At 39.5% G+C, this 127366-nt stretch overlaps 1 protein-coding gene across 1 annotated transcript; it reads right to left on the bottom strand.

The window, feature by feature from the left end:
• Window positions 1–8248: 8248 nt before the first annotated feature.
• UPP2 (uridine phosphorylase 2) lies at window positions 8249–66171 on the bottom strand (the record flags this gene model as incomplete). Its single annotated transcript, XM_081260653.1, is given in 13 exon segments — window positions 8249–8367; window positions 8370–8385; window positions 8388–8401; window positions 30737–30809; window positions 30813–30883; window positions 33145–33158; window positions 33160–33352; window positions 35749–35863; window positions 45411–45575; window positions 52268–52282; window positions 52284–52373; window positions 52377–52395; window positions 66110–66171. Coding segments are annotated over 13 exon segments (966 nt in total).
• Window positions 66172–127366: the final 61195 nt, after the last annotated feature.

The following is a 127366-nucleotide window of genomic DNA, read 5'->3' as shown; positions in this document are numbered from 1 at the left end:
TTTGGGGGACACCTCATATGTAAACCATAACAGTCTCATTCTAGTAATTCATGTTATTTGATCTAATCCTCCTATATCTTGTGTCCCCTGACTATGCCTCACTCAAGAATAATTATCTGCTTATTCCATGATTTTCTATAATGAGCTTATCTTCAGCGAAACTCCTGATTTTGTGAGAATCCAGGCCCCTTGGATGTGCCCCAGGTGATTTGCATTTCTTAATCCAGGAGTACCAGGGTCATTTCTACCTATCTGCATTTATTTAAAAGTAGGGTTCCTAAAGCCTAATGAAAATTCAAACACTAAGTCTGAATCAAGGCATAGAGTTTGGATTCTTAGGGAATTATTTAAAAAAAAAAATTGATTGCCAGGTAGAGACAAGCTGATTTCACTAGAGTAGCCTGTGCAGATGGGCAGAGTTTTTCTGTTGGGCCTCAGTTCCAACACTGCAGCTCATCCAATATGAGGCCTGGTGACTACGTGAGCTTTAAATCTAAGCTTCCAACTAGCAGAGATAAGCTCAGACCACAACTCTGGCTTTAAGTTTCCTATTTTTTTTTTCTGGTAAGTTTTGATTCTTTTCCAAAAGTATTTCATGCGGCTTTTCTTGGTGTTTGCAGTACTCAGGGGTATGTTAGCTCTCCATCTTGCAGAAACCTCAGTACATTTTTTTCCTTCTTTTCATCATACTATTTCACAACTTCCTTATGAGTCTCCCTTACCTCTCAATATTTCCTTCCATTCCTTTTCTTATTGTCTTCCTCCACCTCACACCAGTTTCTTTTCTTCTCTGGAGGTATGTTTGATCCCACAGAGTCCCATATGAAATGACAACTTGGAAAGATAAATAGCATTATTACTTGGCCTCCTACTGTCATTGAGACACCAAAGCATTTATACCAAGGGTAATGCCTAGTGAGTTGATGCAGGAAAATTTCATTTTAAACCCACAGACTTTGTCCTGTGGAAATATTCCCTGGCAGTTTTCTTCTTCTGTCCTTTATAGTATTTTAGATATAATCATTCTTTCTGATAGCTGCTGATGTGGTAGTCACATCTTCTCACTGCATTCCTGACTCTGATAAATTTTGCTTTGACAGATAACTTTAGTCAGCTACATTACTTTGAGCAAGAATACCCAGCCAGGCTGCTGCCAACACTCAAGCCTCCATGGCAGATGTATTCCTATATTGTACAAAGAACAGTAAGCTAAACAGTCTCCCTGCTGGTACCCAACCCTCTGCTCTGATTCCTCACTCACCAAGCAACCTTCTCAGATCATGTGACTACTCCATGTAGAAATGCCAACCCACAGGGATGAGGATCAGGACACGGTGCAATCCTTCTTCTCTCTAAAAACAAATAAGAATTTGATACTGTGAAACCTACAATAAGACCATATTGGGCCTTTATTTTTTATTGTAGTAAAATGTAAATAACTTGAACTATTTTAAGCCTTTTTACATTACAATTCAGTGACATTAAATACATTCACATTATCGCTCAAATGTTACTACTTCGCATCTCCAGAACTTTTTTTCACCATTCCACACTGAAAATTTGTCTTAATTCAACAATAACTCCACATTCTTCTTCCCCTTGGCCCCTGGTTCCACTAATCTACCTTCTTTCTCTCTGAATTCAATAGTGCTTAGAGTCTCATAGAAGTGGAATTTCATGACATTTGTCCTTTCGTGTCTGGCTTACTGCACTTAACAAAATGTCCTCAAGGTTCACCCAAGTGGTAGCATGTATCAGAATTTTTAACGAATTGCCTTTTACCCACATACTCTTTTTTAGAACTATAATTTTGTGTTAACCACAGAGCTGAAGAACTTTTTATCTGCATTTATGCTGTGCTCATGGCTGGCATCCCTCCATGGCGCTGTCTCCCACAGCTTCTGCTCCAGCTCTGCCACATGTGGACTCTCCTTAGCCTTTTAGCAAAAGAAAGATTTTGGAAATACCTCATTCTCACATGAAAAGGAATTTTTTATTCTGAAATGCGTAAGCACTTGACTTATACTTGACTTATTCAAAAATTTGAAGCCACTGACCTTCTCAAGTCGGAGAGCTGACTGAAGGGTAATGAACTTGAAGGCCTCCTCTTATCTTGAATCCGCCTCCACCCACAACCCCCTTGGACCTTGTGAGAGGCAGCCTGTTCAATCTTGGTCGTCCATACTGGGGCATCGTCCATACTGGGGCATCGTCTCTTACCACTGATCCTCTTTTCATCTGTCCACTGTGTAGTCCCCACAGTTTTCTGAATTGTCCTGTTCTCCACTTGCACTGACTTCCCACTGCCTGCAAATAAGGTCCAGTGTTCTTCACCTTATTTTAGGAATCAAATGGCCTTTCCAGATCCAGCCAACCAAGATTCTTTGCTATTCTTGTCATGTTCCCAGTTTTTCTCATTTCTGTTTTTTTTTTTTTTTGTGTGTGTGTGTGTGTGCTTTTTCTTTGATGGCAACACCTTCCCCAGAGTCTTATCAAAATTATGCCCCTTAAATTAAGCTCATTCCAAGTACCTACCTGTCCAAAACCACTTTCACATCCTCCCAGCTCTATATGAACCCTCTCTCTGTTGACCCCCCCAAAACACCTTTACTTCCACGACCTTTCTTCTGGAGCCTATCAAATTATTCTGTTTTCTTTTGTTTTTGTAGTTTTTGCAGCACTGGGGATTGAACCCAGGTGCCGCAGTCTGGCTGGGCACAATTCAGGAGCCACTTGTCAAAAGAAACTAACTTTATTTTTAGAACTACAAACGCCAAACAAAACAGCTCCTCAGGAAAAAACCCTCAGAGCCCAACTGCCACCACCGTCTTCCCCAAGCCTCTCACCCCCACACAAACCTCACCACCTCCCACAATCCTCCTGCTCTTGAGGCTGATTGGCTGGGTCATGTGGGCGGAGCCAAAGAAGTCCCCCAATGAGCAGCTCCATGGAGGAGCCAATCAGCTAGATGTTGCTAGGGCCACTGTGAGCCAATCATCAGCTGGCAGTCTGAAGGGCAGGGAAACAGCCCAATGAACATCACCGCAGAGGAGCCAATTAGCTAGATGTTGCTGGGGCCGCTGTGAGCCAATCATCAGCTGGCAGTCTGAAGGGCAGGGAAACAGCCCAATGAACATCACCGCAGAGGAGCCAATCAGCTAGATGTTGCTGGGGCCCCTGTGAGCCAATCATCAGTTGGCAGTCTGAAGTTTGCTGGCAGCTGGAAGTTTGCTGGGGCCCCTTTGGCTGTGGCTCTCAACACCCAGGGATGCTCTACCACTGAATTACATACTCAGCCCTTTTTATTTTTTATTTTGAGACAGGGTCTCATTAAGTTCTCAAGCCTGCCTTCAAACTTGTAATCCTCCTTCCTCAGCCTCCCAAGCAAAGTTTCTGGAATCACAGGTGTGAGCTACTGCACCCAACATAGATTGTCTTTTGAATTGTACTCATTCACATATTTGTCTTATTGCCTCAACTTTATTAGGCTATAAATCGCTTAAAGGAAGTGACTTTGTCTTGCTCTCTCACAACACCTAGCCTTGTGAGTTACAGAAAATAGGTTCTTGTTGGTTGTGGTGATGCACACCTATTAATCCCAGCAACTCAGGAGGCTGAGTCAGGAGGATCACAAGTTCATGGCCTACTTCACTCAGCAATTCAGTGAGGCCTTGAGCAGCTTAATGAAACTCAGTCTCAAAATAAAAAGTTAAAAGGGTTTGGGGATGCATCTCAGTGGTAAAGTGCCCCTGGGTTCAATTCCCAGTTAAAAATCAAACAAACAAACAAAAATAAAACGTTCTTTCTGAATATTTGTTCCATAATTTCCTTGTTTACTTGGACTAGGTCTGTGGTATTGCAACCTGAAACCAATTGTGGAATCAGTTCTAAACGACATGAGTCCTCTGCCAACCTTCAACAGCCCTGAAGGTACAAAGACCTAGTGAAGGTATCAGGTCTGAATAGGAAACTGGTGCTCATGGCTGATCATTTACCCAGAGTAGAACCTGAGCTCCACTGTGTTTCACCTCATCATTTGTTCTTGTTAGCTGTAATGTTGGGAGGAATTGTGAATGCAAAGGAACTTAAACAGATAAAAAATAAAGTTATTTGGAAATAAAAAGAATGATCTAGATTTTTAAGAATCTATTTTTGTTCTAATGGGTTGAAGAAAAATCAGAAGATCCAGATAATTCCTGCAACTCTGGGACAGAGTTTAAGATGTTAACAATTAAGCTATTATAGAAAGCAATAGATTTTCTAAGAACTTTTAGATATTTAGGAAAATAGACACAACCCTAAATTACTGCCTTTTGGCAGGGTGATTCTAGATCAATACCTTACAGAATATATGATATTGGTCTCTAGGTTGTTTGCCTAATGAATTTTTAACTATACTTACAAGAATAATTATTAAAGCATAATTAAAGTTTCAGGGAAAAGGTGGTTTAATGGTGGGCTTTTGTTCTCAAGGGAAAATTGGTATGCTCACTTTTTAGAAAAATAAATGTTAAATTGATTCTGGATTGAATGACGTCTGTTTGGAAGGAATAGAAAAGCACATCAGAAAAGGAGGAAATCATTGTGGACTGAATAATGAAGCAGATTGCAAATTACAAGTTTTTCAAATTATTCATTTTAGGAGACTTTGCAGAGTCACTGCTCTCATTTTAGGATTCTTAAAAGATGGAGAAAGTCAGAGAATCAAAGAAAGAAAAAAATAGATCTATTATAGTTCATTTGTTTTTAAAAGAGTTGAAGGGGGACCTTAACAATTAAAGATTAGTTTACTTAGTTCTCACCATGAGATGAAAATTGCAGATCAGATCTTCAAAAAAAATCTACTCGTGGTGTGTCTAGGGGCATGCAGGAGCCTGAAGTGGAACAGTGTGGCTTTATGAAGCTCAGTATGTGTCAGACAATTCTAATTTCCTTTCATGACAGGATGACAGGACTCATAGCTTGGAGGGAAGCAATAGAGGCCATTTATCTGTCTTTTATTCAAGTTTTCAATTCTATCAAACATGTGATGCCCAGCAGCCAGAAAGCAAAATAGGATGAGCACTGGGTTTCTCAAGTTGCAAGCACTGGAAAGTTCATGAGAATTTACAAACAGAAGAACACATTCTTGTATAGAAGTCTTCTTCAAGGCATTCTAGTTTTTTTTTAAATCTCAGAGCACTAACCTATATATGATAATTATTATAATATTAACATTATATATAAATTATGTACAACCCTATATCTGTATATATAACTATATATGGATATATATACATATACATGGATATATGTCATATGTCCATATGATAATGAGGACAAGTCCTCTTTATCCCATATGATATAGAGTATATTATAGTGAGATATATCAATCCCCCCAGTCTTACTATGTGCTGGGCTCTGTGCATGCTTATGGGAACATAAAATGCTGAAGATGTTGTTCCTGGCATTAGGCGTAAGAGTGAAGTGAAAGCTCTCCCTCTCTGTAAGTATTCCAGTGGAGGGACCATCTGAAGACTTTCATCCAGCTCAGCTGGAAGACCATCTGCTGGATTTATTCTTCTGCATCAGCAGCTCTCAGCCCAGCCTGAGATATATTTTAGAATAGAGCTTCCTAATCCCACTCCCAGAGGCTATTGTTGAGTTGGTCTGAAATGAAGCCTCAAAAGATGTTTTTGAAAGCCTTCTCTGGTGATCCCAATGGGCCCCAGTGTTGAGAACCACAGCACAGTGTTGTGGAGCAAATCCATTGACACCTGCACCCAGCTCATAATGAAGGGAGGTTCACAAGGGAAGTAGGGAAGTGCTCTGAAATATCATTTAACAAGTATTTACTGAGCATCTAGTATATCACAGGCACTGTTGGTTCTTGGGAGAACAGCAGTCAATAAAACAGGTGCAGTCTTTGCCCTCAAGACCTTTATAGTCTAGGCATCAGGCATTGATTAAATCATGACATAATTCAACCATGTGCATGAGCTCAGGGGAGGCCCTGCAGGGAGAGTAGATAGCAAAAGACTCTGATATGGGAAGGGATGTTGACAACTAGTCCTCATTATCCTATATAATATTGCTGGACAAATCAGGAAAAGACCTCTCTCTCCTTGGATGTGGCTGAACCAGTGCTCACAGCTAGATGAACAAGTTCCACTTGTCCCCTTAGCTGAATATTCCCATTTGAGGGTTCTGTGGGCAATCCTTTGTGAAGGACTGTGCCCTTTTACTTTTGTGCCTTGAGCACAACTGAGGAGTCAGGGAATGCAAAAAAAAAGGAGGAGGAGGAGGAGGAGGAGGAGAGGAGGAGGAGGAGAGGAGGAGGAGGAAGAGGAAGAGGAGAAGAAAGAAGGAGAGGGAGGAGAAGAAGAAGGTGTGAGCCTGAGCGCCCAGCTGGGCCCAGCACTGAGCACAGATCTCATGGGCTATGCTGAGAGCCTTGCATTTCTTGTTAGTCCAGTGTGAAGGCTTTGAAGCAAGATGGCAGATCAACTGAACTTTACAAATGGAGACATACCTTTCCAGGGTGAGGCCACCTCAGTGGTGTGGAAGAGAGAGCGTTGTGGCTGGACCAGGGCAGGTGCAAGGGAACTGGAAAATGTGGAGAGGCTGGGGAATGACTTAGGAGAACCAGTTTGTAGGACTTGGTGATTGATAGGGAATGACGAAGAAAGAATTATCAAATGAGTCTCAGGTTTCTACTGAGATACGAGATTGTAATGATTAAAACACACACACACACACACACACACACACACACACACACACACCTAACAAAGAATTGAAAAGAAAAATATATTTCATGCCTGTCCCTCCCCCCATCTCTCATAGCTTCCCCTTGTCCCAGTAAAGATTTCCCAGGAACAGATGGATAAAAGATCTTTGTATTTGACGGTCAATTATTTGGATATGGAAAAGTTGGACTCCAAAAGTCTCCTCTGCCAAAGGAAGTTCACAAACCAAAGCACCCTTTAGGGGTTTGCTTATTGTTGCTGCTAAGGAGAGAAAACTGTTTCACCTGCCTGCAGACTGATTCAAACTCCACCAGCCTAGAACCTATTGACCATCAACAGGGAATCACACTCTACGCCTCCATTCAGCCACAAATGATGGACAATGATTCCAGGAGCCAGATACCGTGGTTGGAATTAAGTTTTATTTTAGTCTCAACCATATAAATAAATGTACACAACATTACATTCTATACAAGTTTGCCACCCATTCTTTCCAACTCCCCAGTATGTCAAATTCAGAAAGGCCGCAGACAGGATCAATTCACAGAGAGCAAGGTGCAGCCTGCGAGTCTCAATTCATAGAGACCCACAGAGCCTCCCAGAGGATCAAATGGGTTGGAAGTATATTCGAGGTCTAGAAAAGACCTGCTTCAAAACCACACAAAAGGATTACTTTAACATTTTAAACTCAACTTTAAATTTAGTTGTTAGTAATTTCTCAGGTTCATATTGAAATGAACAAAACACACACACACACACACACACACACACACACACACACACAGCCTCCTCAAAGCACATTTCATTCAAAGAAAAAAAGATTGCTGGAAGGCAATTTAGTCACTTGTGATTTCTGAACAAAAAAGATCTTTCTTTGCATCACCAAGAAATTTCATTTGAAAATAAATGTGTAATTCAGAGTTGTTCTGTGATAAATCACAAATGCAGGCACATATAGACCTCTAATCCTATTCTGTGGTGCACTGAAATTGTGCGGGGGTAAAAAAGAAGTATGGTTATATTTCCTTAGGGATAACTCGTATGTGTAGACCTACAGTACACTGATACTTTTTTTCTGTAAATATTTTGAATGTGCATGATCAAATTTCTGTCACTGGTCCAACACCTAGAAGTGCCTGACAACTTTCTCACATGAATTTCTGGATTGGATTCAGCAACAGAGTGACTGGTAACTGTATCTACAAATGGCTGATCTATTTTGATGTGAGCTTAATTAATGCTGCATATAAAACTCCAAATGTCACAATCCAGGAATTTTTTAAAAATTTGAATTATTAGATTGATCTAGTTAGCTTATTCTAAAATGGAATTTGAATTTCATTTAATGTGGTATTAACTTCTCTTCCTATAAATTTATTTTTAAGATAAAGGGATATCATGAAACCCCTCTATTATGATTTTAGTGTGTGGATGAGAACTGTAGGAAAATGCTACAAATAAAACATGGCTTTAAAATCATGATCTACCAACTGAAAGTTGGGGAGGGTTGGACTGGCAATTTATGACATCTGGTCACAAAGTCCAAGTTGCTTTTTGATGAAGTTTGAGATTAGGAGCTGAAGCCGTTGCTGGTATCCCATCAGAACATCATGAGACAAGTTGATCTGGTCATATTCCAGCGGTCAAGAAGGGTCACTCAGACACTTCAGAAGCTAGTAGAGAAAGTAACAGGATTACTGAAGTGAATGATTTGACCTTTTCTACAGGAATATTAGCCTAGCAAGCCACCATCCAGATTATATGGAGTTTGTGTTGTTTTCTCTGTAATTAGACACAATCTGATAAACCCTCTAGTTTTTTATATAATTCATATTCATAGTTCATATTTCTATGGAATCTCACCAAAGAGTTCATTTAAATAAGCTAATTGAAAATATCATGCAAACTCCTCTTTCTGCTTTCCCTCACAGTTAGATAAAGCTCAGAAAGCTTCAGGTTTAAGTTAAAACAAGGAGAGATCTTTGCCATCTATAACATAGGCTCTAGTTTTTGAACCTATTTCCAGTTCTTAGAGAAGATTTCTTCTTTGAGGATATACCTGGAGAGCTAGCCCTTATTCCTTAAGGAAATGTTTGATTTTTTTCTCCCTCAGCCCTTACTGGACAGTAAAATAAATAGAGAAGAGATATGGAACATCGACCTACGAAATGTCAATAAAGGTGAGTGTCAAATTCAGAAGGACCGCAAGGGAAGATGAATTCACAGACAGCAAGGTGCAGCCTGTAAGCCTTATGAAATTTGAGAAAATCTTATGAAATTTGAAAAATGAAACGTTTACACATAAGAGCTCCATAAAAGAGCAAATATATTAGTATTTAATTTCTAAAGAATGGGAATAAAATTCTATGATAAGAAACTAGGAGAGAAAGAACAAAAAAACTTTCCTAAAAGAACAAAATTCTCATTTTTTTAAAGTTGGCACAAGAACAGTATCTTTGGTTTGTTTCATTGGAAAGTTAGAAAAAAATAACGGGAGGCATAAAAATTCCTTACTTCCAGTTTCACATCAAGGAATTCCTTGATTTCAAGGAATGTGGTTACCTACATTGACATCCATGTTAAGCACTCATAATTGATAACATTGAAATAATTTCTATCTGCCTCTTGCCTCTGATCATTTTTAAAGGATGTCAGCATATATGGGATTAGACATATCTACATTAACAAGTTTTAAGGATGTAAAGATACAGTTGGGCATGAGTGCGATATTTATTCCTTACCCTTCTACTACTTAAGACATCTTTGTAAGATTTGATTTGGGGAGTAGTATATCAGGATCATAATAGGACATGCTATCTTTTAAATTTTACTTTTATTTGACAAATCATCATACATATTTAAGGAATATGATGTGATATTTTGATATATGTATACATTGTAGAAAGATTCAATCAAGCTAACATACCCATTACCTCACATATACTTATCTCTTTTCATGATGAGAGCAGTTAAAATTTCTTTCGGAGATTTTCAAATATATTTTAGTTAACTGCACTCACATGTTGTGCAAGAGATCTCTAAAATGTATTCCTCTAATTGAAACTTCATACCCTTTGACCAATAGCTAGCCATTTACCACCCCTGCCATCAGACTCTTAGCCTCTGATAAGCACCATTCTAATATCCACCACTATGAGTTTGAATATTTAAATTTCCCCTGTAAATGAAATCATGCAGTATTTGTCTTTCTGTGCCTGGCTTATTTCACTTAACATGCTATCTCCCAGGTTCATCCATATTGTCCCAAATAACTAAATTTCCTTCTTTACTAAGGCTGAATAGTATTCTATTTTGTATTTTTACCACATTTTTTTTTCATCCAGTAGTCTGTTGATGAACAGTTAGGTCAAGTCTCTATCTTTGCTATTGTGAGAGATGCTGCATGCCTGGGAGTGAAGATGTCTCTTTCACATACTGATTTGAATTATTTTGGTTATACACTCAGGTGTAGGATTGCTAGATCATATGGTAATTTTGTTTTTAGTTTTTTGGGAGAACTTAATGAAGTTTTCCAAAATGAGGATGTGTAGTGAGCCGTTTCTGCGGACTGCGGTCGCCATTACAAGATGGCGCTGGCTCGACTGTGGTTTGTGACAAACAACTCCTTGATTGGGAGAGTTGGTGCGTGGTTTTCTAACACCCTATGAGAAAGCTCCACGTGGCAGCTTCGCATTGGGGCTTGAGATGCTTTATTAAGGCTGGTAGGAGCATTCGAGGAGGAAGAGAAGGAGAGAAGGAAGATGAAGAAGAGAGAGATGAAGAAGAGAGTAGAGTGGAAGAGATCTCGAGAACCTGAATAAACGACTGGAAGAAGATTCCCGGTGTTGCGTCTTCCTTGCGGGCAAGGGGGTCGCGACAAGTGGTGCCGAAACCCGGGAACCAGAACTTTCAGTCGTCAGGGGTGGTGCACCGGATAGTCCCAGGTAAGTGGGACCCGCGACCAAAGCGGGGATAGTCCCAGTAAGTGGGATCCGCGACCAAAGCGGGGTCAGCTCCTCTACAAAGAAAGAGAGAGCCTCATATTTTATTGCAGCTGCTATGTGTACTTTCACTTTTGTTTTCTGTGTTCTTTTTTTGTCGTCTGTATCTTTCGTTTTCTGTGTTCCTTCTGTTGCTGTGCCATGGGTGCCGCAGCAGCAGATTAATTATGACCCTGGGATCTATGCCCAGGGACGCCCACTGCAGCCGGGAAAAGGGAACAGGAGCCCGCCCCGGCCCGGAAGCCGGAGTGTGCGGGGATGGTCCAGAAACAGAGCAGGCTGCTGCCGCAGTAAGAGCTTGGCCAGGCGGGGAAAAATGCAAACAAAATCAGGCAAGGTGCGGTCGGCTAGGAAATCTTGGGGAACTTTTGCCCTGAGGGTGAGCGACGGACTCCGTGTTGCTTGCATCACCATGGTAACCATGGGCTGCCTGGCGGAAGAGCGACTTCCTGGTCCCACCTCCCACACTCTTGGGGGCTACCGATTGGTTCTTCCACAGTCACTCAGACAGGACTTCTAGTCCCGCCTTCCAGCCACTAACCTGTACTGCTGCGTTTCAGATTTCTACCGGAGCTACTCAGAAACTGTATTTTTAAAAAAAAAAATGCCTACCTGTAAATGCTAACGGAAGATATCTTTTTCAGACAAAATTTGATTCCACAGGTTTCTATGTTAAACTCATAAGATGATAAATTGAAGACCCTGGCAGAGTCTGTGCGCACTTATGGAGTGGATGCCGCCTTCACACTAACTCAGGTGGAAAGCATTTTTAATCAATCTCAAGTTAATCTCACAGGAGTTTCTTGTTTTGGCTTCGGGAACGCTCATTGTATTAGCCTTAAGACCAAGAATTTGATTAACTGGAAGGACCCATTGCGGTCCAGTCAGGTCTCAGGGAGCATTCTCAGTGCTGTATTGAGCTAAGTAGCCTCAGGGGAACAATCAGGCTCAGGAACCCCCGTAAATAGCTCTGCTTTAAACATAACTACCTTGGCTATTATCTCCGAAGTACTAATCCCAGTGCCTCCTTCTTCTAATAGTCTTTATAATGCCACTCATTTTAAGGCCTCTCCTTACTGTACCCCTAATCTTGGTTTCCCCCCAACATTTACGCCTTGTCAGGATCATTCTTGGGAGAAACGTCAAGTTGCTAAAGGTTTCTCCCTTTCCCCCTCTCTTAAGAGGTATGTTTATAACTTTGACAACAGTGCCAACTCCTCTCTTTCCAGGAACTTAAGCCTCTGTATGATCTCCTCCAAAGAGACCCTTCCCCCAGCTCAGTCAGGAATCCCACACCTGAGGCTCTACAATCATTAAGACTGATAGAGAAGGCCCTACAAGAGAATCCCACACCTGAGGCTCTACAATCATTAAGACTGATAGAGAAGGCCCTACAAGAGAATCCCACACCTGAGGCTCTACAATCATTAAGACTGATAGAGAAGGCCCTACAAGATATGCAGGTTACCCAGATAAACTATTCTATACCCCTATCATTTATAATCCTGCCATCAAAATTAACTCCTACTACAGTGTTTTGACAAATAGGTCCCATCTATTGGGTCCATTTACCTGCTTCTAACTCTCGGGTAATAACTCCCTTTTATGAACTGGTGATGAATCTGATCTGGAAGGCCAAATATTTGGGTGATGCACTGTTTGGAAAGACTTTTGACATTCTCATTCAACCTTATACCCAGGATATGATTTTAAATTTCCAACAAGAACATGATCTTTGGTGTCTCTTCCCTTGTAATTTCAAAGGTCAAATTGATAATCACTCTCCCCGACATAAACTTCTAGAAGACCTCAAAAAATGTCCTATTATTTCTCCTAAAATTATTAAAGGGGAATCTATCCCGGGAGCTCAGACTGTTTATACAGACGGAGCAAGAGGGGGGTTTGCTGTTGTTTTTGATGGATCTCAAGTAATTCGACACCCTGTTCCTAGACTGTCTGCCCAAATATCAGAAGTTGAGGTTCTAATTATGGCCCTTAAATTATACAATTCCATCCCACTTGATGTGTATACTGATAGTCTCTATGTTGCTAATTTAGCCTCAGTTATTGAGGCAACCCCTTATATTGGCAGACAATTTACTATCATGGAACAATTACAAACGGATCAACTCCTTAGCTCCATGCTAAATTCCATCTAAATGCACAATCCTTACGCTTCTGTGCGGGGTGCTCACGTGATCAGACTCTACAAATTGTTTTCTTATGCCCAGTGTGTGCTCCATTCATTCATTCCCCTAGTCTAAGTGTTAATCCTAGAGGCTTACACACCAATGATGTCTGGCAAACTGATGTTACCCACTTCTGGCAAACAATAGAGGGAGAATCAGATATTACTATTCAGTTTACTTCCAATGGAAAACAGCAGCCAGATTGGACTTAAGGATATCTCTGGGGGCTGCGTATTTACACCCCCGGACAGTACAATCCTGGCCTGCTTTTTCGGCTTAAATTGACCACAGAACAGCCTACTGGAAGTTTAATAGGACCCAATCAGGTGCTCGGAGATCAAAAGGCCCCATCTGGACCCAAACAGCCTATAGCCCCAGCAGTAATATCTTCCCCCAGCGGTCAAACAATAACTGTGGGCTATCAAACCTTTGATTGTGCCCCTGGGCCCATACACCCTGGAACTGGAGATCGTCTTTTTGATTTGGTCCAAGGAGCCTTTTTCGCTCTCAATGCCACTAGTCCTAACAGGACCCAAGATTGCTGGCTATGCTTGACCTCCAGGCCGCCCTATTATGAAGGGGTAGCAATACTGTCTAAATTATCCTCTAATACCACTGCAGATCCTAAATGTTATTCTCTACCCAGCTATAAGATTTAACAGCCATGGCCAAGTCAATTACTGCTTTGGAAAAGTCCCTCACCTCCCTCTCAGAAGTTGTGTTACAAAATAGGAGGGGACTAGATTTATTATTCCTAAGGGAAGGAGGACTATGTGTAGCCTTAAAGGAACAGTGTTGTTTTTATGTAGATCATACTGGGGTAATCCGTGAAACTATGGAAAAGGTCACGGAAAGATTGGCTAAAAGACAAAAGGAGTTTGAAGCACAACAAGGATGGTTTGAACAGTGGTTTAAAAATACCCCATAGTTAACTCCTTTGATATCCACTGTAATGGGACCGCTTTTCAGTCTCCTCCTTATAGCTGCTGTAGGCCCCTGCCTAGGTAAGAGAATGACACAATTTATTAAAGACCAAATTAACATTCTGACTTCTAAGCCAATACAGATCCATTATCAACGCCTGCAGACCAAGGATGATCTTGCTGAAGTTTGTCTCCGACCAATTCGAAGATGATTTTTCTACAATGATCCCTGCTTCATGCCTTCCTCCTTTTGCCCCCTTTTTCTTCTTTATTTTTACTCTATGCCTTGTTGAACCGGAACCAATTAAAGACCCAATAATGACTGGCTGAATAGATACCACTGAACGCCTTGGCAACAACAAGCTGATCTTGTAGTACCCAGAGACGGGCAACTTTCACGCTTGCACTGCAACCTAAGACAGGGGAATGGGGCCTCCCCAAAAGACGGGTAAGCAGTGTAGGGGCAGTGAACGACCTAAGACAGGGGCTACTTGATTCCCTTTGACGTGCAACAAACAAAAGGGGGGGAACTGCTGGCACGGATTCCCCCCGGCCCCCAGGGCTTGGATCCAGCCCTGATTTTTGTGCATGTCAAAGAGGCCAGCTCACAAGACCTTGAAGGAGCTCACAAGGCCTTGAAAGATTTGTGGTGTCTGTTTTCATATTCAGCCAACAACGGTCATGTGGGAACGTCCTGACCTGCTTGGGTCTGATAAGGTTCCTGGTTGAAGGCTTAGTATGAGTAATGGCATTTCACCTCAAGTCTGGCTTGCACAGATTACCCGTGCCTTTCTTGTAGGGTGTTACCAACTTGTCTGTCGTTGTTTTTCTAAACAGCCACAGTTCAGCCTCGGCTATCCCCCTTCGTCCACCATCATCACGATACAGGATGCGAGGCAAGGCACTGCACTTGAGTGATCCTTGAAGTGGACCTCAAGGAGAGCATGTCCTATTGCATGCGGGTTAGACGCGTCCACGCCCCGTCCCACGAGAAAAGCGTCGGCTGATATGGTCTCAGATCTGGGGAAGGGCCCTCCTTGGGGCTGAGCCATACTATGCAGCCACTTCTGCACAGTGGGATAGGACCTCTACTCTCGCCTGTATTGTTTTTAGAAAACAAAAGGGGGAACTGTAGTGAGCCGTTTCTGCGGACTGCGGTCGCCATTACAAGATGGCGCTGGCTCGACTGTGGTTTGTGACAAACAACTCCTTGATTGGGAGAGTTGGTGCGTGGTTTTCTAACACCCTATGAGAAAGCTCCACGTGGCAGCTTCGCATTGGGGCTTGAGATGCTTTATTAAGGCTGGTAGGAGCATTCGAGGAGGAAGAGAAGGAGAGAAGGAAGATGAAGAAGAGAGAGATGAAGAAGAGAGTAGAGTGGAAGAGATCTCGAGAACCTGAATAAACGACTGGAAGAAGATTCCCGGTGTTGCGTCTTCCTTGCGGGCAAGGGGGTCGCGACAAGGATGTATTAATTTACATTTTAATCAACAGTATACAAGGGCTCCCCTCTTTCCACATCCTCACCAACTCTTAGCTTTTGTCTTTTTGATAATAGCCATTCTAATGGGTGTAAAGTGACCTATCTTTGTGGTTTGAATTTACATTTCCTGGGTGATTAGTAGTGTTGAGCATTGTTTTTTCATCGATTTGCTAGGCATTTGTATAATTTCTTTTGAGAAATATCTATTCAGACCTTTTGCCTATTTTTTTAATCAGGCTATTTGTTTTCTTGCTATTAAGTTGTATGAATTCCTTAAGTGTTTTGGATCTTAACCCCTTCTCAAATACATGGTGTGCAGATATTTTCTCCCAATCCCTGTATCTTTTGTTTGGTTCAATTCTTGCTATGCACTGAGTTTTTATTTATCATGTAATTCACTCAGCTGTGCCATGAGCTAGGCAGTATTCTTTCACTCTTTTGACAGATGATGAAATGAGGATTTAGAAAGGTCAGACAAATGGCCCATTATGACGCAACTGGTAAATAATTAGCCAATCAGTTCCCAGGTTCCTAAACTGCTGAGAATAGTTCTCTCCTTTCCATCTACTCCTCTCCTGGATTGGTACAAGGTGAACCATTAGGCAAACCCACGTTGACCTGTCAAACTGACCCTCATGTTCAATGAAGTGAAAAGCAATGAAAATATTCCACTTGAGCTGAGTCAAATATTTGACCGCCCAGGACCCTGTTTATTCAAAACCCACTCAGTTGTAAAGCAACTTGGCTGAACAGGTAAACAAGCAAATGGAAGAGTTAGAAACTTCCCCCAGCTTTTCAAGTTAATGATCAGCAAGTCTGTGAAGCCTGACATGGGCTGGCAATAGCAGAGAAAAGTTGAAAGTCCTGCTTTAATCCTTCACTTGGCAGAAGGATAAAAGGAAACCAGTGCTCTGTGCTTTCCACAGAGTGGGAGCAGACTTTATTGAATGTCTTTTCTGTATTTCAAGGGTAATGCCAAAGATGGGAAAGAACACGTAATAGCCATCTCGGTGGTGTTTTCTTGACCCTGGAGAGCCTGCTAACAAGCAGCATATAATAATCTTGTCACCTAAAATTACTATTTCCATGAGAAATTAAAAGGGACTAATTATCCAAAACAATTTATCAAAATTATTCCTGACAGGTTTGCTACCATAATCCTCAGATTAGGTGTGAAGGGTGTTTCTTGGAGAGAAAGGGACACTTAATGACCCAGCTGTCACCCAGAGGGTTGTCATGTAACTGACCTGAGGATGGAATGTAATAAGAGTACACAGATCTGAACTCAGAGCTTCATGAGTCCTGAGCTGGGCCAGGGATCCCAGGATGCCCACTTTAAGATCATATATGGCGTCTTTGTAACTCCAATTAAAGTTGCAATTGGAACCTCTTCCCTCCTCCTCCCCCACACAAAATATTCATATGCTTATACACACATTTATATGTATTGTTTCAGGGTATCCTGGGCCCCACAAAAGCCTTAGGAATCACAGAGCCCTATGAACTGCTACTTCCACCCCACTTCTCTGATTCAGAACAGATTTCCAGGAACGTCTTCCTATAAATAATGACCAAAGATAGCAGAGCCAGGCACCGGTAGCTGTGTACACAGCAGAAGCCAAATGAGTTGGACTTGGAAAAATGAGAAAACAGCAATGGTTGACATTGGAGCTCCCAGCCTGGCCTTTCTATCTGCTTCTCTTCTTCTATCTCTCCCTAGTCCCTTCTCACCCGGACAACACACACATACCTCCTGCTCCTCATGGCTTTGAGTTCTTTACTTCCTGTGTTCCTAGCATAGAAAGCACAGAATCATTGTTGAATCAACAACCCATGGCCTTTGCACTTCCTGGATCTCTCTTGAGACATCATCTCAGGCTGTTGGCTGCTTATCACAAACCAGGTGGAGAAAACTGATATTCAAATGGGCTGGTCAATGCTAAGGACACACCAACAACTCTACATTGGTGTTTCTCAAAATGCAGTCCACTGGGGCTGGAGTTGTGGCTCAGTGGTAGAGCGCTCACCTAGCATGTGTGAGGCACTGGGTTTGATCTTCAGCACCACATAAAAATAAATAAAAGGTATTGTATCCATCTACAACTAAAAATATATATTTTAAAAAATGAAGTCCACTGGCCACCTGCATCAGAACCAGAGATTACTCATTGTAGAGATTCCCTCCCAGACATAAATAATCAGAATTAGGGGCTGGGTTGGGAGGGGACAGTAAATCTACATAAAAAGAAGATCTCCCCAAGATAAATTATTTATACATTGTCATTTTTAAACTACTGCTTTAAAGACTTTAAACTCTAACCCTAAACCAAATCAAGTCATCATAAATGTACATACCTGAACCCTAATTCCTTAGGTTCCCAAAGAATCACTGAATTAGTTGCAAGCAAAATTTTGCAATTTACTCTATAAAGAATTTTCCTATATTTTTATAAAAGTATTACTAAGGACACTGCCTATTATAATATAGCTGATTATTTCACCGTTTAATATTTTCATAAATTTAACATTTGGATAATATTTTTGTGAGACTTCAAGTGCTTTCTTTATATAATGAAGCATGTAACTCAGAATGTTTTCATTTTAACCTTGGCCTTTAGGAAACTCAAAGCTAAATCTAAGTATTTAAGTTTCGTATTATATTCCTAGGTAGCATCTTTAGTATCAATGCTCCCTCATCTGCTCCCTTAAGTAAATGTCTCTTATTCTTTTGCCATTGTTTAAATGATTATTATATATTCTTCTTTAATTGAAAATTGCCACTAATGCTTTCTCAGATAAAGGTGGATATCAATCATCTTTCAGTAAATTAATGCTACCTTTTTACATCCAATGGATTAATGGAGGGAGCGGCAGAAAATAGACTAGAGACCTCAGTTCTAGTTCATCTCTGTTCCAGTTTAACTGTTTCATTAAGAAGTTCAATTACATCCACTAGGTCTGATCTCATTCTCTGAGAAAGGAGGAGGTTAGGCCTGTCTTCTCCAGGAGATCCAGCTGCAACTTTGGGGCCTTGAGTTTCTGCTGGATGCTGGACCTTCAACCAGAGATGACTCAAGATGGCAGTGATTGAAGTCTGTTGTGCTGAGGATGGGGGTGGCCCCTGGCAGGGGGAATCCAGGAAGCCACAAGGGAGTCACAGCAGAGAAGAGGCCAGATACAGGTGAAACCAGCCACGCAGACGGTTGAAGCAATGACCATTAAAGGACCTGTAAGCCAGGCACAGAGGTAAACACCTGCAATCCCAACAGATCTGGAGGCTGCGACAGGAGGATTGCAAGTTCAAAGCCAGCCTCAGCAACATAGCAAGGCCCTAAGCAACTCAGCGAGACCCTGTCTCCAAATAAATTTTTTAAAAGGGCTGGAGATGTGGCTCAGTGGTGAAGTGCTCCTGGGTTTCATCCCTGATGCCTCTAACATGTGATATGCTGGCAGTGGCGGGGGAGGGGGGCAAGATATAACATAGGATAGTACAATTAAAGTGAATCAAACAAACCACAGACAAGGATGAGAAATACATACAAACTTACAAAACAAGCAGAAGCAAGTTATTTTTCAAATCTCATCTTTATAGAAAGTGATAAGTAAAAAATACCTGAAAGACAGGATTTTGAATGTGTCACACAAAGAAATGTTAAATATCTGAGGTGATGGATATGCTATTTATCCTGATTTGATCATCATACCAACGATACATGCATTGAAACTTCACATGTATCCCATAATTTGTATAATTATTGTGTCAATTAAAAACACAAATAAAGTAATAAGTGAATTACTTGTTATTTACACTTGATTTTCCAGATACAGAGACTAATTTTCTTGGCAAAGTAATGGCTATACATACTATTTTATAAATATCTGTTTGACATTTTGATTCCAACACTAAATCTTAGGATATGCTCAGCCCTAAGGGTTTGCTTGCTGAAGCATCACAAATGTCTGCTCAAAACATTTAAAATAGAAAAACTTCCATTGTATTTAATGGTGCACATTTTGGTTCTTCTGTCCAGAGACCACGGACCTTGGGTCTCCTGGGAGGCTGCTGGCAAGAAGAGCACAGCATAGTGCAGAGAGGTTTGAGTCATCAGGGGCAGTGTTCAAATTCCAGTTCAACTACTTCTCAGCTGTGAGAAGGCTAGAAAGTTATTTAACCTCTCAGCCAGTTTCTTTCTCTCTTGGGAAGGTGAAAAGAGCTGCAGTTGGTTGCCTTGTGGAATGATTTTTTTAAAGTCCTGATTTATCTCCATTTTAGGGTTAAAAATACTCTAGCTCCAAGTTGACTAGAATCTTTAATTTTTGTTCTAATATCTCTTTTTGACTTTATCAATGATCATGGTGCAGTTTCCTGAGCTCAGTACCCTTCACTGCTGGGAACAACAGAAGAATGTAAAAGCAAAATTAAAGTCAAGCTTCTTCTACCTTTTATTGAACAGTTATAAAGTAATATAATGGAGACTGAATATATCCCCCAAAGTTACAAGTATCTGTCAGAAGAAATAACGCTGAATTCTTCTTTTACACTAAAGAAAGCTACTGTGAGTTACAAACAACTGAAGAGATTGAAGAGGATTTCAAGCAAAACCCAATCTTAGACAAATATTAGGTTTCATATAATTTTTTTATATGAAACACAAGGAAGTGTCAAAAGGCAGCAATGTCTTTGAAAAACAGATACAAATCATATCTATCTCAAATTCACAATGCAAAAGGATTATTATCTTTAATCAGAATGTTAGGGGCTTAATTAATGTACATTTTACTTTAAGAGAGGGACCAGATGTGTGCATCTTATTAAATGATAATATATTTATTCCGCATTATACAGTGTTTCCATTGTATATTCTGACATTATTCTGTAGGGTCAGCCTTCGGATATAGAACATCGGTGATTTCCACTATTTCTCTTCACCCAAATCTTTGTGAAGGGAGCACTGGATTCCTAATTCTCTTGTCCAGAATAATGACATCAGTAGAGCAACAGTGACTTACAATGTTAGTAGCCCTATTCAAGGGAGTTTTCTCACCTATCAAGAGACCCCATAGATATAACAAAGGAGGTATTTGTGTAGACCTCATAGAAAAGGGAAACCTTGACCTTTGGGGAAACTAGAAGGCACTCCTATTTCAGACAATGCCAAGCTACTAATATATCTGGGCAATGAGGGATACAGTTTGTTATAGACATTTGGTATGGCCAAGAGCATCTAGTAGCACTTCTTTTCATTCATTCAGCAAACAGTTTTTGAATGCACATATGAAAGACATTATTCTAAGTGCTGAGAATATAGCAATGACAAGCAAAGTCCCTGTTCTATGGCACTTACATCCCAATGGAGAGAGAGAATAATACATAGCCTTCTGCATTAATATACGAAAAGCAATGTATAAGTTAATATATAAACAAATCAGAAATATAGTCAGTAATAGTAAATGTGATGCCCAGAAGTGAAGCAGAATGACAGTGTTAGTGGGTTTATGCAGTGACGCAAAGCTTCCCAAGGGGGCGAGATCTGACGTTAACTGTATAGAGAAAAAGTGGCAATCCACACACACCTGAGACCTCGCCATGCTGGGTGCAGAAAGATCTTTTTTTCTACATGGGTCCAAGCTCTGTGAGTGATTCCTCTGAATTAGGACTATGGGTCCCTAGAAGTCCCTTGTTTATATTTAATGTTATTGATAAGCTAAAACTAATAGCATGAACCTTGGTACAAGTTCTGTTTGTTTATGCAGTCATTTGGTCGTATTACAGAGACAGAAATAAAAAGGTCATCTGAGAAGGCTGAAAGAGGCAGTCTGGAGTGGGCCACTGCTAATAGTGGCAAGGAGGAGGTTGTAGGTGGGGACAGGCCTGGGAGGTTAAAGGCAGTCACAGGTTCTGGGCTTTTTTTGTGCCAGGTGAAATATCTCTTCCCATGTTGCTTATCATTGCTATACACCCTCCCTAACTTCCTCTGTGTCAGCAGCTGCTTGTGAATGTAAGATTTTCTGACTCACACAGAGTAGGTTGTAAATGGGTTAAAATGAAAAGGTGCCAGGTGCCAGCTCCAAGCTTCACTGCTGTGGGGGAAGGATGTTATGAAGTGGTAATGAAAGATGGGAACATGATTATAACTTATGCGTGAGGCTTTTGTCTGTGTACTTGATGGCTGATCTTCCAAGGGGCAGCTTACCAGGAATCCACCTTTTAAAACAGTGATGTCTGAGGGAGATAAAGAGCCCCTGTCACCAGGAAGAAATTCGGATAGAAACATTGCCAAGAATGACCGAATTACAGAGTTGCAGATGCAACCTTTAGTGTGAATGTTGGCAGCCCAGAGGGGTCTGCTGGATGAAAAGCCTGAAGCAGTGGCCTGGAAGAGAGCTATTTGAGAGATGAAATCAGCTACCAGCAGCTTCTGTTGCAACAAAAAAGAAAATGCAGCAGGAGGCCAGGAACCACTGAAAGGTAGAGGAAAGTAGCCAGGAGGGCCACCTGCAGGTGGCAGGTGGTAGGGAGAGTGAGGTCACAAAGATTTGCAGCAAAAAAATAACAGAATTTGCAGCAAATCTCATAACAGAATAACTTCTCTCCAGTTTCTGCAACATTCTGAAGAGAAAAAGACTCGTACCTTGAGCTCACAAGCCCTGAACTCTCCCTAGTTGCCAATAGATGCCTTCTAAGAAAGAACTGATGGTTCTTACCACACTTAGGCCTTGGGCCACATTTGGTAATTCAGCATTTTATGTTTAACTAAATCAGTTACCAGATTTGGTTCATTTACATATTAGTTGGAGACAGATGTGACTCAGGTGATCACTCTTTTCTACACTAAAGAAAGCAGAAATATCCAAATACACATGTCCCTGCAGACTGTGTGCTGATTAAAGTGCAGCTCGGGCAAGATCAAGCTGTTCCATTCTTACCCAAAAAGGGGTATTAACAATGACCTTCCAAAGAGCACAAGGTTGCATTTGCTGTTCTTCACGCAGATAGCACAGGGATTTACATGCACATGTATGCTGAGATAAGAGTAAAATATATTGTTTTACAACTAATCTCTTCTTATGAACCATAACTTTAAAAATATATATTCCAAAAATATTATCATACTTTGTATATAAAGTCTATATTAAAATTGATAGTCTATATCAGAATTCAAATTCCACTTGTGATAAAATGAAGCATTATTTTGCTGTGATTCTTCACTTCTTTGAAGATTTTATTCTCAGGGGAGCAAAGGCTACGTACACTCTTGTGGTATATGAAGGATATGGACAATAGGCCCCAGCAAACTTCCCTTCAACTGCTCCCCTACCCTAAATGAGCCCACCACCAAAACTCTTCCCATGACCTAGCCCTGCTAAACCCTATGAAACCCAGACTCTCGTTGGAGCCCGTCACCATTTTCCCTTAGAAAATGTGCCCCTCTGTTGCTTAATAAAGCATCTCTGATCCACTGAGCTCTGCCTCCCCTTTTCTTTTTCTTTTTGTATTCTCTTTCATGTGCTTTTCTTTGGTGCCGAAACAAGGAACCAGAGTTTGGGGGTCTTTACCCTTCCCTGTCTTAAGGAAACTCTACCACTTTTTCATATTTCCCTCTCATATATCTCCCACTCTCTCCCTCCATCTCCCTCTTCCTCTGCCACCCCCTCTTCACTTTATACTCAAAGTCTGGCACTTCTCTGGCTCTCTGAGTCCAGGGAAGCTCCTAGTCATGGCTAGCATGGCTGAATTCTCAGACTGACTTTTTTTTCCTCTCCTTCTCTTTCCACCTTATGCTCAAAGAAGAAGGCCTTCACGAGTCCTGGGCTAGATTTTTGCTGACTTGCTCCCACGTGGATGGAGCAAGGACCTGTCTCGGGCCCTTTATTGATATTAGAGGCATCCTCCTTCTAACCTTACCCTCTCCAATTCCTTCCTCCTCTTATGTATTCAGACTTCCAGATCAGAGACCACTTTCTGCCATTTTGTTTCCATATGCAACACCAGCCTTCTCATTCTTTGGAGAGGTAAGATCCCTTCTGGTCTCTTGCAAAGGTAACCTGCCCAAGATGCTAGCCTTTTGTCTCATCCAGACCCTGGGGGTCCTTCACCAATGAAACTGAAGGAGGGAACACCTCTCATACTCTGGTGGAACTCTGTCTGGTGACAGAAGACATAAAGAGATGCCTTGATCTTGACTGCCAACCCAATCAAACCTATCCAACAAGGGGGCTCCCACAGGACTCCCCCTTAGGTTGTCTCACTGCTCATCTGGACCCCAGGGTTCTCCACCAATCTGGCCACAATCTAAATTAGGCAACCTAAGTCAATACCCTGAATTTGAAATTCAGGACCTTTGGCCTCCAAATCCTCTAAGACTTAGACAATTTCCTCCAATAAAATGGCAATGGCCTGAGGTTCCTTACCTCCAAGGTTTCTTTTACCTTTGCTCAAGGCCCTCATTATACCAAACTTGCTCTCCTCTACAATTAATTCTCACACATGCTCCACTCCATGAGCCCCCTAGATCAGGTTCTGACCCTAAGCATCCTTCTTCATTTACCACCCCTGAAATAGCGATGAACTCCCACCAAAAGTAAGTAAAGCTAGAGGCTGTAAAGGAAAGTTTCATAGACAGTGATTCCTGATAACTACCAAAAGAGACTGTCAAGAGTCAAAATTTTTTCTGAGTCAATTTGAGATCCACAAATCTTCCTAACCTCCTACACAGGCAGACTTGATCTGTGTTTCTGTATCTTCTAGTATGATTATCTAGCACCAATATTTATCCCTCATAGTGGCCTAAAAGATGTAATGTGGCACATAAAAGTCCTAACTAACTTTACTAAGAAATGCCTAAATAACAGAAATAAAGGAATCTATACTAACCACAGAGATTATGCCAATAAAATGGTATTTTATAAAAATCAGATGACATTAGATAGCTTAACTGTATCTTATGAGGGGGCATCTATGACATTATTAAACTAAGTGCTGTGATAACTCCAGCGATTTTAAAGATTTACATTCCCCAATAAATGCCTTGTCCTCGCTGGCCTTGTTTTGGAACAACTTCTTAGATCTTGCACCTCCTAGTGAGAGATTAATGGTTTCTATTATCTTCATGATATTCATTGACATGTTCCAGATGCTGCAACATTTATTTTGTATTAATTTCATTCCAGTACTTATATCTTTTTGTTTTTCTCATAGGAGCATTACAAACTGTTGATAACATTACAAACTGTTCTTTATGAACCAGACTTTTGCCATGAACCCCTTGACTGACCCAGACATTCCTAAAAGAAAAACCCAAATTGCTTGCCTCACATCACCCCCTTGCTTGAAGCAGCCAGAGCGGTTGTTGTCCATTTTCTCTTAAAGTAATATTTCCTTTTTCAAAAGGGGGATTGAAGCTGAGGGACAAAAAGACAGTCAATGCTAATAATAAATGGTTGGGTCAGAAAGATGGGGGCTAATTCAGAAGGAAATAAAATGCTAATATATCCAAGGCCCTTCCCCCTCCTCTTTCACCTGTTGCCAAGGATACTTGCCTCCAGGGAATTGTTGTTAATGAAGTACCTCCTGGGTGGCTTCTTTCCTGCCCATTTGGACAGATGTGGAGAGGCACCTCTGGGAAGGTTCTTTCCCACCTTTTGGCCACTAATAACATATTCAGGATGGGGTGAAGAGAGAGACAGGATGTGGGGAGGAGAAAACATGCTACATGTTATATATAATGAGTCTATCAAATAGGCCCACTATGTTGACCTCCATATGCTTTCTTTTCAAAGAAGCAATTTACCTGCAGCCTTGTCTGGTCTCTGAGGTCAGGATATGTCACATTCCTTAACAAACTACCTGTTCACTGCAGAAAAAAATGCAGACCCAAAATAATGTTGCTAAGAGGAATCCAAGTTTCCCTAAAGGAGGAGACGTTTGTGACTAGATCCTGAAACTGGGAGATTCTCAAGACAGAGCTCCCCTAGCTTTAAAATTAGACTGCCTTCTCTAGACTCTCATAAAGCACATTTTCTTCTGTATTCCCCTCATCTGGCAGAAACAAGACCAGAAAAATATGTCTCAGGTAATTAAAGTAAAACTACCCCTCATCTATCCTAGTTCAGGAATCCAAATGATTCATTTTCTCTAGTGGAGACATCACAAGAGCACTAATAGCCTTGCCTTTCACTTCAAATTGAGGAGCATCATATGAAATCATGGTCCTGTGAGTATGAGAAACCAAAGGGAAAAATGGAATATGTAAGAAAATTTAAGGCCAAAATTAGCTGGCAAATGTCCTCCCTTAAATTAAAATAGTTATCAAAAAGTTAGTATCCTCCATTCTGAGTGAAGCCCCAGCCAGAGGTCAAGGAAGGAAAGGTAGAAACTGAAGAAAAAAACAAAAGTGTCACTTTTAAATCCAGGCCACTTGTGGGACCCAAATGGCTGGCTGGCTTACCATGATGCTTCCTTAACAAGTTCCTCCCTAAACATGACCACACAGTGAAGCAAAATAAAATGGTCAAGTCTTCTTTACCTTGAGACTCTTTACCTACATATTTCAGGGCTCTCTCATCTTTCCAATATCTAAACTAACTCTAATCTGAGACAAAAACTGAACCCTGATCTTATAACAGCTGTCTCTCTCTCTCTCTCTCTCTCTCTCTCTCTCTCTCTCTCTCTTTAAAATCTCTTATTTTTTTAAATTGTGTATTTTTGAGCTCATGATTTTATGGTGAATTCACATTTGATCCTGTATGCCTAAATTAATATATATTTTCTGATCAGTTTTATTTTATCTAACTATAGAGGGTTTTGCCCAGAGGACAATTTTCAAGGATAAGCTCTCAAATAACATTGGGAAAATTGCATCTTACAACAAACAGCTACAAGATCTCTATCTCTATATTGTGTCTATATATGCACACTTGTGCGTTGTATTGCTTTGTCTACATATATGCTTGTGTCCACATATCATGTACATGGTATCAAAATTGCTATAGAAAAATGAGCACTCAGAAATTATAATTTAAATGAGAAATGGATCCAAATATCTTTGAGTTCACATGGCTTAAAAAGTTCAATTTAAATTAGGTAAACAGATAAAAATAAAGATGTCTTTAAAATTAGTAATGCAAGTCTTTACGAAGTTAAAGTGCTAACTGCTAAATATAAAATCAAGTGCTCTCCTTAAATTCTATAAGGGGATATATTGAAACTTTATATATGTTTTCATAAATTGGTAAATAGAAAAATGTTTAAGATTGCTTTGTCTTCTTCACCGAAAACAAGGTTACTAAGAGTTAAGATTCAGCCAGTTGGGCTTCAATTAAAGTACCATAAGAACAAAGTATTTCATCTTATTAAAGTGGAATAATTTGTCTAAATTTAGAAATTTCATAAGGGTTGTTTCAGACTGTGAATTAAGAAAAGGGTAAACAAGCTAGGAAATAGATACAAGAATGTTAGGCATGGAAATATATTTTAATATAGAAAGTAGAAGGAAAAATTAATGTTTCTGGATAAGAAAGTCTTTGTGTGGTAAAGTAAAAAGTTGTAAAATGTCTAAGTAAGTTGCAGAAGGTTTGTGGAGGGTAAATTTCAAAAAGTTTGTGTAACTATGTTAGATATGTATAATTAGCACAAAGTCATTTAAGGCTTTTTCCTAAGGTCAATTATTAATGTACTGATATAAACCAAAGTTTGATCCTCTATGGTTTAAAGTAACAAAAACATTAATCTGCTATTATCTATCAAGATAATTTCTTGTGTCATCCTCTATGGGTTAAAGTAACAAAGATTTTATAGAATATTAATCTGCTCTTATCTATCAAGATAATTGCTTATGTTTGTTAAGTTTTATTCATTAGAGCAACTGGCTTTAAAGGAATTAGGGTTTGTAAAATTCTAGCTAAACAACAACTGTTATTTTACAGTATTATATTACATTACAGATTCTGGATCTTTCTTTAAAAGCTAAACTTGGTCAATATAAAAACATCAGTGTAATTATGCTGCTATTACTGTCCTCTGTATATTAAATGTATTCATATATTCCAAGTACATAAGTATATAAAGTATAAGATTTAGATGAGCATTTTACTGAGATGCTTTTCTTCAAACTAAGGTTTAAAGTAAAGGTTTGGGATTATAAAAATTATGTTTCTTAGTTCTTAGCTATTATACAAACTCAATATGTTTTTACTCTTGTTAATTTCATTTTGTATTTTCCTTGTAAACTTTTAACTGTTGTCCATTAGTGCCTTACAGAAATACAACTTTCAATATAACAACCTTAGTTAATTTGAGATAGCAGGCCATCATCTATAGATAAACAGGATGAAAGGCTAACTTCCAGTACTAATACTGACCCCAATTAAATAAAAGGGTTGAATGACTGTAAATTTATAGATATTAAAATTAAAACCCAGTACTCTTACTTTAAGATTGCTGAAAATGGCTTGCTGGATGTTTAAGAATAAAGCTTGGAGATTAAAGTTAAGAAAGTAAAAAGGCCAAGAAAGAAAAAAATAACCAATATTTGGCTCTTGCCCTCTGAGTCAACTTGAACCCAGAGAACAAGGGAACTTCTCTAAGGGTTCTTCAACTATGAGCCACGTGACCTCCTGATCAGGGGATCCATAAGACTCTGGAGAACAGAAAGCCAACCAGTGCACATGCTGCAGACAGGAGGGTCATTGGAAAAGGGAGACCTTGATAATGCTTCCAAGGGAAGCCACATGGTCAAGGAGACCCTGACACAACCTGGCAGATGGTACTAAAGGAGCTAAGGGGCTACTCACAAGTTCCCAAGAGTGACCCCCTGAGGGATCTCAGCTGATTCTTAACAAGAGATAGGAACAAGGTCAATTTGATCAGCTTGGTCTTAAACATCTAACAAAAATAGTTATAACCAAAGTATAGTCATACCTGAGCATTTAAAAGAAAAGACGATGGTCTTTTGTAATAGAACTTAAGACATACACTTGTGTCAGCCCCACAGAACTGGTACTGTTCAAATACTGAGGAATTTCTTTATGAGGCTAACATTTACCCCTGCCTACCAAAATTCAGACTGGCCTCTGCACATTGGTCTTCCTTACTCCTCAAATTGATGTTTTACCTAACAACCAAAGTTTGCCTATCCTGATAACAGTGCACACCAGACACAAGAGAGCCCTTCAGTTTATTCCCTTACTCATAAGGCTAGAGATATCTGCCAGGATTGGCACAGGAGCAACAGGATTAGGAACTTCTATTTATTACTATAAAAAACTGTCAGTACAGTTTATTGAAGACATCAAACAGGTTGCTGATTTGGTACTAACTTTACAAATTCATTTGGATTCCCTGGCATCTGTGGTCATGCAGAACCATCATCAGGGTCTAGATCTCATTACTGCTGAATGAGGTATCCTCTGCCTCTTCCTTGAGGAAGAATTTTGCTTCCATGTCAACCATCAGGACTGGTAAGGGATAAGGTTAAACAACTACAGGATCAGTATGAACAACAGAGATGAGAAGAAGCCAATGCCTAAAACAGTGAACAGCCTGGCTTCTTTCTCTCTTAACCTGTTAACATTCATTTTTCTTGTATTAACTTTTTCACCTGCTTTGTTAACACCGAAGCAACTTCTTGATAAGGTGACCTGTCTAGCCCAGACCACCTCCCCACAACATGCAGAAACCATTCTCCTCCTTCACTCACAATGTCATTCTCCTGAGCCCCATAATGAAGAAGTCACCCACAACAATGTCAAAGTTCCCTCCCTCTACACTCCCTTTAAGCCACAACCACCAGGACTGTATAGGAGCCTAACATACCTCCCACCTCCTTATTCTCTTCTAGCTCTCTGACAGGAGGATATCCTACTCTGCCCCTTCTCAGCAGGAAGTAGCCATATATGATAATGTCACCCCAACTCATTATACCCCTATCAGAGTCTGGAATAAAATATATAGATAATAGCCCCCAGCAAATTTCCCTTATACACAACTGTTCCCCTACCTGCCCACCTGCCCCATCCTAAATGGCCCACCACCAAAACTCCTCCCATGAATGGTCCTGCTAAACCCTAGACTTTTGTTGGAGCCTATCACAGACTCTTGTTGGAGCTTGTCACCATTTTCCCCTTGAAAATATGCCTCTCTATGGCTTAATAAAGCATCACTGGTCCTTTGAGGTCAGCTTCCATTTTCTTTTTCTTGTTGTATTCTCTTTCATGTGCTTTCAATGTACTGCCAACATTATGGACACTCCCCAGCTAATTCCTAATGTTCTAATAGAGACTCCCCCTCTCAGCTGTGTCTGCAGTTGTTCTCCTTGTCATCTCATCCATTGCATGGCTTTAAGTGCCACTTATATGCTGTTTGTCAACTTGTACTTTTATTCCTCCAGTCAAACCCCTCACCTGAACATTAGATTCACAGGTACCCCTGCTTGCTTGGCCCCCATTTAGATGTCACTACTCCCACATCTTCACCTCAATTTTCTTTCCCAATTATAGTAACTTTGTCCATAGTTTATAGCCTAGTGTTTAGGTCATAAACCTAGGGGACATTCTTGGTTCTTGCCTTTCTCCCAAAATTTACATCAAATTATCAACACGTCTTGTTGGATTTATCTTCAAAATGTTTCCAAAACCTAACTGCATCTTCCCTGCTCTACAACTTTCATCCTGACCTGTCACCTCTCACTAGCCTGTAGCATCAGTCTTCTCATTCCTGCCCCTGCTCTGTGCTGGGTCCTGGTATGTCTTTATCTCAGCAGCCAGGGTAATCCTTCTAAAACACAGGTCAGATCTGCTTACTCCTCTATTCAAAGCCCTCCAGTGGCTCCATTGTCACTCATAGTGAACACTACCACTCACTCTCCATGATCTCACCCCTCCAGGCCCTCTGGTCTCCAATTTGTTCCTCCAGCATGCTCTGCCTGCTCCTTATGATCTTAGATTTATGTTTACAGAATGTGCTTCCCATGTGAGGTCCACGTGACATTTTCTAAAGTGTCATCTTCTCCTACCCTTCCCTGACTATGCTAATTAAAATTATGATGGATGGATTATTTTAGGAATATCTTATTTGCATCCTCTCTCAATAGATTCAATTGTAATAGGAAACAGCATCCACCTCCAAGATTAAAAAAAAAATGTCTGAACTTACTGTCAAAACTTCTGCTTTATCACCAATGAGCTGATGCCTTGGGGCAACTTGTTTTTTTAACCCTTGAGGTTGTTTCCTCAGATGCATAATCAGATTAATGTCCCGTGTACTCACAAAACATTCTGAGATAAGTTATAAACAATTATAGGGCATCCTTTCAACCCAAAATAATATATGGCTGGATCCCTGTTTCTTCTTCTGAAGAATGAGAATAGCTTTAGTAGAAAAGATTGGGACCCTCAGTATTAATGAAAAGTTTACCTTTTAGAGTACACAGACCACACATGGCTGCAAACACTGTAGATTCCATTTCAATGTTCCTCACACCAGCTTTTTATGCTCTTTTCAAGTAATCTAACTTCTTTTCCTTAGAAAAGGAGCACAATGCTCCATCTAGTCGACCTTGGCCTGAAAGAAAATGGAGAACATTTAGTGACCTGATAGCCCAGCAGAGCAGTAATATGGTCAGGACGTGTTGGCCACAGCATCTTCAGGTATCTCCACCCCTTGAGCCTGCTCCCCAGGTGCAATAAACCTGGCTGCTGAGTCTTCCCAGCAGAAGACACCATGGAGCAAGGCTGTGTCTGACTCAAGAGTCTCATATGAAGAGCACAGCATCCATAGCTGTGCCCAGCTCTGGGGCCAGTAACCCCTGAGTGACCTAGCACCCAGCATCGGGCCTAGAGACTTCAGGAACTGGGGTCTTGCTGAGAGAGCTACCCATCCAGAGAAGTCTCAGGCTGCCCCAGTGATGGGGAGATGGCCAGGTAGAAGAGCTGGGAGAGAAGAGGCTTCATGCCTCAGTGAGACTCCTAAGGACCTGGATGGGATTTGGATACTGCAGCACTCCATATGGCCACTGGGACAGCAGCAGCCAGATGCAGGCAATTAGGGGTCCACTTTCCTCCCTTCACACTCCCCTTGGGTTGCATGCCACCCCTCTACACTCACTTTTTTCTGCTCCAGATTGCTCTCAGTGTTCATGGATCACTTTGTTTCACTGGGGTCAACTAGTGGGAACAGAAGGAAGTAGATACACCCCCAAAACAGAGCTCTTCTCCCCTCCACACTCCTCAGGAGGCCTAGCTTAATAATATTTTGTCATCATCTGTCATTTGCACAGTCTTCTTTTGGGCTCCCTTTGCTTTCTTTACCCCCTCTCTTCTCTCTCTTTCATGTCACTTTCACTCTGGAAGTCTGCTTCTCCCTGTTCTCTTCTCTTCAGCACTGCTGACAACACTTCTAACAGCGTTATTTAAGCTGATTCAGACTCACCCACCACAAAAGCCAGGCAGGTAATGTCAATGAGACGGTTTGCCTAGTCCAAAGGCGGAAGTGTCACCAGTCCATGTGGCCCCAGATGTGGGCCAGGCCTTGCTTGGGCTGCCATGCATATAGTATTTTCTGTTACCTTATATTATTTCTTTTTTAAATTTTTTTTTCTTAGTTGTAGTTGGACACAATACCTTTATTTTATTTGTTTATTTTTATGTGGTGCTGAGGATTGAACCCAGGGCCTTGTACATGCCAGGTGAGTACTCTACTGCTGAGCCACAATCCCAGCCCCACCTTATGTTATTTCAAAAAGCTAAATGTCTGGATTCTCATATAAAATCTCTAGAAAGAAGAAATGTTGGAAAAATAATTCATTTAAAATTCATTTAAAAAATACTGCATAGCTGCCCCCCCCCCCAAAAAAAACCAACATTGACTCCAACAGGCCACAATTTGCAAGCTCTATCTTAAACACACTGCTGGATAACCCTCCAGATGAAGGGTCTGTGAGCCAGAGGCTTAGGATAGAGGGCTTTAATCTTATCAGATCCAACACCACTCCTATTTATAACCAATATGTAGTGAAACACCTTTAATAACCTGAAGAAAAATGTATAAACAATGCAACCTATGTCCATTAATGATTTTTTAAAATTCAGTATGAGGTCTAATACAGAAGGAAAACTGGTTCAGAATGAAATCATAAGATGTTGATACAAATTTAACTATACTGCAAGATTTCCTGAATGCTTTCCACATCATGGTACCAACCCTATAGATTCCTTCTTCTGGAATGAACAAAGTCTGTCCTTAAAGGACTTCTGTCTAACCCTTCACCCCTTAGACCAAGATCTGCTACTTAGCAATGACCTTCAATTTGTCTCTAAACTTGGTGAGAGAACCCTTTACTCATGGCTGAGAGATAAAGGCACCACTCTGAGACCACCCCATCCCTGTAAGATTTGTTCCCTCAGACATTTCTTTCCATTTCTTGGTCGCCACTTTTGCCTAGATACCAGATCCCTTTTGAGATAAGGGTGAATGGCAGAAACATAGAAACAGCGTATCTCCCTTCTCCTAGAGGCACCAATTTAACTTAAAGACATGAACAAGAGATAAGATTCTGTGAACATCACTAATTGCATTTTAGTATTCAATTTGTTCTTGGAGGATTAAACCCACTCTCAGTATAAATTAATTCTGCTTATTTCTCTGCTGCTTATTAGGCCCTTATGTTGCTATGCTTTGGTAAGTTAAAAGGCTGTTTTCGTTCCTTTTTTAATCCACAGCTATTAATTTTATAAAGTGGGATTTTTAATATAAATTATGGACTTGAATAACAAAGAGTTGCTAACATTTTCCTGTTGCCTTCACAGTTTATAAATTCTTCTCACCTTCATAAGAATCATGTACACATTGTATGTCCAATGAGGGTTGGGAAGTTGGGAATTTCTTTGCTACGGTTGAACAGTTCTTCAGCCAATTCCTTGTCAAGTTCAGTACTCCGAGTGACAACATTGTCCAAGAAAACCTGCTCAAACTGGGGCTGGAAGAAGGAATCTACAGCTGTATCTGTTATGACAACAGACCCGGGTGCAATCCCTAAAATATGGGAATAAATAAGTGATTACAGAAGAATATCATTTAGCTTTTACTTTTGTGACACATAGTATGTAACCTATTCTGCCAACATTAATTAATGTTGGTGGCTAATGATCCTCCCTGTTTTCATCTTTAAAATTATTTTCTTTTCCAAATGCAATTAAGTAGCATCCAGAATAGGCATTTCCATTTGCTGTCTTTCCAGATTCACATTTATAATGTGATGGGGTTTAGATTTCAAGACAAACATGACTCTTGGACATGCAAATTAGTACCAGCCTTCAGGCTCAAATCTGAATAAATTAGGTCAGGAATAAACTAAATGAGACTGCCAGCAAGTAGCTTTCATAAAGTGATGTGACTACTTGATATTTAATCTCCTCTGCAACTCCTTGATTACTATAATTTCTTGGCATCTCCCTCCTCTTTTCCTTCTGATTCTCATCACATTCGCTCCCTCTCCTCCATTACTCCATGTAAATTAGGCCACTTGGCTGACCTTACATTGCTACAATCTGGCTTGTTCAGGGGACTTGGGCTTACTGCAGGAACCGTTTCTGCCAGCCACTGCTCTCCCTGCACTCATGTCCTCCCTGACACCTTTTCACCACACTGACACCAATTCATCCTTCAAGTCCTTCAACAGGTCTGAATCCATGCAGGAAAATAAAAATAAATAAATAAATATAAACAACTAAGAGGCAACACTATAGGTTACATTGAATTTCCCAGGCCCAGATGTGACACAGCTCTTGATTCATTCTGATTGCTATTTAGAGCCTGAATAAGAAGACATCTTGAGACTGCCCTAGACTCTCTCTGTCTTAACACTCATCACATTTTTACAGCTACTTGTTTATCTGTTTCTCTGATAGAACATAAAGTCTATAAAGACACGAATAATATTGGTTCATTGCTGTCCCCCAGGTCTCACACTGAATTTATCACACTATTGGTACTCAGTAGAAATTTATTGCATGAGTAAATGCTTCCATAGAGATGTTATAGAGCACAGGGTCTGCAAACTCTAGTCTAAAGGCCGAATCCTACCTGTCTTTGTAAATAAAGTTTTGTTACAACATGGTCAGACCCATTCATTTACATAATGGCCTCCACAGTTTTCAAGCTATTACATGGATCACAGAAGTTGCAATAGAAACCACTCTGTGTGGAAAGTCTGAAATATTTATTACCTAGACATTTATAGGAAAAATTTTCCAGTCCCTACTATGAAGCATAGCCTGGTCCTGGGTGGTATAAATTCCACATCAATCAAAGTAGAATTAATTATAGAACACTGTAGCAGTCACAGCTACAAACCCAAGGTGGCCTCTAAAGATAGAGCTTTCATGGGTCAGATCCTTTTTAAATAAGACAAACAAGTGGTTTCTTGATTTGTTTACAATGTCCTAAGAATAGGAAAGCAATTGAGAAGGAGATTGAAATGTGTACACCCAAAATGATGTTATTCACATGCCAATTCAATGCTTAGATGCACTAAAATATTTATGTCATGGTAAAAGTCTCTAGAAGGTAAAAAAAAAAAATACTATTTAACCAAGTACTTTTTCTTTGCCAAGGTGAGTTCACCCACTTAAGGAGTGATCATGTCAGCAAAGGGATAAGCTATATCTCTTTCATCTCCAAATGCAATGTTGCCTAAAATAAAACAAACAAATAGATCTTATTTATAATCTAAGAGTGCTTAATGAGGATATAACTCCCAAATGAAGGTGTTCAACCAATGCACTGGTTTAATTTGACAGCATTCATAAACCTTCATTGAGATTTTGGTAATGTCTGCAGTACATGTCATGTTGCCATGGAACAAATGACCATGATTATGAGCTGGATGGTCACCAGAGTGTCTTGTCCAAGACAGACACTCATTAATATCAAACAGCAACTGCAATAGTCAGGATGGTATAATTCGGACAGATCCTTGTATCCCACAAGAATTATGAGCGACCTTAGGCACAATGTTATCCCAGATGCATTGTTCCCTACTCTTACTTAGCTGATAAAACAGGCATATCTTTGAAATTTTTAAATGGAGAACACTTATTTCTGTCACTTAGAAAATTTCTGAGCCAGTCTCAAAACTTGCTCTCTACCCTCAACACATATTGTGAGCTATTCTTCCATTCTTTCCCATATGAACATCAGAGATCATTTTGGCAGTGAACAATGGGATCTCTCTTTCCAGGTTTCCATGGAGGAAAAAAAAAAGAAAAATGCAATAAATTTCCTTCAATTACCTCAAGCCCAGTCTCCTGACACTTTTTGTCCCACCTGGGTTTCTGTTGGGATCTGAGTTTGTGGGTGTATTTTGAATGAACGGGAGAATGTACATAAGAGTCTCTCAGTTTTAATGGTAAAAAATCAATCCAACTCACCTATTCCCCCTGATGTACCAATTCTGATAATGATGACATCACAGCACCGTGCATGATGTAATAATTTGATGAATTCATGAAGCATAATAGAAATGGAGGGCATGCCAATGCCATACTGTTAAGAGAAAAGAGGAAGTCGTTATACATCTCACAAATGGATACGTGAACAGGACATATTTTCTTCCTTCATTACAAGTTAACAGCCCTCAGATAAATTTACATAATCATTAAAACTTTGCCAATGCTAAAGAAAACGTAAGTCATCTCTGACGCCTACGTGACATGCTGATGGATGTGTCCATCTGTGAGGATCAGAGAGAGGCATCTTGTTGCCAGTTAAACTGAGCCCAGTCCTGCTTGTCAAGAGCAGAAGTGGGAAATGGTGTGGTGTACAGGTGTGTCAGGGCATTGTAATTTCTCGTCTCCCCCTTGAGTGCTTTCTGATAAGCCTATGTAAGGAGCTTTTTGCACAATTGACTTAATATAGAAGAAACATAATTTGGGTTCATGCCCTTCTCCACCACAGTAAGTGAAATAGGAAATCCATTTCATGGTTCTCATGTGGCTTCGTTTACTTGGCACAATTCTGTTTGAGTTCTGAGGGGTTCCTGGGGAGAGCTGTGAATTTAATCCCACCTAAGAATCTGAAACTTATTCTGAACATGTGGGTGAGCTTAAATTGCTGTAGATCATGACCAAAGCCCTGGTTTTCTCCAGTATTTAGAGCGGTAGAATTAATGCCACTAGAATAAGGGTTAACACAGTCTAGAGGATTTAGTGGCTCTTAATGGTTATACTGTGCTCTAATAACTCCCCAGAAAGATTTTCCATTTAGTAATTTGTAGAAACTGAAACAGTTGTATTTTGATGGCTACTTTATTCCTAATATAACAGCAGAGAGTCAAATGTATTCCTCTATGTATTCTACTCTGAGGCACAAAGACTTTGGAAAACCAATGAAGCCAGGTCTATGGTGTTTTCACTTGGCTTCCTTCCTTCTCACCATCAAGAATATTAAACTATGGAAAGTTTGAACCTCTGGGTTAACCATTTTTTGTTATCCACCCAACTTCAAAATGCTTATAAGCCTCCTAGGACGGATCAGGAATCAACCCTGTACCAATTTGAATATTCAAGATTAACACAGGGGCTGGGGATGTGGCTCAAGCGGTAGTGTGCTCACCTGGCATGCGTGCAGCCCAGGTTCGATCCTCAGCACCACATACAAATAAAGATGTTGTGTCCACAGAAAAACTAAAAAAAAAAATTAAATATTAAAAAAATTCTCTCTCTTTCTCTCTCTCTCTTAAAAAAAAAAGATTGGAGGAAAAGATGGCAGCGAATGGAGTGCATCACCCCCATGTACCGTGTCACTGTGCGGGAGAATGACGAGTTAGAACAGCTAAAAGCTATCTTGTTAGGAATCTCCAGTAAAATTGGGGTGCTCCAAAACCTAGAGGAAGGATTTCCATCACCCGAGGATCACTTACTGGGGCTCAACCATGAGCGATTTGTCTGCACGGAGGGTCAAGCTGCTTATTCAGCCAATTGCCCTGCTGCTAGAGACTGCGGTGCACCGGGAAACCACGAGCTAGCAACACAAAGATACGGCGCTGCGGATCTGCGGGCTCCTGCCAGCTGTGCCCTCACTGTGCTCTCACTGTGCTCAGTGCTGAATTCTGGGTTTGAGATGGGGGAAGGAAGCTGTCCAGTTCAGTTCTCCACACCGGTCAGACCACCGAGGAAGCCAGCGGCCACCATCTTGGAGAGCTGATGTCACCATCGCCTGTTTTCGACTGATCGCAGCTCATTCAGCTATAGAACAGGTCTGTGACATTTAGTCTATCTCCCATACAGCCAGGAAATCACATAAAATCTCTCCCCGGCTTCCCAGGGGCGGGATTAACAGAGTGAGAGTGAGTAGAGGCGTCAGGGAAAGGCAAGGGCACCCGACCCCAACTCCTCCCTCCCATCAGCGGTGAAAACGAAACCTGTTTTGCCAGCTCTAGGAGGAGGGGCTAGCAGAAGGAGTCAAAACAATAAGGTACCGATTCCCAAAAGCCGCGGCCCCACATCCTGGAAACTGCAGGCACAGAGTGCAGTTTGAACTGCCAAGAGGTATCACACGGGGATAGACCTGGCTGACAGGAGAAGCCAGAGGGCTAGAAACCAGGAATTAACCTAAGCTAACAGGTTTTGAGAGACACTAGTGGGGGGAGGAGAGAGCAGCCTCACACGGACTGTTTCCTACAGCTGGAGGGCAAAATGTTGGCTCGGAAGGCTCAGCACCACCCACTGGAAGCGAAGAATATAGAAGCCTAACAGTGTCCCTTTTTTTAAAATTATTATTTTTTTTTAATTTTATTTTTTTCTTTTCTACAGTTATACTATTATTTTTTAAAATGTAATGTCTATTTTACTGCATTTTGTTATTATTTTTTTATTATCATTTCCATTTCTTTTCTATTCTTTTCTCTTTCTTTCCTCTCTACCTCTCTCTTTCTTGATTTGCTTCCTTACCTTTTCCCCATCTTTCCTCTTAAGCATGACCACCCAGATTACATACAACTTACTAAATGCAAATAGATGAATTCTACAAATCGGTCCATAATCCAACTAAGCCCTTAACTACCCCCAAGTACTCCAGTCTATTCTCTTGTTAATATCTGCCTCCATCTGAGCAACCCCCCAAAGAAGCTAACATATACTAACCTCCATACCATCAAAGCGCCCGTCCTCAACATAAAATCCTAAGTTCAAACCTAAATTCTATACATGCCATCAAATTCTGTAGGCCTCTAATGAAACTAATGAATTTACCTTAAATCACAATTAAATCCAACATCTCTAAACATTGTCTCCCAACACAAAGGAGAGATATTGGAACTATAAAAACCAAAACAAATTTAAAGAAGAAAACAGAAACACAACAGTCAAACAGAGTTGGAAAGCAACGTGAGCACCATAAAAAACAAGGGAAAAAAGGATTACAAACAATGCAGGACAACTTAAATTCACAGGAGAACCTAGAGGCCTCAGAAAAATGGTGAGAGAAAGAACTCAAGGCATACCTAACTTAGATGGAACGGAATCTTAGAGAAGACTTTAGACAGCAAGTCCAAACAATGAAAGTATATTTTGAAAACGAATTAAATAGGCAAATTCAAATGGCAAAGAACGAGCTATACCAGGAGATAGAGATTTAAAAAAAAAATCAAACAGTAATCCTAGAAATGCAGGAAACCATAAGCCAAATTAAAAACTCAAACGAGAATATTACAAATAGACTAGATCAAATAGAAGTCAGAACATCAGATAATGAAGACAAAGTGTATCAACTTGAAAAGAATATAGTCAACACAGAAAGGATGCTTAAAACTCATGAGCAATCTATCCAAGAGATATGGGATGTCATAAAAAAAAAACAAACTTGAGAGTCATTGGAATAGAAGAAGGGATAGAGGTTCAAACCAAAGGAATGAACAACCTATTGAATGAAATAATCCTAGAAAACTTCCCAGATATGAAAGATGGAATGGATTGCCAAATCCTGGAAGCCTACAGGACCCCACACATACAAAACCAAAATAGACCAACTCCAAGACACATAATTATGAAGATATCCAACATACAGAACAAGGAGAGAATATTAAAAGCTACGAGAGAAAGAAGGCAGATTACATTCAGGGGTAAACCAATTAGGTTAATGGCTGATTTTTCATCACAGACGTTGAAAGCAAGAAGATCCTGGAACAACGTATTTCAAACACTGAAAAATAATGGATTCCAACCAAGAATACTGTATCCAGCAAAATTAAGCTTCAGATTTGACAATGAAATTAAAATATTTCATGATAAACAAAAGTTAAAAGAATTCGCAGCCAGAAAACCAGCTCTGCAACGCATTCTGAGCAAAATACTACAAGAAGAGGAATTGAAAAACAGCACCCAAAACTAATATTGGGAGGTAACACAGTAAAGGGAAGAACAAAAAATATAACCAAAAAGGCAAAAACGAGCCAAACTAAAATAAATAAATAAACATGACTGGAAGCACAAACCATATTTCAATAGTAACCTTAAATGTTAATGGCTTATATTCACCAATCAAGAGACATAGGCTAGTAACCTGGATTAAAAAAACAGATCCAACAATATGCTGCCTTCAGGAGACTCATATGATAGGAAAAGCCATATACAGGCTGAAAGTGAAAGGCTGGGAAAAATCATACCACTGACATAGTCCTCGGAAGCAAGCAGGAGTGGCCATACTCATATTGAATAAAATCAACTTCAAACCTAAGTTAATCAAAAGGGATAAAGAAGGACACTATATACTGTTAAAAGGAACCATCCACAAAGAAGACATAACAATTATCAATATGGATGCACCAAACAATGGTGCTGCAACATTCATAAAACAAACTCTCCTCAAGTTCAAGAGTCAAATTGACCACAACACAATAATTATCGGTGACTTCAACACACTGCTCCCGCCATTAGACAGATCCACCAGACATAAGCTGAATAAAGAAACTATAGAGCTCAATAACACAATTAATAACCTAGACTTAACCAACATTTATAGAATATATCAACCATCATCAAGTGGATACACATTCTTCTCAGCAGCACATGGATCCTTCTCAAAGATAGATCATATATTATGCCATAGGGCAACTCTTAGTAAATATAAAGGGGTGGAGATAATACCATGCATCTTATCTGATCATAATGGAATGAAACTGGAAATCAATGATAAAAAAAGGAAGGAAAAATCCTGCATCACCTGGAAAATGAACAATATGTTACTGAATGATCAATGGGTTACAGAAGACATAAAGGAGGAAATCAAAAAATTCTTAGAGATAAATGAAAATACAGACACAACATATCGAAATCTATGGGACACAATGAAAGCAGTTTTAAGAGGGAAATTCATTTCCTGGAGTTCATTCCTCACAAAAAGAAAAAACCAGCAAATAAATGAACTCACACTCCATCTCAAAACCCTAGAAAAGGAAGAGCAAAACAACAGCAAATGTAGTAGAAGGCAAGAAATAATTAAAATCAGAGCGGAAATCAATGAAATTGAAACAAAAAAAAACATTGAAAAATTGATAAAACTAAAAGTTGGTTCTTCGAAAAAATAAATAAGATCGACAGACCCTTAGCCATGCTAACAAAGAGAAGAAGAGAGAGAACTCAAATTTCTAACTTATGGGATGAAAAAGGCAATATCACAACAGACACTACAGAAATACAGAAGATAATTAGAAATTATTTTGAAACCCTATATTCCAATAAAATAGAAGATAGTGAAAATATCGATAAATTTCTTAAGTCATATGATTTGCCCAGATTGAGTCAGGAAGACACACACAATTTAAACAGACCAATAACAAAGGAGGAAATAGAAGAAGCCATTAAAAGACTACCAACCAAGAAAAGCCCTGGGCCGGATGGATATACAGCGGAGTTTTACAAAACCTTCAAAGAAGAATTAATACCAATACTTTTCAAGTTATTTCAAGAAATAGAAAAAGAAGGAGATCTTCCAAATTCATTCTATGAGGCCAACATCACCCTGATCCCGAAACCAGACAAAGACACCTCAAAGGAAGAAAACTACAGACCAATATCTCTAATGAACATAGATGCAAAAATCCTCAATAAAATCCTGGCAAATCGAATACAAAAACATATCAAAAAAATAGTGCACCATGATCAAGTAGGATTCATCCCTGAGATGCAAGGCTGGTTCAATATACGGAAATCAATAAATGTTATTCACCACATCAATAGACTTAAAGATAAGAACCACATGATCATCTCGATAGATGCAGAAAAAGCATTCGACAAAGTACAACATCACTTTATGTTCAAAATACTAGAAAAACTAGGGATAACAGGATCTTACCTCAACATCGTGAAAGCTATATATGCTAAGCCTCAGGCTAGCATTATTCTGAACGGAGAAAAACTGAAGGCATTCCCTCTAAAATCTGGAACAAGACAGGGATGCCCTCTATCACCATTTCTATTCAATATAGTTCTCGAAACACTGGCCAGAGCAATTAGACGAAAGAAATTAAAGGCATAAAAATAGGAAAAGAAGAACTTAAATTATCACTATTTGCAGATGATATGATATTATATCTAACAGACCCAAAAGGGTCTACAAAGAAACTACTAGAACTAATAAATGAATTCAGCAAAGTGGCAGGATACAAAATCAACACACATAAATCAAAGACATTCCTGTATATCAGTGACAAATCTTCTTAAATGGAAATGAGGACAACCACCCCATTCACAATATCCTCAAAAAAAAAAAATACTTTGGAATCAACCTAACAAAAGAGGTGAAAGATTTATACAATAAAAACTACAGAACCCTAAAGACAGAAACAGAAGAAGACCTTAGAAGATGGAAAAACATACCCTGTTCATGGATAGGAAGAACGAACACCATCAAAATGGCAATATTACCCAAAGTTCTCTATAGGTTCAATGCAATGCCAATCAAAATCCCAAGGGCATTTCTTGTAGAAATAGATAAAGCAATTATGAAATTCATATGGAAAAACAAAAGACCCAGAATAGCAAAAGCAATTCTAAGCAGGAAGTGTGAGTCAGGCGGTATAGCGATACCAGATTTCGAACTATACTACAGAGCAATAATAACAAAAACAGCATGGTACTGGTACCAAAACAGGCGGGTGGACCAATGGTACAGAATTTAGGACACAGAGACCAATCCACAAAATTACAACTATCTTATATTTGATAAAGGGGCTAAAAGCATGCAATGGAGGAATGATAGCATCTTCAACAAATGGTGCTGGGAAAACTGGAAATCCATATGCAACAAAATGAAACTGAATCCCCTCCTCTCGCCATGCACAAAAGTTAACTCAAAATGGATCAAGGAGCTTGACATCAAATCAGAGACTCTGTGCCTGATAGAAGGAAAAGTTGGCTCCGATCTACATATTGTTGGGTAGGGCTCCAAATTCCTTAATAGTACACCCATAGCACAAGAGTTAATAACTAGAATCAACAAATGGGACTTACTCAAACTAAAAAGTTTTTTCTCAGCAAGAGAAACAATAAGAGAGGTAAATAGGGAGCCTACATCCTGGGAACAAATTTTTACTCCTCACACTTCAGATAGAGCCCTAATTTCCAGAGTATACAAAGAACTCAAAAAATTAAACAATAAGAAAATAAATAACCCAATCAACAAATGGGCTAGTGGGACTGCAAATTGGTACGGCCAATTTGGAAAGCTGTATGGAGATTCCTGGGAAAGCTGGGAATGGAACCACCATTTGACCCAGCTATTGCCCTTCTTGGACTATTCCCTGAAGACCTTAAAAAAGTGCACTACAGGTATACTGCCATATTGATGTTCATAGCAGCACAATTCACAATAGCTAGACTGTGGAACCAACCCAGATGCCCTTCAATAGATGAATGGATAAAAAAAATGTGGCATTTATACACAATGGAGTATTACTCAGCACTAAAAAATGACAAAACCATGGAATTTGTAGGGAAATGGATGGCATTAGAGCAGATTATGCTAAGTGAAGCTAGCCAATCCCTAAAAAACAAATGCCAAATGTCTTCTTTGATATAAAGAGAGCAACTAAGAACAGAGCAGGGAGGAAGAGCAGGAGGAAAAGACTAACATTAAACAGAGACATGAGGTGGGAGGGAAAGGGAGAGAAAAGGGAAATTGCATGGAAATGGAAGGAGACCCTCATTGTTATACAAAATTACATATAAGAGGTTGTGAGGGGAATGGGGGAAAAAACAAGGAGAGAAATGAATTGCAGTAGATGGGGTAGAGAGAGAAGATGGGAGGGGAGGGGAGGGAGGATACTAGAGGATAGGAAAGGTAGCAAAATACAACAGTTACTAATAGGGCATCATGTAAAAATGTGGAGGTGTAACCGATGCGATTCGGCAATCTGTAATTGGGGTAAAAATGGGAGTTCATAACCCACTTGAATCTAATGTATGAAATATGATATGTCAAGAGCTTTGTAATGTTTTAAACAACCAATGAAAAAATAAAAAAATAAAAAACCACAAAAAAAGATTAACACTTTGGGGGTTTTGTCACTAATAAATAAATTGTCTAAATATCATCTTCCTCAAAAATAAATTATGAATATAAATTATTGTTTGATCTATTAGTTTCCTTCTAAATCCAGCACTTGGTAAGTTTATAATTATCACTTATTTTGCAACATGGTGATAAAATGACAAATGTACTTATGTGTTTCTCTTAAAGTTGTTCTCTCTCTCTCTCTCTCTCACACACACACACACACACACACACACACACACACACACACTCCTCAGCAGCTACTGGAAAGGAGGAATTTTCAAAGGGGTCTCTATTGAAAATCCCCTACCTGCCTAGTAAGACTCATTTCTAATTGGCTGACCTTAGTGTGATACATATTTCAGATCTTTTTCTTTGACAGGCAAGCAGAGTTCGTCTCTTGCTATTTTCATGTTTTATTCTGAAACTTTACTGCCATTTTTAAATAAACCTTACTTTTTTGTCCTTCCCCATTTACTGTACCAGAAAAGAACAGTTTTGATCTAAAACACCAGCAAAAATTAGCAAGATGAGATTTGCCAAGATTAAAGGATATTTGGCTTTCTTTGAATGCAGATATTCTATGATTGTCTATTGAATGAACAAGTGAATAAATGAATGGATTCTGCCATTTGAACCTGAAGCAGGTTTCAGGCACTATTGCCTACAGGGAAGATCAACTTGGCTGCCCCTTTCTCATTAAATACTTCTTTGTTACCCCAGACTTCCATTCATGATCACCACACTGCACCAACGAGTACTTTGAGTGATAATGGATGTGACTGTCCCCTGGTGCAGACATGTTTACAATTCAGCTCCTTAGAACTGACATACCTCTGCATAACTCTCCCCCTACTCCCTGGAGCACCTTCTTTCTCCTAAGGAGGACTTCAATGTTCAGTTAAGTGATGGACTCAGCTCTATGGGGACAGACTAGTTGAGAAAAGTAGGCTGGGTGCCCATGTAGAGCCACCCACCTAAGTATGAGCCACTTAGGGGAAATGATCTGTGTATCCCCTAAAACTTCAAATCATTCCACTTTCATTTTGTCTTAGGACATTTTGTTTGTCCAGATCTGTTAACATATTCTAAATGAGGGGACAGCATCACAAGAGCTCGGTGGAAATGCAACAGCAGCTTTTCAGCAAGCTTACTATAGCATGAAGCAGCCCTGCTTTAGCAACCCTGAAAATTAGCTCCTATGCACTGAAAACTCAACATTTGCAAAGCTGGAAAAGGAATAGAGGAGAAAAAAAATCGATGGGGAGGGAAGGGTATTAGTTACAAAATAGAGGAGGTAAATGTGTGCTTTGAGGGTTTTTTCCTCCCTTAACTTCATTAACTAATAATATAATAATAAACTGAAGTGATACTAAATGCTCTGCTCCGCCCTGAGGACTTTTTCGAAGACAGAAGAGAATGTTATACCTGGACACCTGGCTGATTGTGCAATACTGCAAAGCAGAGGCCAAAGAACTATATTCAGAAAGTTCCTACATTGTTCTCTAGCCTGGGGAGACCTGGTGTCAGGCAGCCACTGCACACTTAGGCTGATGAAGAGCACAGGACCAGTTTTGAACATGCAATATCTGTCTGTTCCAGCGCAGATGTCTTTAACGTCTTCTCCATCCCCCTGCAGTCTGAGCTCCTTGTGCATAAACATTGCAAATGCTCTCATCCTGTTGGGGCTTCCACCAACGCAGACAAACTGTTAATAAAAATAAATACTTGCCATAGTAACTGGGATAAGAACCAGGGGTTCTTTCAACTCTAATGTTTTAAATTTATTGTTTAGTTAATGTACTTAAAAGTATGTGTAGATGTCATGGGTTATGCTTATGAATTAATTTGCGTCATTAACCTGTAAAGAAGGCAATCAGTTGCAAAGTTTTATGTACTAAATTAAAGAAAATTACAGTAAGTGTTGATATTGTTTAAGGAGGTATTTCCTGGTGTTTTTGTTTAGAGTAACATCAACATGCATGTTAGGTTTATGCAAACATCCTAGTGATGAACATTAGCATGATTTATGCTTATTAGGTAAGTACTGTTGACATGAAATACAAGTAGTAAAAGGGCAAAAAGAGAACTACCAGTTTTACATGTGTTTTCTGATTCCACATCCCCATTCGTAAGCTTTTATTATAAAATATACTGTGATAACTTAAAGCTTTAAACAAATCATGTCAAGATTTTTCAACTTCTCATTGAGAAGGAGTTATCATGGAATAAGCTTTCTTACTATAAATTACTACAGTATCTCATCTGCCATAGTGATGTGATTCTGTTTTTGTTTTGTTCACTTTTCAGTCTCTCAGTTAGGTAGGTGATGAAACTGAAGGTGTCACATCTAGTAAAATATGCTAACAAAATGATAAGTAGATGCTAATCCATAATGTGGGCTGGGTTGAATGAAAGAACTTTGGATTGGCTAAAGGGGAGGGAGGAGGGAAGTGAGAATGGGGTTAGGAAAGATAGTGGAATGAAACAGACATAATTACCCTAGGTACATGTATGACTGCATAAATGGTGTGATCCTACTTTGTGTACAACCAGAAAGGTGAAAATTTATGCTTCATTTGTGTACAATGGATTGAAGAGCATTCTGCTGTCATGTATAACTGATTGGAACAAATAAATTTTAAAAAATGAAAAAAATAGAACATTATGAGAAAGCACCATCTAGTAATCAGGAAGTGGGCTATCACTAGATACTGAATTTGCCAGCACCTCAATCTTGAATTTTTAGGTTCCAGAGCTGTGCAAAATAAATTTGTTGTTTCTAAGCCAAAAAAACCCAAAAAATAAGAAATCTTCAGTTACTTCTGCAAAAACCTGTTAGAAATACTTCAGCCTGAGGGATGGGAGCAGTAGATGCCAGAGAGAGGAGCAGAGTGGCTTGCTGGTGGTATGGATGAACAGCTGGCTGAGTCAGTACCAGGGTCCGCAATAGAGAGGACTGGCAAAAGCAGAGAGCCCATAGAGGGCATCAGGCACACGGTCACCCAGGAACCCTCAGTGGTGCAGTGTTGAGAAACTTGAACACAATGAAAGCAACATGGTGGTCAAGGCCTTGCTCTTCAAGGTTAGGTAAACCTGGCTTTGAACCACAGCCCATCACTGATTAAATAATTTGGTCAATGTCACGTATGTATTCTCTCTGTGCTTTAGACCATCATCAAAATAGGAAAAACAGTACCTCTCACAGGGCTTGTCAGGATAAAATGGGATTGCATATGGCAAAGGACACTGCACAAATCCAGGCTCCTTCTCAGTGTTCCACAAATGCTTACTATCATTTTTTAAATCATATAATAATTTCCTGGACCTCCTTTTGAGCTTGTTCATTGTTTCTGTATTGCAGAGTTTAGTACAAATGAAGCTGTTTCAAGTTCTCTAGTAAAGAAAAAGCAGTTGGTGATGTCTGACTGATGTGGGCAGCATTGGGCAGAGGAACTGAAGAAGGGCTGGGGAGATCCATTCCAGGGATAAAGAAGATCTGTCTAATGAAATACCTAACTGAGGTTATGCAGTGGGCACCGCCTGTAGAAACAATTGTCTATAACTATTGGGTGGTCTGATTACATGATGTATTCTGTTTGCATTTAGCAATAATTCCTGGGCCACATACACTCATTTTCAATTACAGGATGTAATTATCCTTTTATTTAAGCCCTCTGCTTCTTATCTATACTTATTGTCTTTTCTGTGGCTTCCCAGTAGTTTTTCAGATGGGGTCTTTAGCTAGTAATGAACTTCAATGGAAGTCAGCCATCAGGACCGTGTAGCAAGAGGATAAAAACCAGTGTTTAAGTTGTTGGGTTTTTTTCAATTATTATTGATTATTCATGGATTTTTTCTTCTGTTGGTATGGGTAGCTAAGACTTGGCTGAAGATCTAAGTATAAGAAGACTCATTAAAATTTTTTAAAAAGAAGAAGATACAGTAGTTTGAAAATAACTTCATTGTGTGGTGCCTGTGGATGTAAATTACAGTTATTCAGATTGACCATAAAACTGAAACAGATGTTAAAATAGCTTGTGGTTTGAGCTCTTCTTTGAACTGTAGATACTGCTGCAATCAACAGGGATTTCTGAATATTTCTGGAGACATAAAGATGATACGCATAGACAGAAGCAGCTTAGCTCTTGAAGCCTTACTCCTAAATCAGACTTACTAAACATTACCTCTAGACACAATTTTCAGACTGTCTGCTTTAATGAGAAGTAAAATGTGGCTGAAGACCACCAACATTGACCTCTAGTGATTTATGTTATAAACAAAATGATTTTGTCCCGGTTTTATCAAAGAAGATGGAAATGCATTGCAAATCAGAGGCATTGCAAAAGTATGTCAAGTACTTTGCCTGATGACTGCCAGGACAAACCCACTTTCAAATATCCCCAGTATCTTAATTTTGTCATGTTGTATTAATCTAGTACACAAATGTAGTTTATATATTCTGTATTTTAACAAAGGGCTATAAAATCCCTTCAAAATGCATGTTTCAGAGTCTTATAAAATAAAGATTTCCCACATTACTTGAAATTTCTAGGGATACAGTGAAGGGTGCCAATTAGTGGTTTTATAAAAGACATTTGCAAAGACATTATAAAATATATAATTGGATGTTGAGTTTGAAAAATAACTTCTAAGTTCCCCCCCATCACATTTTTCAATTGTTTGATTATTTCCAGTGAATATGGTAGAAACTAAAAGAGCTATCACCAAAACTGTTTTCCTTCCGTCCTGGACACACATTGGATTTTAACTTTTTAGGCTCTTTTCCAATTAGAAGCTGCCTGAGTTCCAGGCACTAGGATATGAATAGAAGTGATAAGTGTCACTTCCAGCTCCAGCCCATAGAAATCCTACAGGTGATGCTACACATCACCTCCTGACATCTGCCTGATGGGAGTTGACACCCAGGGAGGCTGCAAGCCACTCCTTGAAGATGACAGAGCAACAGATGGGGGGAGGAGCCTGGGTCCCAGAACCACTAGTTTGAGGAAGGCCATCCAACAACCAGGAACACCATAATCTGGGTGAGAAGTAAGCTTAATTGTGCCAGGTGAGATTGTGGACTATCAAACCGGCAAACCTTCAGAAAAAAAAAAGAAAAGAAAGTGGGGTGCGGTGGTGCACACCTATAATCCCAGTGGCTCAGGAGGCTGAGGCAGGAGGATCTCAAGTTCAAAGCTAGCCTCAGCAAAAGCAAGGTGCTAAGTAACTCAGAGAGACCCTGTCTCTAAATAAAATACAAAATAGGGCTGGGGATGTGGCCCAGTGGTTGAGTGCTCCTGAGTTCAATCCCTGGTACCAAAAAATATATATATCTATATATCTATATATTCTCTCTCTCTCTCTCTCTCTCTCTCTCTCTCTCTCTCTCTATATATATATATATATATATATATATATATATATATATATATATATATATAGTAAGGTTAGGAAAGAAGTAGGTAGGGTGATTGTCAGAGTCTTTTGTTTAAACTTTACACACCCAGAGTTCTCCTTTCCTTTAAAGACAATGTTATTAATAATTATTGTCATCTTTGTGAGGACAAGGCTGAGTTTCCAGGTACTGATGGATTATTCTCAGCCAAGATTGCTTCCCTGGGACCTAAGAGAGTCAAGAAATTGAACTCAGGATGTCCTCATTTAAAGATAAGAATGTAGCTGGTAGAAGGCAAGTTCCTGAGAAAAGCATCTGTGGAAATAAATCAGACTTCACCTGCTGCTTCTCAAAATTCTAGTTTCAGTTAAATAGCAAGTTTTGATCATTAGAACTGTTTCCTGCTCCTCAATATACCCCAAACACACATGCATACACACACACACACACACACACACAAACACACACACACACACACACACACACACACACACACACACACACACACTCGTACACACATGCATGCCTCCTATCAGTTAAAATGGCCCAATGGGTAGAGTTGCCCTCACTAGGGACAAACCAGATTCTGAAAAGAGCATGTATTTTATCCAAAAGAGCATCTATAGAAGGTTCGTCAATCAGGTGGATGGAGAGATGTAAGGTTGGATGGTAGTTCTGACAGTGTGAGAATAGGTACTGATGAGAACCCAGTCAGCTACTGAGCTTGAGAAGGGAAGGCCTGATGCCTGGGATTGTGACAGAGATGAGACTTCTTTTGCCTGTCTGAGCACATGCATGTGAATGTGTGGTAGTCTCTTTATTTTCATGTCTAAAATAAGACTGTGTCTCCCACTGATTTTCTAGAAACTAACAGAATAGTGCTTTAAAAAATATGGGAAGAACAATTCCTTTTTTATGAGAGAAACCTAGGATTTAATCCAGCTCTTTCACTCACCAGCTGTGCTGTGCCTATTACAGACAGATCAATATAATTAGGAATAACACTACAAAGATGCTTGGGCCCCAGTTTCCTCATCTGTAAGATGGAAAGTATAATTACCTCGGTTGCTGTGAGCATTGGATGGCATACCATTTGTATATCTGTGCAGAGTTGGAGACACAGAAATTCACTCCATAAGCGATAGAGCAGAGATGGAACCTGTGTGTGTACATATAGATCATTCTGTCTCAAAAACATACCCTAAGTCTTGAATTTGCTAAACAGATGTGTGCCTTAGTTTATTATGATGAGCTTTCTATTCATCAGTCATCCCTTGATAAGCACCTGGGACAACAATTGTGAAGCACAGACCTTAAACCTAACATTTAAATTCAGGTGAAATCCAGCTATGGAGAACCAAGGGCAGCCTCCATCAGTGACTCTTAAAGCATGAACATCAGAAACAACCATAGGGAAAGAGGGTACATTGAAAAGATGAAGCAGAAGATGAACAGAGGCCATGCAAAGGCTAGGAACAGCATTCTAAAGAGGAATGGAGAAAGGGAGGGTCAAGTCCCTACCAATAAATCAACCCACAAGCTCACATCTTGCTCCCCAGCAGAAATGAAGGGAGGAAGCTACTTAGCACCTTCTGATAACAAGCATAGTAATTCTGGGCCTTCCCTTCTTTTATTCTTTCCTTCCTTCACAGTTTTCCTTCCCGCCTCCTCCTCCTCTGTTTCTTCTGCTACCCAACCTTCTCCTCCTCTTACTCTCCTTCCTCCAGATCCAGTGAATTGACTTCTCTGACTTACTGTAACTTAAGAAGTCCTCCTGGTGTGATGAGCAAGAACCCCGAAAGCAGGACCTAGAAGAAGCTGGTCCATAGTCTAACTTTAACCTCCTCTGAACCCTCTGCACTCAATTACTTTGTTCTATAAAGCTAGTTAGTAACTGCAAACCCTGTCTCAAAGAGCTAATGTGAAGATTTAGTGAGACAGAGGATGTGAAAACTCTTATTTTTATTGCTCTAACTTCTAAAAGAGTGGAAAACAAATCAGATGACAGCTACAAAATTCTCTGCTGGTGGATCGTTAAATGTTCTTTAAAAGTTGATTCCCTTTGACCATTTCTGTGACTCATTCTAAACAATCTTAAGTGTGAAAATTCTTAGAAACAAAAATATCCATTTGGATTCTTTTTATAATGGAAAATAACATAGAAGTTGGTAATAAGTTATGTAATTTGTGGCACAGCCACTTCACCTCCATGAACAACGTGTTTCAAAGAAAATGTAATAAAGGAAAACATTAATGACAAAATTAAATGAAAATTGTAGGATGCAAGGTTATGTCATTACAACTATTTTAAAGTATACTCATTAAAAAGCATTGGAAGAAAAGAAAATGGGTTGATGGTTTCTGTGTTGAGGTAGTAGGACTATGAATAGTTTTTTAAAAATCATTTTTTTACATTTTCTAATTTAAAATAATAAACATGAATTGCTTTATAATTAAAATGTACATAAGGTAAAACAAATACTTCAGAAATATAATTTTTTCTGGCAGTAGTATAAGAAAAATTTTATTATGAAATAATAAAAATCTTAATATAAAATATTGAGTAATGATTATTTTCATGAAGTGGAGTAATACAGTACTGTTAGTTTTTGTGAGTTCCTTTTCAATTTAATAAAATAAGAATTAGTGAGGTTCGCCAATAAATGTAGACATTAAGAAGTGAACTGACTCCTTTAAAACATAATGAATTCTAAACACCCAACAGTATTATCAATAAAATTGTATTTATCTCCAGAGACCAGAGCAGCCAAATAGTCATGTTTTCATAAAACTGGGTTTGAAAATCTTTATGCCTTATTGGGGTGGAAATTATTATTCATGATGTTCACATTCTGAACTGTTTTAGAGAATCAGTGCAGATTTGGTTCCTATTGGGACCTCTGACATTTCTCTAGCGAAGGGGATAAAGTTTATTTTGGTAAAGCAACAAAAATTAGCAGAGGAAACTCAATCATTTTTTCTGGAATTAGAAATATGTTTACCTTTACATCCCCCACACATTGCTGGTAGATTGTGTGTTTTTGTTCCTAAATCCAGGTGATAGTGAATGTCTTCATCCGTAGAATCCAGGTAAGGATTCTTAAAGGTTTAAGGATTCTTCAACCTTTTTCTGTAAGAAAAAAAAAAAAAAGCACATATATACAGAGAGGATGTAAAACAAATTGGTGAGAAAAAGCACACAAAGAAAGAAGGATCTCAGACTATAAGATTGCCGATAGCCCAAATGCTGGACCTAGACTTTCTTTTATAATAAAATGTGTTATAATAATAGTAATAACAATGGCTAGTATTTGCCTTATACTTACTATGTGCCAGGCATAGAACTAAGTGTTAAAATTGTACAATGGCATGAAGACTGCCTATAACAGATGAGTTAACTCATTTAATCCTATAACTACTCTGTAGGTAAGTGAATTAGTAATTAGATTTACAAATGAAGAAGCCAAGACTTACAGATGATGAGATAATTGTGGAAGTTGACACACCCGGTGGATTATAAAACAATCATCTCTGCTCCATTCACTCTGACCCTCTAGGTCTTCTTTCTCTCTGGGGGATATGTCACATAAGCTACTGGGCTCTGGAATCAGATTGCCTGGGCCCAGTACCAGCTCAACCTTGAACATACTAATTGTGTAAACTTGGGTACGTTATCTTTGTCCTTTCATTATCTCATCCATGAAATGGGTAGTGAAAATTACTGCTTTGTAAGCTTAATGTGAGCCCTGAATTAAATATTTGCAACACAGCTGATAGGCATGAACATAGCTCTCAGTGTTAAACCTCTCACCTTGAGAACCTAAAAGATAGCAGCTTTAGTGAGAACTATCAGGAAAAAATGTAGCAAAGAATGCTATGCATTTGTCAAACCTCAATTCTTTTTCCTTCTGGAAACAGAAGAAAATTATATTATATTCTCAGTTTCCTTCTCAGTAAGATAAGTCACCAGACTGTTCTGACCTAGGAAATGTGTGTGGATGTGACTTCCCTATTTCCAGGCCTGGCTCAGGTGGAAATCATGGGTCTCTCAATGGCCATGTGGAATAGACACCCCTCTTTACCCCATTAACCTGTTTCATTTTCATTTTATTTATTCATTGGTGCTGGGTGATTGAACCAAGGGCCTTGGGCATGCCGGGCAAGGTCCCTACCACTGAGCTACATCCCCAGTTGCTACTCCATCAACTTGTTCTGGATTAAGAAAGAAGCTACTGATCTCCAAGCAGCATTAAGCTGCCTGACCCATGAGAGGTTATTAATTTGGGTCAATGTATTTTGCCCATTAGACAATTTAAGAGAGAAATAAATGTAGTAGGACGATGGGTGGAAGCAGAAATGAATAGGCTCTTGGAGAGACTGAACACGGATGTAAAAGAAAGAATGCCTAGGCACATAACTCTGGAAAAATAGGACTTAGAGCTGACTGAGAAAAGAATGTTTAGGATAAGCATGCAGGAGAATAAGTGTGGCTAAAGTGCTTGAAAAAATAGGAGTGAAAAAGTGAAATACTGAGTTTTAAACCCCAAAAGAATATAAATCTATTGTAAGAAGGTAAATGAAACTTTAAAACAAAAGGTAAGACAAGAAGAACATTTCAATGTAGAAATTCAATTTGTCCAGTAGCATTTTCCCAAAAAAGAGTATGGGAGAGGGTACAAAAGAGCCATTGGGAAGGCAAGCTTGCCATAAAAGAAGGACCATTGCAGGAAGGACCGGTACTGGAGGGCCTGGTGTCCACCAATCATTTCACTACTGCGCTTGGCTCAGTGGCTACTTATTCACTCCCACTACTCCTAGTGTGACACTCCAGCCTCAGCTGTGCCTACACCATCCTTCCTAGCCAGCTGTCGCTGCCAGGCCCCTGCTTCTTCCCTGTGCATGATTATTACCCCATTCCACATAGGCCAGCAACCTATGCTCCCACGGCCACCTTTCTATCTTCCCTGATGAGGGCTGATCCTTACTGCTATGTCTCTAACCTCTGCATCCTTCTTTGCCTCCTTCTCAACTCTCCATGGAGTTTGTGTATGTCTGGGTCTGAGTATATTTAGGTATGTAAGCTATGAATCTCGTAGCCTATTTCAGCTCCATACACCAGTACTTCTAAAAATTTAGCGTGCCTAAAAATCGCCTCTTTCAGAAATTCATGGCAGTACGTTTGGGATGTATGCATCATTTCTAACAAGCTCCTTATTGGCACTTGTGTTCCTGGTCTGAAGGACACACCCTGAATATCACTGTCATTGAGAACCCCACTGACCATGCTGAGGACATCCATTCCTTTCCAACCAACGCCATCCTCAGGCCAGGTCCCCAACACAAAAGTCCTTCCCCTATCACACTAATCCTTCATCTCTTGTTTGGTAAAAACCACAGAACGCCAGACAGTAGCTGCTGCTATGGGAAGAACCTTAATTCAGTCTAATTCATACTTACAAAGCACACTCTTCACAGTCTTTGGTTATTTGGGTAATAATTACATACCACTCTAATTATTCCAGATAAATTATCTACCTCATATCAAGACATTTTTGCCAAGAATTAACTGAGACTTCTCTGGTTTTCCCTCCCATTTCTCTCCAAATACTTTAAAATACCTTAACAAGTCTTACAACTTTACACACCTCCAGTGACTCTTAGCCTGATTGTACATTAAAAGTACCAATGAGATTTTTTAAAAAATCACTGCTCACAGGGTGAAATTAATTTAGATGATCTGAAAGTAATTTTAAGTCTTGCCATAAGATGGGATGTAGACTCATCTTGTAAGTCTTGCTTCCTGAAACATCCTATTCCCTTCCCTTGCATTTTTCACTTATCAAAATACTAATCAGGGGCTGGGGTTGTGGCTCAGCTGTTGAGCACTCACCTTGCATGTGCGAGACCCGGGGTTCGATCCTCAGTACCACATAAAACTAAATAAGTGAAATAAAGGTATTGTGTCCAACTACAACTAAAAAATAAATATTTTAAAAAATACTAATAATTCTTCAAACTCCAATTGAAATATCATTTCTTCCATGAAGGCTTTTCCAAGTATCTTCCCTCCCCAATCAACAGTATTTTATTCCCTTGCTGTGCTACTAAGGCTTTTGCTTATTCTAATGCTGTTAGATGACATTTCATGTTGTAATAGTTAATTTTTTATTTTCCCAGAAAGATTTCAAATTCCTTGATACAAGTGGTCTTATATTCTTTCTTTAGCCCCAAGTCTTAACAAATCCTATTTATTAATTTAAATTTGACTGTTCAGGAAGTGAAACAAAATACTATTAATTTTCTCCTCAAAAAGTTAGAAGTAACAGATTCCTAAGTAGTTAGTGGGTCATTCCTTGTTTGAAAAATGAAGTATTCCAGGATATTGCTATACTACTTCAGGACAAGCCTGTAATCTCAAAGCAGGACACCTCTTTTCTTCTCTTTCGAGAGGCAAGAGAACATTTGCACAGTCCCTCCTCATGCTAAGTGTGTTCTACAAAGCAGCAGGGGCATCATGGCCTAGGAGCTTGTGAGAAATGTAAAAGCTCAGATTCCACCCTAGACCTACTCAATCAAAATCTGCATTTTAACAAACTCTAGTTATTCACATGCACATTAAAACTTGAGAAACTCTGCCATCCACTTTCTCTTCCAAATTCCACTACACTTTCTATTTCACTCTGCCAAAACTATTTTCATGATCTAGAGATTTTCTTTTGGATTACCAAATGAATCTACAAATCATTACTTGCATTCATCTACCCTAGTGCTTCTAAATTCTAGCTACTTATCAGAATCACTGGGGCAACTTCAAGGAATACTGACATCTGAACACCATCTCTAGAATCTTTGACTCAGTTGATCAAAGAGAACTGGGCTTTTGTGTTTTAAAAGATACATGACCTACTCCATATTTCCTTCTTTAATTCTACAAATTTCTATGTTACAGTCCTAAATTTAAGCTAATTCTAAGTTAAATAACCTGACTTTTTCTTTATAGTTGTGTTACTAAATAATGTTCTATTGATGAGAGATATCAAATATGCTTCTTTATATTTTACTTTTAATTTTAGAGGTTATAAGGATGCATTTACTCGCCACAGGAACAAACCGACAAAGTTCCTGTGATGACCAAAAAATCCTTATTCTCATTGCTAACTATAAAAATAAAAATGTATACTCAAGGATCTTATTTCAGTTACATCAAGTGATGTCACATAAAAGAGTGCACTCCTAGTTAAAAATAAATTAAAATGGATCCAAATATTTTAAGACCACGTGGTTACATAAAGTTAATACAATTATAAGTTAAGTTCTTATTCTTAATATATATTTTTTAGATATTTAAATAACCTATATTTGTTAATCTATAAATTAATTAACACATACCTAATTGATTAGTTAATATATATTTGCCTAATTGTTTTTCTTCAACAGGAAGCCCATAATTTATGTTTTATATCTACATTTATCAAGATACTCTGCCTTTTCAGTTACAGATATTTGAGATAAATGTGTTTACTGTAAATTTGCTTTTAAGTGAAAATACAACCAAGTAATTTCTAATTCTCAAAGTTACTGTTTAAACTCATAAGATGATAAATTATTATAATTATTTCTACAAAATATCTAAAGGTTTTAACCATACTTTCATTGATATTCCTTATCAAAGTATAATAATTTGTTTATAGATTCTAAGGTTTTCAGAAATTGTTCCAAAGTATATTTTTTTTTAAGAAAAAGGTGCTTCAACAAAGAAAAAGCACACATGGATCCTAAAAAGAAGAAAGAAATCATCTTTGGGTAAAACAAGGTCTTTATATTCATTTTCCTAAAAAAAAAAAAAAAAAAAAAAAAAGGGGTTTTATATTGGTATCTAAACAGATGATATAAAAAGTTAGAACAATTAAAAAAGAGATTTATATATACTAAACTGACTATAATTAATTTAAGGGTATTTCAGGTTATTTTCCTAATTTAACTATACTAATGTGAACAAAAATTTTGTCCATATTTTGATATGATAAACACCTATTAAAATGTTAGTTTATTTCTTTAAAGAAAGATCCTTATTGCCTAATAATTCTTACTGTTTAAGATAAAAATTAATTTTGGTAAATAAATTCACATTGTTGATTAAACATTAAGTATATTAAACTACTAACTTAAACCCCTGTATGACCTTTTGAGAGGAGACCCCTCACCCACCTCCCTGTAAAAACCTACTCCAAAAGCCTTGAAGGCACTCAGGTTAATAAAAACAGCCCCACAAAAGATACAAATTACCCAGATAGATTATTCTATACCCCTATCATTTATAATCCTGCCATCAAAATTAACTCCTACTGGAGTGTTTTGGCAAACAGGTCCCATCTATTGGGTCCATCTACCCGCTTCTAACTCTCGGGTGATAACTCCCTTTTATGAACTAGTGATAAATCTGATCTGGAAAGCCAAATATTTGGGTGATGCACTGTTTGGAAAAACTTTTGACATTCTCATTCAGCCTTATACCCAGGATATGATTTTAAAATTACAACAAGAACATAATCTTTGGTGTCTCTTCCTTTGTAATTTCAAAGGTCAAATTGATAATCACTTTCCCCGACATAAACTTCTAGAAGGCCTTAAAAAATGTCCTATTATTTTTCCTAAAATTATTAAAAGGGAACCTATCTCAGGAGCTCAGACTGTTTATACAGACGGAGCTAAAGGGGGGTTTGCTGTTGTGTTTGATGGATCTCAAGTAATTCGACACTCTGTTCCTAAACTGTCTGCCCAAAGATCAGAAGTTGAGGCTTTAATTATGGCCCTTAAACTATTCAATTCTATTCCACTTAATGTGTACACTGATAGTCTCTATGTTGCCAATTTAGCCTTAGTTATTGAAACAGCCCCTTATATTGGCAGACAATCTACCATCATGGAACAATTACAAACGGTTCAGCTCCTTCTTTGGGCTAGACGAGATCCTTTGTTTATTGGACATATCCGAGGACATTCGGAGCTTCCTGGGCCTCTGGTGGAGGGTAATGCTAAAGCAGATGCCGCCACTCACAATATGGGCCTGGTATTTGCCATAACCAGGCATGATGAGGCCTCACAGCTCCATGCTAAATTTCATCTAAATGCACAATCCTTATGCTTCCGCACAGGATGCTCGCGTGATCAGGCTTTACAAATTGTTTCCCTATGCCCAGTATGTGCTCCATTTCTTCATTCTCCCAGTTTAGGTGTTAACCCTAGAGGCTTACACCCCAATGATGTCTGGCAAACTGATGTTACCCATTTCCCAAGTTTTGGAAAGCTGTCTTTTGTGCATGTTTCTATTGACACATATTCTGGCTATATCTTTGCTACCTTACATACTGGGGAAAAGGCTAAGGATGTAATTGGACATCTCTTAAAAGCTTTCTCTTGCATGGGCACTCCACGCTGCCTCAAAACAGACAATGGACCCGCATATACAAGCCAAGCAGTTCAACGATTCTGTAACAAGTGGGAGATTAAACATAAAACTGGAATCCCATATAACCCCCAGGGACAAACAATTGTAGAACGGGCCCATCAACATTTAAAAACCTATTTACAAAAAAAACAAAAGAGGGGGAGATATATAGATGCTGCCAGGGACCACAAGCGCTATTATCCATAACCTTGTTCACTTTGAATTTTTTGCTCACTGATGCGAGGGGACGTACGGCCGCACAGCGCCATTTCTCCCCTCCCACTGTACAAAATGCTCAGGTACGGTGGAAAGATTTATCCACCGGAAGGTGGCAGCCTTTGGCTCCACTCTTAGCGAGAGTGAGAGGAGCCGTATGTGTTTTCCCTCCAGGAGCAGAAAAGCCCATTTGGGTCCCGGAACGCTGCATAAGACCAGTGAATGACAAACATGAGGCTACAGATGAAGACCCCCAGACACTTGAGCCTGTCGTTGCCACCAAGCTTCCGAACCGTGCGATGGACTCTGCTGGTGATGTTCCCTCTGGGTGAGTTAGTTCATGGGGGCCTTGGTCCCCCGGCTGGCACAAATCTTCTAACATACCTCTATGGAACCCCCTGTGAATGCAAAGGGGGAACAATGACGCAGGCCCCAGGCTTTTACACCGCCACTTCTGATTGTACCAATAGGGTAGCTTACCTCAGTACAAGTTTCCAGACCACGGGTGCTACCCACCCCAATTGGGTTTGTATCAATAAGCCAAAAATTAAAGCTCCAAACCCGGAGGGCACTCCACAATGCTCTTCAACTTGCAATTTTACGTCAACAATTCATTCCTCATGCTATACGGAGGCCTCCCCTTGTATTAAAAATGGGAAAACATATTTTGAGGCTACGCTGACTGCCGTCAAAGGGGAGGGTCCACCAAATAGTGCCTATTTTTCTCAACCTATGTTTGGAGGGGGAGACATATCTGGCTACATGAAGCTGGCTGGTTGTTATGGTATTGTTGGCAAGCCCTCCTGCTGGTCTAGCACGGCCCCTGTAGGGATCTCTGATGGAGGGGGGCCCACAGATGCCATTAAACACATTGAGGTAATTAGGCGACTGGAACCAGAGATCCCCAAACTTATGTATCACCCCCTGGCACTACCTAAATCCCAACTCCCTGATCTAGATGCTAACACCCTAGGTATTTTAGAGACCACCTTTTCCCTGCTTAATGACTCCAATCCCACTCTTGCCAGAGATTGCTGGCTTTGTATGACCACAGGTGTAATGATGCCACTGGCCATTCCTGTTAACAATACCATTCAAGAGGGCACAGTGTGTGGTCCTGGGTTACCCTTTAGGGTGCAAGTTGTGGAGGGCTTTATGATGTGCCTTATAGGATCTTTTCAAAACACTTCTAATGATGTTGATGTAGGGTTCCTGAATGTAAGGAACTGCTCGGTGGTCACAAAGTATTCCTCACCAACCCCACCTCTTTGTCCTCCCAATGGTACTGTCTTTGTCTGTGGCGGAAACCTTGCCTTTTCCAGGCTCCCGGCCAACTGGACGGGCGGATGTGTCCTGGCATTTCTCCTCCCTGATGTTACAATCGTCTCAGGTGATGAGCCCCTGCCTATTCCCAGCCTGGACACTTTGATCAGGAGACATAAAAGGACTGTTCAGTTTTTGCCGCTTCTTGTGGGCCTTGGAGTGACCGCTGCTGTGGGCACCGGTACAGCCGGATTAGGCACGGCTATACATTCATACCGCCGCTTATCCCAACAACTCATAGACGATGTACAAACCCTATCAGGGACCATTAAGGACTTACAAGATCAAATAGACTCCTTAGCAGAGGTGGTCCTTCAAAACAGACGCGGCTTAGACTTGCTAACCGCTAATCAGGGTGGGATCTGTTTGGCCTTGGGGGAGAGATGTTGTTTCTATGCTAATAAGTCAGGCATAGTCCGTACAAAAATTAAGGAGCTTCAAGATGACTTGGAGAAAAGAAAAAGGGAGTTACTTGAAAATCCCCTTTGGACGGGACTAAATGGATTTCTGCCTTATCTCCTTCCTTTGCTTGGACCCCTGTCGGGCCTTCTCCTTATAGTTGCTATAGGCCCCTGCCTTGTCAATAGAATAACACAATTTATTAAAGATCAAATTAACATTCTGACTTCTAAGCCAATACAGGTTCATTATCAACGCCTACAAACCAAGGACGATTTTGCTGAAGTTTGTCTCCGACCGATTCGAAGATGATTTTTCTACAATGATCCCTGCTTCATGCCTTCCTCCCTTCACCCCCTTTTTTCTTCCTTATTTTATTATTCCTCTCCTCTGACTCTATGCCTTGTAGAACCGGAACCAATTAAAGACCCAATAATGAATGGCTAAATAGATACCACTAAATGCCTTGGCAACAACGAGCTGATCTTGTAGTACCCAGAGACGGGCAACTTTCACGCTTGCACTGCAACCTAAGACAGGGGAATGGGGCCTCCCCAAAGACGGGTAAGCAGTGTAAGGGCAGTGAACGACCTAAGACAGGGGCTACTTGATTCCCTTTGACGTGCAACAAACAAAAGAGGGGGAACTGCTGGCACGGACTCCCCCCGGCCCTCAGGGCTTGGATCCAGCCCTGATTTTTGTGCACGTTAAAGAGGCCAGCTCACAGGGCCTTGAAGGAGCTCACAAGGCCTTGAAGGATTTGTGGTGTCTGTTTTCATATTATTTCAGCCTGTAATGGTCATGTGGGGATGCCCTGACCTGCTTGGGTCTGATAAGGTTCCTGGTTGAAGGCTCATTATGAGTCGACATGAACCACCTGTTTTTCCTTCCCCTTTGCCCCCGCCTACTAGTAACCTTCCATGCCTTTTGCAAAAATATATATAAGTATGTGCTGAGCTAATAAAGATAGATTCCCCCTGGATGAAGGACCTCGGACTCCTGTGTCTTTGTTAATCCCGACGTCTCCCGCCGGACTCGGTCCATTTTGCCGGACGCGGCAAAGAAGAAATTCTTAAACAAGCACAGTTATTAATGATATTCTCTTATACTAAGTATAATGCTATTGATCATTCATTTAGGTATTCTTTTAATTTCTTTGATGATTGGTCCCAACATCTAACTGTAAGAAAAGAACCAAATGAAGGAAATAGAAAGGGAAGGCAGCTCAACAGTAACACAGGTTTATTTGGGACAAACCCATGGGAGGCGGGGGGACAGTGGAGACTGAAACCCCTCCTTCACTTAAAGCCTGGAGTAGACAGAGGGCAAAGAGGAAGGGGAGAATTTTTTGCATTGCTAGGAGATTGTTAGGGAAGGGTCCTTGTAGTGTCACCTTCATAAGGAACCAGGTATTTTTCAGAATTTCTGTCCCCAGATAACAATTTCCTTTCTTATGATTTTGTTTGGGGTTTAGGTCAGGCTGAGTCAGAGGACCCTTGTTCCAAGATGGAGAATATGTTTCAAAATGGTGTTGCTTATGTCACGTTCTTCCTAACAGTAATAACTCCTCAATCAAAAAAAATTGGTGGCAGGTGAGGCAAGGGTGGGGGAGTCCTATGGAAGATTTTTTTTTGTTGTTATTGTTCCATTTGCTCATGGAAAAGCACTTCTAAGATGATCAATCACTCTATCAGCAAAAAAGGGAAAGTCTTGTTGACTATTTGGTGTCTTCTGATTACAGGTGAATTTTAGGATACTTGGTTATATTTCAGTGAAAAATGACATTGAAATTTTGATAGGAATCACACTGAATCTGTAGATCACTTTGGGTAGTATGGACATTTCAACAATATTAATTCTTCCAACCCACAAACATGGAATATCTTCCATGTATTTGTGTCTTCTTCAATTTCTTTCTTTGATATTGTTTTCAGTGTACAGGTCTTTCACATCCTTGGTTAAATTTATTCCTAATTATTTTTTTTGTTTTGATAGAATCATAAATAGGATAATTTTCCTCTATTTTTTTTAGATAGGTCTTTAGTGTGTATAAACACTTATGATTTTGTTAGGTAGCCAGTCAGCCATGGTGAACAGGGAAAGGATAGTGGAGGACTGAAAACCACAGGGAGCCTATCTAACGGAAATCACCTAGAAGATGGAGGTTTGCTATGTTAAAGCCTCCCCAGCCATAATCACATCCTCCTGAGAAAAACTACTGTTTCAAGATGATGTCACACCTTATAGGTAGCATGAACAATCTCCAATAATCCTGGCCACTAAAACATCAACACCCTCACAAGAAAGCTTGCTGAGAGCTACTCAAACAAGTTAAGGGAGCAGAATATTGAGGCAAAACTAAGGGGACTCAATTTCCTAAAAATTCCTAACTCTGAGCACCAAACCATCCTCTCTTGGAGGTGATCCACATAGTTTCAGTACTATCAGTTAAAAGTCAAGAGGTAGACCCTAGGTGAGACTCTGGAAATTTTTCTGGGACCCCCAATAAAACTAGACATCAGGAGACATTTACCAAAGAGATACAAATGGCCAATAGGTACATTTAAAAAATGGTTAACAAACCACTAATCATCGGGGAAATACAAAGTCAAGTCACAACAAGATATTGCTTCACACCTGTTAGAATTCTGGCTATCTTCCAAAAGAGCAAAGATAACAAGTGTTGGAAAGGATGTGGAAGAAAGGGTACCCTTACACGCTGTTGGTGGGAATGTAAATTAGTATAGTCATTGTTGAAAACAGTATGGGAGGGGTGCCTCAAAAAAATAAAAATAGAACTACCATATGATCCAGCAATCATACTACTGAGTGTATGTCTAAAGGAAATGAATTTAATATATCAAAGAGATATCTGTACATTCATATTTATTTCAGCATCATTCACAACCACCAAATTAGAGAATCTTCCTAAGTGTTCTTTGGTGGATGCATGGATAAAGAAAATATAGTATGTACACACGTACCCACAAAGACTAGTCAGCCTTTAAGAAGAAGGAAATTCTGTCGTTAGTGACAACATGAATGGAAACGGAGGACAGACACGGGAAAAAAAATACTATCTGATCTCTCTTACATGTGGAATCTAAAAATTTTTAACTCATAGAAATAGAGAGGAAAACGATGGTTACCAGAGACTGGAGGGTAGGGAGAAGGATGATAAAAGAAAAAAATATTGATCCGTGGGAACAAAGTTTCAGAATGGTATAATAAGTTTTAATAATCTACTGCACTGCATGGTAATCAGAGTTCATAATAATGTATATATTAAAATTGCTTTTAAAATAGATTTTTAGCATTCTCACTGCAAAGTTGGTGAGGTGATGAATATGTTAACTAGCTTGAGTTTTTCTACAATATATAGATCAAAACTCTATGGGGCTGGGGTTGTGGCTCAGTGGTGTGCTTGCCTAGCATGTATGAGGCACTGGGTTCGATCCTCAGCACCAGATAAAACATAAATAAAATAAAGGCAGTCTGTCCATCTACAGCTACAAAAAAAAAAAAAAAACACCTTTTTAAACTTCACATTGTACTCCATAACTTTATGCAATTATTATTTGTTTGTTAATTAAAAATAAATTTTAAAACATTTTTAAAAGAGTTATTTGGGATTTCATGTCAAATTCAACCCAGTATGAATCTGGCTTTTGCAATACTTTAGAATATATAATTGTTACTAAGTACACTTACATGTACTATTTCCTCTTCAATTTTTTTCCTTTCTTTTCTTATTTTTGGTTGTTGTTGTTATAACACATGAAACTAGCAAACCATGGCAAGTACACAGCATGGTCAGTATTAAATATTGTTCACCAAAGAAAACTGCTAGCTGGGAAGAAATTTTCCATTTTCTGTTACCTTCATCTTCCTAATTTTTCCTTTTCTCTCTCTCCGTGGCTTCCCTGAGGAAATAAAGATGGCAGGAGGAGCTGTTTGGACTAAGTAAGTAGATTGTTTTCTGAAATGCCGACATGATGGCAAAACATTGCACACAACTCTCAGCAAATCAGAGGGAACTTGCAAAAATTCCTTAAGCCTCATGAAGATTAATGCTCTATTATGTTCTGTTAACCTGGGGCAGAAATTGGCGCTAAATTTGCAGGCAGCTTTGGCAGATTTATGTCTACCCTTCAGATGAATAACATCCATGGTATTTTAGAGGTGAATTCTATGTAAAGTCCATCACAAAGCACATGAAATCACTTCATAATGTGCTGCCACACAGTTAAATCACCCTTAGGCACAGGGAGGCCCCTTTAATTATATCTCAGATCCAGTGCATGGTCCTGGAATTAAAGGCTGAACTCTGTAGTGAATTCTAGGCAGAACTTAGAATTCGTTCATTCCTGAATATTTTCTGTAATTTCTTCCTCCCCACTTTCTCTTTCTTTTTCTCCCCACTCCCCGCCCTTCTCTCTCTTTTTTTATGTATACCTAGTTTATTCTGGTATTCATAAGGATATGGCTTTTGCATGAGTAAGAAAAACATTAGAATGAAAATTTCAGATAAAAGAGAAGACACGATGATTTAGAATTACCTTCTAATATTCATACGTGAGCTGGGCCCTGTGCCATAAGCCTATAATCCTAGCAAGTCAGATGGCTGAGAAAGGAGGATCACAAGTGAGAAGCCCCAAGCAACCTGCCTCAAAAAATAGAAAGGGCTGGGGATGTAGCTCACTGGTAAAACACCCCAGGTTCAATCAAAGCATCATCAGTCCATGAATCATATGTTGGCATATATGGACACCCCAAATCTTGGCAACAGGAGGAAGCATCTACTCTTCCTACCACTGTGATGGGCTGAGGTTATAGAATCTGTCTATGGAGTAGGAGTGAGAAAGTTATTGCAAAAGTTTAATTTGATTAGCAGTTCTTGCTGTCCCTCCAAAATGCCTCCTTTAAGTGTCTTCGTGAGTCTTAGAAACATAACTGCAGTATCCCCAAGTCAAAGCCACTGCCTGGTTTCAAAACCAAGGTGCCCCATGGGAAAGTTTCTGAGCGCAGTGACTGCCTATGACAGCATGTGCTTATATTTTTCATTTATGACCTGCATTTCTCTGTCCATCTAGACCTAAATTTTCCAAGGCAACTTTTCGAATTCTGTTGTTTTGCATCCTCCTCCTAGCATTTCCCACTGTCACCCCACTTCTTAATGAACCAGTGCTCCCTCCTCCCAACCAAGAACCAAGGAATGAAAATGTCACTGTGAGGAACATTTACATTGTTTTTATTTAGATTTGTATTATGAGCTGTATTCCAACTATATATTGCCTAAACTTAAGAAATGAATATAATTATATATTTATATAATTTACATAATTATATATTTATAATTATATAATTATAATTTGTATAATTCATCATCTGAGCGTTTAATATAAAATGCAAGGAATATCCCTCTAATCAAAATAAGTAGAAAATAAAAATTACTTACCCATTATATGTATTCCTGTCAGGTCCCATGGATCTATTGGAAGCAGGTAAAATGGAAGCCATACTTTGTATTATACGGATATCAGGAAAGAGAAAGAGTGTGATTTGCTTTTAAATTATAGGTCTAATGATAATTATTCAGCTCCAAGTAAGGATAATGTCGTTCCTTAAAACTTATGTTTCTTCTGAAATTGTTGATGAGTTCTTCCCTTAGAATTTTACTCTCTTACTAATTAAAAAATAACCTCCCTAACACAGCCTTTTATACTATAGTCCAGTTCTATATCACTTCCCCAAGAAGATAGGCTCCCTTCGAAGGTGTAGCATCCTATCTTTTTGGTTAGTTTGTTAACTGTTGACCAGAGCACCTTTCCATTACATCTGACCTTGGTCTCTACGCGGGTCTGGGATAGTACACAGACTTATTTACTTTGAGATAACTGTATATAGATACAAGTCCTCTTTCAGTTTTCATGAAAATCCCACCACATTATCTTAAAAATGTGTCCAGTACAAGTGAGAACTTTCAGTTCTCAAGCATTTCATTTTCCCATCCCCATCCCACCCCTTGCCAATGTGTTTTCATTCTTGGTGATCACAGGGAAAACATTCAAGGTCAGGACCTCAGAATCTCCCTTTATCTGAACTTTGCCCATTCAAGTTCACACAGAAGTTCTGATAATTAAACAAAACTTGCTTCTCAGTTCCTCCTCACTTAGTTAAATCCTAGGTTGTCTCTAAAATCCACTAAACCAGCTCTCTGACAATCCAGGCAAATAAATTATAGCCTAATATTTTCAGAAAAGAGAGTCTCTGTTAAGAAACCTATGAATTCACTACCTCTGTTGATGCTTCTCACTTTTCCTTGGGATGAGGGAATCTGGAAGGCTATAGAAGAACTTCATCCTGATGTTTTTTTCTCTCTTGGCTCCTATGGCTGTCAGCTCAAGTTCTATGCTGGTGAGAGCTTCAAGAACACAGGTCTCTTGGCTTTCAAACAAATCAAAACCTAAAATGTTTATAAATGCCAAATAGCAGTAGGTATGAGGCATTTCATAATATGCCTGGATTTCTCTTGAAGAATGCCCATAGCAGCCCAGAGCCAAATGCTTGTACCCTAACTGGGATCTCCAGTTATATGTTGCTGCACTTCCTGATAACAATCCTTCTTAGCAAACTCCTCCAGTTCTGTGGTGGCCTATTTCAGTCCATCTTGGCTAGCCAACAAAGTTTTCAGAATGGGAAGGAAAGAGAATACAGAAGTCTATATTGGGGAATAATGAATGTAGCCTAAATCTTGCCACTGCCATTACCAAATAGACATTTTGTAACTTTGCCCTGGATATCCAAAAGTCCCTAAGGAAACCTATCTTGGAAAAGGAAATGACAAATACAATGGAAATGAAGCCTGAACATGTATCTTGCCTTTGTAGCCTGGACAGTTATTCCTTTTTGTCATTTATAATAATACCTGTCTCTTACTTCAGGATCACCTCGAGCTGGTCTACCTGCTGCTCTTTCCCAACAATCGCTGGCAATTTTGAGTCTTGTGCCCACTGACTACCACTGGGACCTGTACACTTTCATTTGTATTCCAGGCTATATCTCTGCAGTTATTTTTAGGGCAATAAGGAAGACCACCAAATTCCAATTTGGCATTTTGCCTCTGCCTCTGACAGGTGAAAACGTTAGATAATTAGGTAAGTGTTAAGTAATTAATTACCCCAGTGAACTAATTAGACTAATTAACATGTCTGTTTCCAGTGCAGATTCTGTCGGCCGATAACCTTGGTCACTGACAGTGCCAAGTAATGCTATATCTAAGATGTGTAGACTGTCCTGGACCTGAAAGTGGTCATCATTTGAAAGATGTTCACAACAGTTTTGCAGAATCTATAAAAGTCAAGTATTAATATCTTCTGAGTCTAAAAGTATTCTCTTTAACCTTCTCACCTTTCTTTTCTTTCTTTCTTTCTTTTTTTAGTTAGGGTCTAAATTGCTGAGGCTGGCCTCAAATTTTCAGTCTCCTCCTGCCTTATCCTTTGGCTGAGATTATAGGGCTGTGCCACTGCACCCAGCTCAGTTCCCAATCTTCTGAAGAGTCAATCTTACTCTTGTGGCATTTTGTTTCTTGACAATTTTTTTTAATTGACTCTATTGCAAAAGGCCTGTCACCCTAATGGGAATGGTAAAAGATTTTATTTTCAGAAAGAATGCATGGATGAGTGCACAAGGCCAATACAAGTCCAGCCAATGGGTATTTTGCAAACAAACAGCCTTATGCCAGCAGAGGCCCATGACTCCAAACAGCCCTGTGATCAGAAGGGTCCTGCATCAGCCCCATGTGACCCATGCTCAGCCGCATCTGGCCTGTGATGAGACACTTCACTTACCACCTCCATCCACAGTGCCGGCATGTTCATATTCTTGCTCCATGACAATTTTCTATCTGACTTAGTTCCACCTCTGACTCTCTGATGTTGGAGTCCTGGTGTGCTAGGTCTGTCCCCAGGTGGCATGATTTCTGCTGAGCCTGCGAGACTTACATGTGTGGACTTAGAACTGTACTTACCCCCTAAAAAAATGATCCTACCACTCTGGGGAGGGACAGAACTAGGAATTTGAACCTCCCAGAATATTAATGTAAGGGCCTGGGCATCTGCCATGTGACAAACTGTGCCAATCCTGGGATAAGAAGAGGTGGGTGGTGTCTACTCTAAAGGAATTTACATTCTATTAAGGAAGAAAGATGAGCAGTAAAGAATATAGCAGGCACAGCGAACTCTCAGAACCACCAAAGCAAGACTGGGGATTCAGGAAGCTTCTGGGAAGGTGTGACACCTGGGGTGTATCTTGAGGAAAGATGTAAACTGTTGCTCACAAGGCTGGGGCATATATGGGAGACCCATGCTCCTGGCCCAGGGAACAATGTGCAAAACACAGAGTTGACAGAAATCATTGCATTTAGAAAATGATTAGTAGTTCAGTATGGTTTATGTTCCCAAGTATTTGTACCAGAAGATCTCAGATGGAACCTTGGTGGCTTTCAGGTTTTGAGATTTCTAGCATTAAAATAAAAGTTTAAAAAGGCCCAATAAAGATTATACTAATTACTATATATTTTAAAATTTTACATTTAATGAATAGATATGTAAACTCTTTTTAATAATGTAGTTTGATCATGCTACTCATGAGACATTGCTGAGCTTATCTTTTAAATCCTTAATTCATCATGCACAGTAAGTTGTTAATGGAATACAAGTTTAAAGGTGGCTTAATGATTCCCACTTCATTTAGCCCACTCAGTGAATGTACACACTTAAGCATATAAAGTCTAGTTCCAGGCTAAATGTCAATCACCCTCTTCTTCAGCCCACAGGGATAGGCCTGTCTCCTGGAAACTAGGACTTGGGGGTATTTCTGTTTCTCCCAGACCAACAGGTTCTTCCCTGGGACCAGAGTCTCAACTCTTGGGACATCTCTCTATAAGGCTCCCAGCAAAGATTGTACTGATTCACCTGAGGATGCAGCAAGCATCCCTACTCCAACCTCAAAACCCATGGGAAGCAAAGTAGCAATGCACTCTAGGTCTTTCAGGATGGATGGAGAAACAAAGGGTCCTACCCCTTCCACAGCAGAGTCCCCTGATTTGCCATTTCACCCGTGGTACTATGAAAAACAGCTCTAAAAATGTCTTAGGCTATCCATTCTGACATTATGCAGTTTATTTATGATTTCATTTATTCATCCAATAAATATTACCTGATCATACACTATACTCCAGGAAGTATAAGAAATGCTAGGGATAAAGGCATAAATAAGACAGTTTTCACTTCTCTGGTTTCTTCTGCAAACGCATTGGTATTCCTTGAACAGAGAAGATACAAGTTGCCACACCTCCCACACTGACCTTCCAGTTGAAACCAATGCATTGGGCATGTCTTCAGTACTCTCTTCTTCATGTCAAATAACTAAAACTTTTCTCTTTCCTTAAGTGTTTGTTTTCTGATATACAGATTGAAACTGCCTCAAATCCTTTATGGAAGAGGAGAACTACTAAAAAATACACAATTCTTTCCTTTATGGTGCAGACATGTTTCAATTTGACATTATTACACACAAGTGTAAAGAAAACATATCTCATTTTCTATTATTTATTTAATCTTTCTCACTATTGGATGTCGACGCAGAGGGTGGTAGCTTTAAATTTTCTAATTCATAGCATCTTTTTACTTGATTGAATAGTCTCACTAGACCACTCACTTTCTTTTAGACACATGCTCAATCTATCCAATTTCCTATTTCAGTCCACTACTCCTTTCTGAGTGACATGTACTGAATGGGGTGGGAAAGGAGGGCTTACTTGATTTCTTGGTAATGACAAAGAGGAGGGCTTCTGAGTCCTTGGGTCCTTGAACTCAGTTCCTTTGCCATCCTTTGGCTCTGTTGTGAGGCAGCAGCTGAGGAATTGTCCACTGTATTTTGTGAGTGATTTGTGGCTCTCTGGGCATGGTCTATGGGTTTCTGAATGGCCCCTCTGAGAAGTAGTTAGACCCATCTAGTCTTAATGGAGCATGATACTGGCACTCCCTCCTCACAGCCACCATGCTGGATGTGGGCCAAAGGTGAATATGGAGTTCTCTTAATTCAGCCTCTCCTGGGCTGCATGGAAGGCTACAGCCACTAGCTCCTGTGTTCTCATCTAAACCACTCCCTTGAATTCACCTCCCAAGGCGGATGGTGACCAAAGCCTTGGCTTACTTCTTCCTAGTCCTCCTGCTCTCTCACTCACACAGCTAGAAGGTGAGATCCTCTTTGTACTTTTCCTCCTACCTTACATGAACTTCCCTTATATCACATTTTGAATTCTCTATGCCTTCTAACAATCTGCATGTTCAAATCTACCAGAGACTTAGGTTTTGACAGAAGCATTAACTTATTTAAAATCTTTATATTTCTTCATATTGCCTCATGAGGGACTAAAAATTCCTATTCAAAGAATCCAAATTCCTATTCAAAGAATTCTAATTCCTGATTCCCACTCCCATCCCCCAGCAGTAGGTAGAAATGTGGGCTATGAAAAAGGCCAAGTATACAGAAAGAAAAAGATGTTTAGTAATATATTTCAAAAGCATTATATCCATCATTACTATTATAAGCAATAAAGAGTTGTACCCTTGGTACAAAAATTATGACACAGTGTTTGTATTGTTCTTTGGGTACTTTTTCATCCATCATTCTATTGAAATACAATGCTCTGTCAGACTGTTGAACAGGGCCATGCAGAGGGTCAGCAGGTGGAGACTTTGCCATTAGTGAATTCCTTCAAGGGTTGGTCTAGGGAAGGTTGACTCACCCTAAGGCCATGGGGAAGACTCCAGCATCCCCCAATCCTCACACAGGACTGATACCTTTGGTTTTTAGTCCCAAGGGATATGTGAGACACTGTAATCATGTTGCAAAAGTTTGTATAACTGTGTGTAAGATTCAAAAATACAAAGCAATGACATTTTTCCCAAGACACACTGTCATTTGAAATCTTTATAATCTGGAAATTTGCTTTAGGAAAATAACTACTTGATTTACAAAATTTTACTAACTTTTTTTTCTGAATTCTGTTTTCTAAAATCTAAAGTATATATAACCGGGAATTTATCTTTGGACAATGGTTAAAAATAAAAATAAAAGAACAAGTTACCAGTTGTGTGAAATGTATTTATAGGGAGGTCTTGACTATTGTCAACCCCTGCAGGAGTCTGTTTCCAGACAGACTCCACATGGGAGGCACCATACATTTCACTCAGTGATTGTTAAGCATCTGCTAATTGCCAAATGTTAATGCTCAGAGTTGAATAATGACATGAACAGTCTGTATTCTCACATTTGTTCTTCTGGCAACATCCAAATGAAAAGAACTTAAATTAAAACTACCCTGGCCTCTGGCAGCTCTTCTTACTGAAAATGAGACTCCATAGTGTGACCAAAGCTTAAGTTTACTCTTCCCTAATGACTGATCTTAACACCAACATCAGTGATTCAAAGAGTCAGCAGACAACTTTGAGATGCCAGTAATGATCAGTAGGGCCTCAAGTGGCCTGGTCAACAGAGAAGTTTAAGAAAAAAAATGCTAGACTTCTGAGTATACTTGACTTCAATTTTGAGAATTTTTCTGTACTTGCTGTGTAGTGAAAGGAAATATTAGGCATAGGGTAGCAAACAAAATTTCAAGGAAAGCTACTTTATTGGTAATAAAGCATGATATTTTAAATCAATACCAGTAGGGAATAAAAATTAAAGACATTCATATAAGTTTGAAACCATATAAACATATCCAACTTAGAATAAAAAATCTGAACAACAAATCTCATCATTAGGTAAACAATAATGCACCAAATTAAAAAAAAACATGGAAAAAAAAGAAATCTGAAGGACAAATAAAAGTAATTGAAAGAGCGAGAAGAATGTCAGTAACATAAGTGATCAATTCACAATTACTCTGAGCCAGACTTTGGACTGAGCAGTACACATACTGTATCTCATTTAATCTTCACAACAACCCTGCAAGATGAGTGTTATTATTTTTTTGATTTCCAGATGATGATATTGAAGTCTGGAGAGACTAAATGAAGTGCCTGAGATCTTGCAATGAGAATGGAATACAGATTCAGGTGTGCCCAGCTACAAAGCCATGACAATTTTTCCCACTTCACCACTGCTACCGCTGGTGAATATTAGAGTCTGATAAAGAAGACAAGAATCCAAGAGGAATGGCATCCACAAGAGAAGGGAATTTGATCTGGGTCTGGAAGGCGAAGTAGTATCCCAGGTAAAGGAGCATTGCTCTGCAACATTTTACCTGGTGATTTAATCCATTTATGGGAAAAGAGGGCATGGCTGTGCCACAGTGTGGGGTGTGTTCTCTGGCAATAAATAAAATGGTTCATTAAAAAACAGTCCAGTCCTCAAACTGATTTCAAGAACATCTTGTTGCCAAATTTTAAGGTGACCTTTAAAATGTGCCTTTCACACACTTTCTGATTAATTCTTGTCAGGCTTACCACTTCTCTATGATCTTACCCAAAACACTGGATCCAATTCAACATGCTACCTGTAGGAAGATGTGACTGCTCCTGGGCAGTCCCTGCAAAGAGAGTGGAAAGGCACAGGGCTGCAGGCTGCGTCTGCAGGCCTCACCTGGCTTCCTCACTGCCTACGGCTCACCCTCCAGTGACCTCAGGCATGCTGATGGAAGCCCCTGTTTGACTGAAGCCCAACACAAGGTGCAAGTGCCCCAGTCAGAATATGAAGTACACTGGGAAATCCATCTCCACTGTTGGAAAGAAGCGCTGTGAGTCTGCAAACCCCACACTGAAAGAGGAGGGGGAAGATTTTCTTAGAACTCAAGGAGTGTTCAGTCCTAACCTTTCACAATCAACCCGGATTATTACTGCTGCCCAAGAGGGGCTCAGAAGTATAACTAATGCTTTCCTGGAGGTGGTGAATTCTGGGCCCCAAGATCATGAAATTTCAAAGCTGATTGAGTCTAATTTGTGTTTAGCTGAGTGAAAGAGAACAGTGTGTTTTATGGCGCTCTCTTACCACTAAGAAGTACAATATGTTGGTTAAACATTAGTTTCTTTCTAAAGAAGCAGGAAACCTTGGTTATACAATCAGTGCTACTTTCACATTCCTGTTCATGCTTCACCTGAATTATGTCATGACTCTTCATCGGTGTGATTCTTCTGAATTCTTCTTGGGTTTGCATTTTATTTTCTGTTGTTTGGGCTCATTGTTGGTGTCCATGTCTCTGATTTCTTTTTGTTAGTTGTTATATTTTAAATGTTTAATTATTAAATACTTCAAACACAAAGAAATGTACAGATATAGTCGGTGTTTAAGTAGTAGCCACACAAATTTAACAATTGTTAACCACATTTAATACAGATTTTTTTTTAAAAGAAAGATTTCATTAAAGCCTTGTTGACCTTCCTTACCTTAGATTACCTTTATTTTGTCCCTGAAGCAAATCACTGTTTTGAAAGTAGAAATTTAGTAGGTATCTTTCTGGGGCACATTTTAAAATATTTACTTATAAGTATCTACTTATAATTCATAAGCAGATTTAGGAATATAACATTATATATTAAATATAACATTACATATAATATTATGATAATACATAATATACATTAAATAAAACATATGTACATGTCATACTATAGATTGATTATTGCTTGTTCAAAATGTACAAGAATCACTTCAGATTGTGGAATATTTGGGATATCTTGGGTATGAGACCCAAGGATGAACAAAAAACTTATTTATGTTTTATATGCACCTAGCCTGAAAGGAATTTTATACCATATTCTTAATAAAAAGTATGTGTAGCTTGAACCATCAGAGGTCAGGTGTAGAATTTTCCATTTGCGGACTGTTGTATCAGTGCTCAAAAAGGTTCAGACTTTGAACACGTCAAATTTCAGATTTTTAACTAGATATGCTTGATATGTATGTGAGTGTGTGTGTGATCTTTTAAAATTTGCCTTTTAAATGTTGTTTCTAGTTTTTTTGTTCTTATGAATTTCGTTATGTATATCGCCTTGTGTATGGACATGAGTTTGTCTAAAATATGGTCAGACATTTAAATGTAATCAATTTTATTAGGTATTATTACAATACCCTACAAAATAATTACCAAGTTACTCTTGTGCCAACAACATCCAACATGCCATTTTCCCATATTCTTGCCAATAGATCTAGCATTATTATCTGTATAATTATTTTGTCAATGTGGTAGCTGCAAAATGGTACATCTTTGCCTTATTTTACATATCCTTGATTACTAATGGAATATTTTATGTTTCTAGTGAAATTTTTACATCTTTTTGGTAGTTTTTCAGGTTATTTCTCCTGATTTACATATTCCTATTCTTTGTCCATTTTTACTTTTTGATCTTTCATCTTTATCTTGCTCATTTACATATTAAATATGCTGGATATTGATCCTTCATTGGTTGAATATATTGTTCTTTTCCTCCAAATTTTCCATATTGCTGTTTCCGGTAAACAATATATGTGGATTTTTTAAAAACCTCTCTTTTATCTGCATTTAATATATTTATAAATAATGTGATTATATAGTATATTTTTACTCATTTCTTCTTATTTTGCTTCTTTTCACTTCTTTCCTACCTTCTACAAAAATGATTATGTTCTATATAGACCCCACTTCCCCTTGTTATTTTGGATGTTATATATTCTATGTCTATTCTTTTGATGGTTACCATTACATTTTTAGCAAGCATACTTGATTTAAAATTTAAGGTCAATTAGTATCTCTACTCTTCTCCTGCCTAACAAAAGGAGTTTGGAACACTTGAAACTCTATCATGTTTTAATGCTTCCTTCTATTAGTTGTTATGGTTATTGTTTTGTTTACAGTTAATAATAATTTTATTTGTCTACATCTGCCAGTATGTTTGATTAGCATTGTTTCTCAAATCTCCTTCTTTCCTCCTGGGTTTAACTTCTTTCTTGCTAAAGAATATCATATCATAATTCTTTAGCATGAAACTTTCTCTAAAATTTTTCTTTTTTTTTTTTGAGTGGTTATTTGGCATGGTATAGAGGTCTGGATTGACAACTATCTTCTCTCACTCCTCATGTTCGTTCCTTGAATTCTGGCATCTTTTCTTACTAATGAAAAGCTTGCTTTAATCTACTTGTATCGAAGTAAATAACCTGCCTTCGACTACTAGTAGCTTTTAGATTTTCTCTTCATATTCTGAAATTTTACTTAAGTATGTTTAGGTGTGAACTTTTTTAAAAAAGCAGATTCTTCTTAGGGATCTTTGTGAACTCACATTATGAGAAATCGTGTCTGTTATTAATTTTGGAAAAGTCTCACTCTTTCTTCCTTGAATATGTCATCCTCTTCTGGCACTTCTCTTAGATGTTTGTCAGACTACTTCAGTCTATCTTTTTGATGTCTTAACTTCTCTTTCATATATTTTATCTGACTCTTTGCTACAAACTAAGACATTTTCCAAGATCCTTTTCCACCCTTTTTCTAGGTGTGATTATCACCTCCTTAACTAATCTGTGGTAAATTACAGTAATGTCCTCACTCTTCACTCTTCTCTGTATCCATGTCTTATTCCATATAACTATGCAATGGAACAAGACCCTATGGTCATAAATTGGGTAACCTGTCCTACCCCTTCTGTCTGGCTCAGCCATGTTATTATTTTGATCAAGAAAATGAGACAGATGTGACTATGTTGCCTGTTGTTCATGCCTTTGCACTTTGTGTTAGTCAGCTTTTCATTAGCTTTGATAAAATACCAGAGGTTAACAACTTAAAAGGAGGAAAAGTTTACTTTGGCCCACAGTTTCAGAGGTTTCAGTCTATGGGTGGTTGGCCCCATGCCTCACGCTTGCAGGACAGAACACTATATCAAGGAGCACACAGCAGACAAAGCTGCTTACCTCATGGCAGCTGGGGAACAAATAGAGAGGAAGGGACCAGGGTCCCAATACTTCAAGGCCATGCCCCCTCCACTAATCCCCACCTCCTAATGTTTCCACTTCCTCCCAGTAGAGCCTGAGGACCAAGCCTTTAACACATGATACTTTGGGGGAGACTCCATATTCAAATGCTATCACATTTCAACTGTCATCATAATAATGTGCCCAGGCCAGTCTGCTGAAGAATGAGAAACACCTAAAACAGAGCCCAGTCACTAGAGTCACACCAGCTGAAGCCAGCCTAGATCAGCCAACAACCATCAGAGCCCCAATAAGGGAACAAGCCCAGCCAAGGACAGCAAATCCATCTAGCCAACCGCAGCTGACCCCAGGCATGTGGGTTAGAAATGTTTGGGATCCTATGGAAGCAGCACTATAGTAGCAATAGAAACTTATACAAGAGGGACTGGGGCTATGGCTCAGCAGAAGAGTGCTTGCCTACCACATGCAAGGCACTAGGTTCAATCCTCAGCACCACATTAAAAAAAAAAAAGAATAAATAAAATAAAAGTATTTTTTTAAAAAGCAACTTATACAAGAGCAGTTGTTGAATTTATGATCATGTTTTTCCAAACTCAGCATTTCATACACTTATGCTATATTCTGTGATTTAATTTATGAGAATGTGTCTATTCTTTTATTTTGCTGATAACTCTTCAATCTTACATCTATAACTCATCTGGTTATGTAACAACACTTTGAGATTTTTATTTCAATGAATGTATTTTTTCTCATTTTTAGATATGTTGTCAATTTCTCAAATGTGCATATTCTTTTTAAGTTGTGCCCTATTTCTTGTACATGTTTCTATTCCATTGTCTCTCTGTTATCATCATAAACATAAATATTTTATAACTTTTTTCAGATTGGTTAGTTATGCCAAGTTCTTGGGGTTGCTAGTCTTCCTGTTTCTTCTCATTTTTCTTATTAGGAATGCTTTCCTTATTTTACCTATACTTGATTTTCAAGCTCATATATATTTTTATAGCTAGTATACACTGGTTTATAAAACTGTCCCTAGTCAGTGCTTTTATATTTGCTTCTGCCAGAGGCTCCAAGTATATCTGCAAGTATAGGACCAGCTTTGCACTGACGTCTTGTCCTCAACTTTTCATCACCGTGTGGGCAGCAAAACTTGTCATTTTACAACCATACATGACACTTTATATCAGTTATTCAGTAGAAACTGTTATTCTACCCACATTGCCTGATGAAACCAGATTTTCTTTGTACTTTAAGACTAGTCATTGGGATAGTTAATCCTCTTTCACTGAAGGTACAGAATTTCCAAGGTCCTAGCTTAAGGCAGGGATTTAAAGTTCAACCACCACCTTCTGCAGGCCAGAGTCATGTGTACATGTCTTGCAAAACCCCAGCACCTTGGCCGGAAGGCCTAGTCCAAGTCTGATCCCCTTCAGATTGCGATAACATTGACTCATGAGTGTACAGTCATCATTTCTGAAACTTGCTCTCCTTTCATTCCTTAAAGCTCACATATATTGATCTTTACAAAATACTCCTTCTGCTTGTTAGGAAAGTTGTCCATGTGGCTCAATGTGCATGTTGCTGGCAAGTGCTCTGATTAATAAGCAAAAATAATACTACAAAAAAGTTAGAAAGGGAATATTTTAAACTGACCTGGTTCTGAGAGAAAAGAATAATATTCAATACAAAGAATATGGTCTGGGGCACAAAATCTTCTTGAAAATAGCCTTGAATTTTGTTAAGCATTAAAAATAGCCTATATCTTGGTTAAGCCCTGAAGCATTGGCAAGAGCAGTTTTTGAACTTATGATCATGTTTTTCCAAACTCAGCATTTCATACATTTCTGCTATATTCTGTGATTTAATTTATGAGAATGTGTCTATTCTTTATTTGCTGATAACTCTTGAATCTTATGTCTGTAACGCATCTGGTTATGTAACAACACTGCAAATCACCATTTAGAACCAGACACAGGCTTGACACACTACAATTTTAAACATTAAATTTTATTTTACAATATCCTAACATAATTGTCATCAAATGAATTCTTTTTAAATGCTACAAGATTTTCTTTTTTAACAATATGAATTTTTGGACATCTTTCCCCCTCCCCTCTCTTCAGAGTCAGTTGGGGTGACAAGAAGGTCAGGGGAACAAGGAATAGAGATGTTCCAAACTAATTCTAATCCTCTATTTTTGCCTTAATCCTTTCTTCATTCCCACACTAATGAGAGCACAGTCTGATGGGCAAAATAGAGAGGCTGTTTTTTTGGTAAAAGTCATAATTCTGTTTCCTGAAAGAAAAACTATTTTCAAAGTTTAGCCAGTTCTGAGCTGAGCTGAGCCATCTAACAAAGAGAAGTATGGCTTTAATAAGTTTTAATAAGAGAGTAGAGCATCAAGATAGAAAGATAGGCCAACAATACAGCAAATGATGCATTGTTCTGGAGTGTAATCAGCATGTGGAGAAATGGAAAGTAGCTGTGCTCAGAGAAAGGCCATATTCCTGGCTCTGGAAGCAGTAGGAAACAGTAAGCAAAATTCTACCTCAGAATGGGAATGCTGTTTTGTTTCAAAATGGCAGACTAACAAATCACACTTAAAAGCAGCAATGTGTTTTAAGCCAACCAGGCCATGTATCATTGGGCTACCTCATCATCTTTATACACTTTAATTTTGGTTTTTTTTTTTTTTTTTCATGTAAAGTGAAAATAACCTTAATTTCTGCTAAGGAGGGTTGGGAAGATAAAATAAGACAATATATATTAACTACCTGGTTTATAAGTATACAATAAAGGATGTCAATTATTATCTTAATATCATTTATTATCTTTGCACACTTCATGAAATATGCAAATAAATAAATGTGAAACACTGTGTAACTAAGGTTCATTGAACCCAAATCTCTTAATCCAATAATAGAGTTCCAAAAGGGAGATTCCCGGAGAGTTGATGGACTAAGGCCAGGGACATTCACGTGGCTGTGTGGATCTAAGCCCCAGGGATTCAGACTTTAATCACAGGAGATGACTGTATGTTCCTGTGCCAGTGGTGCCTGACAGACAGGAAAATGGGCTCTTGTGATATGTTCCAAGTACATCTAACTTTCCATCTGTCCACATTGGTAATGTGATCTAAGAATGAATAAGATAGCATGGAAGTCACCCTCTCTTGATGACTGATTCACTCAAACTCATTCTACATTACTCTGCAAAACCCAAACTTGCTGGTGGAAAATAGAAGTAGTGAGAGGTAAGGAAAAAAATACTGGGTGGGGGTGGGGAGATCTTTAAAAACAAACAAAAAAAAGCAAAATGAACAAAAAATCCCCACAACTTTTTCCTTAAAATGTGTATGGCAGGAATATGTGAGTGGGGGGAAATAATTGAGTGAAACCAAGTAGATTTGGTGTGATTCAATAACGTTTTGGGCTTATTCCCCCAGTCTAACTAATGATGATAGGGTCTTCATGTATGTGATCCTGTTTCTTCTTCATGACAACCCCATAATGTATATATTTTAATTTTACAATGTTAGTCCATTTAACCCATATAACCCAGTTTGTAAATAGTCCATATCTCTCTGATGTTGAATTCCACACTTTCCCCAACCCCTGCTCACTCTACCTGAGAAGCAAACCTGAGGTCAAATTTTTGTATTTAGAGTATCTTGTAAGGCCATATCTAAATAATTGCTTAATTATTTTAGTAAATAATGTTAATGTGGCAGAAAAGAAAGAAGTCTGGACTGGGGGTCAGGATACCAGGGTTCTGGTTCTACATCCATAATTAACTGTTTGTTCAATCCTGAGGAAACCATGTAACTTTTTTTGTGTTCCCAGATATCACGTTTATTCAGTGAAGGCGAATAAACATATATTATAAAATTTGTGTGATTTCTGAATAAGGGTGGATAGAGATGGCTTATCTGAAATGGGTGGGGGATGTTCCATATAAATGACACCAACATAAATGGTGAAACATTTGAAAACTCCAGGATAATTCATTTTGAATCCATTCATGATACAGAACCCACATGGTGATTTGAATAGGACAAAGTTTAATATAGTGAGTTGTTAACTATAAGAATTGCTAAGAGCCACAGCCAAGTAATATGATGCATGTCATTTTTGGTTGAAAGGTGATGCCAGCTAGCCATTGAGATGATATGATTATGTTAAGATTTGCATTCATATGGATATTGGACTCCTGCTGTTCACCTTGGCCTGCTGCGGGACTCCTGGAGAGTTCCCATTGGTTGGGGAAGTGCAGTAGGAGGGAATTCCGGGGGAGGAACTTGCTCTGGGGTTCCAGGAGAAAGCCGCGTGTGATCTTCCCAGGCGCACACCAGGCATTGGCGGCAGTTTCAAAAAATAAAGTTTGTTCCTGCTTGAGTGGCTCGTGATTTTGTGCCCAGCCAGACTGCGGCAAAGAATAGATTTGAGTAACAAGGAATTGGCTAGCAAGAAATGAAGAGAACTCTAAATATAGAAATAGTAATATAAGAATATAGCCACTCCTTCTCAGGCTGACAGAGCATTTAAGACAGAGCTCCTTCCCCCACACTGAGATCAGGACATTGTTTGGAGGGCCTTTGGGAGGTAATTAGATAATAAAAGTGGAATCATCATGATTGAGATTAATCCCCCCAAAGCTCTCCTACTCTTTTGCCCTGTGAGGATGCAGTGCTCAACCTGGAAGAAGACCCTTACCAGAATCCTATCTTGCAGGCACCCTGATCTTGACTTCTAGCCTCCAGAACTATGAGAAATAAATTTCTGTTGATTATAAGCCAGCGTGTCTAGGGTATTTATTTATAGCAGCCTGAACTAACTAAGACATTGTTGGAGGGTATGGCTGTGGCTTACAGAATGACAAAGAAGTCACTAATGCCTATCAGTGGACTTGTTGGAAATCTTTTGTGTAGGGTGTCAGGGAAAGCTATGCAAAGAGAGATATCTCAAGAGAGAATTCTCTTACGTAGGTGTCCCAAGAGTTCCAGGGAAGCTGCTGGCCACAGTGCATTGTAAGAGCTAGGCACTAGGCAAACTGGACACATGGTGGGAGCTGGATGTTTCAGAAGTCACCCATGTTGTAGGAGCTGGATGCTGGAAAAGCTGGTCACTTATAGGAACTAAGCATGACAGAAACTGCCCATGCTGCAAGAACTCCCTCAAATCAGAGAACAAACCCCTTTCTCCTTCAATGTCTCCACATCACCATCTACTGGCTTGGCTTAACATTGTGTCAACTGGCAAAGGAAAAGTAAAGGGCCCAGCTTAATTTTCCCAGAGCAAACAAAAAGGGTAAACTTGGAGTTGAGAGGCACTAAATTGATACCTTGCACAGATGGACATCAAAAGCAGTTCCCTAAAAGAAAAGATCTGGATTCGTGGACTGTGTCTAATCATATCTTGACAATCATTCATTCCAGAGGCAGAAAGCCAGAGGTCTACCGACCAAACCTGTGACAGCAAATAACTGTACAATTTTGAATGTGAATTCTTTAAGGAAAGCCATGCATATTCTAGTTTACCATGGTCCTCAATAACCCTTTTTTTATCTTAGAAGTCAAGCTTCACCTAAACAGATTCCAGGCCACTGAAACCACCTAACCATCTCTCAGCTGCATTTTACAGATGATGAAACTAAGGCCCCAAGAAATTAAACAACATGCTTTGACTGATGATCTCTGCTCCCTAATCCCATCTCTGTTATATTCAAACAAAAAATAAAATGGAAGTAACTTTATTTACTATCTTTAATACTGATTTCTCACAAAATTCGTTTTAGATTTGGGCTCTTGGTATTGCAGAGGCTTTACTCATTTACATAAAATCAGAAGCTTGTTGAAAAAAATGTGTTCCAGGTCATTCTCTGTGGCAAGAAAATAACAAGGAACTTATCAAGACTTGTTTGTCCTTGGGCTAACTACCCTGACATTAAGTATGCCCTCATGTAAAATGCCATTCAAATACTCTTGAACAAAACCAGCACTCACAATCTGTAATTACTACAGCAAGAACAGTTTAATTGATTCCTCTTCCCCCCCCCTCCCCCCACCCCGCTCCTGCATTTTCAAAGCCATTACTTTCTATCTGATGAGGTTGTAGAGATTCCTATCACTTCAACAGAATGGGAAATCTATGCTATTTTCATTAAGTAACTAAATGTTAGGCCATTTCCAATTCTTAAATAGTTTTATACAATTGGCAAGGTAAGAAAGAAAACTTTATTTCAAGGATTCTGTAGATTGCTGTTGTTGGTAACAATGCTTTACAAATGCAGAATATATGATGGTTTATGATACATATAGTATTTATAATGCATAAAATTCTTTATAATTTATAATATATATTATTTTAATATTATTGTATATAATATATAATTTATGTAAAAAATTTATTACATGTAGTACAATATTTTATTATATTAGGTATATTATGTATAATATGTAGTATAATAAAATATTATCTAGTATTTTATTTACATCCAGTGATTTTATTTGCTAGCCCCTTTTTATTTTCTAAAACAGAAGACCAATTTAAGACACATTACAACTTAAAGTTGCTAATGTGCAAAATAATTTGAAAACATTCCAGCTAATTCCAAATATAAATATAAGCCTAATTATTTTATTTAAAAATGAAAATCACATTAACTAGACACTTCTCAAAAGAGGAAATTCAAATAGCCAACAAATACATGAAAAAATGTTCAACATCTTTAGCAATTAGGAAAATGCAAATCAAAACTACACTGCAATTTCAATCACACAAATAAGAATGGCAATCATCAAGAATATAAATAATTATAAATGCTGGAGATAATGTGGAAAAAAAGGAACACTTTTACACTGTTGATGGGACGTAAATTAGTGTAACAACTATAGAAATCGGTATGGAGGCTTCTCAAAAGACCAGACATGGAACCACCACAGGACCCTGCCATACCACTCCTCAGTACTTATCCTGAAGAATTAAAGTCATCATACTACAGTGATATATGCATACTCATGGTTATAGCAGCACAATTCTCAAAAGGCAAACTATGGAACCAGCATAGGTGTCCATCAGTGGATCAATGGCTAGAGAAAATGTGGTATACACACACAATGGAGTTTTGTTCAGCCATAAAGAAAAATGGAATTATGGCATTTGCAGGAAAATGGATAGAACTAGAGACCATTTTGTTAAGCAAAATAAGACAAACTCAGGTCAGGGTTGAATGTTTTCTCTCATACGCGGAAGCTAGAGAGGAAAAGGGGAAAGAAAGGTGGAGGCAGATCTCATGAAAATCAAAGGGAGTTAAGTAGAGGAAAGTCACCAAGGGATGGGAGGTAGAAAGGGAGGAGGGAAGTCCTGGGGAGGGATATTGGTCAAATTGTAGAGTTAGATCATATGAATGAACAAATATGCAACAACAGATCCCTGCATTATAACAACTATAATGCACCAATTTAAAAACATGGAAAAAATAAATAATAAAATAAAAGACACCACCAGAAGTTTGATAACTACTGAAATTTTAGACATCTTTAGTCCCAGAATTTTTAATCAAGTAAAAAGAAATGGTACAGTAAGCTAGATGTGATGGTGCCTGGAGTGTCACTTCTTTGGGAGGCTGAGGTAAGATCACTTGAGCCTAGGAGTTTGAGGGCCGGCCTGAGCAACATAGCATGAAAAAAAAAGTACTTGGAATTTGGAATCAGAGCACAAGTTTATATATCTTGTCTTCCAAGAGCAGATCATCATTCTCAAAGTTCTGGTTTCTCAATCCATGATACAGATCAAATTCCCTGCTCCTTTTCAACTCCCTACCCTGACAAAGGCAGTAAGGAGGGGTTCTCCACATCTCCACCTCTTCATTTCATCTGTCCTTCTCCATCTTCAACCATAAGGAAGATTGGTTTGTTTCTAAACACCAAAATTATTCTGTGAGGTGTATTTCTGATTCTCTCATTCATTCAAAAATAATCAAATACCTACATTTTGTCAAGTGCTCTGTGGTATACCAAGAATACAGTAATGAAGCAAGGAGGGAATTCCTGCTCTTGTATTCTGAAGGGGAGTCAGGAAATTAATTAATCAAATAATTATGAAGTTTGGCGACAAAGTCTATAGAGAAAAATGAAGCAGGGAACAAGAATGGGGTACTGCAAGAATGGGGTGAGTGAGTGAAGTAGGTCTAAATGAGGTGATAAGGAAAGGCTGTCCCGAAAAGGTAATAGTTCAAAAACTGTAAATTATTCAAGAAAAGACTGTGCTTCTGTTGCAAGTTTTCCCTCTACAACTGCAGAAAGAGGATTCAAGTTGATTGTGAAACTGTATTTGTAACCTTGGTGGGGGGAGGGGCAGAAAATAGGGGAGAAGCAGACTAGGTCCTTTCTAGCAATGAACTGAGAGCACTTGAAACATATCTGGCACTCAACAAATGTGCATTGAATCTGAAAATAGTCAAGCTTTTAACCACACATAAATCGAGTTAATGTAGCAATCCTATCAAGAACAGTATTTTGGAATGTCAATATGATGGACCTCCCTTCTAGTTAAGCTGGTTTCTATCTCTGCACCTCATCCATCTGATAGTCCTTGGAAGGGAAAAAAAATCGATGTTATCTCAGGAGGGAGGCAAATATAGCATATTATAAGAGAAGTCTCAGCTACACGAGAAAGGAGGAAATGTCTGACAGCTCAAACCCAAGAGATTGTGGGAAAAGGAAGAATGGCACAGAGTTTGCTCTTTGCATCCTATCCCTGTATCAAACCTTGGGGCTAAAAACATCTGATGGAAATGGAAGAATCTGGAACATCAGGAAGTAATAGCATGTTTCCCCCAGTCTGAATGAGAAAAGCTGCATACCTCTGATACAAAACCTTGCATGCAGACAACATGTCCCAGGAGCCAAAATATAGAATTCAATGGAAGAAGCCAGAGAAAAGATAACTCAGGTAGAATTCCCGGTTTCCCAAGGCTTGTTCAGAGCGCATAGAGCTGCATTGCCCATTAGGATAGCCATAAACACTATAGCTACTTAAGTTAAAATTTAAAGTAATCAAAATTAAATAAAATGTAATATTTCATTCCTTAGTTGCAATAGCCACAATTCAGGCACTCAGTAACTCTATGTGGCTGGTGGCCACTATATTGTAGAGTACAGAAAGCTCGGTTGGACACTGCTGGTTTAGAGTTATGGTCACAAACTTTTTCTGTAAAGGATTGATGATAAATATTTTTGGCTTTGAGAACAAGAAAATCTGTGTAACAGTGATTCATACCTTTGTTGTAGCATGAAAGCAGCCATAGTTTATATATACGTGAACATGCATGGCCATGTTCCACTAAAACCTTATATACAAAAACTACCTTTGGCCCAAAAGCTGCACTGTGTCCATCCCCAGAGCAGAGGATCCAGAAGTTCCCAATTCTTCAGTGAAGGACAGGAGCTACTAAAACTGAAAGAATTGGTGGACTAGTGGAGGCCTGGGCTAGAGCAGATTACCTGAGCTGTGCACCCAAAGCAGAGACAGGTCCAGGCAGAGCTCAGCATACACAGCTCAAGAGCCAGATTTGGCAGTACAGGGCAGCACACAAACTTGACACACAGACTCAAGGCCATTTTGAGAAGGATTGGGAAGACAGGAAAGAAATGAAAAAGAACAACCCCACATAAACCAAATGATCTAAGAGACCATCTAAATGGAAGAGACAGTAAATGCTGTCTGTTGGCAAATGTAGGTGACTCCAACCCACCCACTTTGCTGGGGGAGCAGAGCTCCAGGGGAAGTTCAGGTCCATTATAAAAATTAAGTCAAGTAACAATGGAAACAAGTTAATGCTGCTACACAATGTTTTCTCACATGTAAACAAAAATAGTTTAGGAAAGGATATTTAGGCAATCTTTCTTTAAGCTCTGGTTTGGGCTAATTCATCTCCACAGTTCCACCAACCCTGTGACTGAGGGTGTGTACTGAGGTGCTGTGTGATGAGAACACCAGCCAAAAAAGGGAAACCTGGGCTTCAGCTAAGTGGCCTACGCTAAAACTCTGAACCACTCAGGACCCCAGTGACCTCACCAGCCATATGGGACGATAAATCAAATGACTCCGACATTCTTATCCAGCTCAGAGATGATAATTGTATGATTCATCTAAAAGACATCTGGCTCGGATTATAGCCTGTGACTATAATTAATACAGTGAACTCAATCACATGTCAATGAATAAAGTCTCAGCCTTATTAGAAAGTTTCTTATAATTCACTCAAAAATTCTGACATTTGATAACTTTAGTTGTAAGACTACCTTGTTAGTCAAACTGAATTAGTCAGTCTGATTACTGTAACAAAATGCCATAGACGAGGTGATTATTTTTAAATTTTTTTATTATTAGTTGTTCAAAACATTACAAAGCTCTTGACATATCATATTTCATACATTTGATTCAAGAGGATTATGAACTCTCATTTTTACCCCGTATACAGATTGCAGAATCCCATCAGTTACACATCCACTTTTTTACATACTGTCATACTAGTGTATGTTGTATTCAGTTGCCTTTCCTATCCTCTACTATCTCCCCTCCCTTCCCCTCCCCTCCCATCTTCTCTCTCTACCCCATCTACTGTAATTCATTTCTCTCTCTTGTTTTTCCCCCTTTTCCCTCACTTCCTCTTATATCTAATTTTGTATAACATTGAGGGTCTCCTTCCTTTACCATGAAATTTCCCTTCTCTCTCCCTTTCCTTCCCCCCCTCTCGTACCTGTTTAATGGTGAACTTCTTCTCATGCTCTTCCTCCCTGCTCTGTTCTTAGTTGCATTTTAAATGCATTATTTTCCTATAGTTCTGGAAGTTGAAAGTCCAAGATCAGGGTGGCAGCATGGTTGATTTCTGGTGTGGAATCTCTTCCTGGCTTCCAGACAGACACATTCCCGCTGTGTGCTCATATGGCAGAGGTGGGTGGAGGACAGCTCTGGAGTCTCATCTTTTAAAAGGCACTAATTCCATCAAGGGGTCCCACATTTTCAACCTTATGATACTATCATATTGTGGGTTAGGGCTTAAACTTTTTTTTCCAAGTGCTGAGAATTGAACCCATGTCCTCACATGTGCTAGGCAAGTGCTCTACCACTGAGCTATATTCCAGCCCTTTTTTATTTAGTCAGGCTCTCACTCAAGCTGGCCTAAAACTTAGAATCTTTATTTTTCCTAAGTAGCATTACTATAACTGGCTAAACATATGAATTTTGAAGGGACATAATTCAGTCCATAGCACAAACCTTCAAATTACTTTATACTATGATATTGAGTTCTTAGAATGATGCTTCTGTTCTTGGACAACACACACACACAAAAAAAATACTCTTCTCATCAGTAAGAAATTTTGGAGAAGAGTGTCACATTGTGTCCCAACTTTTTTGATATTTGAAGGGCAGGTGGTGTGGGAGAGTAACTGCCTGAATCATCCACCATCATGATATCTACCTTTTTAAGGCAACTTACTGTGCATCAGACACTCATCAAAGTACTTTACATGTATCATCTCATGTCCTGTACAACAATCTGAAGTGGTAGCTCTCATTATTAAGCTCATTTTAGAGATAAGAACACTAACACTTTGAAAGCCTAAATGATTTGGAATAAAGTCACATATGTAGTACAAGACTGAGTCCAGATATAAAACTAATCCCAGAGCCTGTCCTCCTAATCACCTTGATCTATATAGCTTCTCAGGTTGGACATAAGGTATGGAGAGGGTGCATACACACACACACACACGCACACACCCCTAAATAGGGATGTTCTTAAACAAAATAAAGTGTATTTAATGTGTCAATAATATGTAATGAGTAATATATTAATTTCTATAAGCTATTCACAATTTATTATGGATTTCTTTATCCATCTAAGAAAATGTGTTCTTCTCACATCTGATGAGATGAAAATCCCAGAAAATAGTTTTGATGCATGAAGACCAAGAAGATATTTTGGATTACAGCCCTTGAGGGCTGGAAGACCTGGATAGAAAGCTAAGTTTAAGAGCCACATACATCTAGGAAACGAGAAAAAGGGTAAAGAGAGAAAGTGAGAAGTAAGAGGGCAAATAGAGAAGTCAGGACACACTCTCCAGAGCTCTGAGAGTCAAGCATCCTACTAAGGACTTTCACAAATGAATTCCAGTTCCCCACAATGGTATACTCTGTATATAACCATTATGCTTACTTTTATTCTTTTGCTCAATATGGTCAAGTCAGTCACTAAAATCTGTCTTTGTGCCAAACAGGTGCTCAAGGTTGTCATTCCTGACTGCCAAGATATAATATGAGTTAGGTTTGTTAAGGCACTATTTCAAAATCCCACTAAAATGCTGAGTCTTTTTGAAGCAAAGACAAAGGTTTTATTCTGGCCTGGGCCAAGGGAGCAGAAAGTGGACAGTTCTGTAGCCCAAGACACTGAATGCAGGTAGGGGGCCACTTAAAAATAGAAAAACCACAAAGAAGGCAGATGGGAGAGGCAAGTATAATTGTAAGACATATTTCATAAAGTGTCACCAAGTTCTCATAATTGGAGGTCCAGTACTTACTATGGAAGTAAGCTAGCACCAGCTCCATAGTTTAAAGACATGGTGGTCAGGGTGCAAGTGGGTGAGGGTGGAGATGTCAGCTTCTATATGAGTGGGCTCATGAGGAAAGGGGGGCCAATTCTGCATAGGACAAGATGTCTGAGCAGAATTGGATCCATTTAACTTTTAAATCAGCCCATAACAGGTTAAGGTGTGACTTTACATAGGACAACACTCAGAAGAAGCTCACAAAGTTCTATGGGACAGTTCAAATATAATAGCACAGTGTAATGACAGAACAGATGGTGATCCAGTCTTTCTGACCATCACTACCAGTGGCCACATAATTGAAATGTTAATACTCATTATGTTCAATATGAAGGCCAGCTGATAGCACTAACTTGATTTCTTGATAGTCAAGTTCATTAGATGGCTAGAGCAAGGCAGCAATGCCTAGGCGCTACCATGTTTTTCCTTTTTGATTGACTGATTAATTGATTGATTTTGGTGCCAGGGATTGAACACAGGGGTGCTTAACCACTGAGCTACATCCTCAGTCTATTTTTATGTTTTAATTAGAGACAGGCTCTTACTAAGTTGCTTAGAGCTTTGCTAAGTTGCTGAGTCTGGCTTTGAACTTGTGATCCTCCTGCCTCAGCCTCCCAACCTGCTGGGATTACAGGTATGTGCCACTGCCCCTGGTTTTCCATCTTGTTTGAACTTTTTGAGGGAATCTATGCTCTCACAAGATTCTGAAGTTATAACTAAGTAGATAGTTATTCTTTAAAAGTGGGTAAAGGAATGGACTGTTGATATCTTTAATCAATTATTGAAGAGCTTCTCAATGACTGACAACCATTGACTCAACTAATATCAGAGCTCTTTTCTTTAATGCCCCTGAGCAGATTTTGGACCCTCTGTGCTTGCCTTCTTCATTTACATCCCACCACTCATCTCTCCCCATCATCTTATATCTAACCAGGAAAATCTTCTTTTCCTGTCAATTCTCTTCCTCCCTTTTCCATGGGCACTGTGCCTATAATTCTGATCTCCCTATTTTCTGAACCATTCACCTTCTTCATCTAGAATCCTTCTCATCACCCAGATCTCTTTTCTAGTATCTTCCTCCAATAAAATTAGCCAGGAATCCTTGAAGAAATGGTGAATTCTAGAACTAGGGCAATAAAATATGAAATATGAGCTTGGTGTATCTTATAGTGCCAAAAAATAAAGAAGTGTTCAGAAAGAAAAAAATAAATGAGCTATATTAGTCTTCTATAAATACCATAACAAAATTCCATAGTCTGGGTGACTTAAACAACAGAAATTTATTTCTTCAGAGTTCAGGAGGCTTGAAGTCCAAGATCATGGTGATTTTGAGATTGGTTTCTGGAAAGCCTCTCTTCCCAGCTTGTAGACAGATATCTTATCATATGTTTTCACATGCCTTTTCTCTTGACACATACACACACACACACACACACACACACACACACACACACACTTGGGGTCGGTGGGAGAGGACTCTATCTTTCCTTTTCTACTGATTTATTTATTTATAGTACTGGGGATAGAACCCAGGACCCCACATATGTGAGGCAAGCACTGTAATCACTGAGCTATAGCCACAGCCCTCTTCCTCTTCTCTATAAAATAAAAACCCATGAGTTCATATTAAATAAATAAATGGTTGTGTAAATTAATAAATGGAGCATAAGAGACAAATCTTTCCTGCAAATAATTCCAAATAATCTATGCAGATAATCCACCCTAAAGAAACAGGAGCCTAACTCCCATTCCTTAGGTGTCTGCTGTGCATAGTGATTTCCTTCCAAAATGTACAATGTGGAAAGAGAGAAAAAGAGCAACTTTACAGTATTGATATCTACAGTGACAATTAAGTTAATAGTATAAGATGTGATGAAAATATACACCTGTGTTCTTCCTCCCAGTAAAACACAACTCTAGTCTTAAGAACAAAGCATCAATAATTCCAATTATGGGGCATCCTACAAAACACCTAGCCAGTATTCCTCAAAAGTGTTGAGTCACAGAAATACAGGGAAAGTCTGAGAAATTGGCATAGGCCAGAATATCCTAAGGAGACATGACAGCTAAACATAATGTAGTATCTTGGTGAGATCTGTTACACATTGAAGTATGTCTTCTATCAAAAAAGAGATGCTGAGGTTATAACCTTTGATCCTCCAGAATATGACATTAATAGGGAAAGAGGGTCATTACAATGTAATTAGTTAGTATAAAGTCATACTGGAGTAGGTTTCCCTTAACTAAATTAACTAATTAGTTAGTTAAGCTGAGGTTGTACAAGAGTAGGGTAGATTCCTAATCCAGTATGACTGGTGTCCTTTTAAGATGGACATGTGGAGTTACATGGGCAATGCAATTGAACAGTGAAGGCAGGAATGTAGCTATGGCTGCAAGCTAAAGACACCAAAGATAGCCAGAGAAGCATTGGAAGCTAAGAAGAGAAAAGGAAGGATTCCCCACAGGCTTCAGAGGGAGCCCCACCTTACTGCCACCTTCATTTCAGGCTTCTGGCCTCTAGAACTGTGAGACAATAAATTTCTGGAATCTTTAACCACCCAAGTCTGTGAATTATTTTGTTTAGTTTAGTTTTTTAATGGAAGCCATAGAAAACTAATACAGGGTCATGGAACAACAACAACAAAAAGACATTAGGTTAAAAAACTAAGGAAATCTAAATAAATTGTGGATTATAGTTAATTAAAATATATCATTATTGGTTCATTAATTGCAACAAATGTACCATAATGTAATGTAAGATGTTAATAATGGGAAAACTCAGTGTGAGGCATATGGGAACTCTGTATTATCTCCTCAATTTTTTAACAATTGTTGTGTAGCAATGTAAAACTATTCTAAAAATAAAGTTTTAAAAAAATCCTTTTCATATTTCCGTTGAAAAAAAAAGTCTCTTAATTTCTCCAAGTTTTGACTTTGAAGCCATCTGCCTTTATTTCGTTTATATCAAAAGCATCCTAATTTTAAAGAATTAGGAGTCTCTCTGCAGAAAGCCATCCTAGAGACATCATGTCTCCCAATTTAGTCTCATCTCCTCCCTCTCCTCTCCTCACACACGTATCTTTTGGGTCTTTTCATCCATTCATTCATTCTCACTGTGCCATGAAATGTGCCAGGTCTGTAAGGGTAGAAATTGACACCTCGCCATTCAGGGAAGGAGACAGACATTAGAAACATCTTCACACAAGCAAATGTCAAATCTCCCTGTGAGCTTTTGAGCTGGGGTCTCTGGCTACGAGGGATATGTAACCTTTGCTGTAGGCAGAAAGCTTAGCTAAGAAAGAAGCCAACAAAAGGGACAGACAGGTCCTGGAACACTGTTGGAGCCCCTGGAGTCCCAGCTCCCTGCCCTCCTTTGACATAATAGTTACATGGCCTAGTAAATGCCCATTTTAAACTTAAAATTGCAGTTTTTATAAATCTGTAAGAGAACAGTTCACCGTACTGTGGAACACTTTTAGAGGGTTATCGCTTAGTTACAGAAGTCAAGGAAGACAGTTCCTTCCAAGGAGGTGAAACCTGAACTGAGATATGAAGAAAGTGTGTTAATGAGGCAAAGAATGGGGGGACGAGAGCCCGGGTAGGGAGAAGCACACGTGCAAAGCCATTTTGTTGGGAGGGAACATGTGGAGCACCAGAGGCTGACAGGTTAGTAGGGCTGATAGATTGGTTAAGCGAGGGAAGGTGAGTGAGTATGGTGTGGCAGATGCTGGAAGAGACACCAGATCTCATAGCACCTGGAAGCCAGGTGGAAGATTTTGTCTTTCCCTCATGGGAATGAGAAAAACAAAAATTTAAATAAGAGATTGGGAGAAGGAGGGTGTGAAAACATAATCATATTTTATTTATTTATTTCTGTATTTTTTAACAGATCACTCTGGCTACAAGGTGGAGAATGGTTGACAGGGAGGAGTGGATCTGGTATACAAGGGTAAAGGCTGTTGTAGTGGTCCAGGGGACAGATTATAGTTGTAAAAAACAAAACAGTGGAGGAGATGGGGAGGAGTAGGTAGACCTGAGATCTACCACGTGGCCTGCGCAGTGGTTTCATTAATGAGGTTCTAGGCATAAAGTTAGTTAGAAGAGATCGAAATAAAACACACAAACTCAGTTACCTTATTTATATTGCTAGGTCCCAGACGGCTCACCTCTCTGGTTCCCACCTCTAGCCGCCCAGCAGGGCAGCGAGGATTACTCAGGGCTAGCAGGAGAGAGAGAGAGTGAACACGCCGGGGAGTAGCCTTTTATCAGGGGAACAAGAGATTCAGGGGAGAATTCCACCCAATGAAGGTTGAGGGGGGGCTGCACTCCAAGGTCAGGGTCAGTGATTGGGTCCCTGGGGTCAGTGGTCAGGCACACCCCCACACGGATGGGCTCTCTCATCAGGAAAGGGTCGGGAAAGCTTCGACACAGCCAAAGCGCCTCAGGCCCTTAACGGGAGTCACCCAATCACATGTTAGAATGGCTTCCCACACTGAGAGATCATAAGATAAAATGCACAGGATTTGAGGATGAGTAGGTTGTGAGGCTAAGGAAAAGATAGAGAAGTCAGAGATGGCTTCTAGAGGTTTGGTGGGACCAATGGGATGGATGTAGATGCCATTCATGGGGTCAGAGAAATACCAAAAGCCTGGAATGAGATCAGCCATGCCAGACTTCCTGCCATTTCTACACACCATGGCATTTGACCCCTCAATGCCCTCCAACATCCTGTGCGAGTACTCGAAATCTGTCTTCTCCTTTGCCATGGTTTGGGGCAAAGTCATTTTGCCATTTTGCCCTACCTGTCTCACCGGCCCCTTCCACATCATACTCACCCTCCCTCCCTCTAGCTAAACTAACAGTCTCTGGTGCTCCACAGGTTCCCTCCCAACAACATGACTTAGCACAATGTTTAAGTGTGAGCATTTAGGACAATTAAACGTGACTGCCCTTGCTTCTGCAAGTTTGGGGGTTTCCCAAAACTACCTTCAGGTTTCCCAAGTTTAATAATTTACTGCAAGGACTCCCAAATTTAATAATTTACTCCCAGGACTCACTAAAAATGTCTATACTTAAAAACACAGTAGCATAGGGCAGAGGAGCTTCTGTTGTCCTCTTAATGTGGTCTCAGGACACAGTACTCTCCCACCTTCAATACACAGGGAATATTGCCAGCCAATGAGCCTTGTCTGAGACTTGGTGTTCACAGTTTACATTGGGGCTCCATCATATAGACACAATTGCCTAATTGATTATGTGGTTAATCTCAGTCTCCAGGTTGACTGATATCTTCCAACCCAAAGCCCTGTCATAGGATTATCTGAATATAGCTAGTTTGCTTCCTGAATCATGTCGTTAGGCTACCCAGTATGACCTTTTGCACCCAAGCAAACAAAGTACAACTATCAGGCATAGCATCCCAAAAACCAAGAGAATTATCTCCCAGAAGTCAAATACAAAGGCCAACCCTTCTCTCTGGGCAAGATCTAATTCTCTACTGTACACATACAGTAGCCTCTCCGTAAGTATCAAATGAGTCAATGAGGAAGTGTTGGCTACGATGCTATAATTGCTGGCTACATGTGATTTTACTTTAAAATAAAAACTCTTTGAGAACTTCCTGTGCCTAGCACAGGGTCACCTAACATTCATTAGCCCAACTCATGTGAATAGCAGCCAAAAGGTTGTAGCAACCTGTGTCTCTCAACTGATGAATGGATAATAAAATGTAAGACACACCACAAATGAATATTATTCAGCTTTAAAAAGGAAGGAAATTCTAACACATGCTATAACATGGATGAATGTCTTCAAAGAGGATTCCTTGAAGAAATCATGCTACATGAAACCAACAAATCATGAAAGGACAATACTCTATGATTCCACTTGTCCAAGATCCCTGAATAGCCAAACTAATAGAAAGTGGACAGATGGTTGTCAGGGGCTAGAAGAAGGGCAATGTTAATGTTTAATGGATAGAGACATTCATATTTTCAGGACGAAAAAGTTCTGGAAACAGTGGTTGTGATATTTTACCTCAATGCAAATATACTTAATGCCACTGAATTATATACTTAAAATGGGTAGTATGGTAAATTTTATGTTTCAAATATTTTACCATAGTTGAAACTTTTTGATGGAAAAAATCTCATTAGCCTAACAAAATGACTAATTCATTAGCCCAGCATAAAGGTAATTTCTTGTTGTTATCCCTGTTTATGTAAAAATCATTGACTATTTATGGAGATGAGAGGAACCAGTTGAAATACTAGTGGCAGATGTTTCTGGAGAAGACAATGTAAGAGCTGCAAAATCCATTACCAAATAGCCTCCAGCACATGCCGCACTCCCATCAGAACTGGATCTGAGATGGTTTTTAGGCTTTTTTTTTTTTTTATCAGCCTCACTCTTCCGCATGGCCCACTGCAGCAATCTCAGCACCATCTCATATGACCAGAGGGAAATGATTTCTAATATGGAAAGCCCATGATTCTCCAAAAGAAAACTGAGAAATACAATATTTAATTTCTTCCCTGCCCTCCCTCTCCCACCAATTATAAGATTTTCTTTTTTTTAAAAAAAGAGCAAACAAAACCATAAAAAGTAGAAACCTTATTAATAATTTTCAAGCCTGCATTTTTCCTTTTTTGCTATTTTTCTAGTATACACATCTTTACCCAGTACAGCTACAACATTTTGCTGTCAGTCACAGTGAAATTGTGAGAACACTGTGACAGGTAGTTACACTGTCCCATCATCCCTCATAAACAAGACCTCTTCTTTGAAATAATATAATACTCCATTATTTTCTTCACTATGTCTGTCTCCAATTAAGAAGGCTTATTATCTGCCTGCACTCCTCTTTCCATGTGTGAATTGAAGAAGATAAAACTCTCAGCTTTCAACACTGAAATGTTGGGAGTCACCTGTGAGTAAAATGCTTCAAATTCCTTGGAAAAAAATGCATCTATAGATTCATAAGATTGTTCATGAATGTGCTAATAATTATTTTTTTAAATTTTTTTATTCTAATTTGTCATGTATGACAACAGAATGGATTAAATTCATATTACACATATAGAGCACAATTTTTCATATCTCTGGTTGTACACAAAGTATATTCACACTATTCGTATCTTCATCTATGTACTTAGGTAATGATGTCCATCTCATTCCACCATCTTTTTTACACCTCTTGCCCCCTCCTTCTCCCTCCCCTTTGCCCTATCTAGAGTTTTTCTAATCTTCCCATGTTCCCCCTCCCAACCCCACTGTGAATCAGCTTTTAAATCAGAGAAAACATATGGCATTTGGTTTTTTGGGATTAGCTAACTTCACTTAGCATTATATTCTCCAACTCCATCCATTTACCTGTAAATGCCATGATTTTATTCTCTTTTATTGCTGAGTAATATTCCATTGTGTGCAGTGTCCATATACCACATTTTCTTTATCATTCATTTACTGATGGGCATCTAGGTTGGTTCCACAGTTTAGCTATTGTGAATTGTGCTGCAATAAACATTGATGTGGCTGTGTCCCTGTAGTATGCTATTTTTAAGTCCTTTGGGTATAGACAAAGGAGTTGGATAGCTGGGTCAAATGGTGGTTCCATTCCCAGTTTTCCAAGGAATCTCCAAACTTCTTTCCACATTGGCTGCACCAGTTTGCAATCCCACCAGCAATATATGAGTGTGCCTTTTTCCTCACATCCTCGAAAACACTTATTGTTGTTTGTCTTCATAATAGCTGCCATTCTGACTGGAGTGAGATGAAATCTTAGAGCAGTTTTGATTTGCATTTCTCATAGCTAGAGTAACAAAAACAGCATGGTATTAGTACCAAAATAGACTGGTAGACCAATGGTACAGAATAGAGGACAAAGAGACTAACTCACATCATTAAAGTTATCTTATATTAGACAAAGGTGCCAAAAACATACATTGGAGAAAAGATAGCCTCTTCAACAAAAGGTGCTGAGAAAACTGGAAATCCATATGTAACAAATTAAACCCCTATCTCTCACCATGCACAAAACTCAACTCAAAGTGGATCAAGGACCTAGAAATTAAACCAGAGACACTGCATCTAATAGAAGAAAAGTAGGCCCAAAGCTTCATCATATCGAATTAGGCCCCTACTTCCTTAATAAGACTCCTATAGTGTAATAATTAAAATCAAGAATTAATAAATGAGATGTATTCAAACTAAAAAGCTTCTTCTCCAAAAAAGAAACGATAAGTGAGGTGAATAGAGAGCCTACAGCTTGGAAGCAAATTTTTACCACTTGCACATCAGATAGGGCACTAATCTCTAGGGTATATAAAGAACTCAAAAAGCTAAATACCAAAAAAAAATCAACAACAAATAACAAATAACACAATCAATAAATGGGCCAAGGAACTGAACAGACACTTCTCAGAAGGTGATATAAATCAATCAAGAAATATATGAAAAAAATGTTCAACATCTCTAGCTATTAGAGAAATGTGCTAACAATTCTATCAAAAGTCAAATATATGCTGTGTGTATAATGACTTGCCTAAAAATAAACTTTCTTCCTCCCTCCCTCCCATCCTTCCTTCCTTCCTTCCTTCCCTTCTTCCTTCATTTGCTTGTTCTACAAATGGTTATAGGACAGTACTGAATAAGTCCCTGTACAAGGAACTGAACCAAGCCTCATATGAGGACTCGGGCAACACAGGGTAGGAGTTCAGCATTCTGGGATTGGAGTCAGACTTCCCAAATTTGAACTCTGGATAACTCTGGATAAGATCATGTGAGTCTCCAAATCTGTTTTTTCATCTATAGACTGGAAAGAGTGATAGTATCTGTTCTTTGAGAATTTCAGATGTACTAAATGAGATAATGCATATAAGTGCTTAACACAATGAGCAGCACACAATAAAGCACACAATAATAATAATAACAATGATAATGATAATAATGAAAAATGTTTGTTGTTATTATTGTGTTAGTTATTCTTATAAAAGTCCATAAAAACCAACCCTTGCCCTCAATGTTTTGCTAGAGAGTGCCTCTTTCTTAGACACCCAAGTTTTCTGCCACTGCCTCCTGTTACATGCCCTGTAGGTGGCTCCCATACATCTCCATCTAAAGATGAAAAAATGTTCAACATCTCTAGCAATTAGAGAACTGTGCTAACAATTCTATCAAAGGTCAAATATCTACTGTATAGATAATGACTTTCCTAAAAAATGTTCAACTGTATTCCTGATCATCTACCTGGTCCAGCAGCATCCTATTCCTTCTTTCTACATCTTTTGCCCATGATGATGAAAGTTGGGAAGAGATTGAGGAGCCCTCCTTCAAATCAAGAATTGGTATGGTACAGCCCTAAGGCCAAATGCCCTTTTTTGTAAATTAAGTGTTTTTGGAACACAGCCAAGCCCATTCCTATACATATTGTTTATAGCTGATTTGAATCACAATGGCAAAGTTCAGGGTTCAGAAATGTTATGACCTTCTAAACCTAAAGTATTTACTATTTGGAGCTTTACAGAAAATGTTTAGTAGTTGCTATTCTAGATCACAACCATGACAATGATGATGAAGACAAGCCATTTCCACCACTGACTGAGTGCCTAACTTGGAGACAGAAATGTTAACTTTGTACAATGTACAAATAAAAGTACTGAAACCCAAAAATGTTAAGTGACCTGATCAAAGTAACAGAGTTAATATGTGGCACTTAATAAGATTCCAAAGTTTGTGCTCATAATTCAGTCATTCAATACCTATACAGTGAATTGCTACTATTAGTGCCTAGGACATTAGCCATTAAGGACTTAGTGGTATGCATTACTCTAGATTAAAATACCTTAATCCAGCTGGGCATGGTAGTACACATCTGAATCCCAGTGACTTGGAAGGCTGAGGCAGAGGGATCGAGGTCAGCCTTAGCAATTTAGCACTGAGCAACTTAGAGAAACCCTGTCTCAAAATAAAACATAAAACAAACATGGGAGGCTGGGGATATGGCTGAGCACACCCTGGGTTTAATCCCTAGTACAAAAAAACAAACAAAAGACCTGAATCCATTGTAGGTAAGAATAATTCCTGCTTGTTGAAGGTTTACCACAATTGTTTTCTTTCTTCCCAGCGTACCCACATCTTGATATTTTTACCCTCACAAGACTGTTCATCAGACCAATTTCACTGTTGGATTCCAACTTCTGACTTGTTTTTTCCTTCAGGTCTCTCCTTTTTAGCCAAGTGCCCAATATCTCTCACATAGATAGGGTTGCTGAATGAAATAGAGGATGCTAGTTAAAATTAATTATGTGTTAATTGTGACAACCTTACCTCCTCCCCCCATTTTTTTGCAGCTTCATAAATTAGCCACTGTACAGCAGTAGACACTTACTTGGGAGGGCTTGTGGATTAGGAAAAAGAGCACAGGGTTGATCACCAGAGGATACGTGTGCCAGACCCACTGGGTCTGAATTTTACCTCTGGGAATGGAAATGCCAGGGGCCCACTCTTGGAGTTTAATGAATACTCAATGAAACGTATATGGATAGCACGAGTTTTCATGAACTGTTGTATTTTTTTATTTGTTTTATTCATTCTTGTTTTCTTTCTCCAAGTAAAATTTGTTCATTCATTTTAGTCATTCTGTCTGATAGTTCAGATTCTAATAACCAGATAGTCCATAATATGCCTTTAGCATAGTTCTATTGGATTCTGTCCCTCTAACCACTTCCTTCCCCAGGAATGGACTTGAGGAATTTAAATAATCCTTAAAGTTAATTTAGTCATGAAGTATACAAAATCTTTTTCTGACTTATTAATTATTAATTCCATAGGGGAAAAAAATCAAATTCAACAGATCAGATTACTATATAATGAAGGACATTATATAAGTCTAGAGTGCTCCTGAATGAATTTTAATAATTCACCATCAGTTATATTATCTGCTTATGACTTCCTCTGTGTTTCAAAGTCCATAGTCACATTTGATAGCAGCAAATAAAAGTTTGTTTGTTTTGTTTTTATGTGTGATTTTTTTTTTTTTTGGTACTGGGGATTGATTGAACCCAGGGCCTTGCACATGCTAGACAAGTAATGTACCCACTGAGCTACAGCCCTGTCCCTAAAAGTCCATTTTTAAAAATTCCTTGACTAATAGATTTTTGTCCTTTTTATGCACTGAGTAAATACCAGATCCTTCTTATTCTAAGGTCCCTTTGCAGGACTGAAATTTTGTGGTTGGAGTTAATGTTTTTCATCTCTTACCTTATTAGAGAACAAGAACAAGCAAGAACAGTACTTTTAAAAGAAACCAAGCCAAGTAATCCATGTAAGCAATTGGAGCCAAACTGTTTACCTCAGTCTTCAGACTCTGCCTCTATGCTTAATAGTTGCTAATACCCCTTGTGGTTTCTTTAAAAATCAGAAGAAGAGAATAGTATGTTCCTGTCTCCAGAAAACAGTCTGTCAGAATATGTGCATGGAAAACGTCATTTCTTAAATGTATTCATTTATTTCTAATGAATCTCTTTAACTAAATACTGTGCTAAATTTCTGCATCAAAAACTGAGCATAAAACCTTTTACACTCTATTGTTGCTCATTATTCTTAAGGTTTTAGGGAAGAAAACAAAAGGAAAATAAAACTGAGGAAATCAAAGAGATTGACTATTAGAAATAAAAAAAATGAATTACCACAGTGAAGGGAAATGCTTAGAGCCAAGGGGATTTTTTATTTCCAATTGCAATGGGGCCTGTTCGTTCAAATAAATAAAATCACATGTAAGTCGTCTTGCTTAAATCTTTTCCAAGTAAAATCTGTCAACAAGATTTAGGCCTTTAAACAAATACTGATTTCGAATTCTAATGTGTGATCATAAGAAACTAATGTAAAACATTTACAAAATTCTTCTCCAAGGTAATACTTCCCAGTTTACCTTAGAATCCCAAATGAAAGCTGGCCAACTGTTCTAATACAGACCAAGATCTTCAATATCATCTTAGATCTCAACTGCATGAGTCAGTTAAAGTGCCTGGTACACCTGCAATCCGACTGCCCACAGTGAATATTAATCTGATTGCTAAGGCCTACTCGACTCTTTCCAGCACCTGTTATTCACAATAGAGAAAAAAAGACTCACTAATGTATCACCCCCTAAAAGCAAAAGAGGCTGAAAACCCATTCTCTGGTGCTAATAATGCTGAACTATAGATGAGGAGGCTTACAAAAGAAAACGAGGAAAAGAACACATAATAAAAACTGATGTTACCTGATTTGTATTGCACCTGAAACAGTTTGGGCAGTGTCTCATGCCAGTAATCCCAGTGGTTTAGGAAGCAGAGGCAGGAGGATCACAAATTCAAAGCCAGCCTCAGCAACTTGGTGAGGCCCTGTCTCAAAATAAAAAATAAAAATGGGCTAGGGATATGGTTTAGTGGTAAGGTGCCCCTGGGTTCAATCCCTGGTACCAGGAAAAAAAAAAAAAAAAAACCTTAATGGGGAAGTTTTTATCCCCTCAGGTGCCTTGGTTTTGAGAATCTCACTGAAGGCGTACAATCCCACAAGTGTCTTTCCATCTGTACTGGAGCCCACCATAACAGATGAATGTTCAAGTAAACTACCTATTTCTAGTGTTTTGTTTTTCAACTAACTCTAACTTTTGTTAGATTTCCAAAATGACCATGTGAAATCTCCCCTCTTCCAACCTTAATCATACACTGATATTCTGCAAGTGACGGACTCTTAGTCCCCTGAACTGGAAGCTATCTGAAAGGAGTTCCTTCACTTCCCCCTGCCCTCAACAATATCTCCCTCCCCTCCCCTCTCAGACATGGATTGACAGTCGGCCATTATTTTAGAATGCAGCAGGTAGTAAGACCCATTTCATGAGGCCCCAAGGAGATCACACAGATACAATGAAATTGTAATGGGGGTGGGGTGGGCAATGCCCAAGGACACATTTGTTCTTTCCCTGCTTAGCTGGGAGAGGGGAGAGGTGGAAATTGGATGTGTGTCCACAAACCCCCTCTGGCCCTCCTGTTGTTTAAGGGAAACAGACTATCAAGAAGCAGCAAGCAGCACTCGGAGAGAAAAACTCCAAACTTTATTTCCTGCTTCCAGCAGGCCCAGAGGAGATCAGACTCCAAATTCTGAGCGCCCATCACCAGTTTTTTACAACATTTATAGGCTACCTAGTGTCATAAATTTTCTAGTCTAAATGATACATAGTTGTGCATGCACAGGGTTTCAAGCAGGAAAGCATAGAGTGTGATAAAGGGAAGAACTGGCTCCTTTTTCAAGGTCTTCCATAAATCTCTAGCCTTGGTCCCTGAACCTTCACAGGGGCATTTACACTTCAAAGGAAAATAGTTAGATCCTAGGGGAAGTCAAAAGGTAGGTATAGATGGTGCTAATCAAGTTCCCTGAAGACTGGCTGACTAGAAAGGGGAGGGGAACTCTCCCGCACACACCAATCCCCCACACCTACGTTGATTCTCAGAGCTCTTAGTTTATTTTTTGCATTCAGGCTTGGGGTTAGTGTCAGGAGCAGCATTATTAATAATTACTTGGAGGAGGATTTTCTTTCAATGCAAGCATATATTTGATCACACCAATCATCAAATATAAATAACTAATGCAAAAGTGTTGGGTCCATGGGCTGGGATTGTGGCTCGGTAGTAGAGCGCTTGCCTACCATGTGTGAGGCACTGAGTTGGTTCTCAGCATCATATATAAATAAATAAAGTCCATTGACAATTTAAAAAATATTTTTTAAAAGTTTTGGGCTTGTGTTTTGATTGTGGGCTCAGGTAGAGCAATAATTTTATCAATGGTGGTAGATGAAATTAATTGTCCACTGGCATTCCAAATTACTCCCCCAAATTTTCCTTGAGCTGCAGGACCTTGTACTTTATCTTTATTAATGATCCAGCAATTTTTAGTAAGTTCTATGACCACTGTATCAAGTGTTTCTTGTACCTTGGGTATATATTGTTCATAAATTATGATATCACCTATATAACTTAATATTTTGATCTTTGGGTGTGTTGTCTTATTGGGGTCCAGGTATTGTGAGATAGTAGCATGAGCTAGATTAGGACTATTCTTATATCCCTAAGGTAATCTCTTGAATCAATATTGTTTAGTGTTCCATGTAAACATGGTTTGCTCTCTGGATTATCATCTATGGGTATACTTAAAAATACACCAGTGAAATCAATAGTAGCATAGTATCCTGGGTTATCTTGGGTGATAGTACTTATGATCTCTTCTACTTCTAGGAGATTTCCTGGTAGTAGGGGTACTCTTCAGTCCAATTTATGGTAAATCTATATGAGCCGTTGGGTTTTAGAACAGGCCATCCAAACTGTTAAAGATAAATGACTGTGTTGATTCAATAATATCACTGTAATAATTCTTATATTTTGTCAGATATTTCCATGTGCCCCCCCCCTTTAGTGGATATTGTTTTGTAAAAGAAAGTGTAGCCAGAGGAAGTTTAACAGGCTGCATTTTAATTGTGGACAAATATGTAGAAGCTTGAGTCTTTTTAGAGGCAGTAAGGTTCCAAATATTGTGGGGATGTAATCCATCCCCAGGACATTATGTGGACTTTGTTGTACAACTAATAACTCAGCCTTAATGGGATCTCGATTATATGCAAGAATGTGGGTCTTTATAAGATAACCTCTAAGTTTCTCTGGATATGCCTTCTGCTTCCAGCTGTCTGTTTTTTTGTTTTTGTTTTTGTTTTTTTTTTTTTTTTGCAAGGATGTCTCGTACAAGAGTTATTTAGCTATCTGTAGCTATGAGAAAATTTAAATTATCATTTTATACAAAATTGATAAGGAGATATATGGTCTGTTATCTGTGCTAGTTGTGCATACCTGGGTTGGTTTCTCCAATTTGTCATCCTCCCTTGAGTGGGCCATTGATGAAAATTGTTTGAACCTTGAGGACCCCAGTCCTGACCAAGGGGTCCCCTCCATCCATTTTTTTGAATTGAATATTGGTCTATTAGGAATAATTTGATTGGCATTTGGGGGTTTTCTTCCTTCCCTATTGGGCCATCCCTCCGCATTGGTCCATCCCCTCATACAGGGTGGTCCCGTGTGTGCTCTTCCCTGGTATTGACCATTATGTACATATCACCTGGGATTTCTACATCTGTTACATCTGTTAGGCCTGTTTTATATATTAATATTTTGAAATTATGTCAGGAAGGACATTCGTTGCCTAAGTAATGAACGAAAGGTCTTGTCTGTCTCAAGGTTTCTGGCCCGTCTTATGTCATTTGTGGTTGTGGTGTTAGCTAGTGCTGCAGATAATGTTAGCCTCAGATGCTTGGTCCTCCCTTGATAACTAAATTCTTTATCTCCTGGTTTATAGGAGCAGCTAATGGTGTTGTAGCCTCCTCAGAGTATATCATTACAATAGTCCCAATCTTACGACACAGTTTTATACACTGGTCTATTCTGGCCCAGTGTAACTGTGTACCAAAGGACAGCAGTTCCATCATTGGAAATGCTTTAGTCCAAGTTTGGGCGACCCACCTAAATATGGAGTATGACTCAAGGGGTTGGTCATCGATTAACTTTAGTAGTACATCGTGGATTTGTGGATTTTCTATGACACCTACTAGGGCTGACATTTCCCATTCTAAAACGATCACTCTGTTTGCTCCCCTGTGAATGAACACTCGCAGAGTCCATACAAAGTCCAAAGACTACGCTACATACTGAAATCTCATGCAAGAGATTTATTGTCAGTAGCAAGAGGCAAAAGGACAAGGTTGTCTCTTGGAGGAGAGCAGCAGTGTGTCAGCACTCACAGAGCAGCTTTATAGCCCACTAGAGGAATTTCATAAGCTGCTTAGGAGTTACATCAGAAGCTGGGGTGGGGTTGATGGTTTAGCAGGTACATGTTCTTAGGAAAGTTAAGCAGCATTGCCTCAGAGCCGAAACGTTAGAGCCTCTAGATAAATTGGCTCCAACCTAAAATGGTGAATCTGATGCCAATATTGATCTGATGCCAATATTGATCTGATGCCAATACCCTGTTTCCAAAGTATTTGACATCCCTGTGCAAACTCACTTCTATATGACTGTATCTCAGTCCTGGTTAAGTCTCTAATATCAACAGTTTGTTCTGGATTTTCAGAGCTCCCTGGCCTAATTATTTTATTTGTAATAACCGGCAGGCATTCCTTATGGACTTCCATCATGTCCTGTAGGATAGGATCATTTTTACTTCTTTCAATAAATTGTTTTGGCTAGCTTTTTTCCTTTTTGTCTATCTTCATCTACATCTGTGATTGTTTTACACAATATCGAAGCTATTTCTTTCAGATTTGCTTGAGTAATTATGGGTTGCACTACTTCAGTGTTTGTTAATGCTACTTCTACATTCGTCCCTTTCCAGAACTTTGGGAGCTTTTCCTGTGTAGCCCTCTCTATGCCTCGCCATTGGTTTTAGGGTTTTAATTCCCTTATGATTCCTTTTGACCAGAATTACAATTTGTCTAGTTTTTCTTTAATCTGCATCAACTCTGTAACTTAACAGCTATATGCAATATTACCTTAACTGTGTGCTTTCTACGATACCACGATATACTGCTATTGGTATATACGCTTGGCAGAGATGGTTCAATTAATAATTCTGCATGTCTACATAACTATTTTGCTAACCATTCCTGCATCCAGCCTTTCCCTGTAAGGAAGTTGAGTTTGCCCCTACTAGAGCCAGTCTTACCACAGCTTCTCGTGGGTGCTTTTTGGAGATAGCTAATACCAACTGTTCCTTACACTAGATTGCATTCGCCCCTACCAGGGCGGGTCTTACCATGGGTTCCCAAGAGTAGCTTTTGGAGGTGGCTAATAGCGATCCTAACATGGTGAGTGTTCCTTTCCCCAAGGCAGACCCCTACCAAGAAAGGTTCCCCACAGGTGCCATTTGGAGGTAATCTTCACTCTCTTGGTTCAGGATTCCTACCCCGGGGTATCCTAACATCAAGGCCTTAAGCAGTCATAAGCAATCCTGCCGACTATGCCAACTGTTGAGAGTGGCGCTATTAATAATTACTTAGAGACCTATTGTCCTTAAATGCAAACATATATTTAATCACACCAATCATCAAATATAAAAAATTAATACAAAAAGTGTTGGGTAAGCTTCAACACCCAAACTAGCATTCATGCACACTAATTAGACACTATAAGAAAATCACACAATCTTGGGATAACCATAAGCCTCAAAATATCTCCTATGCCACATGACTTCTCTTAGCCAAAGAGCATATGTTGTTCTTGTCTGGTGGTTCTCTCCAGCCTTTGGCTGGATGTCAGGGAATGCTGGAGTCAGTCCAGGGATGGACAGCAGGGCCGCCAGTATCACCGATGTCCTTGGAGCAAAATTCTTCAATGTGGCAAAACAAGCAATTTAAATACAATTCAAGTTGGTGGTGTACGTTGGTGACTGTTACACCCAGTGAAAATCAATGTCCATTGATTATGTCCAGTGAGGTGATGTAATTGCTACTGGGCATGTTCTTTGCACATGACCATGGAGCTGTGCTCCCTATCAATTGTAACCAGTCATTGCTTAGCATGCCTATTGCTAGTGCCCCTTACAGTTCTTTATCAATTGCAAGCAGATGTGATTGAGCAGTTCAATGGCTGTTGTTCTTTATGGCCAGCAACTTAGTGAGTGCCAGCATGTCCTAGCATATCTAACTCCTTACAGTCAGTCACCCGTTACACAGTGACTTTTTTACTTCCTCCTTTTTATAAAGCACAAAAGGTAGGGTAAGTCCCAGAGAAGAAAGAAGAATATGGTTAAACATGGAATCAGATAGTTTAAAGAGCTAGTAATTTGCAACTTTTTGAACCCCTATTGCTTTCTTAATTGATGCATTATGTTTATACATTAGAGTGGGATTAATTGTGAGATAGTCATAGATGCATCTAACATAATTGGCTCAATTATATTTTCCCAGTAACTCCACTTTTCTTCCTCTCCTTCCTCCCACTGATCCTCTTCCTCAACTTGACTGATCTCTCTTCTATTTTCACGAAGTCCCTTCTCTCTCTCTCTCTCTCTCTCTCTCTCTCTCTCTCTCTCTCTATATATATATATATATATATATATATATATATATGTTATTTCCAGCTTCCACATACAAGAGAGAATATACAACCTGTGACTTTCTGAGTCTGGCTTATTTTGCTCAGCATGATACTCTCCAGCTCTGATTATTTTTCTGTGAATGACATTACTTCATTATCTTTTATGACTGAGTAAAATTCCACTGTGTATATATACCCTCTTTTTCTTTATCCATTCATCAACCAGCCTATGTATCTGCTCATCAGTGTTCATGGACACACAGACTGGTTCCAATGAACCAATATTCTTAAAATTCTTGTTTAACTCAGAAGAGAGACTGTGTGCTACATGAGGGAAAGGCAGACATGTGGGAAACTTGCAGTTTCTTTTCTTTTTCTGAGCAATTCAGTTCTTACCACAAACCTGTGGGCCTCACTCAGCAAAAGCAAAATAAACTTTAACGTCCTTAATTACTAAAGCATGCACAACCAGAAGTCTCCTGCTGCACATTCAACCCCTCTTTCCAACACACAGAATGCCACCCATGAGATGAGTTCTTGCAAGAAACTTGTCCTTATCCCATGTCCAGTCATGCTATGAGCCCCTTATAGATTAGATGCTTAGGCAGATGCCCACTAACCTCATCCTTACTCTTTCTGATAAAATCTGGCTATGCATTCTCAGAGGCCTCCACCCTTTTATCTACCCCCAACTCAAATGTTCTGCACATTCACACTATGATCTTGAATTGTTCTGGCATCAGAAGTCCTACAAACAAGCAAATACCTTAAGTGAGGACTGAAGTTGTAGAAGTTCATGCTAGAATTTAGAAAAGCCAATTAGAAAGATTTGTGCCCCAGCAGTATACAGAATCTTACATGTAGTATATATTCACCAAGTATTTGTTATATGAATTAAAATAAATTAACTAATATTGGTTGAACCACTTGGCATAGAATAAAGGATAGTCGCTTGCCCCTTATCTGCAAGTATAATGAAAGCTACATTTATTTATAATTTGGCACTATTTTTTTTTTACAATTACAGCTGATATTGAGATACACTATTTCCCACCACATATAACACTAAGGAGTGGCATTGAATTAGAAAAGGAGACTTTCTGGTGGACCCCAAAGAGCTCTGAGGAGCCTGCTGTCATGGCTGGCCTAGTCATCATCATAGCCCAGGAGGAGCCACAGCTGCCTTGGTCAGCCCAGTCACCATCAACACAACCAGGAACAGCTGACAGGAGATCCGGAGACCCCAAGGAGTATCCTCTAAGGCTGCCCTTAGCACTTTGTGAACACCAAGCCCAGCACCACTGGCAGGCTCACAGCAAGCTGGTGGTCCCTGGCAGCCTCACATCTGCCATCTGAAGTGGGAATAACAGGAGCATCCCAACAAAGATTTGGGAAACAGTAAAACACTTTAGTATAAATCATGGGTGTCATTTCATCAGTAATAACACCCAGAAGAATGTATTTTGACTGCTATAAGAAAACCCAGAAAATGACTTTCCCAGGATTTGAGAGGGAGATTGTGGAGTTTAGTGGAGTTCCAGCTCAAGGCATTATGCTGCTGACTGTAACAGTTGTAGTTGCTCTCCACCTGGTAGGGTGCCACTACCTGCATGGCCAAACCCTAGAAACTGGTAAAGGACAATGCGGGATAGAAAAACACACAAACACTTACAGAGAAAAAGCTGGGTGGGACCAGGTGGAACACTGACCTCTGATGGAGGAACAGTGACCCAGAGAAGCTGGGTCATGTTTATTATATAGCTCAGCAAGTTTATTATATAGGGGTCTCATAATCAGGAAGTTGATGCATATTGTTGTCTGTGCACTAAAATTTTACCAAACTAAAAACATTTTTGTAGCTATTCTACTGTTGTAGTGCTAGGAACATCCTATTATTATCCTGCTGGAAGCCCATCAGGAAGCCCATCATCCAGAGTTTCTGCAAAGCAGGTCGCAGGTTTAAAGTTTACCTCACTTGCAAAATATTGTGGTTATCTTGCTCTGCTCAGAATTCTCTGTCCCCTGGGCTCAAGGTCAAGACTGTTATTTTTCTGTGTCTATAAACAGAACGTCCTCAGGCAGGGTTTTACCATAGCTCCTGGGCAATCTTATCCTGTACCTTTGCACAGAAAATTCCCATTGCAAAGTGCAGCCATAGCTCTGAGGCAGTTAAAGACCATGATCCAAGTCACCGCTTTTCACACTAGGGGTCCACCAAACAATTGCCAGTACTATTATCAGAGTAGTGAGAGTACATAAAGCAAGCAGGATTGGAGAGCACTCCTACGGGCCCTGCTAAGGGAAAAAGTTCCCACTTTATTATTATGGGTGTCCCCGCAGTATTCCAAAATGAGGGAGGCACTGACAACCAGGGTGCAAGAGAGCAAAGTAGATCAGCAGACCAAATGTGAATTGATGTTACAGACCATAATTCTGCAGGGATCCTTCCACACCAAAGACAGTGAAGAAGGACCGCAATGGAGAAGACAAGGAGAATGAAGATGAGACCCAAGATCAGCTGAGAATTCCTGTGCTTTTGCTGCTAGGGCTGAGTAGGGCCAGGCTGTCAGTTTACTATTTCTATCATTATTTGGTTAGCCATCCAATAAGAATAAACCAATATGAAATTCTAGCAATGAGACATGAAGAGAAGGTAGGTGTTAACTATCTACAATATTTATGCAGCATGGAGTTCTTCTTAATTTTTGGTACTGGGATTGAACCCAGGGGTGCTTTACCACTGTTTAAGTCAGCTGTTTTACTGCTGTGACTAAAAGACCCAACTAGCATAACTATAAAGAAGGAAATGTTTATTTGGGGGCTCATGGTTTCAGAGGTCTCAATCCATAGACAGCAGGCTCCATTTCTTGGGGCTTGAGGTGAGGCAGGCCATCATGGCAGAAGAATGTTGTAGAGGGAAGCAGCTCACATGGTGATCAGAAAACAGAAACATCAGTCTCCACTTGCCAGATACAAATACATACCCCAAAGCCATGCTTTCAATTCCCACATCCTCCAGCCATACTCTCCACTTCTGTTACCACTCAGTTAACCCCTAACAGAGGATTAATTCACTGATTGGGTTAAGACTCTCACAACCCAAACATTTCTCCTATGAACCTTCTTGCATTTCCTCACACATGAACTCTTGGGGGACACTTCACCTCCAAACCATAACAACCACTGAGCTATATTTCTATCCCTTTTAAAAAATTTTTTAAACATTTATTTTTTAGTTATAGGTGGAAACAATACCCTGCTGTGCTGAGGATCAGACCAAGTGCCTCACACATGCTAGGCAAACGCTCTACCTCTCAGCCACAACCCCAGCCCCTTTTTTATTTTTCATTTTGAGACATGGTTTCACTAAATGGCTTAGGATCTCTCTAAATGGCTGAAGCTGATCTAGAAACTTGCAAATTTCCTGCCTCAGCCTCCTGAGTAGCCAGGATTGCAGGCATGTGCCCCCATGCCCAGCTGTTATTATTTTTATGATTGTATTTTATTCAAAGGCCTGGTTTTTCTCAATATGCTTTTAAAACTTTTGTTTCATATTTACCCAAACTGAGATTTTTAAGAATTTCATTTTTTAAAAAGTCAATAAGCTGCTAGCACCTGATAATGAAGGTCTTTAATAATTAAAGAGAAACAGACTTTCTGTGCCTCCCCATTCCCATTGGTCCCTTGGGCCTTGGGTAAACCTTTATGATTTGAACAGAGAGCAAAGCCCATGTTTAAAACAGATGCCAGCAACAACAAGCTCCTCTTCCCACTGACATACAAACTTGGGAAAAGGCAGATTTAGACTCATGCTGTTAGACCAATTAGTAAACCAGCAGCCACCTCTATTCCCTACCCACTCAGGTCATCATGTGGCTTTTCTATAGGTTCATAGAAGAGTGCAGATCACCTGGAATGGCTTTGCAAATGGTTCTCCTTAAATGAACCCCTACATCCCTGCTACGTGACATGTGGAGTTCCTCACAAAGATGTTTATGAGGTAGGAAATTTACTGCTGGACACCCCAAAGTTGCTTCTGGATGGAATGTAACTTGGAATAAAATACAACATGAGGTAGACGTTATAGACTAACTTAGACTATTAACCAAAACTCTCAGACGCACATATAAAGAGCAATAATAACTGATTTTCATACTTCTAAGCCAGAGAAACACCTAAATGTTGAACCATCTTCTGAACCTTCAAACAAGACCAGTGTGCATGTGATTTTAGTTGATGTGTTTTAATGTATTTGAATTCTTTTAAAATCATATTCCACTTATTTATAACATACAATGTCAACATTTTATTAACTATAATATCTGAGTGGCTATAAAATACAAATAAAATCCTGATTAAGAAAGGATTGACTGATCCCTGATTCTCCACAGGGGGAAAAGGAAATAAAATTCACAGAACTCCCTAAGCTTATTCTGGTGGTGGAGAAACTCAATCACAATTACATAAACCTATTGGAGAGGTTTATAGGGAAGGAATTTGTTGTCATAACAGAACATTTTTATTCCTTTAAGCAGGCACTTTTTCCAGTTCTCCTTTAGTCATGACTTTAAACATAGGTGATCTAGAGCAGAACTGAATATTCTACTAAGTGTTCTACTTCAGACACTTTCCTAAAAATCCCCTGTATAGAATTTCTGTCTCCTCATTTCTTAAAGGTCAGATTTCAATCCATAACAACTTGGCTGAAATAAAAAAATAATAATTTGGCCCAAGCAGATCCTCTGACTGAGGAGTCCTTGAACTAACAAATAGTGAGCAAGTCAGACACTTACCAGTGAGAAATGAAATTGTAGGTAATGATTTAAAGAGCAATTGGAAAGTTGGCTGGGAAGTCATGATGGACCATATCCAAGTGAGGTTATTAGAGAGTGGAAACTATGATCAAGTAGACACTCTCATAGAGGTATTATAAAATTAAACCACAATTCCACTGTGTAGGGAAAATACAGATGATTATTATTCTTATTCTCCTTTTCCTTCTTCCTCTTCTTTTCCCCCAGGGGTGCTTTACCACTGAGCCACATCCCCCAGCCCTTTTCATTTTTAATTTTGAGACAGGATCTCACTAAGTTGCTGAGGGTCTCACTAAGTTGCGAAGGCTGGCCCCAAACTTACAATCCTCCTGGTTCAGCTTTCCAAACCACTGGGATTACAGGCCTGTGGCATTATGCCTGATGGAAATCGAGATTCTTCATTTGATTCATAATTGTTTTGATCTCCTTCGTGAGCCCCCACCCACTCAATAATAAAAGGAACAAAATGAAACAAACTACTTTAGTACAGTTCTTGATTTGCCGCAATAATTTTGAGATTCCTTGGGATATGATTACTAGAGGTTTATTTTACTGTCTTTTCTAATTCAACGTGGCCTTTAGGACTATGTGGCAAATGGAGCTTCTATAAGATTGAGGTTTTAAAGAGAAAGAGGTTCAAAAGGCAAGGTTAGGTGTCACTTGACTTGGTGGGACAGTTAGGTATCTCTTGCAGTTGGGACAGTGGCTGGTAGCCCTCCTTGGCTCATGTAGCCTCACTCCATTTGGCTGAGTTTAAAGATGTCTCCTAAGCAACTGTGACTTCCATTCATTTGCCACAGCATCAAGCACACATGCTAAAATCTAGGGCTCCCTCAAGCTTTCAGTTTCTTCTACACTAAGTCCATATCACTGGAATAACAAAATCAGACCAGAAAAAAAAAATAAAACACCAGGAACTTTGTCTCCTCTGCCATGCAACACAATCAGATTCACCCAGATGAAGTTGTCTCAGAGAACTGCAGAGGCCAAAATGGGAAGTGATTGCCTTTCAGAGTCTCAGGCATAGAGTGCAGAAAAATCTTCATGCTACTTAAGTACCAAGTTACCTGGATGTTCCTAAAGCTTCCCACTGCTCTTTAAGTTTGGCCTTGAGGTAAAAATTGGAGATATGAGAACATGTCTCTTTCCATCACTCTCTCTCCATTTTTCCACAGTCCCTCAGGCTAGAAAAGATGGGGGTTTCCTTGTCTTCCCCATCAACATGACATCCTTCCCCATCACTACTTAAAGCTATGTTACTTTGCCATCATGTACAGAAAGGCATCAGCTCTGTACCCCAGAAGGATTCTATCATGGAAATCATCCAAGTCACTTCCTGAAATTCTAGAAAAAGTCTAGAAGATTCTCTCTCATCCAAGCATGACTTTCAAACCTGCTTTTTCCCCCCTCACGGACAAGGGATTTTAGGGGAGAGCCTCAGAGGTGGAAAATAATCCAATTTTAGAAGGAAAAGAAAACATATTTGTTTAATATTTGCAAAATATTATCCTCATGACACTGTGAAGTATAGAAAATATAATTTAAAATGGCAGGGAGCCATGTGGAGGGAGAGAACTGAGGTCAGACACACAGAACACAGTTAAAGCTATGATTGGTGAAGCATTAGAAGGAAACACACAGGCATCTGACTAGAGCCATCTGGGTATAGAAGACTCTCTTGTTCCCATCTCCCAGGGACCTCCATTTGATAGTTTGTTTAGCTTTTCCTGAACTCCCATGCTTGTGTACAAATGTTGAATTATTTAATTTAACTGGAGTGCATTTCTGCTCCTTATAGTCAGATATCTGAATGAACATAAACATTCAACTTTCACGTGCACATGCATGTAACTAAATCCTGATTCATATAAATGTCTTTCTAATACTTACTGCAGATTCCAGTTGCCACACCCCCAGATCACTCTGTCACTGTAGCTAGCCAGCCTAATTCTAGGCTGTCTCTACTGCTATCTCTACTGCCTGCACCCTGGCCCATTCGATCTTACATGCTTAGAAACTTACACCATGCAGATCTTCTCTCTGTCGTATTCAGCTGCGTTTGCTTCAGTTCATTTTTCTCATTCTGCACATTTAAATGAATCCAATTTCCCACCATGTTCACCAGTCCTCTCCTCCAGGCTGGCTGACAACCAAACTGCCTGTGCCTAGAGACACACTCTCTGTGCCTGCTCTCACATTTCTGCCTGTCCTGAAATGATTTTTGCCCTTCTCCTCTGCTAATCAAAATCCAACCCATTTTTCCACAAGTGCCTCAAATCCAACTTGTTTTCCAGTTTTCTGAACTGCTGGTTACTTGAGGTCATACCACACGACTTTACAGCTTATGTATACTCCATCTTTGAATGAGGGATAGTATCGATCACTGGTGTGTACTGAGAACTTCTGATGTGCTAGGTGCTTTACTGGGACAACTCGTTTGATCTTTCCTCCCTGCATGGGAGGGGCCATTATGGTACACAAGCTGGAGAGGAGAGAACTGAGCTCTGGGTGATGACGTAACTTTCCTGAGATTAAGCTCCTGGTAAGTGGATGAAGCCAGAATTCAAGGCAAGAAATCAGATTCCAGGCACCAAACATGACATACTGCCCACAGAGAATGGCTCCTTCTAAGGTCAAGTGTTTTTACCTTATCTCCCCCACCTGGAGGGTAAGTTTCTAAACAAGGAAGATCATGACTTCTATGTTCTCTGTGTTCTTTTAAGCAAGCACATGATAGGCCCTTGAGTGATATTCATCTCTCCACTGACGGGCTTTCCCCATGAAATCATCATTTTTTTTTTTCAGATATAAATCAAATAGGCTTTACCTTCAAGGTCTGTTCAGACTCTGGAATTGCTCTTTCCTCCCGTGAATACTCTGTGAGCCCCCTGGGTGGCTAAATTGCTACCTGCTGCAGGTCGGAGGTAACTGGATGCCCTTGGGCAAACTGCTTCTCTCTCTCTCTGCCCATTTACCAGGCTTGAGTTCTCATTTCACAGGACTCTGACCACCTCCCAGTGCCGTTTTGGAAGGTGAGGGTTGCACCACATTCCTAAATCCACCTTCTGAACACACCAGTGTCGAGGTGTTTCTGAACAGGATAATCTGTAAAGTGGATAGTTCCCTAGAGGCTGCACTTTACAGTGTGGGATGGAGACTCTGAAGACCTCCTATTGAATGCTCTTCAGCCCTGTGATTTACTTGGAGAAGACCCAGCTGCCCCAGAGAGAACAGAGAAATGTGTAGCTTGTGAATTGATTTTAAACATTAGAGCTTTTTTTCTTCAAAAGGAATTTTCACAAGGGAATTTCTCCTCTCTTCCCTAAATGAGAAGCTGCAGGCATTTAGGACTGTCTTAAGATGTGGTGAAGTGAAGCTCAAGACTGTCAATATTTGACTCCTCTTTTTTGGAGGGTATGTGGGAGCTTGGCAGGCCTACACCTGGCAGGAATAAGTTGGGGAGGGTCACTGCATTGTGTGAGGACTTCAGGTGGAAATCCTTCATTTCCTCCAAAGGCCTCCTCCTTACCAACACTATGATCCCTCCCTTCCTGCCCATCCAGCAAGAGCAGACCCTCCAGTATCTCTTCTACTTTCCCACTCCACCCACTAACCTCCTTGGAAAGAAGAAAAGAACAAAATGCATTTAAAAGTTCTTCCAGTTTCTCAGAACTCAAGTTTCTTGTCACACCAAGATTTGGCTGCAGAAACTGGAAGCAACTTGGTTTGTGTTAGCATGATGAAATCATGTAAAGATCCCCTGAAAAGCTCTTCTGTTTTCCTAAATTTCTGCTCATAGCTGCCTGCATAAGAAACCTAACAATAACTCCATGAAACCCTCTTTGATCTCAGCCCTTATCCCATAGGACAGGAAAGTGGAGTTTGTTTCAAGATGGGGAAGGGGTAACCTCTGTGATCCTGACGATAGGACACTTCCTCTTTCAGACAAGGCAGGGATTTTACAGGATAGGGGAGGTGCTCTGGAAGAGAAGGGCTGGTCCTTTCCAAGCCTGCTTGTGTCTTTAATCATTAAGCCTTTTTGCCTGAAGAGGAATGGAAGAATTGTGCAGACCTCCATCAAAGAGCAGCGCAGGGAAGGGTCAGGGCTCCACACAGGAGTTAACTCTTCCCACACCTGGAAACTTATGTCCATGCATGATCCACCTGTGCCTTACCTCAAAATGTTGCAGACCTAAGGTCAGGCAACATCATTTGACACCCACCCCCATTCATTGATGAAATGTGGGTGTGGCCTGCCCTAAAAAAATGTGATTCCTGGAAACCCAGATATATAAAAGTAAGATTAAATCAGGGATTAGGTAGGTTTTTCATTTTACTTGAGTCACCTGAAAATGAATGCCTAAAAATAGTGTCTCCCATTCAAGGACACTTGAAATATGATCCAATTCTTAAGAATGTGGCTCCTAATCAAATTCTTGGGTGTCAGTGTTAATGGGAGAAGGGAAAGGGAGGTTCATTAACTATATTCATACATTTCCAACATGATGAAGCAGGGAAGCAAAAATTCTTAGGATAAAAAAAGATTCACTCATTAACTGACCACTTATACAATTAGTTCATTTTCAATCATCACTTTCCCATACGCTAGTGTCTGCCCTCACACATGGCATCAGATCTTTGTGGGACACTCCCGTGAGGTCAATAATACAATGCAAATCAAATGCAAATTGACTGTAACAAAGTGAAATTGCATACCCTGCAATAGATACAAGCTTTCATCTGACTGGGACTAGGACATAATTTGAGCTTTGAAAGAGAGTGATTTGAATATCAGAGAACTAAAAGAGGCCCCCTGGGAAATGAATGAAGTCCCTTAGTATTTTTGCCAAAATGGTGCTCTCATGTCCCTAGCAGAGGTCAAATGTAAAGGAGGTCTGAAAGTTTTGTCAACAAAGTTAAGCCAAAAGATCAACACTTGATTCATTTTCTGATTCTAAAAGTTAGCAAAATGATTGTGTAATTATAGGATTTTAGTAAATATATGACAAATACTAACTTATTTTTGTACATCTCACTTTTAGTAATAAAATATCACCAATACTTTTTAAAATAACATTTATTGTGAAATTTTGATTCATGTTTTAAATGATTTCCCTTTTATTTTTATTTTTTTGAATATCAATTATCCTTGGATAATGAGAACCATCTGTGGTTCCTTATAATTTCATATATATTATTTTATTTAATACTCACAAACAGCCTGTGAGACTGATCAGCTTTTAGTCCACTTAACAGGTAAGAAACTGAGACCCTGGGAGGTTCTTTGAACAGCATTATGAAGTTAGTACTAGCTTCAATGATACAAGCATGGCTGTTTTCTTATCTAAATAAGAAAATTATGTCTCTAGGATATTTGGTGACAAACACTTGACCACGTATCTAGTGATATCAGTCACATTCCAAACCAGACTTTCTGACCTCCAGACCAAGGTTTATCCTACTGTATCCACCAGATTTCTTTACAGATAAAAATAGCAAAACATGATATATCCAATGATATGAGCACTAAAAATGTCTAAGAGAATCTTTAGCATATTCAGGAAGCAGGGTTCTGTTGCAGACTTCATTGAGAGGCAGTGAAGGATAATCACTGTTAGATTAAAGTGTATGTTTAATTCATTCTAGATTGGGTGAAATCGGCACTTCAGTCATGCATACAGCAGGCTGTGTTCCTCTTTGGTATTCTTCTTCAGTGACCCATTTGCCAAAAGTACCACAGTGATTAAACACTAAACAAATATAAACATAGGTAAGATAAAAATAGCACTCAGGTGTGGAAAACCTAAACTTATTCAGCACATTTAAGCCTGGTGCACCAGGGCATGTGAGGGATCTGTTTTTATTGATGGATTTCTATTACTAGTTTCTTCTTCCCGTCCTGCTTCAGCAATGCTAGATGTTTGTGCACAAATCTAGATATGTATCCAGAAATTGGTACTTTACTACTGATGAGCTGATACCAACAATATAACAAGGGCCATTATAATGTTAAGTGAGTTTTGAACAAATAGAGTTAGAAATCCAATTATCTTTCCATAGAAAAGCTTTGTGTGAAGTCATTGTTAAATAAAGGAGGGAAGCCAGTGGGAGAGTTAGAACAGCAATTTCTCCTGCCTGCAGAAGAACACTGGAGAATTTCATCCTGCACATACATTAATCCCTTCATAATAGCTTCCCCCCCTGTAAGTGGCCCACAAAGAGCTCTTCTAAGTCTGGCTCTCCTTCTGGTTACTGGAGGCTTCCTTTTCAAAGAAAAGCTAAAAACCAGAAGACTATGACTTGGGTAAGACATAAAAGACGAAGTGTAGAGCCTTCATAAGGCTTAAAACAACATCTAGAATAGAGGTACAGCACCCGTCCCCTGGCACCCCAGTCTAGGACCCTCAGAGCTTACCAGAGATGAGAGAAAATAGAAACTCCTTGTGATGGTTCCAATTTGACTGGCCCTTGGTTGGCCTTAGATGAAGGCCTCTCAAGCCTTTACAGGTGTATGAGTCACTTTGGGATTTAGTTAAAAATGCAGATTTTCTCATTCATACCTTTGGAGTGGGATCTGAGATTCTGAGTTTCCCTAAAATTAGCAGGTGATGCCCATGCTGTTAGTTCACGGATTTTGAATCTAAATTAGCCCGAGCTTTAGTTGGTCCACCAAGCCTTCTGCTTGATTTTCACAATAGCCATGAAAATTATAGTCAGGAGAGAGTTTAGAGACCCTGGTCTTGGGAAATTACTAGCTGTGTGACCTGGGGGAAGTTACTTACCCTCTTTGTATCTTGTTTTTCATAAACAATTGTTTATGAGGATTAAATGAAATAATGTTTTCCACAATGCCTAATATTCAACATTTGCTTCAAAAATACCAACTAAAACCATTTGGCTTCACTGCTTCAGGTGAAAGATGAAGAGATGCGTCACTCTGAGGTATAGAATCTTGTTCAGTGTGACACAGTTTGCTAGTGCCAGAGGCTGAGCAGAAACATGATCTCCTGACTTCTAGGGGAAAGCTCTTTCTACAGCCCAAGGGCTGAAGCTTAGTTAGAGCCCATTCCTAACTGGGAAAGCTGACTCCAGCACACTCTCGGTGTCTCCTTCTCTGCCCCAGCCTCAGACAGCCATAGAGCTGCAGTGGGTTAAACCATGCACACAAATACTTTTGCTACGACCAGTCCTGTCGGCTCAAGCACTCTGCCATTAATTTTAAAGATTATCCAGATAATTGATTTAATTGGGAACAGAGAGTTTCTTGGTGCAACCAGCCAAAAAGGATTAGATCTACTCCGTGCCCTGTGAGATCCTGGACGCTCCCAAGGGGAAAAGCATTTCTTCCCTGAGGAAACTTCTGGATGCCCCAGTGGATCGTACAGCATGGCCTATGCCTGGCACTCATCTTGGTGACTAGTCCCTAGGGATAATGTTAAGTCCCATTCAAGTGTCACATGGACACATGTGCCTCTCTCTCCCTTCCTGCTACATTTTATAGAATCCCTTAATAGAATTTTCAATGACCACACTTGACAGTGGAGTCTTTGGGGACCAGAAAGAAGAGCAAGTAAAAAAAACCCTCTCTCTATGTGATTTTGCAAATGGGCATTAGCCACAGGCTGTTCCAACTCAAGGGTGAACAGTAGCAGCCCAAACTCCTTCCTTTCTCTGCAGTAGAAAGAATGAAATGACTTTTTTCCTATAGCAGTGCTGAGATATGAATAACTAGACTGGAAAAAATATTAGCTGTCTGTCTACTATTGCTGTGTAATATAGAATACATATCATTCCAGCATCTGCCCAGTGAAAAATTACAGAAATAGTAGCAAACAAATGCTACAAAATATGTCTGCTTTGTTGTCCTTTTTCATCGGTACAATCAAAATGGGGTTATCAATCGGTTCTTTAAAACAGACTGTTTCAGTATTGGCTTATTCTAAACACAACCTTTCTTAGCAAATCAGCCTCATAGCACTTTAACCTGTGTGGATTTTCTTTCTGTTTCCACATGCATTGAAGCCATTTTTGAAAATCTGGTGGGTTAGAAAGCCCAGGGCAGACAAGCCATCTGTACAAAATACAGAAAATTTGCGCTGTTGATACAAATACTAAGTCATATGTGCCAGATGTCTTCAGGTTTGGGATCCTAAAAATGAAGATGGTTCTGGGGTCTGGTGATATGATACAAAACCTTTGCCTTTTAAGTGGCTATCAGCATTCTAATCGGAGCAGAGATGGAAAAATAACAATGTGGAAACACTTTCATCCATTGTGGCTACATTCTTTAATATCTTAACTTCTTTCAAAGGCCCCATGAACCTGCCATCATAAATCATAACTAAGATGTTACTTCGCATGCTTCACCAGTATTCAGCATGTGATGGGCTCAGATACTTTCCCATCCCCAGTTCAATAACCTCCCTCAGTACCTCAGAATGTGAGCTTATTTAGAAATAGGGTCATTGCAGGCATGACTAATTAAGTTAAAACGAGGTCATACTAAAGCAGGGTGACAACTTAATCCAATATGACTGCTGTCCTTATAATAAAGATGAACCCATGGAGACTGGTGCACACAGAGGACACTGTGAAAATGAACAAAGAGAATCTAAAGATTCTAAAGCTACAAGCCAAGGGACATGAGGGATGCTGACAAGGGACAGGAGCTAGGAGAGAGGCAAGGAATAGATTCTTCCTCTGAAGGAGTCCACCTGCTGACATCTTGGTTTTCTAGCCCTCAGAACAGTAGAGAACACACCCGTTGTTTGAAGCTACCCTGCTTATGGTATTTTTACCCTAGAATGCTAATATACCTCCTCCTAAGAATTTCTGCATTTCTGGTTGGGGACATAGCTCTGTGGTAGAGCGCTCACCTAGCATCTGAGATTCCCTGGGTTCCATCCCCAACTTTGGGGGAAAAAATTGTTACACTTCTTTCCTTTAGAACCTGTTAGTCCTCTGATATAAGAATGAATCTTAAGATTCCATGGAATAAATGAGCTTAAAAATAGGAAATTTTCCTAGCCCCAGACAGACTTCAGTCCAAGCTGGTGTTTTTGGTGGGGATTGCCACTTTCTTTATAAGAACTACAGAAGACCTTGGGGTCTCCTTGACTGTTTGTCTGGTACCTGTCAGTGCGAAGCAAAACACATTTGAAAATGTGAAAATTTGACTGTGTCCCCTTCAACAGTTCACCATTCTTCTATTCATTCAATGAATATTTATCTTCTGCCCACAGGGACAGGAAACTGACGTGTTGAGAACTTAAAAGTAACTGGTCTTATCTTTCTTTGCCTTTCCATAAACATTTATATTCACAGCATCAGTATCACAATCTATAGTTGATTGATTTGGAAGTTGTGTGCTTCCCTGAGCCTGGCTCACACCAGCTTAGGAACAGATAAGAACCAGCAAAGTTTCTTCTCAGAGTCTTTACATAAAATAGTACATTGGCTGCGTTTTATGCTGGAAAAGAACTTTCTTTACATGGCACACAGTAGGCCAACACTAATGTACTGATAATGAGTGCTGATGACAGAGCTCTGTGTTGAGGTCAACTACAAGATCACACTTGGACTGAGCACGATCCTGTGCTAGGATCCACTAATGTCTACCAAACACAGGAGGTACAGTCGTGGTGAATGGGCTGAGAATTTACCAACTGTGATCTTCAGGCTCAAGTGGAAAGACCTTAAACTTGTACCTTAAAAAACAAAACTGCAAAATATAAAACGTAACTCATGTAACAGAATGTGTGACACTATGAATCTTGAAAAGTAACTTAAGAAACTCACTAAGCATTTTTTCTAATTCTTCTGTAATGATAATGCATCTAATTTCATAAATTCAAGAAGAATGCTGGGATTTTGCTTTTTAATTAATCACTTCTACTCTGCATGCTTGTGAACCCAATTCCTTTCAGGGTCTAGTTCAAGACCATCTTTTGCCTAAGTGACATCCCTCAGCAGCAACAGCACTTCCACATGCTAGTTGATGATTGACTAACAATGTAACGCAACCCTGGTCCTTCAGAATCCATGAATGTAGGTTTAAAGTGAAAACCAACTTTCTACCCAGCCCCTGTTTAGTTGGCTAATAGGTGTTTTTCAGAAGAAAACCAGTTTCAGTGCTTTTATATTTGAACAACTGCTTCTAATGTAAAATAAGAGCATCTCTGGACTGTCAATCACTTTTCTAGAAAAATCACATGCTGGTTTTTACATAGTATTAAAAGGTTTGTCAGATCAAGTATCATAGACCTACGGATTAAATGCCTTTGGCTGTAAGAAACCTATAATTCTTCATAGCAGTGCCCAGGTGAACTCTGATTGGCCATCTAGGTCACAGGCCCATGCCTATGGAAGCAGCTTCCTGGAAAAGGACAGAGGTGGGCAGTGCCTGGTGGCAGAGGAACAGACATAATGGATTGCTGTCTGGTGCCTCTCAATCTCTTCCTTGTCAGTTACCATGCATTTTTCAGCCTGCGTTTGTAAGACTGCCTTCCTCGAATTCTTGAGCATACAACAAATCTGCTTTTTTTTTTTTTTCTGGAAGGAAATGGACTGGCATTGCCCTTCCTGCTCTCCTCCTTAGCAGCCCCACCACTCGAGGCCCTCTGTCAGTCCCATCCCCTCTAAAGTCTTGAATGCTAAACTGGTTTGAAAAAGAGCACACTCTTGATCATCCAGCCAGGCTCCCCACACATCTTAGAACTTACTGACACCTGCTGGCCGGCTCCTTCTCTTGAAAGCATCTGAGCCAGAGCCTTGGCTCTGCATGGGACAGATGGAGCCAGAGGTTGACTTCTGCACTGGGATAGGAATGAACAATTTTGCCTGCCCTGCTGAGTGCTATGACAACAGACTTTCTCCTCCAGAGAGCAGGCTTGATATCCCCCAGTATCAAAGACCAAGATCCTGGAGCTACAAATACAGCACATCTCAAGGCTGGAAGGTTGGAATTGGTGATCATGGTCGGACTCTTCCTGGAGACACTGAGCATAAAGCTGGGCTTAGAAAGCTCTCATTTCAAAGTCTAATACCTTATCCTAAGATGTGGTCCCAGAGGGAGGAGATGCTTCCCGATAGGTCAGTGTCATCCCAGGGCAAGTCCTCTTTACACTGTTTGCTCTCTCAAGTCAAAATATTCGGTTGCCTTTTGCTGCTCCTCCTACACTAATGCTTTCAGGGCAGCACATTCCTATCAAGAGATTGGAATGAACACCAATAGATTAATTTATTGCTTCCTGGTGAAACTGCATTTTTAAAGAGAACCTCAAGGCACCATTTATGTTAGTGAACCTATCTTAATGACAGCACTTAATTCTAAGAATATCCTAATGTGGAAGCTACTTCCAAATGGGGGAGCTTCTAGGGCTCCTCTAATTATAACATATGAGGCAGTTGTCTGCAGGCAGGTCTTGTAGGAGCAAGTTGGTCACTGCTGCCATCTTGCCCAAGGAATCAACCTGAATGGAGAGCAATTGCAGATCAGCCCACTCCCCAGCTTCCTCTCCCTCTCCAGGAAAGAGGAGACGTGCTGGCTGGCTGCTCTTAAGCTCACTGAAGGATTCTTTCCAGAGAGGCTGTTCTTCATCACTTTCTGCCTGAACCACAGGAGTCATAGGAGGATCCCTGAGTTCCATCTCAGTTTTCTTCCCAAGGAGTCCAGGATAAATGTAGAAAGGCAGAATAGGCCAGTGTGAGAGTTCTCAGGAGACTGAGGCTGAGGCAGAGCAGGCCTACTACCAGTGGCTTCAGGAGAAAAGGCTGCCCAGGCCAGCATGGACCCTCACCCTCCCTGAAGGAACATAGCCAGCCCAGGCCAATCTCAAAAGCTAAATGCCTTCATTTCAGGCATGAAATACTGACCTCAAAGGTCCCCCCACCCATAGGCCTCCTCCAGTCTCCAAAATGCTTTAGGCCAGAATTTAGTGAGAGCTCTGAAATTTGACTTCTAATAGCTGGGTGTTGCCTACACTTGCCCTTCTAAATGACCTCTGGCCTCCTGGGGGTAATTATATAGTGAGCCTTAAGGGCTTAGGCATGGGTAGGCTGATATTGGCAAATGCCAAAAAGAATGTACTATTTTCCTTAAAAACCTGTTAGGGCTAGAGCCTGCTGTGATGAAAGAGGTCAGGAAAATTCCATGATTTTAACTTGCTACTCTAACATTCTGCCTCTTTGAGACCCTGCACAAAGAAAGTTGTGCTGCCTGTCAAATATCAAGGGCATTGAGGAGGGCTGGGGATATAGCTCAGTTGGTAGAGTGCTTACCTCACATGCACAAGGACCTGGGTTTCGATCCCCAACACCAAAGAAAAAGATAAAGCAGATTCTAGAAATTATTTAGTAGGATATTCTTATCAGTTGTATCATCAAGAAAACTTAAATCATGGTTAAAATATATGAAACATCTACTCTGATAATATTGGAGAAATGATGAAATCAAAACTTTTTTTAAAGGGCACTGCTATTAAGCAACTCAAACCCTAATAGAGAATTTACTCCAATAGTCTAGAATTCAAGGATTTCCAGAATCTGTCCCTTATTGGGCTCTCCAATATCTACAAGCCCTTTCCTCTCCCACCCTCCTTCCTAGTGGAGGCATGCTGTTTATTCTAGCATCATTCTATGTTCACAGTGTTCCCCACACCCCAACTGCAGCCCTGGAATATTATTCTCCACTAATCTCATTCCCGGCTCTGCCCAGGTGCCACCTCCTAAGGAGGCCTTGGAGTTTGCCACCTCCTTTTCCACCCACAGTTCTCAATGGCCCCCCACTCTATGTCATACACTTTCTCAGACTGATGCTAATATTTTTGCATCCTTTCTTAGAAAGCCAGTATTTTACTCAACCAAGTTTAAATGAAACCAAAAGGATCCCATCTTGGGCATTCTTTCTTTTGGAAGAAAGACCCTCAAAGGCAGGTGCTTTGTTGCAAGCCTATTTATATCCCAAATTCAAACTCAGAGCCTTTCATGACAAGTTGGCCCTTGGAGGAGATCCCTAGATTGCTTCCCTGAAAGATGCCCGTCCAGAATCTCCATGAACATTTCTGGTGACAGGATATACACGACCACAACCCAGCCCACTCCAATGTTAAATAGCCTTAAATTTTATTATGTTATCATCTTTGCAAATCCCAAATCATCCATATCAGCTCCCAATTCTGCATTACAAGCAACTTGTAGCCCTCAATTTAACATAGCATTCTCTTCTCCAAACCAGAGATTCTATGTTCTTTTGCTTGTTCTTCATTTATTTCAGTTTCCAGATCCTGTGCCATGCTGGCAGCTCTCTCCTGAACACTTTCTGTTTTCCAGCATCTTTCTTGAAAGGCCGATCAGGACTGACGCAATACCCAGCTGTGTGAGGATGTGCACAGGGAAGCACTTGGTGACGATCTTGATCATGACTGGATTCCAACCATCTGTGCTTGAAATGAGAGGAAAGCACTTTTCAAGGAAGGAAAGAGCATATTTTACCAAAGCAAAGGATTCCAGTTTCAAAGAAACCAGATGTGGAGGAATTGGAATCCCTAAGATTGTGGCAGACATGAAATCTGCTTCCTTGGTTTTATGTCATAGCCCTCTGGTGATAGTTGTGATTTGACCAAGTCCTACAAAGAAGACGTGTAACTGATTAGCCACTTTCAACTGTCACCAACCAGAAAGATAACTAGAGATGGTTGGAGAAGGAAGCGTGCCAGAACCATCATCCCTAAGCTGATGCTGAGCACCTCTGCAGACCTTCGTTAAAACCTAGCTACACAACTCACAATAGCCAAACCATGGAGCCAGCCTAGCTGTCCATCAAAGGATGAATGGATAAAAAAAATTTGTGGTCTACAAATGGAGTTTGATTTAGCTGTAAAGAAAAATGAAATTATGGCTTTTGCAGAAAAATGGATGGAACTAGAGACCATCATGTTAAGCAAAATAAGTCAGTCTCAGAAGGTCAAGGGTCATACATTTTCTGTCATATGCAGAAACTAGAGGAAAAAGGACAAGAAATGTGAGGGTAGATCTCCTAAAAATCAAAGGGATATCAGTAAGAGGAAAGGGACGAAGGGTGGGAGGTGGAAGGGAGGGGGGAATTTCTAGGGAATGATATTGGCTAAATTATATTGTTATATTGTGAGCATGTACAAATACGTAACAACAAATCCCTTCCATATGTATAACTGCAATGTACCCATAACAAAATGTGGGGAAAAGTAAAACAGAGTGGAGTCCACCAAGTCACCTCAGTGCCCCACATCCCAGGTCCTCTGGCTTAGCTCTCCTCATCCACCTCTAAGCCCACTATAGCACTTCAAAAAGTGTAAAGTTCCTGTAAAGGAACAAGGTAAGAGAACAGATTCTTCACAATTAAGAGGAAGCCGCCTAGTGATACAGCCCCATCTCTCAGCCACAGCCATTAACTCAGGGAAAGAAACCATATGAGTGGTGATGAGGAATGAAGAAAAGATGAACAGACACACATAGAGAGAAGAAGGTGGGGCCAGGTGGGTCGCCAGCCTCGGATAGAGTTTTTGACCTAGAGCTAGCTCAACAAGTTTATTATAAAGATTTCATCAAAAGGTTATTTGTGGGAAAGTTTGAGCAAAGTACCCAATCTGAAGGATGTGGGACTAGCGAGACATTAGGGTCATCTTGTTTTGCTTACAATTTTCCATGCTCGGGAGCTGGTGTCTGAGCTCATGTCTGAGCTCAAGGTCTCAACTGATACAGCTGTGTGCCTCTGCATGTAGCATCCTCTGGCCTACGTCACCACAGCAACTGGACAATCTAGACCTGCACTTTTGCATCGAAAGTTACCAGCGCAAATGCAGCCATGAAGCAATCAGAAAGATCATGATTCAAATCACTGCTCTCCATAACCAAGAACAGATAATATACTTTCCTGAGGTCCCTCCACATCCCCAAGCATGCTTGGCATGGATGTAGGGCTCTGGAGGCCAGATTCTTCTTTGGTTCTTGAGGACCTTTCATGTAGCCCTATGACCATAAGTGTCTATAAAAATATAAAACTAGCAGTGGTTGAATAATTTCAGGATAATGAACCTTTCCTAAACAGTATTTTGTTGTTTTTGTTTTTTCCCAAAGGAACTTGGATTAACCTAGAATTTGAGAAACTTCATGAAAGCTTGAATAAAATCTACATTTATATCTTCATCTATTTTTATTTCTATGTCTCT

Source organism: Spermophilus citellus (genome assembly GCF_964194105.1).
Source record: "Spermophilus citellus genome assembly, chromosome: 11".
In the NCBI taxonomy this organism is placed as follows: domain Eukaryota; kingdom Metazoa; phylum Chordata; class Mammalia; order Rodentia; family Sciuridae; genus Spermophilus; species Spermophilus citellus.
This window is presented reverse-complemented; position numbering and strand designations above follow the sequence as displayed.